Genomic DNA, 144,179 nt, shown 5'->3' with positions numbered 1-144,179 from the left:
CAGCAGTGAGGGCACTGCCACAGGCAGTGCGGTCCTTCTGCCACCATGACTCTGATGAATGTGCAGCAATAGTCTCACTGCATTATGTAGTGAGGAGTGGACAATATCTTGATCAGTCTTCGATGGCTCACCTGAAGATGATGGCAGGTGTCCAGTTGAAATACTATGCAATGAAGTTTACAGTGACCAGCTGCAATCCTGAAATCTCTTCAAACATTGTTTTTCATTCCAGGTTCTCTTACCTTCCTAGATGATTAAGTTACCTAACATTCCATGGGTTAATGCAGTTTTGTTCTTTTTATGTGACTGGAAATAAAAAATTTCATTATATATAAAAATGATAAACTACTACTGAATTTTATGGTCAGAAACCATATAAATTTTTGTAGTTGCACAAACAGTCACATAGTGTCTTGTTTTGGAATGTGAAATTAATAGCTCTCATATGGATATTGACATTTGGTTTCCAACTATCAAAGTGTTGTGGCCAATCTTACCTCTGCGTAACATGCATTGTGCATTATCACATTTTGTGAAATACCAATACCTTGCAATAACATCTGATGTGAACTAAAAGAACACCATGGCAACATTTGGACTATGTACAGAATTTGCATTCATTCCATACATTAAGATCATAGTGAGCTCAAAGCCACATAACACTGTTACTGGAGGGGATTAAGTGGGAGAGAATTTCCACTCCTGGCCATTCCTAACAACCATGAGGGACAGCTACAATTGATTGAAGTGAGGGAGGGGGGGGGGGGGGGAGGGAAAGGGGAGAAGGCTAATTTGTACAATATTCTCACAGTCAAGATATATAAAATCCTAGCACACGTATCCACTTTTTTTTTCCATCAAAATATAAGGTTAGTGGCATTTAAAGTTCATAGCTTCTTCAACATGAACTGAAGAGGGTAGAAGTGTCAGGGAGAATTTACACTAACATTTCAGTTATGTCTACAGTATAGTACACATTTACACGTACTTCAGTTCATGACATTTATTTACATCTTGAAGCTTCTATCATCATTATGCTCAGAGAATTAAATATCCTTATAAGTCAACCGACAAATGTATATCAGTTTCTTAGAATTTTTTATTTTGAATTTATTTTCAGTACTACATATGGTTCAATAAAATTTTTCTTAGTGTGTGACCACATATTATGATACTGACTAAAAATTCAGCTGTTGCTGTAAGTGTTCCAAACACTGGGCATTATCATGTGATGATGTATGGTAGTCACATATCCACAAAAATTCTTATCAAAGCTGGGAATGGTCACGGAAACTTTTCTGTTTTCTTGCTGCTCTTGTAGGAATAGCCTTAAAGTGTTATTTAAAATAATTAGAACCAACTGGAATGGGAACACACATTTATTCTCAATCGAACTAGACATCATAAAACAAACAGTTGGGAGCCTATATAGGGAAGAGGGGGCACATTTAAACTAGGCACACCTTTCAACAGTTAGAATTTCTCACAACTGGATCCGCTGTCTGATTAGCCAAATGAAAAATAATTGAGCTACACAACAAGATGTACCTACCAATGGTTGCCTCACCACTGTTAAGCATAATTGCTATTCAATAAATGCTTTTTCTTGGTTAGAAAAGTAAAAGATCAGTTCTGTTTGCAATAATACATTTTTGTTGCTTGATATCAACTGAGGCAAAAGTGATTTATTCATCCAGTCAGCTCAGAGACGCTGCATATAAATATTCTATAAACTGCTTGAAACACTTTTTCTGAAAGATGTGGTAGTACTTTCACTTTAATGCATGTACATGAGGCAGATTTCAATTAACCTTGGGGGTGGATTTCACATTGGTTAGTATAGCAATAATATATCATTTCATGTAATTATGAACCCTAGACCTTGCCAAGGTGAGGTGCCTTGAATGCCTTAATGATACAGATAGCAGGACCTTAAGTACCACCACAACAGTGGTATATCTATGAAGGGCTCACATAAATGCTGTGCTGGTGCTGTGAACTGCTGAAATGAAATGGAAACTACACCTGTTGTTCCTAATGGCATGAAGCTCTACTGAATGGTTAAATGGCATTTTCTTAGGTAAATTATTCTGGATGTATAGTAATCTCCAATTCAGATCTCTGGGGAGGGACTACTCAGGAGTATGTCATCATCAGGAGAAGCAAAACTGGCACTCTACAGGCCACAGCATGGGGTATTAGATCCCTTAATTGGGCAGGTAGGTCAGAAAACTTGAAGAGGAAAATGGATAGATTGAAGTTAAATATAGTAGGACTTCCTTCAGTCAGTACAGAAGAGTCCAGATGCTGCGGTGAGACAATCTACTAAGTTTTCCTTGAACACATGCTATAGGCTAGTATAGATTCCCTGAGAACTACTTATAACAGATAGTACATAACCACACTCATGATGGAAATATATTAGAGCTCATGGCAACGTGACCTCTTTGAAGATGTCTACATAAAAACTGGTATCAGTGATAATGAGGCTGTTGTCTCAACAATGATTACCAAAGTACAAAGAATATTGTCAAATGATCTTTCACAAAACCTAAAGAAATTATGTTCATGTGTAAAGATTGTTAGTGACACCAGAATTAGTGTCTGATCACTTGTGGATGTGATAGGACTGAAATTTAGAATAGCAAACCAAAAGCAGAAATGCATAATTCTCTTTTTAAATGTTCATTTACAAACGAAAACCTAGCAGTATTGCCAACATTTAATTCTCATACCACTGAAAGGATGAGTGAAATAAGTATTAGTGTCAGTGGTATTGAGAAATAGCTAAAATAATTAAAACTCAAGAAAGCTCCATGGCCCAATGGAATACCTATCAGATTCTGTACTGAATTTGGGGCTGAGTTAGCCCCTCTTTTAGTATGATTTGTCATAGGTCCCTTGAACAAAGAACTGCCCAGTGGTGGGAAGAGAGCACAGGTCACACCTGTTTACAAGAAGAGTAGAAGAAGTGATCCACGAAACAACTGTCCAGCATCCTTGACATTAATTTGTTGTAAACTCTTAGAACATATTCTGAGGTCAGACATACACTCCTGGAAATTGAAATAAGAACACCGTGAATTCATTGTCCCAGGAAGGGGAAACTTTATTGACACATTCCTGGGGTCAGATACATCACATGATCACACTGACAGAACCACAGGCACATAGACACAGGCAACAGAGCATGCACAATGTCGGCACTAGTACAGTGTATATCCACCTTTCGCAGCAATGCAGGCTGCTATTCTCCCATGGAGACGATCGTAGAGATGCTGGATGTAGTCCTGTGGAATGGCTTGCCATGCCATTTCCACCTGGCGCCTCAGTTGGACCAGCGTTCGTGCTGGACGTGCAGACCGCGTGAGACGACGCTTCATCCAGTCCCAAACATGCTCAATGGGGGACAGATCTGGAGATCTTGCTGGCCAGGGTAGTTGACTTAAACCTTCTAGAGCACGTTGGGTGGCACGGGATACATGCGGACGTGCATTGTCCTGTTGGAACAGCAAGTTCCCTTGCCAGTCTAGGAATGGTAGAACGATGGGTTCGATGACGGTTTGGATGTACCGTGCACTATTCAGTGTCCCCTCGACGATCACGAGAGGTGTACGGCCAGTGTAGGAGATCGCTCCCCACACCATGATGCCGGGTGTTGGCCCTGTGTGCCTCGGTCGTATGCAGACCTGATTGTGGCGCTCACCTGCACGGCGCCAAACACGCATACGACCATCATTGGCACCAAGGCAGAAGCGACTCTCATCGCTGAAGACGACACGTCTCAATTCGTTCCTCCATTCACGCCTGTCGCGACACCACTGGAGGCGGGCTGCACGATGTTGGGGCGTGAGCGGAAGACGGCCTAACAGTGTGCGGGACCGTAGCCCAGCTTCATGGAGACGGTTGCGAATGGTCCTCGCCGATACCCCAGGAGCAACAGTGTCCCTAATTTGCTGGGAAGTGGCGGTGCGGTTCCCTACCGCACTGCGTAGGATCCTACAGATGCAAGGAAAGGTGGTGGATAACTCCTTGGACTAAATCACCTTGTGCTAGGAAGAAAGGGCTCTACGTAATGCAAATAACAAGCAATAGTCAACATCTGAACCTCTATTGCCATCAGTAATGTGAAATACTTTACTTTATCGCTAAAAATACAAAACTCATCTGCTGTGCTCAAAAAATAAAACACTCCAAGAATAAAAAAACTATTTGGATCATTATCAAACTAGAAACAATTGGCCCAAATGAAATGGAGCCTCCAGAAAATTGCTCTGATGGAATGGTAACACTTCCAATTCACAAGCCTCGAAGTTCAATGACTGCTTCCTGACAGTGGCAGCAAACAATACACCCAGTAATACAGAAGCAAATACAGTTGTATTAAATTTACTTGTGCAGATACCACATGAACCACCAACAGATATTACTTTCATAAATACAACCCGTAAGTACAAAACTTCCTGGAAGATTAAAACTGTGTTCCAGACCAAGACTTGATCTCAGGATGTCTGAAAGAAAGGATATTGCGGAGATATGGCTTAGCCACAGCCTGGGGGGTGTTACCATAATGAGATTTTCAATCTGCAGTGCAGTGTGTGCTGATATGAAACTTCCTGGGATATTAAAGCTGTGTGCCAGACCGAGACTTGAACTCAGCACGTGCTAGTCGTGCAAGGTTCGCTGAATAGCTCCTGAAAATTTTTCAAGGTAGGAGACGAGGTATTGGCGGAAGTAAAGCTGTGAGGACGGAGAATGAGTCATGCTTGGGTGGCTCAGCTGGTAGAGCACTTTCCCACGAAAGGCAAATGTGTCGAGTTCGACTCTCGGTCCAGCACACAGTTTTAATCTGCTAGAAAGTTTCATATCAGCACATACTGTGCTGCAGAGTGAAAATCTCATTCTGAAAACATCCCCCAGGCTGTTGCTAAGTCATGTCTCCACATTATCCTTTCTTTCAGGAGTGCTAATCCTGAAAGGTCACAGGAAAGCTTCTGTAAAGTTTGGAAGGTAGGAGATGAGGTACTGACGGAAGTAAAGCTGTGAGGACAGGGTGTGAGTCATGCTTGGGTAGCTCAGTTGGTAGAGCAGCAGAGTGTTGTTAGTAAAAGCACTGTTAATTCAATTAATGAGCAGCTTGAAGCAACTCGTCTAGAAGAAAACATATTAAATATTAAACGTATCGAAAGATATTTCCAAATGTCCTGGTCGAGTGCACAGTTTTGCTGCAGAATAGCACTGACAGGGCGAAAATGACCTATTGTTAGTATCAGATGGCCTCTTAAGAAGCTGTCTTTTGTGAGACTATGGAGGGCTTAAGACAAAAATAATGCGATACACTGTACATTACTGCAAATGTGCTGCAGAAGAGGCAGTGTGATGCCTGGAAATAAGTTTGACATAAAGTCATCGCTTCAGACGAAAAACACATTGTTCGTTCGTGAACGGCTACAAAATGGTTGTATTCCTGTTTTTTCTACCTGTACCATTCGAAAATACACTGTATGTGACGCGTTAAACGGAAACAGGCCACAGAACAATGTCCCTGTTATCAAAACGTGCTGTTTGTATATTCTTTTATCCATGGTAAGTGCAGTGTATGGACTAATAGTGAGTTGTGAGGCTTTCATTTATTTCTGCAACTTTTTCGAAGACTGCTGTAAATTCAGTTTAACAGTTAATCATCGTTTAAAGCAGTAGTCGCAAATTTAAGAAGCTTCTGAGCTACTGTACCGATTTTAGTTCCTGCTGTACATAAAAAAAAAAACACCTAGGGCAGGATTAAAAAAATCTTTTTAAAACTCTTACATTTGTTTATTGCCTATAAACTCATGCGTCTAGTAAATATGGGATGAATTTTAATTATAATGTGTGTAAGAAGAAGAATCTGAAATGTGCATAAGAAGGAAAGCGAAGTGTAACGGTAATTATTAATAAATTACAAATGCAAGAACATTTTTTTATCGGACTTAACTTTAATGAGATGGATTTTTAATGCTGAAAAAGTGTATTGTGGTTGCCACTCGAATACAGTTGTCCGGATGTTCATCAGTCAGTCTGGCTTTTTTCTTTTTTAATTTCGTAATGCTAAAAGAAACCACACACATATACGTAGTGCTGAATATTACCTCCACTTTGAGACCAACAAGGGCGAAAATAGGATTATTTTGTTTTTGAACAAAAGGGCAAATACTTTTTTAGCTTGAAGAAATCGATTTTAAAGAGAAATCATTTTGAAAATCAGTCAGTATGTGCTATCCCTGTTTCGGTCTTACATGTGCCAGGGTGATACAATAGAAAACTGTAGTGTTGAGAAAATACGGCGAAGTGTGAAATGGTACTCAATACAGTGCGTCCACAACATATAAAGTGTATAAACAACAGCAGATGAAAATGTTTGGTCTGGATAAACTTATCAGCCTCTCTGGCGTAATACGCATATGAAACGCAGCCAGAGAGAAAATTGACAAACTCTTTTGTCTCGCTGTACAAGAAGAGATTTGTTTTGTTACAGCACCTCTAACGCTTACTGCTTGTTAAACGATAACGTATGTATTGTAAATGTATTACTCTGTGCTTAATTTCGTAGTATAACTCAATAGTTAAAATATTAACCTACTTTGTTCCTTTCTGAGAAACTCATCTCCTTGAATTGTTAAGCAAATATGTTGCAGTTTTCTAACGGCCACAAGCCACTACAGTTTATTGCTGGATCGTGGCCGTATTTTAATAGTTTTAACTTTATGCAATAACTTGCGGGCGTCTTCTTCCATAATATTACAGGAGTAAAAGTCTGGCGAACATTTAGTCTTTTAATGATACCATAAAACTTGAATGCTCGGGCATAATTTTTTTACTTACGTAATAAAATACTCTGACTTGATCGAGTTCTCTTCACGAAATCTGAAAACAGTGAATGGTTTATTAAAGAATTAACTTGAGGACAAATATTGAACAGATAACCGAAATTGAGTTTTTTTTTTTCATTCTGGATTCTCAATTATTAAGAATTACTTTTTTACAATACTTTTTCGTTACGTGAGTGTTTGTATTGGCAGTCCCTCTCGATAATGTACTTTGTATGTCGGGCAAACCTAAACAATTTCACGCTATTGACGTCATATACGCGAAGCTTTTCGGACATATTGGTTCGGAAAATTTTAACAACATTTCAAAACCTTTTGCTCACGTAATATCAAATCATTAATAGCGGCAAACGTAAGGCATTTTTGTGTGTTTGGTCGCTGTATTCATTTGTTTTCACACTCCGAGCAGCTGCGGCGCTCGTGTATGTAAAATTGTAAACCATTACAGGCAATTCCGGCTGCGTAATCGCTGACCAAGTAAGATCAATACGATCAGTCATTCTTAAACATTATATATAAAATAAAATCAAATAAAAATCTACACTAAGAGAGGCAAGGTTACTACAAGTTCCAGCTCCACTACTGCTTTACCTTCTTGAAAGTCAAAATGCTCAGAAGTAGAGAACTCCTTAGGTACCGGTATCAATTTACAAAGTCAACGAACTTCAGTATGAAGCAGTACATCACCAGACTGTCGTTCTAGTTTATCATCAGTGTTCTGAATAGCATGTGGTCTAAGTTGGTTCACTACCTTTATGACTGTTTTAATTACTTAAAAACTTTCCACTCAGTGACTGCTGATGTATTGCAGAATGGTACGACAGGAATTTAGGAAAGCTGTTGTCTTTACGAAACACGACTTTGAATCTCTTTCCCGCGCCGGTCATCGTAGGAGCTCCAGCAATTGCTAAGACAATCAACTTCTTTACGGGAATGTTTCCGGAGTTCGTAAGATCTTTAACCGTTAAAACTATGTATTGTACTACAGTGCGTCCAGTTAGTAGTGTAATCTGTACCACCCCCCTCTTATTTCGAAATTATCAAAAGCCTTACTACAAGAACGGCCAACTGAGAAGCATCAATACATCTACATCTACATCTACATCCATACTCCGCAAGCCACCTGACGGTGTGTGGCGGAGGGTACCCTGAGTACCTCTATCGGTTCTCCCTTCTATTCCAGTCTCGTATTGTACGTGGAAAGAAGGATTGTCGGTATGCTTCTGTGTGGGCTCTAATCTCTCTGATTTTATCCTCATGGTCTCTTCGCGAGATATACGTAGGAGGGAGCAATATACTGCTTGACTCTTCGGTGAAGGTATGTTCTCGAAACTTTAACAAAAGCCCGTACCGAGCTACTGAGCGTCTCTCCTGCAGAGTCTTCCACTGGAGTTTATCTATCATCTCCGTAACGCTTTCGCAATTACTAAATGATCCTGTAACGAAGCGCGCTGCTCTCCGTTGTATCTTCTCTATCTCTTCTATCAACCCTACCTGGTGCGGATCTCACACTGCTGAGCAGTATTCAAGCATTGGGCGAACAAGCGTACTGTAACCTACTTCCTTTGTTGTCGGATTGCATTTCCTTAGGATTCTTCCAATGAATCTCAGTAGGGTGTGTAGCGGTGGGTACCTTGTACCACAACCAGTCATTTTCTTCCGTTTTCCACTCGCAAGGAGAACGAGGAAAACGCCATTTCTGCACGCCCCAGCTAATACCAGTCGATCAGCCAGTTGTAGGAAAAACACCTGCAGCGATCAGTCAGTTTTAAGTTGTGAAACAACGTCAGAACTCATAACCGAAGCCCTCCTCGATACTGTATTTGCAGAAAACTGTATAGATTTAATAGCAGAAGTTATCTTGTTTTTTTTTTTTTTTTAAAAATTATCAAATAATGAATCTGCAGCTCCTAAAGATATAGTTTTGTTTAGTTCACTATGGTCGTGCAGTTTCTTATTCTGTACAATAATTTTCGAAACTCAGAATAACGCATTGTTGCTGCTTCGTCCTTGTCCAATGGTTTAAAGAAAGTTGACTGTTGAGCATTAATCTTGGTTTTTAGTTGCCTTACATTCTCTTTCCAAAGAGCAGAGTCAAGTGGGGAAAAACTATTCAGTTCTTGAGTGACCGGTTTTGAAGTGAAATTCGACGTTCCCTTGTTTTCCAGCAGATGAACTTCCATAGCTCAATGAACACAAGCATTTGTACTTTACCTGATTATAGAAGTAATCGGTTTCATAATGGCAGTGACATTTTTTTTCGCTTGAATACGCCCTCATTAGAACAAGCCTAGCTCAATATCAGTACGTAAATCTATCTCTCCACATTAACAAATGTCTTATATGCACACTTGAGTGCCTGACAGAAGGTTCATCGAACCACCTTCGCAATAATTCTCTATTATTCCACTCTCGAACAGGGCGCGCGGCATCACCTATATTTTTCCGTTGGAGCTGTGATTTCCCTTATTTTATTATGATGATCGTTTCTCCCTATGTAGGTCGACGTCAACGAAATATTTTCGCATTCGGAGAAAGGTGGTGATTGAAATTTCGTGAGAAGAGTCCGCCGCAACGAAAAATGCCTTTGTTTAAATGATGTCCACGCTAAATCCTGTATCATGTCAGTGACACTATCTCTTCTATTTCGCGATAATACAAAACATGCTGTTTTTTGAATTTTCTCGATGTACACCGTTAATTTTACTTAGTAAGGATCCACACCGCGCAGTAGTACTCTGAAAGAAGACGGACAAGTGTAGTGTGGGCAGTCTCTTTAGTAGATCGGTTACATTTCCTAAGTGTATTGTCAATAACTCGCAATCTTTGGTTTGCCTTCCCCACAACATTGTCTATGCGTTCTTTCCAATTTAAGTTGTTCATAATTATAATTCCTAGGTATTTAGTTGAATTTATTGCCTTTAGATTTGACTGATTTATCGTGTAATCGAAATTTAATGGAATCCTTTCAGCACTCACATGGACGACCTCACACTTTAAGCATTTTACGGCCAATTTCCAATTTTTGCAGCATACAGACGTATTTTCTAAACGGTTTTACAATTTGTTTTGATCTGATTACTTTACTAGACGACAAACGACAGAGTAATATGCAAACAACCGAAGACGGCTGCTCAGAGTGTCTCCTAAGTTGCCTATAGAGATAAGAACAGCAGAGGGCCTATGACACTACCTTGGGGAGGCCAGAAATCACTCTGTTTTATTTGATGACTTTCCGTCAGTTACTACGAACTGTGACCTCTCTGACAGGAAATCGCTAATTCAGTCACATAACTGATACGATATTCCATAAGCACGCAATTTGACTACAAGCCGCTTGTGTGGTACAGTGTCAAAAACCTTCTGGAAATCTAGAAATAAGGAATCAATTTGAAATCATTGTCAATAGCACTCATCAGTAAAGAGTAAATTGTGTTTCACAAGAACGATGTTTCCTAAACCCGTCTTGGCTGTGTATCAATAGACCATAACAGACAGAGTGTGCACAATCCCATGTACATACAATCAACAATGAGGCGGCCAGGAAGTTTCATATCAGCGCACACTCCGCTGCAGAGCGAAAATCTCATTCTGGAAACATCCCCCAGGCTGTGGCTAAGCCGTGTCTCCGCTATATCCTTTCTTTCAGGAGTGCTAGTTCTGCAAGGTTCGCAGGAGAGCTTCTGTAAAGTTTGGAAGGTAGGAGACGAGATACTGGCAGAAGTAAAGCTGTGAGGACCGGGCGTGAGTCGTGCTTCGGTAGTTCAGATGGTAGAGCACTTGCCCGCGAAAGGCAACGGTCCCAAGTTCGAGTCTCGGTCGGGCACACAATTTTAATCTGCCAGGAAGTTTCAACAATGAGGCCAACAATGCAGTATTCTTGAATCTTGACTAACAATGGCAGCAGCGCGAGAGAAACAAGCAAATGTATGAGTGCAGTCTGAGCCAGAGCTGAGAAAGGGAGTGCACCTAGTCGCCGTTACCGTTCGTCCATATTTGTGGTATAAACAGAGCCTGGCCAGAAATTAAAACGACGGAAATGGAAGTTCCAGATCGCCGAGCTTTAAAAAAAATATAGCATTTTTGGCTTGGGTCGTGCGAGACATGAGCCACTTATGTTAGCGTAGTTTCCAGGCAGCAACTGGCGCAACAGAGAGAGTTCAGAACGCAAATCCGAGGATTGTGGGGCCGAGTCCTTATGTGGAAACAATTTTCAATTTTTTTGTAACTTATACCACAAATAAACCGAACTAATGCCAGTATATTGTATTTATTAATATTTTCAAAAATGGCATTTAAAGGAAAGACAAATGAAAATTTGGGACTGCAAACAAATTTCAGTGAAAGGGTTGTAAGACAGATCCGAGAACTTGGAATATAAAGTTACGTTTTTTCATACATTTTTTCCGGTTGATGACTTACACGTGCTGGAGTGATATTCATCGTAAAAATCGGTGAATCAATGGTTCGGATGCATGTGTCGAAGATCAGAATGAAACTAACGGAAGTCCTGTACGATTTAATGACAATCCCCTGTTAGAAAGTTATTTACGGAGTCCTCGTGGACGTTGTAAATACAATCCTCTCGTTAGAGTTATGTACAATCCCAAATTTTCTTTTGCATTTCTTTTTCTGACTTTTATGAGAATATTAATAATTACAATATAATGAGTATTATTTCGGTTTATTTGCATTGTAATAACGTAAACTTTAAAACAAGAAAAACGCTTTCGCATAGGGACTGGAACCCACGGCAGTCGCATTTCCATTCTGTAGTCTTTCCGGTGCGTCAGCCTATTCCGCCGTCAGTTTTCTATTTGTCGCTTGGCGACTCTTGTTGATTTCTTTTGTGAATTGACTGTAGGTGTAAAGGGTTAAGAAGGTTGAAGTTTTCCCCATGAAACGCAATGACTGTTGAGATGGACTGTGCACAGCTGGTAAAATTGTTTCAACAGAACGAAAGTAACAGCATCGCTGCTTTATGTGAATACCACCAGCAGCAGCACCTGCGAAGAAGCCCCGCGTAAATAAATAGGCCAAAGAATGTGATCAAGGAATCTGAAGAAACAAGTGAATCAGGTTGCACAACATGGAGGGTGAGGTGGCCCAATCCCATGGTAATTGTTGATGGAGTTGCTGTACCTATAGCCGACCGTACAGCTCATGCCTCAAATTCCAGAGTCAACACTCGAGCTGTGTCATAGGAATTGTCTCTCCACTGGTCAACAGCTCAAAAGATTTTGCGGCGCATTTTACATTGGAATCCCTACAAGATTCAGGATGAGCAACAAATGAAACCCGAAGATAAGCTACAATGCCATGAATTTGTCCCTTAATTTTCGGCGCACATGGAAATGGGTGACATGTGACCAGGGAACATTCTTTGTATGGAAGAGGAACATTTCACTCTGCACGATGCTGTGATTTCTCAGAACTGCCTCATATTGTGTGGGAACATCCACTGCAATCAGCTTATGTGACTCCGTGGTGTGGTTTCCCAAGGTGGTTCAAATGGCTCTGAGCACTATGGGACTTAACTTCTTTGGTCATGAGTCCCCTAGAACTTAGAACTATTTAAACCTAACTAACCTAAGGATGTCACACACATCCATGCCCGAGGCAGGATTCGAACCTGCGACCGTAGCAGTCGCGCGGTTCCGGACTGCGCGCCTAGGACCGCTAGACCACCGCGGCCGGCTTCACAAGGTGCTTCATTCACTGTCTTCTTCGAGAAGATGACGCCGTGTGAGCCTGTTAGGTGTACAGTGGCATTTACGCGTTATAAGGACCTTGTTGTGCAACAGGTGAGTCCAGATTCACAAGAATGCAGCAGTGTCCACACCACTCTTTTCATACAAGATTGCGCGACATCACATGACACTTGCCATGTGAATGGTTTACCTCGAGAAACCTTCAGTAACGACAAAATCATTTCTAGGCAATTTCAGGAATGTGTGACCTTTCAGGACCCTCGAACTAAATCCATGTAACTTTTAGTTTTGGGTTTCTGAAATATCGTTTCATGCAGGGATGTATCCGGACTTTTCCTGATCTGAAGGACAGCGTATAGCGACATATCACTCTGATTACACTGGTCTAGATATACTGTGAGCAACTGTCGAAAATTCTGTTTTGAGATGCTGCGTGTTGCTGAATTGGGAGACCATATGGAACAGATGATGTAACTTGTGATGATAGCCTAATAAACGCGCCAGACCCGCTGGTAACAATGTGTTTGATCATTCCTTGCCTTTCCGTGCATCCACACCACATTATGACTACTTTCAGCGCCATGTTTTCAACTGGTGACAGAAAGTGGAACTATTTATTTTCTCCAGCATACTCCGCGAGCGCAGCGACTAATGAACAGATGTACGATGTTTCAGCGTCCTGCGATGTACACAGTGCACATTGCAACATTCGGAACACCGTCAGTGTAATTATAATCACCAGGTACACTGCAGAGAATCTCTCCTCGGGTTTCGTCGTTCGCCTCGTGACTTGCATCCTGCTCCTTACAATCGTATGTTGTTTTTCCAGGAGAATGTATATCAATTTATAGACATTTGATGTTGAATTTTAATTTAAACCATAATGTGGAATACGGTTTTGTCATGTTTTCTTCCGAGAAATCATCGAGGGGTTAAGAATAAACCATGTCAGTCCTTGTCGACTCATAATGCGCTTGTTTCGGGACACGGCTTTCTTCTAATGCTTTCAGTTACAGGACAATGATGAGGCAAAATTTTATAACTACTGCCCACCGCGAGACTGAATGCCGCTTGGTGCCGTGTAGCTAGCTGACTCGGTACAGGGAGTACACATTAGGAGCAGAAACGATTTGTGAATCATTATAATAGCGATACAGGACGCAGATGTGGAAATCCACTGGCATTAGTGAGTTGTGACAAAGGGCAGATTGGTGTGGTCCGTCGTCTGGGAAGGAGCTTCTAGCAAACGGCGAAACTGGTCGACTGTTCGCGCCTACTGCCGTGTCTTCAGGAAGTGCCTGAATGATGTTGGACTCTGAGTATGCGAAAAGGTGCTAGACGTCGACTATTAATCACAGAACGTGGAGGCAGGAGGTTTGCTCATTCTGTAAAGCAAAATAGGCAGCGTCTAGCGGCAGATCTAATGACAGAGTACAGTTCTAGTTCAGCCAGAAGTGTTTTCAAACACACATTGTAGTACACATTGTTGAACTTTAGGTTCCATAGCAGGCACCTCCTATGTCTTCCCCTGCTGACGAAGCGAAATCGAAAATTACTATTTCTGTGGGCGTTGCTACTCGAAACACGTACCGCGCCACCACGTTGTGGTGGAAATGCACCGCAGCATCCATGGAAGCTATGGTAGTAAAAGAGGCACGGTAGTGGCTGTGGACTACGTGAACAAAATTGCAGTCCATCTGAATCCATGCTTGAGTTCTACCCAGACGACGATCGTATTTTCCAGCAGGACAACTTACCTATGCATAGATATCTGGTGCGACATACCTCCAGATACCTAGGAAGGACGTGTCGAATATATGGCGTCCAGAAGCGCTCGTGTATCGCATTCCATAGCTTTCACTTATATAAGGGACAGACAAGGAAAGCGATGCGGATGGAAGAAAAGTAAGTAACTTCGTCTGGAGCAAATCGACAGCTACGAATGTCTTTCTTCAGGGCGCAAAAAATATGGAAATTGCAAGCGGAGGGGCGGGGGAATCTATACTACAGAGGATGTCTAAGGGCTTCAAAACGAAATTTCTGCAGCGTAGTCGAAACAACCTAGGCAGCATGTGGCTGGGCCAATGCGATTTCCATATTTTTTGTGGCGTGAAGAAACATCTTCGTGGCCGTCGATTTGCTTCGGACGATAAGGTGCACGCCTAGGAACAATCATAGTTTCATAGGCAACCACAAACATTCTTCCATGAGGACAATGAACATCTTGTCTCACAGTGTTAACGATTATGGCGACTTCTTTTAAAATTATGAACAGTTTACTTAATATTTTTTCTATCTGTCCCGTTTTAATTTGACTGCACCTTATATAATTTTTTTATCTATAATTTCATTTCATAATCATTAAATAATGTGTTTAACTACTGAATATTATCTGTTCAGCTATGAAATGTTAGTTTCTTTACTAGCATCTGTACAAGTTTATTCTCTTCACTCTTTAACGGTATTATAACACCATTGCTGTGTTTGTTATCACATGAAAAATATCTGTAATGAAGACATGGTGGATCTTAATGATAAGGACTTGCATGGGTCTGATTAATCGCATTTAAAGAGTTATATGTGGTATACAATACTATGAGGAAACATGGTCCCAGCAATCCTATCTAAATTCACATGATTAATTGCTGTTCATTAGCTAGCTCTTTTTGTATGAGGTTTAGTGTTTGGTTGAAATTTCAATAATTTTGTAGCATATAATAGCAGAGAACAAATAGTGACGTTTGAAGGTGGTCTGCGCATTGTTCACTGTATTTCAGGTCAATGTCTTTTACTTACAAGTGAGCAAAATGTTTGGTGACAATTTATTGCGTTAAGGACGGGCGGCGGTTTTATGTTATGTAATGTAAAACGATACAGAGAAATAGCTCGACGATATTTCATTTTAATCTACTGCTCTGTCCTCATCCGTATAACAGTGACAAGATAGCCTTATTTATTTCATTAGTGGTAACACAATCATGGTCATTTCCGAATAAAACGCCGCAATGCTACGTTAGCTGTTGTCAGAAGAAGGTAAGGACATAGCAAGTGGTTGCAGCATCCGGATTTGATTTTTCAGTCAATTCCCTTAATCGCTTCACGCAAATACCAGAATAATTCCTAAAGAAATGGCCACGGCCAGTTTCCTTACACATTCATATCTATTACGGGTTTATGCTGTATCCCTAATTACCTTCGTGTGGATGAGAAATTAACCCTCAATCTCCATCGAGAACATATTACACTTTTCGTTTTGTAGATCCATTGTTAGGACATAGTCAAGTGTGTGAAACTTGTTGCTGGTGTTGTCATTGTGGTCTTTAGTCCTGAGACTGGTTTGATGCAGTTCTCCATGCTACCCTATCCTGTGCAAGCTTCTCCATCTCTCTGTACTTACTGCAACCTACATCTTTCTGAATCTGCTTAGTGTATTCGTCTCTTGGTCACCCTCTACGATTTTTACCATCCACGCTGCCCTCCAATGCTAAATTTGTGATCACTTGATGCCTCAGAACATGTCCTACTAACCGGTACCTTCTTTTTGTCAAGTTGTGCCACAAACTCCTCTTCTCCCCAATTCTATTCAATACTTCATCATTAGTTATGTGATCTACCCATCTAATCTTCAGCATTCTTCTGTAGCACCACATTTCGGAAGCCTCTATTCTCTTCTTGTCCAAACTATTTATCGTCCATGTTTCACTTCCATACATGACTACACTCCATACAAATACTTTCAGAAACGACTTCCTGACACTTAAATCTATACTCGATGATAACAAATTTCTCTTCTTCAGAAACGCTTTCCTTGCCATTGCCAGTCTACATTTTATATCCTTTCTACTTCGACCATCATGTTATTTTACTTCCTAAATAGCAAAACTCCTTTACTTCTTTAAGTGTCTCATTTCCTAATCTAATTCCCTCAGCATCACCCGACTTAATTCGACTACATTCCATTATCCTCGTTTTGCTTTTGTTGATGTTCATCTTATATCCTCCTTTCAAGACACTGTCCATTCCATTCAACTGCTCTTCTAAGTCCTTGGCTGTCTCTGATAGAATTATAATGTCATCGGCGAACCTCAAAGTTTTTGTTTCTTCTCCGTGGATTTTAATACCTACTCCGAATTTTTCTTTGTTCCTTTACTGCTTGCTCAATATACAGATTGAATAACATCAGGGAGAGGCTACAACCCTGTCTCACTCCCTTTCCAACCACTGCTTCCCTTTCATGCCCCTCGACTCCTATAACTGCCATCTGGTTTCTGTACAAATTGTAAATAGCCTTTCGCTCCCTGTATTTTACCCCTGCCACCTTTAGAATTTGAAAGAGAGTATTCCAGTCAACATCGTCGAAACCTTTCTCTAAGTCTACAAATGATAGGAACGTAGGTTTGCCTTTCCTTAATCTTTCTTATAAGATAAGTCGTAAGGTCCGTATTGCCTCACGTGTTCCAATATTTCTAAGGAATCCAAACGGATCATCCCCGAGGTCGGCTTCTACCAGTTTTTCCATTCATCTGTAAAGAATTCGTGTTAGTATTTTGCAGCTGTGACTTATTAAACAAATAGTTCGGTAATTTTCACATCTGTCAACACCTGCTTTCTTTGGGATGGGAATTATTATGTTCCTCTTGAAGTCTGCGGGTATTTCGCCTGCCTCATACATCTTGCTCACCAGATGGTAGAGTTTTGCCAGTACTGGCTCTCCCAAGGCTGCCAGTAGTTCTAATGAAATGTTGTCTAATCTCAGGGCCTTGTTTCGGATTAGGTCTTTCAGTGGTCTATCAAATTCTTCACGCAGTATCATATCTCCCATTTCATCTTTATCTACATCCTCTTCCATTTCCATAACATTGTTCTCAAGTGCATCGCCCTTGTATAGACCCTCTATATACTCCTTCCACCTTCCTGCTTTCCCTTCTTTGCTTAGAACTGGGTTTCCATCTGAGCTCTTGATATTCAGACAAGTGGTTCTCTTTTCTCCAAAGGTCTCTTTAATTTTCCTGTAGGCAGTATCTATCTTACCCCTAGTGAGATAAGCCTTTACATCCTTACATTAATCCTCTAGCCATCTCTACTTAGCCATTTTGCACTTCCTGTCGATAGCATTTTCGAGACGTTGTATTCCTTTTTGCCTGCTTCATTTACTGCATTTTTATATTTTCTCCTTTCATCAATTAAATTCAATATTTCTTCTGTTACCCAAGGATTTCTACAACCCTTGTCTTTTTACCTACTTGATCCTCTGCTGTCTTCACTACTTCATCCCTCAAAGCTACCCATTATTCTTCTACTACTTCTTTCCCCCATTCCTGTCAGTTGTTCCCTTATGCTCTCCCTGAAACTCCGTACAACCTCTGCTTTAGTCAGTTTATCCAGATCCCATCTCCTTAAATTGCCACCTTTTTGCAGTTTCTTCAGTTTTTAGCTACAGTTCATAACCAATAGATTGCGGTCAGAGTCCACATCTGCTCATGGAAATGTCTTACAATTTAAAACCTGGTTCCTAAATCTCTGTCTTACCATTATATAATATATCTGATGTTTTCCAGTATCTCCAGGCTTCTTCCATATGTACAACCGTCTTTCATGATTCTTGAACCAAGGGTTAGCTATGATTAAGTTATGCTCGGTGCAAAACTCTACCAGGTGGCTTCCTCTTTCATTTCTTACCCCCAATCCATATTCACCTACTATGTTTCGTTCTCTCCCTTTTCCTACTCTCGAATTCCAGTCACCCAATACTATTAAATTTTCGTCTCCCTTCACTACCTGAATAATTTCTTTTATCTCATCATACATTTCATCAATTTCTTCATCATCTGCAGAGCTAGTTGGCATATAAACTTGTACTACTGTAGTAGGCCACAATAATGCGTTCACTATGCTGTTTGTAGCAGCTTACCCACACTCTTATTTTTTTTTTATTCATTACCCCTATTTGATTTTGTATTCACCTGACCAAAAGTCTTGTTCCTCCTGCCACCGAACTTCACTAAGTCCCACCATATCTAACTTTAACCTACCCATTTCTCTTTTTAAATTTTCTAACCTACCTGCCCGATTAATGGATCTGACATTCCACGCTCCGATCTGTAGAACGCCAGTTTTCTTTTCCTGATAATAACGTCCTCTTGAGTAGTCCCCACCCGGAGATCCCATTGGGGCTATTTTACCTCCGGAATATTTTACTCAAGAGGACGCCATCATCATTTTACCATACGGTAAAGCTGCATGCCCTCGGGAAAAATTACGGCTGTAGTTTCCCCGTGCTTTCAGTCGTTTGCAGTACCAGCACAGCAAGGCCGTTTTGGTTAGCGTTACAAGGCCAGATCAGTCAATCATCCAAACTGTTGCCCCTGCAACTACTGAAAAGGCTGCTGCCCCTCTTCAGGAAACACACGTTTGTCTGGCCTCTCATCAGATACCCCTCCGTTGTGGTTGCACCTACGGTACGGCCATCTGTATCGCTGAGGCACGCAAGCCTCCCCACCAACGGCAAGGTCCATGGTTCATGTGGAGGGGGGGGGGGGGGAGGGGTGAAACATATCATAACATAAAACAAGTAATATAATGTACCACTTCGCAGGCCGACAGCTGCAGCTTAACAAGAAGCCCGTTGGTACATAACAGGGAAGCTTTTAAGCCCCCGCTCAAGTGCCTTAGGTTATCTAACTCAGCGGCGTCTCTCAGCTGTCAGTTCGCCTTTAAATGGAACATCCACAAGGCCGCTTTAAGGGATTTTGGGGCCCTGCTAAGTCTGATCATGTGCGCTCACTCGCGCTCGCATGTGTGTGTCTTTGTGTATGTATGTGAAAGTGTGTGTTTGTGTGTGTGTGTGTGTGTGTGTGTGTGTGTGTGTGTGTGTGTGTATACAGCTCAAACAGCTTGATGAAAATAATGGACTGAGGTTTCCTTGAACCTATGTACAAACAAGCAGTTTGTTAAGCACTAGTTTACACACGATTTCGCATGGGCTTAGGACTTGTCGGTAAAAACACATTTTAATTCAGCGATTACTTACATGGGTTGTTTTGTGCTAGGCTCGAGTTTTTGGAATACCGGACAGTGTAAATTTGATAATATTTCCACATTTTCTTTCCTTTTTTATTTTTTTAATGTAAACGCGATGGTGCTGCCGCCTAGCTGGAGCGCCAATTGGTTTCGCCCTGTGGTACACAATGTGATCAAAAGTGCCCGGACACCTGCCTGAACCGAACACCTGGCTGAAAATCACTTACAAGTTCGTGGCACCCTCTATCGGTAATGTTGGAATTCAATAGGGTGTTGGCCTGGCACAAAGTTGGCGTTCCAAAACATCCCAAAGGTGTTCTATAAGATTGAGGTTATGACTCTGTGCAGGCCAGTCCATTACAGGGATGTTATTGTTGTGTAACCACTCTTCCACAGGCCGTGCATTATGTAGAGGTGCTCGATCGTGTTGAAAGATGCAATTGCCATCCCCGAACTGCTCATCAACAGTGGGAAGCAAGAAGGTGCTTATAACATCAATGTGGGCCTGTGCTGTGATATTGACACGCAAAACAACAAGGGGCACAAGCTCCCTCTATGAAAAATACGACTATACCATAACACCTCTGCCTCCGAATTTTACTGTTGGCACTACACACGCTGGCAGATGACGTTCACCGGGCATTCGCCATACCCACAGCCTGCCTTCTGATCGCCACATTGTGTATCGTGATTCGTCACTCCACACAACGTTTTTCCACTGTTCAGTCGTCCAATGTTTACGCTCCTTACACCAACCGAGGCGTCTTTTGGTATTTATCGCCGTGATGTGTGGATTATGAGAAGCCACTCGGCCATGAAATCCAAGTTTTCTCACCTCTCGCCTAAGTGTCATAGTACTTGCAGTGGATCCTGATGCAGTTTGGGAATTCTGTGTGATGGTCTGGATAGATGTCTGCCTATTACACATTACGACCCTCTTCAACTGTCGACGGTCTCTGTCAGTCAACAGACGAGGTCGGCCTGTACGCTTTTGTGCTGTACATGTCCCTCCTCATTTCCACTTCACTATCACATCGGAAACAGTGGACCTAGGGATGTTTAGGAGTGTGGAAATGTCGCGTGGAGATGTATGTCACACAGTGACACCTAATCACCTGACCATGTTCTAAGTCCGTGAGTACCGCGGAGCGTCCCATTCTGCTCTCTCACGATGTCTAATGACTACTGAGGTCGCTGATATGTAGTACCTGGGAGTAGATGGCAGCAAAATGCAGCTAATATGAAAAACGTATATCTTTGGGGGCGTCCGGATACTTTTGATCACATAATGTATGTTTGCATTAAAATGTGCACAAGATATCGAAAATATTCATTAAAAGAAGGAAAATATGCACCAAAAATATAAAATTATGCATTCAAAATGAACGAACCTGTATTTAAAACCAATACAAAATAGAAGTGCAAAAATAGGAATCTAACTCTTTTATGAGGCGTTTCTACCTCTACTAAACGAAATCTGAATTGATTTTATTCGTATCTGTATATTAATTACCTAAATATTTTCCTAAATTTTTCAGAAAGCCCTTTCTACGTCCGTCAAAATAGTTTTCGCATATGGAAAAGTCCCCTCTGCATCACATTACGACACGAAGAAGAATTTCACTGTTGAATGTCGCTTGCAAAATAGTCCTCGAATAGTACTTCCGGAATCATAATGTCTGATATAATGTTTTTTAACTCCCAAATTTAACAACAAGCACACATATGTCTATTTTGTAATGTATTAAACAAATTTACCCAATGCACTATATACATACTGAGGGAACCACAGATTACTAATGGTTTGGCAACAGCCGTAATGCTTGAGCCTTTCATTGTAAATTTTATTTTTTAAGAAGCAGAAAGTGGTTGGTTCAGCCCTGGGTTTTCTGATTATATCTTTCGTTGACCAATTCTTACAACCAAGACAAGCAGTGGACGAGAGCTGTGGTAGAAATAAATTCCATTTATATGTATTGTTAAATTTTGTTTCAGTGAGCCATTTACCACAGTCGACTACACGTTAGTAAAAGTTCATAAACAAGTGAAGGTCGACTGACCAGGTAGCAATAGCTTTTACATGCACCGCTACAACAATGCAAGATTGGTCAAATAGCCAAAGAAAGTGTTCTTCAGTAGCTAATGGTTTGTAAAACACATTTAACACCCTTAAAACCACCTTAAGTGCTCCTTGTGTCTTAATACGTTACTGAGTAAGGCCATTTTCGTGATAGATACAATCTCATCATTAATTATGGTACTGATTTAATTTTGTGTGCCCTTACTTAAGTAAGTAACTAACTTTCCAGGCTTAGCCACACGATTAACGTGATGATTTAACACGGGGTCGAACTTGGCCGTTAACTCTACTTGCCTTAAGAAATTTCCATTACCAAGATTTCACATTTTTTGGTCGCCTCTTAATGAACGATTCCTTTCGACAAGGAAACATACTATGGAAAATAACCTTAACAAAATCATACTTCACCTCTTTTCCTTGACCTATTGTTTATGAGTTTTTAATTATCTGCGAAAGCTCTTTCCATTTGCACATTTCAGTAATATGGTTACGAGATAGTTCGTGGCTAGAGAGAATTTTTGATAAGATTTGCTAGTCCCTTAAACCACTTCCTGTAACAGAGCCAGCACACAACAAAATCAGTACACGGCAGTTTTTGTTAGAGAATAGAAAAGTGGCGTTCGCCTAACTTTTTCGTCATTTGAAAAATGAACGAGACAATGAAAAACAGATAAACATATTCTTGTCTCGCCGTTCACAAGAAATGTTACATCTTTTTCGCTAATGTCTTACGGACCTTCCTTAATTTCTACTATCCTAAAATTGTCATTTATAATATCCGCCCAGGTTTTCGGATCGCAAAGAATATCGACAAGCTGAACGCTGTTTCCTTCCTTAGATGATTTTATTTCTTTCTTGGTGATGTTGGCCTGCTCCAGTTTCTTCCGCAGTAACACTATCTCGCATTCCCACCACTGGAATACTTTCGTCGGACACTAGTTCTTGCTTGCACGAAACATGCGATTCTTCAGCATCATCAAATGCTGAAACTTTAGTAATACTACATTTCAGCTACACTGTACATTCACAGAAGCGCTATCATTCCGGTTTAAAAACGTATTTAATGAACCCTCTTGCCGCAACTCCGATAGCACCAGGCAAAGACATAGACTGCGTTCATATTTCACATCGGTCTGGGTAGCTGAACCGAGATACTGAAACCGTGAAGTACCTTTATTCCAACGCCCCAAGCCCTCAGATTTGCACAGGAAATTCCAACCTGCCGATTTCGGCCTGCATGCATCACTTTGTTTAGAATATTGTAGGCAATATGGCATACCGCACTGGTAGACGATATCAAACAGTTCTGCTATTTCCGCACAAACCACCGACCAACTGCAAGAGAAACGGAAATCTGTGTTGTATCGCAGCGCTATTCATTGTAGTTTTTTATACCAGGAAACCAGACTGTTCATTAAGTAAGGACAAATTAGAACAAGGAACATGGGGTCCCAACCCCAAAATAACGGGGACCTCGCGCGACTGCAGTTCTTGCGGCAGCCCTGAACATTCTTTTAAGAGCAAAGTACAACACAACACAACACTGCAGTTAAACCGTGCTTATTCTTTTTTTGTGGCTTTCGGGAAAAGCTCAGGATAATCGGGAGCAGCTGAGCTGGAACTCCTCTGTCCTGACCGATGTTCTGCGAAGTATTACAATATTTGCCAAGGAACTAATCATGAAAGAAGGTTGTATACGTGGAAGTGGCCTGGAGACACTGAAAGGTTTCAGATACATTATGTAATGGTACGACAGTGATTTAGGAACCAGTTTTTAAATTGTAAGACATTTACAGGGGCATATGTGGACACTGACTACAAATTATTGGTTATAAACTGTAGACTAAAACTGAAGAAATTGCAAAAAGGTAGTTATTTAAGGAGATGGGACCTGGATAAACTGAAAGAACCAGAGGTTGTAGATAGTTTCAGAGAGAGCATTAGGGAACGATTGATAACGACTGGGGAAAGAAATAAAGTAAAAGAAGAATGGGTAGCTTTGAGAGATGAAATAGTGAAGGCAGCAGAGGATCAAGTAAGTAAAAAGACGAGGGTTAGTAGAAATCCTTGGGTAAAAATAGGGATGGCTAGAGGACAAAGGTAAGGATGTAGAGGCATATATCACAAGGAGTACGATATATACTGAATATAGGAAAATTAAAGAGGCCTTTGGAGAAAAGAGAACCACTTGTATGAATATCAAGAGCCCAGATGGAAAATCAGTTATAAGCAAAGAAGGGAAAGCAGAAAGGTGAAAGCATGTACTGGAGGGAAATGTTATGGAAATGGGAGTGGACTTAGATGAAGATAAAATGGGAGATATGATAGTGCGAGACGAGTTTGAAAGACCTGAGTCGAAACAGTGCCCCGGGAGTAGACAACATTCCATTAGAAATACTGACATCCTCGGGAAAGCCAGCCCTGACAAAACTCTACCATCTGGTGAGCAAGATGTATGAGACAGGCGATATACCCTCAGACTTCAAGATGAATATAATAATTCCCATCCCAAAGAAAGAAAGCAGGTGTTGTCAGATATGAAAATTACCGAACTATCAGTTGAATAAGTCACAGCTGCAAATTACTAACACGAATTCCTTACAGACGAATGGAAAAACTGGTAGAAGCCGACCTTGGGGAAAATAGGTTTGGATTCCGTAGAAATGATGGAACACTTAAGGCATTTGAGACTTAGAGAAAGCTTTTGACAATGTTGACTGGAATATTCTTTTTCAAATTCTGAAGAAGGCATGGGTCAAATACAGGGAATGAAAGGCCATTTACAATTTGCACAGAAACCAGATGGCAATTACAAGAGTCGAGGGGCATGAAAGGGAGGCAGTGGTTGGGAAGTAAGTGAGACAAAGTTGTAGCCTGTCCCCGATGTTATTCAATCTATGTATTGAGCAAGCAGTAAAGGAAACAAAAGAAAAATTCAGAGTACATATTACAATCCATGGAGGAGAAATTAAAACTTTGAAGTTTGCCGATGACAAAGGACCTGGAAGAGCAGTTGAACGGAATGGACAGTGTCTTGAAAGGAGAATAAAAGATGAACATCAACAAAAGCCAAACGTGGATAATGGAATGTTGTCAAATTAAATCAGGTGATTCTGAGGAAATTATATTCGGAAATGAGACACTTAAAGTAGTGGATGAGTTTTGCTATTTGGGGAGCAAAATAACTGATGATGGTCGAAGTAGAGAGGATATAAAATGTAGACTGGCAATGGCAAGGCAATCGTTTCTGAAGAAGAGAATTTGTTAACATCGAGTATAGATTTGGGTGAAAGTATTTGTATGGAGTGTAGTCAGGCATCGAAGTGAAACATGGACGATAAATAGTTTAGACAAGAAGAGAATAGAGGCTTCCGAAATGTGGTGCTACAGAAGACTACTGATGATTAAATGGATAGATCACATAACTAATGAGGAGGTATTGACTAGAATTGGGGAGTAGAGGAATTTGTGGCCCAACTTGACTAGAAGAAGGGGTCGGTTGGTGGGGCATGTTCTGAGGCATCAAGGAATCATCAATTTAGTATTGGAGGGCAGCGTGGAGGGTAAAAATAACAGAGGGAGACCAAGAGATGAATACACTAAGCAGATTCAGAAGAATGTAGATTGCAGAAGGTACTTTGAGATGCGGAAGCTTGCACAGGATTGGGTAGCATGGAGCGCTGCATCAGACCACAACAACAACAATAACAACAACAACCAAGGAACTAACACATTAATATGTCTTTCGAGACCACAAAGTGAAAGATGCTTGAAAATGAGGATCACGGAAAAACTTGGATATTTTTCACTGAAAAGTTAGCAGAAACATCAGTCTATCGTAAGTATGCGATTTTATAAATGTTGAAGAGCATCAGAAATATCCTGAGCTACTGTAGCAAACGCCATAAAAGGCCTACTTACTCTGATTGCCTTAATGCTTTGAAGAGGTGCACAAGTCAGTTATTACACGTAACTCACTTTATGAGATACCTGTAACAGTAAATATATCAGCTAGTTCTACTAAGTAATTGGCCAGTGAAGACGAAGTCGTATTCCTGTACTTAGTCCCTTAGGCTCCCTCTTAAAATATATTTTATTAGAAACAAAATTTTGTTATGGCTGCCAGAAAATTATTAAAATGTATATTGTTCAAAAAATGATAACGCTTGTTGTGAATTCAGCCATAGCAGTTCTAAACGCGTTTGAGGTACAGGGGTTGGACAAAAATACGAAAACACCGCGACAAATGCATGCATGAACATGAAAACAGATGCTAGCCAAGTCTGCCCGTTGCGCAGCTGTATTTGAGCACGAACGACACCTGCGCAACGTCTTCAAGAAAAAGTGACGGTCGTGGTCAAAACTGTGTTCTGTGTAGTTCTGAGGGCATGATGTCGCAGCTCAATGGATTCGAACGCGAGAAAATTGTTTGTAGACGTTTTGTGGATTAGTGGGTGCCTCGGTAAACAAGGTAGCCGACGTGTTTGGTGTTTCAAGATGCAATCGAACTGAAGATTTGTACCGCAGCCAGGAAAGAGGTAAAACACCATCCGCCAAGTCACAAGGCGGACGAAATTTTGTTGAGTGAACTAGACGGACGGTCATTAAAGAGGGTTGTCACGAAAAATGAGACGGCAGCAGCAAAAGTCACTACAGGACTGAACGTCACACTCGCGAACCTTTTCAGTACCAAAAGAATACGGAGGAGGCTCCAGAAGCAGGGAATCACAGGGCGAACTGGAAATCCAAAAACACACATCAGTGAGGTAAATGCCCTTCACAGGAAAACGTGGTACCGACGCCATAAAACGGGAACTGTGGAACAATAGAAGGAAGTTATTCGATCAGTCTCGTTCTCACTTTTTCCAATTTCTAGTCTAGTTTACGTCCCAAGAATGAAACAAGGCTGGGCTTCGGTGATGACTGGGCAAGCTATGTCGTGGTGTTTCGTGGGCCCCACGGATCTTCTGCAACGACGCATTACTGCCAAGGATTAGGAATGATAATGTGTGGTGCTTTTGGTGTTTACATATTTTTGTCCACCCCTGTGTATTTTATGTATCACAATAAAGTTACTAACAAAGTATATTTTTGTGTAATGTGTTAATAGCGTCATATTAAAGTGCCTCTGAAGCAAGGAAGTTTGTATTTTCTTCTGTGAATGACAGGTGTTTTAATTTACAATCACATATTCTATTCAAAGTGATTCATGAAAGCACAAACGTACTTTTAAAAGCAGTTGACAGCGTCGCATACGAGTATGTGTGATAGACACTGTATCATCACGTGGGAAGGTAGGATCCTGTATAGATGTGCATTATTTTGAAAACAAAGAGCCGGCTTATACTTCACTCTCTTAGTAAAATAATGTATTTTATCAGAATGTAATTTAATTTTAACATATTGCAACAATGTAGAGCTAAAAGAGCAACTTGATAAGCTCTGAAGCCATCTACAGCGTTACTTTGATATGATATCTTGGATCTATTCAGTGTGAACGTCGTTAGAATCTCTTTTCAAGTCGTAGCTGGATGCCACTTTTAGGCATCAGTATAATGGACATAGCGCTGTACTCGAGGTTCGTCACCGTTTTGTCCGTGGTCCGAACGTTGTACCTCGACAACAGGTAAGCGAGTCCCACCTTGACTTGCAACAGGCCGAGCCTCATACCTGAAACAGAAAGACAAGTAACGTAAGGAGCCTGTGTATTAGGCAAGGCAACAGAGTAGTTGTTGATAAATCTCTATGATATTGAAAATTAAACAAGATGACGAGAGAGTTTTATTTTTGTTCCAATGTGCCTCTGTGTTCATAATACGTGTCACTGCGTATCTATAAATGCTTAGAAAGACAGTTGGACAAATATCAAACATCTGAAAGTAAAACTGTTAAAATGGAAACGACAAAGTCGATGACATTAATAGTAATAAAAAATTCACCATATACAGTTACTTCATTTCTCAAAGAATGGGGAAGGTGGGGCTTGAGCTTTTGTATATCATATAGGAATGCAGCAGGTTAACGTTCTCGACAAACGGTGGTCTTACTAAGGGTGAACACCTCGTCGTTTTCAAGGTACGAATCCCTCGAGAGATCGCCGTTTACTGCATATGTGCTGTGAAAACGATGCAGTGCTCAGCTATCGAAATATTTGGCAATATAGAAGACGTTATTAGGCTGTAGTCCCCTAAGTTACTTGAATATAGGCCTTGGTCATCAGCGGAAACTGCAGCCTATGGAATAGTTTGAGAAATACAGGCTGTTTTAGAGAGAACAAGAAATATTTTACAAGGTGGTTCTGCAGACTAATTCGAATGAAACACGTGTCCAGGTTTTATTGGTAGCAGAGATACAGCTGTTGGAATATAACCCACACAAATACGCACAGAAGGTACCGGACCAAGTAAAGGCAAGTGATATAGTTCACATCTCATTTTTATGAGCCCATCTGCAATTTCAATGACCTTTCTAATCCTCATGACAGCACCACGCGTTGTTTTTCTGAGGTCGTCTTGGCATTTATTTATAAAGGGAGCAGTATTCATTATCAGCACGATAGTTAGTCTAATGTGTTAACTTTGTATCTACAGACTTTGCATTCCAACTATTGCCGTAGGCATTAAGTGCTGGAACATTGTTGGTCAAGGAACTTGATCATTACTGCCGAACTATCCTCCAGTGAATGTTAGGTTTAATTACCTGTCACTTGACGACTTGAATGTGTAAGAGCCCCTTCATGCTGGAAGAGCATACACATGGTTGCATCCAAAAAGGATCTCTTCCAATAATGACGAAAGCTCTCTTTCAGGGAATTTTAGCTAATGGGACCTGTAAGGGGATGCCATTATGCTTGAGGCCCAGTTAGCTGATTGTCTCTCAAACCACAACACACATTTACACAGAAGCGTTATTGAATTTATATCTTCACGATATCTTCACGATGGCATGTCGGCTTTCGTCGGACCACCGATGTTACTGAGGAGTGTTTGAGAGTATCACGAAAAAAATGGCATCAGCAGCAAACAATATTGATGGCAGTACTCGGAGATCTGCAATTAGCCAACCATAAAATTCCAATCGCCTACCTTCGTCTCTTTCTCCGAGGGATCGAATCTGCTACAAATGATACGGACAAAGGTCGTGCATACGCAGTGTCCGCCATATGTTTGAATGTGGAACACCGATGTGTATAGAAATGCTGCGTAGGCTTGTTGAAGGATTACGTTCTACCAGCTGAATAATTCATGAAATGTATTCGCGGACAACCATAAGCCGTATAATGGAACGAAGACGTCGTCAACTGAATAATGTTCTCTGCTTCATTCACTCTCTGTTCATTTAAAAATTTAGATGTGCCGCGTGCTGCACCAGCCTCATACAGTTTATAGTGAAAACACGAGTAAACACTCGTGAATCTTCTACAGTGCAGTTAGGAAATCGTCTACCGTATATTTTACAAGCAACAGCAGCGTTTCCGTTATAAAACAATACATACACACTACATCGACATACATCACATTGGTAAATACGTGCAGCGTCAACCGGACAACAAATCACAGTTACAAAAAAATTCAAAAAATTAATTGTCTAAGCTCAAGCACAACGTCTACTTCAAAGTTAAAATGAAAATCGAAAAAGAAAGCCACAGCTACTTGAATACTGACCCGCGAAATGAAAACTTATCTCCGTAGCCGTTTGTATCTCAGTAACCACTAACATTACACATGTTACATGGAAAGTTGTATTCGAATTAGCCTATGCTACCAGCGCCTAAAATGTTTACTGTTCCTCGTGAAACTCCCTGTATAGCAAACCGCTCTGGCTAGAGCAAGTAAACCAAACAGGTTCATCCTTTTCTCACATTAAATACATTTTAATTAGTTACAGTTAACGTAAGACGTCAAACTTTTCATTTTATTCCAGTGTTCCGTAAATCTCATAATACCGATACGCGTACCTTAAGCAGTAAGTTTCATACATAATTAACATTATATTCTTACTTTTCGCATTCCTGACTTACAATTCAATAACATCATCATCATCATCATCAGCAGCAGCAGCAGCAGCAGCAGCAGCAGCACCAAACTGTCACACAGTGCTGCATACAGGCCCGCTCTGCACTTCTTCGTGCCTTGCAGTCTTCACTCACAGGCCTCTACACATTTGTATCAATGCAGTCTGCCCACCTTACATCAGGTCGCAACCCTTTCCTTCTGGCATATCCTGCAATCCAACTAAACCGTCCGTGATCCATCTGTCAGCCGGCAGCCGTATTACTGGCATCATCTCCTACCTATCGCTATTTTGTTTCCATTACAGCCTGTTCCCTGATCATTTTCTTCACTTTACTGTCTCTCCAAGCCATCTGGACAGGAATCGCTCCGTTCCGAGCTGAGCCATTCGAGAACGAGACCGACCGTTTCCCGTTACCGGGAACTCTAAGTTCCGAAGTGAACTATGAAAGACTTATCCTTAGAATTCGTTCCCCGCTCGTTCCGTTCATCTTGGTGAACCGTTCCTTTGGACCCGTTAGTTCGCGAAAGCCCCATCTCTTGTCTTCACAGTCTTTTCGCGACATACACGCCGCAGGAAGTAATGTATTGGTTAACTCTTCTAGGAACGCACTCTTTCGGAACGTTAACAGCAAACTGCACCGTGATGCAGAACGTTCCAGCCTCGGTCCCGTTCCCGTCTGTCTCGGTCTCGGTCGGCCGCACTCGTCCATCGCGTGGCCACTCGTCGCAGTTCCACTGCCGACTGCTCATAGTTCTACCACCTTTAAAGGACCTGGAAGCGAACCCTGTTACGGTTTGGGCGGACCAGGGCGAGGTGACACTTTTAATGTCATATCTTCGTTCCAACGCTCAGCTTATCGAACAGGACTTACGAACGATTCTCACTTCTCCTGGCAAGACCTTTATAGGTGGCGACAGGAATGCTAAGCATCCCACTTGGCGCTCTAGTAACTCCAGTTCAAAGGGACTCTAATTTCATGGACTGGAATAGGACCTAGACCTGAAAGTCTGGTGGCGTACAGAACTTACCCATATTCCGTACCCCAGCCCCCAGCCGCCAGCCGCCAGAGCAAATTATGATCACAGTCGTCTTAAAAATGAGCAAAAATACCAAAAAATGTATAAGAAGGAATTCTTTGCTTTGGTAACAGTAATGAAATCTGGAGTGTGCACAATCAGTTTTTGTATTTAGCTGCTGATGTGAAACGAAATACCTGAAGAAATCTTGGTTTAAAGGGTAGCTCTTGCTTAGAGAAACTGAGTGATGGTAAACAGCATTTAGGTAGACATTGTCGAAGAAGTTCTCGTCAGTGGCTTTAGGGATGATGTATCTGAGCGATAAACTTAGCACCCAGATGAGATACCAGTCGCTGTGAGTTATGTTTCCTTGATGGCCGGATTGGAACATATTTTACTCAGTTCATGAACTCAGGTGGGTAGATAATTGAAGGATAAGTAGCGGCTTTGATTCCTGAAGTTTAGAGAGACTTTCGAGTCGGAGTGTGAGGTCACCATCACATGTTAGTAATATGGGTCTCGACCAAGCCTTAGCCAGTCCGAACTCGTGTGGTTTACGAATTTTTCAACGATAGTAATTGGCCAGAAAGGGAAGAAATTTGGTGGTGTACAGTTTTTGAGTACCATGTCGTGCGCGAGTACTTTGTGTTAGATCCAAAATCCCTCCACAGTCTCTCAAGGTGTGAGGTCATGTGATCTATTTGACTGTAATCAGGCCTTTGGATGGGGACATTACGTTTGGAGGCTCATTCGTTCTTGTCGAGAGTAATAGATCAATTTTTTCATAGAAACAGAAGGTTGCATAACAAAAGAACTCAACTGTGTCCTACAAATGATATAGAAACATACTTCATCCAGTCATTAATACAAAGAAAGGTAGCGGTAAGACACTTTTACTAGTATCTTGACAAGGAGATCGGAGTAGTATTTCGACTTTAGAAGGAGATGTGGATTTGGAGAGAGAAAGATAGAGAGAGAGAGAGAGAGAGAGAGAGAGAGAGAGAGAGAGAGAGAGAGAGAGAGAGGGGAGAGAGTGAGAGAGAGAGAAAGAGAGAGAGAGAGAGAGAGCTCTTCTAGCCACGCAGAATGGAATAGTTCGCAAGGTCATGTCACTGGGCCACTACATCAGCAAGGTCTTGCCGGCATTGCGTTGTTCTTATCATATCTCGGCAAGAGCGTACTGCAAGTACCTCGTTTCAAGGTAAACCACAATCGTAAGAGTCTACTGCTGTGGGACTAAGCGTATTGAGGACTGGTGTTACCGACGAGTTTAATGTTAGATAGACAGAAATTAATGCAAGAAGTCTCTCGCTAAATCAGTAACGGATGGCTCAAAATGGTTCAAATGGCTCTGAGCACTATGGGACTCAACTGCTGTGGTCATCAGTCCCCTAGAACTTAGAACTACTTAAACCTAACTAACCTAAGGACATCACACACATCCATGCCCGAGGCAGGATTCGAACCTGCGACCGTAGCAGTCGCGCTCAGTAACGGATAACAGGCATATAATTCAGTGCTATTACCTTGATACATGGCAAAGAAGCCGGCACTAAACGTGTACTACTGCTCAAGGTAGACCACGGGACACAGAAGCTAACAGGAAAATCCACGATTGTGCACCTGAAGCGTTGAGGCAGGTCATCTGTAATGCTGAGCCGCGGTACACAGCACACTGAAGATGATCCACACATTCAATAAGACAATGTAACATCTCCTTAATCCCTAAATGTGTTATGAAGGTTTGCTGTACACACCGTGGGCTTGAGAGCACTCGTGACTCCCCCACCCCATCCGTTTCTCACCGGGTGATCTAATTTCAGTATTGAACAAATATCGGACGACATTAAGCGAGATGGCCGTGCCTTTGACTGTCTTCTGACCACTTTTCCTTCTTAGCATTATTGTTGATTCAGCGATGATATAACTGGAAGGCCCTCCAATGCCGTCGGTGTCTCTTGGAATAGAGGAGAGCGTTGTACCTGTAAGATAGAGTACTTAGGAACGCATGATGTTTGCCGGTCGGTGTTTCACAGAATCACATGATGGAGCTTGCACTAGAGACAACAATAAGCAGTTTCCGGCATTTACTACTGTATTTGTTGTTGAAGGGCATTAGTTGGTGTTTTGAGCACTTTTATAACTATAACGTATTCTACATATACAAGTTCCGTGTAACATACACTGACGGAAGAAAAGTCACAACATAAAAATGTAATTAATGTAGAGTAATGATTTTCGCGACTTCATTTATCGAGATTAACATTTTTAAGTGGCCAACATTGAAAGATCACAGGTTCACAATGTAAATGCAAGATAAGGCATTGCAAATGTGAAATTTTGGTACATTAATGACCTGTGTAACCGCCAGAATATTGAATTCTAGCATACAAATTTACGTGCATTGTGCTGCTCGGGCGTCGTATGTCAGTTTGTTGTATGGAGGTCCATGCCTATTGCACTTAGTCGCTCAGTACAGGGTAGGTTAACGATAGTTGTGGTTGACGCTGGATCTGTCATCCGATGATGTTCCATATGTGCTCAATTGAGGTAGATCTGATGAAGGAGCACTCTGTATAACTTGCTGTGTTGCAACAGCGGTATTTGGGAGAGCGTTGTCCTGTTGGAAAACATCCCCTAGAATGCTGTTCGTGGTTGACAGCACAACAGGTCGAATCACCAGATTGTCGTACAAATTTGCAGACATAGTGCATGGTATATACACGAGAGTGTTCCTGCCGTAATTCGAAATCGCACCTTGACCATAACTCCAGGTGTAGGTCCAGTGTGTTTAGCAAGCAAACAGGCTGGCTGCGGGCCCTCAACTAGCCTCCTTCTAACCAACACTCGGCCGTCACTGGCACCAAGGAAAGCCCAGCTTTCATCAGAAAACACAACATACTTCCACCCTGCCTTTCAATGAGCTCTCGCTTGACACCAGTGAAATCGCATATGGCTGTGGTTTCGGGTCAGTGGAATGCATTGGTACAAGGCGTCTGGCTCGTAGCTGTCCTTAAAGTAACTGATTTGAAACAGTTCATTGTGTCGCTGTGGTGCCAGCTGCTGCTCAAATTGCTGCTGCAGATGCAGTACGGTTCGTCAGAGCCATTGGTCGAACACGATAGTCTTCCCTCTCGGTAGTGCCAAGTGGCAATCCAAAGCCTGGTCTTCTTGCGACCTTACATTCCCGTGACCATCGCTGCCAGCAGGAATGTACAGTGGTTACATTCCAGCCAAGTCTTTCTGCAGTACCACAGAAAAGGCATCCAGCTTCTCGTAGCCCTATTACACAACCTCGTTAAAACCCAGTTAGTTGCTGATAAAAGCGTCTTGTTGCCTTAAAGGCAGTCTTGACTAACATCAACTCGCACTTCCAATCTCAAAGGTGACTAACGTTCACGACTGTTACTGCGTGTATTTAAAGCAAACCTCATAGTGGTACTGCATCATCTTTCAGATGTAGAAACATGCCTACCAACTTTCGTTTATGTCGCACAACTCCTTCTAGGAGTTACGATTTTTTCCCGTCACTTTGCTAAAACTACTTAGAAGAATTCTTCAGTTACAGAAGCTTACGGTGAGCAAACTGCTGCATATTTTTAAAACTCGTTACAAAATATATATGAACATAGTAACTTTCTCGAAAGAACAGATACCGTTGATGACCGCGCACCTTCTCTAGAATAAATAATAATTAATTGAAACCCTCAGCTACCGACAGGTGTTGTTGATATACCTCGATGTGGACAGCTGAAATTGTGTGCCCCGACCGGGACTCGAACCCAGGATCTCGTGCTTACTTGGCAGACGTTCTGTCCATCTGAGGAAATGAGGACACAGATGAATAGCGCAACTGCAGGGACTTATCCCTTGCACGCTCCCCGTGAGACCCACATTCCCAACTGTCCACAATCTACATACGTAATGTTCCTAATAGATATTTGTCCATCCATTCATTACTAGCACCAACTAAGGTGACGATTCGCGTAAGAGTTCGGGCGCCCTGTGCGCATTCACACAGACGAAGGTCAGTGGTCGGGTAGCCTTTTAACTATATATGAAGATAGTAACTGTTCTCGAAAGAACAGATATTACTGAATCGGGAATCGTCACCTTTGTCGGCGCTAGTAATGAGTGGATGGGAAAATATCTATTAGGAATATTACGTATGTAGATTGTGGACATTTGGGAATGTGGGTCTCACGGGAAGCGTGCAAGGGACACGTCCCTGCAGTCGCGCTATTCATCTATGTCCTCGGTGGCTCAGGTGGATAGAGCGTCTGTCATGTAAGCAGGAGATCCCGGGTTCGAGTCTCGGTCGGGGCACGCATTTAAGCTGTCCACATCGAGTTATATCAACAACATCTGTCGGCAGCTGAGGGTTTCAATTAATTATCATTTATTCGTTACATAATGTTCGGCCATATTTCGTCCATCATGCACCATTTTGTAGATTGAAATGGAAGACCTTCTACCATGGAAGAAACGATATTTACAAATGAAGTGACAACGGAATGGTCCATGTCGAAACTTTCCCTGAAATATTTTACGCAGGAAGATCCTCTCAAAGTTTGTGATTCTGAGACGAATTACGAGTACTTAAAAAAAAAAAAGTTGAAAATTGTCAAATTCAGTAGCTCGGCAGATGGCTGGAGAAATGTACAGCTCTACTGTAGCTGTAGTAGACTACGCATGCGCAACATGACAGCGGCATATCCTTGGTTGACAGTACATCGGTAAGTAGGTAACACGACTCGGCGCGATCGTAATTCGTGAAGTTAATTTTAGTTTTTGTGGAGAGTTTCTCTGAAATATTTGTCCGTAGTTACTGTTCACTCAAATTTGTAGTTGCTTTTGTGGTAGCGTAAGTGTTAAAAATGGAGTTAAAACTGAATTAACGTTCATTGTGTTTAACACTTAATGTTAAGCACCGTGAAAAACCGGATTTACTTCGTGAAATCTGACTGTGAAATGTATAAATGGAAGAAAGATTTACACAAAGTAATAAATAAGCATCAGAAAGAAACTCGTAAAACTGTGAAATCAAAACTATCCGAAAAATTTATTGCACAGATTGGACCTACAAAGCCGTCGAGGCTTTGTAGGACCAATCTGTGCAATAAATTTTTCGGATAGCGTTAAGAACTATACTGAACCTCGAAATTTGAATAAGTAACATGAACAACAGTTCTTTAGATGAGTTTTCTTGAGATATGAGCCATGAAGGGCTGCTCCTGCTACCGATGGAAGTCTTTGAGACTGGGCCTTCGAATCGGAACTGAGACGAACACTACTGATCTCACGTATTCTTCGATTTGGTTGAGCAGATTCAAGAAACCGTACAGTATAGGAAGTCACAAAACAACGAAGGTTACTTCAAGTAAACGTCTAGAGAAGGTGCCATTAATTCATAGATGTCGTGAAGACAAATCTGGCTGTTATCTCTATATCTGATGCATCTAACGCCAATCGGGAAGGCTTCGTGGAAGAACTGCGAGCAAACCACACTTTATCATTTCGAGGCGAAAAAAGACAGTTTGTTGTGTAACTGATTAATGCTATGACACATTGAAATAGAACAATGGCAGTGGTAAGTGTGGGTGGATTATTGTTTCCACAGCTTCAGGGACCTCAAGGCATATTACGACCAAATCTAAGAGGAAAGGATCGTTCAGTAGCAAAAATCTTGCAACCAACCTATCAAGCTTTGGAAAAATAGGAAAAAATAATTTTTAACCTCTCATTCACAATGGTTTCTGATCAGTGCAGAAATTAATTCGTAGCTTTTGTTGCGCTCTTGGCAGGGACATAACGATAACCCTGTCTTTCAGGAGGACGACGAAAAACTGTTGATACAATTCAGATTCCACCAGGAACGACAAGTGTGAGACTCGAAAAAACTATTTTTTTCGACAGTGGAAAGTATTTTTAAGGAAATTGTCGGACAGTATAATTGCCGATATCTCCATGTCATTTGAGAATTACTAGCAGAACAGTATTCTTAAATTTTAGTCATTTCTTCTGTCAGTTTGTATCTGCACATTTTGACGAACTGTAGACTGTTAGTTTGTCCGCCCCCGGTAGCTGAGTGCTCAGCGCGACAGAATGTCAATCTTAAGGGCTCGGCTTCGATTCTCCGGTGGACCGGAGATTTTCTCCGCTCAGGGACTGGGTGCTGTGCTGTCCTAATCGTCATCATGTCATCTCCATCGACGCGCAAGTCGCCGAAGTGGCGTCAAATCGGAAGACTTGCACCCGGCGAACGGTCTACCCGACGGAAGGTCCTAGTCACACGACAATTACATTTTATTTACTGTTAGTTTGTATCGGCACATTTTTACGAACTGCTTGAAGTATGCTCGGCTTAAAGCACAATAAAAAGAGCAAAGGCGAGGACCATTTCTGTGTCTTACTCCATCGCATTTCTGTTTAAATAAAACTAGTAATTATTGTGACGTTCCAGAAAGAATTAATTTTTCTTTCGCCAGGTGGACTCATGTATGAAAATGTTAGTTTTCTTCATTCAAATGATTCTTCGCTTTATTGTGACGACTATGTGAAATCAACAAGGAACTGTTTCATTGTTACTAAAATATACACTATTCAAAAATTACAAGAACTGTGCTACAGGAATTGTAACAAAATGATGTATGTGGAAGAAATATTTCATTTCAATAAGTTGAAATCACGATTGATGGAAGTTGTCTATAAGGTAACAGGAAACAGTGCCTTGATTTACTATCCTCTGCTAGTCACCTTGTAAGAACTACATACGCAACAGTTTAGCTGTCAATTGAACCGCCTCTTTATCAAAACATTAATGATACGTGACATTTTTTTTAATGTTTCACGTGTTACAAATTCGTTTGTGTCACTCCGCAGAGCTATGCTCTGTTCTCACAGCCGAGGCAAGCGGTTCTTCGTGCGACAAAAACGAATAACTTCAACAGTTTTGGAAAAAATACTTGGGGGCGTCTCAGCAGCTAAATGTTGACAGAGCATTTCTTTCATTGCGTTCTTCCTGCATAAAAAATTTCAGGGTGCGTTTCAACATGTCGGATTGGACCATTTCCTTGAGTGTTTCTTTAATGTCGTAACAGTCTTCCCTGACTTGAAAAATGAACTATATATTAGCTGGCAATAGCTTCTGTTTCAAAAGTTGTTTAACTTTTATCTGTTTTATGGTAATACTTCTTCTTACTTTGATAACTCTTGCTGATTATTGATGTGCTGTGGAATAATAATGTAGGTCTGGCACATAGACTATCAAATACAATATAGCCACTATTTTCTCGACCGCAACGCTTTTAAATTTGACCAGAAAAGTTGTTAATAATTACAAGACTGTGCTGTTTCTTGAAACTTTTTTTTCACATTTGGTTAGATCTTTATTTTCTGCAGCAATTTTTGTGGTTTCAGAAAGAGACTGCGCCGCACATAAAATGAACGCAATCATTACAAAATTGAATAAGAGAATATATTAAATTTCTATTACATGGCTGGACAGAAGCAAAAGTTTTCCAGTGTACAACAGATTCCCCTATATATCAGAGACACGTTGCCATTGTCATCACGGCGAAAGAGGTCTGGTACTCGTGACCAACTGCAGTCTCTGATTCAGTTCTGCGTCTGGTTACACTGTCTGATCAAAACCATTCGGATGCTCCTGTGTAACGCGTAATAGACCACTAGATGTCACGTAAAGCGGGCCCACAAGCATAAAAGAAGGTCGGGAGGACTGTGTTGTCGGTAGAGAAGCAGTAACAGCAGAATGGTTGGGTCAGAAGTGTTCAGTGAGTTCCAGTGTGAACGAATCATTGCATGTTACCTGAGTAGCAAACCCATCAGCGATATTTCTGCCTTTCTAAAGCTGCTCAAGTAAATATTTGGTGGTATGAGTGTGAAGTGAAAATGAGAAGGAATAAACTCAGCTAAACCAATGCCAGGCAGACCTCATATACGAGGGATGTATGAAAAGTCCGTGCAAAAATAAAAAAACTGCTTACGTGTTTGGGGTAAACCATTTTTATTTTTCGACATAGTCTCCTTTTTGACTTACACACTTCGTCCAACGCTGTTCTAATTTGTTGATCCTTTCCGAATAATGGGAATTGTCCAAGTCTGTAAAATAGCAATTACTTGCTGCAATCACCTCCTCGTTTGAATAAAATATTTGTCCCGCCAGCCATTTCTTCAACTTTGGGAACGAATAGTAATCCGAGAGAGCCAAGTCTGGAGAGTAGGGGGGAATGTGAAACGAGTAGGAATTCTATTTCCATTAATTTTGCGACCACAACTGCTGAGGTGTGTGCTGGTGCATTGTCGTGATGGAATACGACTTTTTTGCTGTCCAGTAGCCGGCGTTTTTGTTGCGGTTTTCAGACGGTCCAATAACGATGAATAATATGCACCTGTAATAGTTTTACCCTTTTCCAGATAGTCTATGAGGATTATCCCTTGCGAATCCCAAAAGACAGTCGCCATAACCTTTCCGGCAGAAGGAATGGTCTTCGCCTTTTTTGGTGCAGATTCTCCCTTGGTAACCCATTGATTAGATTGTTGTTTGGTCTCAGGAGTATAGTAAGGTATGCATGTTTCACCTACAGTGACGAAACGATGCTTGAAGTCCTGCGGATTCTTCCTGAAAAGCTGCAAACCATCCTTTCAACACTTCACACGATTCCGTTTTTGGTCAAGCCTGAGCAATAGCGGAACCCATCTTGCGGATAGCTTTCTCATGTCCAAATGTTTATGCAAAATATTATGTACCAGTTCATTCGAGACGCCCACAGCACTAGCAATCTAACTTTATGCAGGGTGTTACAAAAAGGTACGGCCAAACTTTCAGGAAACATTCCTCACACACAAAGAAAGAAAATATGTTATGTGGACATGTATCTGGAAATGCTTACTTTCCATGTTAGAGCTCATTTTATTACTTCTCTTCAAATCACTTTAATCATGGTATGGGAACACACAGCAACAGAACGTACCAGCGTGATTTCAAACACTTTTTTACAGGAAATGTTCAAAATGTCCTCCGTTAGCGAGGACACATGCATCCACCCTCTGTCGCATGGAATCCCTGATGGACTGATGCAGCCCTGGAGAAAGGCGTATTGTATCACAGCCGTCCACAATACGAGCACGGAGAGTCTCTACGTTTGGTACCGGGGTCGCTTAGACAAGAGCTTTCAAAAGCCCCCATAAATGAAAGTCAAGAGGGTTGAGGTCAGGAGAGCGTGGAGGCCATGGAATTGGTCCGCCTCTTCCAATCCATCGGTCACCGAATCTGTTGTTGAGAAGCGTACGAACACTTCGACTGAAATGTGCAGGAGCTCCATCATGCATGAAGCACATGTTGTGTCGTACTTGTAAAGGTTCATGTTCTAGCAGCACAGGTAGAGTATCCCGTATGAAATCATGATAACGTGCTCCATTGAGCGTAGGTGGAAGAACAAGGGGCCCAATCAAGACATCACCAACAATGCCTGTCCAAACGTACACAGAAAGTCTGTGTTGATGACGTGATTGGATAATTACGTGCGGATTCTCGTCAGCCCACACATGTTGATTGTGAAAATTTACAATTTGATGACGTTGGACTGAAGCCTCATCCGTAAAGAGAACATTTGCACTAAAATGAGGATTGACACATTGTTGGATGAACCATTCGCAGAAGTGTACCCGTGGAGGCTAATCAGCTGCTGATAGTGCCTGCACACGCCGTACATGGTATGGAAACAACTGGTTCTCCCGTAGCATTCTCCATGCAGTGACGTGGTCAACGTTAACTTGTACAGTAGCAACGTCTCTGACGCTGACATTAGGGTTATCGTCAACTGCACGAAGAATTGCCTCGTCCATTGCAGGTGTCCTCGTCGTTCTAGGTCTTCCCCTGTCGTGAGTCATAGGCTGGAATGTTCCGTGCTCCCTAAGACGCCGGTCAATTGCTTCGAACGTCTTCCGGTCGGGACACCTTCGTTCTGAAAATCTGTCTCGATACAAACGTACCGCGCCACGGCTATTGCCCCGTGCTAATCCATACATCAAATCGGCATCTGCCAACTCCGCATTTGTAAACACTGCACTGACTGCAAAACCACGTTCGTGATGAACTCTAACCTGTTGATGCTAAGTACTGATGTGCTTGATGCTAGTACTGTAGAGCAATGAGTCGCATGTCAACACAAGCACCGAAGTCAACATTACCTTCCTTCAATTGGACCAACTGGCGGTGAATCGAGGAAGTACAGTACACACTGACGAAATTAAAATGAGCTCTAACACGGAATTTAAGCATTTCAGGACACATGTCCACATAACATCTTTTCTTTATTTGTGTGTGAGGAATGTTTCCCGAAAGTTTGGCCGTACCTTTTTGTAACACCCTGTATGTGTCACAGTACGTGCTCTAAGCTCTGTTATCTTGTTCTAAAGATCCATAAGCGATACATACTATGGAAGCTGCATAATGCTTGAACAAGCTTCTTTGAATACAACTTCTTTAAATTTGTCCAATTGGCTTCCGAGTCATCTGCCTCCGAAGGATTCTTATATAAGTCGCTCGCACATTCCTGGTTACTTGTAAGGACTCCAGACACTGCAAAATATTCTAGAACTGGTCGCAGTAGCGTCTTGTGCGTGATTTCCTTCACAGGTGTGCGACATTTTCCTATAACATTCCTACAAATCTGCACCTGCAGCTACATGACTACTCTACAAACCAAACTTAAGTGCCTGGAAGATTGTTCTTCGAACGGTCTTCAGACTGTTTCTCCTCTCTTCCTCTCTCTAACAGCGCAGTAGGAAAAATGAACACTTTAATCTCTGCGTGCAAGCTCTGACTTATTTTATTACGATGATCATTCCTCTCTATATCAGTTTGCGAGAACAAAATATTTTTGCATTCAGACAATAGAGATGATGATTGAAATTTCATGAAAAGATTACATCGCCACGAAAAACTCCTTTTTTTTTAATGATTTCCACCCCAACTCGCTTATCACATCCGTGACACTCTCTCGCCAATTTTGTTACAATAGGAAATGTGCTCCCCTTATTTGGACTTTTCGATATCCTCTGTCAATCCTATCTGGTAAGGATTCCACACCACACAGCAATGCTTTAGCAGAGGACGGAAAAATGTAGTGCAAGCAGACTCTTTAGCAGGTCTGTTGCATCTTCTAAGCATCCTGCCAATAAAACCTAGTCTTCAGTTTGCCTTTCTCTCAACATTCTCTATGTGATCGTTCAAATTTAAGTTGTTCGTAATCTTAATACCTAGGTATTTAACTGAACTGACAGCCTTTAGACTTATATGATTTATCGTGCAACCGAAATTTAACGAATTTCAGTTAGTGCTTAGATGGATGTCCTCATACTTTTCGTTATCCAGAGGCAATTGCCACTTTTCGTATCTTACAGACATCGAGTCGGAGTAATTTTGCAACGGGTTTTGATTTTCTGATCATTTTACTAGGCAGCCGGCCCAAGTGGCCGTGCGGTTTTAGGCGCTGCAGTTTGGAACCGCAAGACCGCTACGGTCGCAGGTTCGAATCCTGCCTCGGGCATGGATGTGTGTGATGTCCTTAGGTTAGTTAGGTTTAAGTAGTTCTAAGTTCTAGGGGACTAATGACCTCAGAAGTTGAGTCCCATAGTGCTCAGAGTCATTTGAACCATTTTTGAACCATTTTACTAGGCGGTAAATGACAGCATCATCTGTAGACAATCGAAGGGGGATATTCAGATTATCTCCTAATCACTTGTATAGATTAGAAACTGTAGAGGGACTATGAAACTTTCTTGGGGGTTGCCAAATATCGCTTCTGCTTTACTCGATGACCTTCCGTCTAATACTACGTACTGCAACCATTCTGACAGGAAACCACAAATGTAGTGGCACAACTGAGACTATAGTCCACAGGCACGCAATTTGATTAGAATTCTCTTATGAGGAACGGTGTTAAAAGCCTATTGGCGGTCTAGAAATATGGAATCAATTTCAGATCCCTAAATCTTCCATACACCTTCAGCAACACTGTTTTTGCGTGATCGTGCCATTTCATGTAGCTTCTTAGTGCTCCGCAGTAACCATAGCGCGTCATTAAAAAAATACTGTCATCCAAATGTTTTTCAAGAGGTTCTAAAATAAAGATATATGAAACTATAATCTGATTGATATTAATATATTGGGCACAAATATGGAGAACAGATGAGTATACAGAGAGAAAGATAAAGTTTTTAGAAGCGAAAATTCTGAGGAAATTATTTGGACCACTATGTGAGGGAGGAGGATGGCGAAGAAAAAATTACAGGGGATATATAATGAACCAGATGTTGTTGCAGAAGGCAAAACAAGGATAATGAGAATGGCCAGCCATATCTATAGAGGAGAGGAATAGTCAAGATTGAGGGAAGTGTCAGAGAAGAAAGCCAAATGACGAAAACATTCAGGAAGGCCGAAAATAAAATGGAAAGACATGGTGGCTAATGATCGTCAGATATTTGCTGCAGGGAAAAAAGACGCCAAGAACACGAGAAGCCTACTTGATGAGGCCAAACATCGACAACTGTTTATGGAGCCACGAGAGTAAGAGAAAGTGTTAGAATTACTCAAAGAATTTGAGGTGTTGAAGAAGCTCACCACTACTCTCTGAATCATACACTATAGGATTGTTTCTATATATTACATGCATTAGCTCACATCTGTCCACATTTTAAGAGGCAAGAATCCACTATTGCGAATCTGAATATTTATCCAGGTCATTCTGCCATTACTTGCTCATTGAGTCAATATCCTCATGTTTTTTCTGTAAAGCATATCTAAATCGATTAATGGTAATAAGCAGAGTTGTACTTCAGCTCGACACCAAGACTTATTCCGTAGGTTCTCTGCCTGTACGAGACAAAAGCTCACGAATAAAATTATTGGATACTGTAATCGAAAAATGCAACTAAATTTTAGAACTCACAATTTCAGGATTTCATTGTTCTTCACATCGACACACAAATTAGAACTGAAAGGCGTGACGTGAGACTACTCACCTATACAGATGCGGGGTCCCTCCCCGAACGGGAGGTAAACATAGGGGTGCCTCTTGGCTTTCTCCTCCTCCGAGAACCTCTCAGGGTCGAAGCGCTCGGGATCCGGGAAGTACTTCGGGTCGTGCTGCAGGCCCAGCACGGAAATGGCGACCGCCGTTCCTTTCTCCAGAACGAGTTCGCTGTCAGGAATCCTGTACTCCTTGTTACACTCCCTGTTCAGGATGGGCAGGGGCGGGTACTTCCGCAGTGTCTCTAAAAGAATTACAAAAACGCTGGTTTATGTATACATTAATCTATCAGACTAGCTTACAATACAATTCTTTAGAATGGAGAAGAACCCGAGCATTAATTCACGGGAATGATAATGTAACTCCTTTTAATAACTTCATCATTCTTAATTCCAATATAACACGAGTGTAGAAATGTTATTATACTTAAAAAGCATAGTGTTGAATGTAGTTTTATTATTTTGTGTATAATTGCTTTGAAGAACAATCTGGATATAACATGATATTAACATGAAACTAACTTAAAAGATGTACGAAATATTTACCAAGTAGCTCACTGAAATAAATTTTTCAGCATTTGTACGAGAACGTGCTAGAAATTTAGCATCAAAATTGAAAAAAAGAATGAAAACGTATTTATCTTCGGAGACTAATTATGTGCACAAACAAATGTTATTAATTTTCACTTTGAGAATGTACGAGGGGCGTTCAATAATAATTCAACACTTTTTTTCTCGGCCAGTCTCTGCTGAAAAATGCGGAATTTGTTTTGGGACTTTGTGGTATATTCCGCCTTAAGCCCTTACAGGTTCATGAAGTTCAGGCATGTGATGGCTCTATACGTAGTTTTCAAAATGGCGTCTGTAACGGACGTGCGTTCCAAGCAGAGGTTCTCATTGAGTTTCTGTTTGGTGGAAAACCAGAGCATCGCAGTTATTCATAGTCGCTTGCAGAATGTCTACGGAAACCTGGTAGTTAGTCGTTGGGGGAGGCGTCTGTCACCATAGCAACGAGGTCGGTAGACCTGTCCGATCTTCTGCGTGCTGGCCGGCCGCGCACTACTGCGACACTTGCAATGGTGGAACGTGCGGACACTCTTATTCGAGTGATTGGCGGATCACAATCAAACACCTCGCTCCTCAGCTGGACAGCTCTGTTGGTAGTGCTGAAACACGCCCACCAGTTGGGTACTCAAAAGTTTGCGCGCGCTGGGCTCCTCGCCACCTAACGGAGGACCAAAAGAGCAACGACGGACCATCTGTGCGGAACTGAATGCGCGTAACGAAGCTGATCGTGACAATTTTTTGTTGAACATTGTCAGAGGCAAGGAAATATGGGCCTGTCAATTCGAAATGGAATCAAAACGGCAATCCATGTAGTGGTGTCGCACCACCCCTCCTCTGAAGAAAAAGTTCAAAGCCGTATCCTCAGCTGATAAAGACATGGCGACGGGCTTCTGGGACTCTGAAAGGTTATTCTGTTTGATGTTTCCCCTCTTGATGCAACAATAAACTTGCAAGTGTATTGTACTTCCTTCAGGAAATCGAAGAAACGACTTACGTACGGGCAAAAAAAAAAAAAAAAAAAATGCCAGCGTACTTGTCCTCCTTCATGACAACGTATAGACTCACATAAGTCAGCGCACCAGATAGGAGTTCACAGAACTTCACTGGACGTTTCTACCTCATGCACCCTACAGCCCAGATCTCACACCTTCTGACTTCCTATTATTTGGTCCAAAGAAGGTTACACTCCACGGGAAGCAGTTCGTGGACGATGGGGCTGTTATTGATAGAACAAGACATTGGATCGTACGTCAACCAGGAAAGTGGTACCATGCGGATATACAGGTCCTCCCAGTAAGGTGGCGTAAGCCCGTCGCGTTGAACAGAGATTTTATTGAAAAATAGGTTTTTGTAGTCAAAAGAGTGGAAAATAATATAGGATATTGGAATCGTGAATAAAACCGAACCGCTTACAGAAAAAAGTGTTGCATTACTTACTGAATGCCTCTCGTATTTGTTCCAAAACTCTGTTAAACTAAGGTAAACATATTACTTCACTCTGTAGAAACTTATATCTGTACTTGGACTTTTGTAGACATTTTAATTATGAACACATGCCAGTAATGCTTTGAAATATTGTTATTGTTTTAACTCATTCACAGGCCAGCGGCGGAGCCCGCCAAGTGATTTATTTGAGAGTTCTAGAGAGCTATAAACTGTGTATGCACTCATCTCATTTCAAAATCCATTTTGAGCTTAGTAAATGTGAAGCGATGTTATAAACACTACTCTTCGAAGTAATAAACAGAAGAGATGGCGCAAAGAACTCTCTGATAATTATTTTACATATAAAATCTCGGGAAATATTTAAGTTACACTTCCACAGACAAGACTATTTTCAAAATTTTTTTTATTGTACGTTACCACTCGCTGTTACTTCAACTGAATCACTTACTGTTTTTAAAGCCGATTTATGTGAATGATAACGATAATGGAGAAATATCGGATGATTACATCACAACTGCAAAATATAAAAAGAAAGGAAGGTAGCTGTTTAATGAAGAGACCTTTAGAAACGTAACAAGATTTCGTAAACGATGAAGGTGAGGGAAAAATGTCGGCCGTTGTAGTATGACATCCAATATAATTTATATGAACGAAAGTGAGTCATATTTAGTCAATGTACTGCAACAAGTTAACGCAGTGGCTTCGAATTCGAGAGGACGGCTGTAGAAATCCCTGTCCGACCATCCAGATTTAAATTTTATTGGTTTCCCAAAATCGCTTAAGGCAAAGGACGGAATGACTCGTTAAGAAGAACGCAGCCGATATCCTACCCATCATACCCCAACCCGAACCTGTATTCCGTCTCTAATGATCTCTTCATCAAACTGACGCTAACTCCAATCTTCTTTTTTAGTTTTCGAAGGAAATACCTGTTGTTGTTGTTGTTGTTGTCTTCAGTCCTGAGACTGGTTTGATGCAGCTCTCCATGCTACTCTATCCTGTGCAAGCTGCTTCATCTCCCAGTACCTACTGCAACCTACATCCTTCTGAATCTGCTTAGTGTATTCATCTCTTGGTCTCCCTCTACGATTTTTACCCTCCACGCTGCCCTCCAATGCTAAATTTGTGATCCCTTGATGCCTCAAAACATGTCCTACCAACCGATCCCTTCTTCTAGTCAAGTTGTGCCACAAACTTCTCTTCTCCCCAATCCTATTCAATACCTCCTCATTAGTTACGTGATCTACCCATCTAATCTTCAGCATTCTACTGTAGCACCACATTTCGAAAGCTTCTATTCTCTTCTTGTCCAAACTAGTTATCGTCCATGTTTCACTTCCATACATGGCTACACTCCAAACAAATACTTTCAGAAACGACTTCCTGATACATAAATCTATATTCGATGTTAACAAATTTCTCTCCTTCAGAAACGCTTTCCTTGCCATTGCCAGTCTACATTTTACATCCTCTCTACTTCGACTATCATCATTTATTTTACTACCTAAATAGCAAAACTCCTTTACTACTTTAAGTGTCTCATTTCCTAATCTAATTCCCTCAGCATCACCCGATTAAATTTGACTACATTCCATTATCCTCGTTTTGCTTTTGTTGATGTTCATCTTATATCCTCTTTTCAAGACACTGTCCATTCCGTTCAATTGCTCTTGCAAGTCCTTTGCCGTCTCTGACAGAATTACAATGCCATCGGCGAACCTCAAAGTTTTCTCCATGAATTTTAATACCTACTCCAAATTTTTCTTTTGTTTCGTTAACTGCTTGCTCAATATACAGATTGAATAACATCGGGGAGAGGCTACAACCCTGTCTCAATCCTTTCCCAACCACTGCTTCCCTTTCATGCCCCTCGACTCTTATAACTGCCATCTGGTTTCTGTACAAATTGAAAATAGCCTTTCGCTCCCTGTATTTTACCCCTGCCACCTTCAGAATTTGAAAGAGAGTATTCCAGTCAACATTGTCAAAAGCTTTCTCCAAATCTACAAATGCTAGAAACGTAGGTTTGCCTTTTCTTAATCTTTCTTCTACGACAAGTCGTAAGGTCAGTATTGCCTCACGTGTTCCAACATTTCTACGGAATCCAAACTGATCCTCCCCGAGGTCCGCATCTACCAGTTTTTCCATTCGTCTGTAAAGAATTCGTGTTAGTATTTTGCAGCTGTGACTTATTAAACTGATAGTTCGGTAATTTTCACATCTGTCTGCACCTGCTTTCTTTGGGATTGTAATTATTATATTCTTCTTGAAGTCTGAAGGTATTTCACCTGTCTCATACATCTTGCTCACCAGATGGTAGAGTTTTGTCATGACTGGTTCTCCCAAGGCCGTCAGTAGTTCTAATGGAATGTTATCTACTCCGGGGGCCTTGTTTCGACTCAGGTCTTTCAGTGCTCTGTCAGACTCTTCACGCAGTATCTTACCTCCCATTTCGTCTTCATCTACATCCTCTTCCATTTCCATAATATTGTCCTCAAGTACATCGCCCTTGTATAAACCTTCTATATACTCCTTCTACCTTTCTGCCTTCCCTTATTTGCTTAGAACTGGGTTGCCATCTGAGCTCTTGATATTCATACACGTGGTTCTCTTCTCTCCAAAGGTCTCTTTAATTTTCCTGTAGGCAGTATCTATCTTACCCCTAGTGAGATAAGCTTCTAAATCCTTACATTTGTCCTCTAGCCATCCCTGCTTAGCCATTTTGCATTTCCTGTCGATCTTATTTTTGAGACGTTTGTATACCTTTTTGACTGCTTCATTTACTGCATTTTTATACTTTCTCCTTTCATCAATTAAATTCAATATTTCTTCTGTTACCCAAGGATTTCTACTAGCCCTCGTCTTTTTACCTACTTTATCCTTCACTACTTCATCCCTCAGAGCTACCCATTCTTCTTCTACTGTGTTTCTTTCCCCCATTGCTGTCAATTGTTCCCTTATGCTCTCCTTGAAACTCTGTACAACCCTCGGGTCTTTCAGCTTATCCAGATCCCATGTCCTTAAATTCCCACCTTTTTGCAGTTTCTTCAGTTTTAACCTACAGGTCATAGCCAATAGATTGTGGTCAGAGTCCTCATCTGCCCCTGGAAATGTCCTACAATTTAAAACCTGATTCCTAAATCTCTGTCTTACCATTATATAATCTATCTGATACCTTTTAGTATCTCCAGGATTCTTCCATGTATACAACCTTCTGTAATGATTCTTGAACCAAGTGTTAGCTATGATTAAGTTATGCTATGTGCAAAATTCTACCAGACGGCTTCCTCTTTCATTTCTTAGCCCCAATTCATAATCACCTACTATGTTTACTTCTCTCCCTTTTCCTACTGACGAATTCCAGTCACCCATGACTATTAAATTTTCGTCTCCCTTCACTACCTGAATAATTTCTTTTATCTCATCATACATTTCATCAATTTCTTCATCATCTGCAGAGCTAGTTGGCATATAAACTTGTACTACTGTAGTAGACATGGGCTTTGTGTCTATCTTGGCCACAATAATGCGTTCACTATGCTGTTTGTAGTAGCTTACCCGCTCTCCTATTTTTTTATTCATTATTAAACCTACTCCTGCATTATCCCTGTTTGATTTTGTATTTATAACCCTGTATTCACTTGACCAAAAGTCTTGTTCCTCCTGCCACCGAACTTCACTAATTCCCACTATATCTAACTTTAACCTATCCATTTCCCTTTTTAAATTTTCTAACCTACCTGCCCGATTAAGGGATCTAACATTCCACGCTCCGATTCGTAGAACGCTAGTTTTCTTTCTCCTGATAACGACGTCCTCCTGAATAGTCCCCGCCCGGAGATCCGAATGGGGGACTATTTTACCTCCGGAATATTTTACCCAAGAGGACGTCATCATCATTTAATCATACAGTAAAGCTGCATGTCCTCGGGAAAAATTACGGCTGTAGTTTCCCCTTGCTTTCAGCCGTTTGCAGTACCAGCACATCAAGGCCGTTTTGGTTAGTGTTGCAAGGTCAGATCAGTCAATCATCCAGACTGTTGCCCCTGCAACTACTGAAAAGGCTGCTGCCCCTCTTCAGGAACCACATGTTTGTCTGGCCTCTCAACAGATACCCCTCCGTTGTGGTTGCACCTACGGTACGGCCATCTGTATCGCTGAGGCAAGCAAGCCTCCCCACCAACGGCAAGGTCCATGGTTCAAGGGGGGGGGGGGAGGAAATACCTAGTAAGGTCAAAAACCGGTGAACACCAGCTGACATGACGAATACACCGAGCATCTCCAACACGTCGATAACAAGACGCCTCTGTAAACGACGCTGGCTTCGTAATCGTGCTTTGAAAACATTCTTATCATACTGAGTAAAGCATTTAATGAGTGTCTTGGCTGTAGGCAGAAATAAATGATGTACAAGTCTGGATTCATAGTGAAGGTTAAATTGACTTACCGCATACAACTTTGTCGAGGTAGGACATTTTTGAAATGGAGTCGTAGTTGATGTCCGTTCCATATTCTTTGAACACCGAGTCAATCTCATCTTGCAGCTTGGTCTGCAATGAGGGATTGAGAGCCAGTTCGTGCAAGGCGAAGCTCATTGTCGTCGAAGAGGTTTCAAAGCCAGCTGCGAAGAAGACGAATGCCTGGGCAGCCAGCTCGTTCAGTGTCAGCTCTGCAGAAAAGTAAATGCGGCTAAGAAAATAACGTAAATCTACTTCTGCATCTTTATTTCGCAATCCACCTTACGGTATGTGACGGAGGGTGAATGTCGCACCACTATCGTCTGTCCCCTTCTCTACTCCACTTGTAAACGACCGGTGAGAGTAATGAGTGTGTACAAACTAGGTTGTCTGGATTTTTTTTTTGTCCTGATATGTAGAGGGACATACATAAGTGGAAGTATCATATTGCCCGCCACTTTTTCGAAATGCTCTCTGCAAGTTTCCTCTCCGTGATACAAAACGCCTCTCTTGTAGTTACTGCCAATGACGTTTACTGAGCATCTTCTTAGCGCTATCGGGCTTATTAAACCACTCTGTGACGAAATGCGTCGCTCTTCTTTGGAGCTTCTCTACCTCTTCTGTTAATCTTATTTACAGTGGAACTTAACTAAATGTCAACAGACGGTCTTGATGAAACTTGGTGGGCATATAGAAGAAGCAAAATAATCCAATACTTTTTTGTGTCAAATTTCACTTTTAATGGGTAAAACACACCCAAACGGTAATTTGACGTGTTAGGTTTGGAGAGAGTATCTTCGAAACGATTATATATAAAAAGTGTTTCCCATACAAAAGCTGATACGTAATTAACGTTCTTGAAAACTGTATAATCGAATTTCATAATAATTCGAAATTTTGTAAAATACCCCGCCACCAGTAACTAATTTTGAAAAATGAAAACTTTTGTAACATAAATTAATGAAGCTTTCAAGCTACTTACATCCATGTGCAATCAAGATAGTTTCTGAAACACCATTTTTGGAAAATACGCTAAACACAATGTGCTGTCAGAGTACTTTCGACATACCAATTAAAATATCTAAACGCTCACTGTTAGTCTATTTTTTAATTTACTTATGTTATTTTATGTTTCACACTATTGTTTTACATTTAAATTCATTTTCTTCTTCTTGTTTCTTTGGTTTTTAGTTTATCGTTTCACTTAAGGATACAGGTACTTTTTCGGCTCAATATTATGTGAAAAATCAACAACAATTTTCTTCAGGCACTATATATGATTATGTTTTGCAGATATTTTGTTGATATCAGGTAATGCAGTACACTTTCTTAACAAATTAGAAGTATTCTGAATATTTTTGAACCTGCTTAGGGTTATTAACATAATTACAGAGAAACTGATGCATTTTTTTCCAAAATGCTTCCTAAAATTGAGGTACAATTTAATCCAATGTTATACATTTGAACGAGACCAAATTTTTGCCAGATATGCATGACATGATGGCTGAGGTACTAGACCTATTTAATTCCACCTATTATATATATTACAAGGATACAAATATCACAACTTATATTTTAATTTTTATAACTTTTCCTAATAAAAATTTTATTTTTTCTATAATTTAGTTGATTCTGCAATAAAGCTTATGTCTACTAAAAAGTATATACTATTGCAAGTTACAGCAAAATTAGAGCAATGCTTTATAAACTTTAGGAAATATTAGTACCTGAATTCCAAAAATATACAACTTGCTGGAAAAGTACATTCCTGAAGCATAGTGTTCATCCTGCAGCATTTCTTCATCTTCAAGCTTCTTCTTGGAATTCCTTTTAGCACTTCTTGCTTCTTTGGTAACTTGAATGCACCTGTTGTCTGTCACATGCAAGTAATTGAACTTCCATATTAGAGCCACATTTTATGCTTAAATTTCTCAGGACTTCCAACCTTCCTATCACTCCATCATTGAAACATATCACTGCATCTAGTACACCAGTGTTTGATGGTTTTAGTCCTACAAAAACGTTCTTGGGTAATCTTTCCCATATGCAATGGTTGAAACTTTTATTTGTATTCTGAGTGCCTCCATGAAGACATTTGCTAAACAAAACAGGGTCAGTCAGCTCTCTAAAAATTGGCTTTATTTCGTTGATAACAGGCTCAGTAAGAGAATGCTTATAATGCTATATTTGGTCACTTTATTTTGCTGTTTGGTAACCACACCAAGAATGTGCTCCCTTAGAGCAAAGTCCGTGAACAGGGTGGTCATCTGTGGACAACTTACGAAAGTAGGTGGCCCATACAGGTTTCCTCATCGCTGTACCATCATTCAGAGGTGCAGGTCGTTTAATGGCCAGTCCATAATAACTCTGGGGAAGGTTTATTTCAGTTTCTGTCAATCTGCTTTGGCCAGACAGATTTTCCATCAGATAGAAACTTTCCTTTCATATCTCTTCGTAGTTACGTCAATCTAGCAGCCATCCTCTTTTGCACATCTCCACAACACCCCAGTTTTGTTAGTAAGGTATCAGCATAAACATTGAACTCATTAATTTTATTGAAAGCTTTAGAGTCCCCATCGCCTAGGTTCTTCGTATATCTAACGTTATAAAAGGGCACCAAGCTCTTTAGAGCTCCATCACACTCCATACCTGCACTGTAACCATCTTAATTCTTACAAGACTGATGTTCACTGTATCCTTTAGTGTTACCATGGCAGTTGTGGCAGTGCTTAGATAAGCACTCAACATGAACAACTTTTCCATTCTGCAGGGAAGTAGCAGTCACAACACCATTCAAGGGACGATGTCTTCGACGTTGCCATGCCCCATCAAGTGCAACAGCAATGTCCATGGTTCTACTAATATTTACAGTTTCTTCTACTACACGTTTCATAGGGGCTTTAGACACAACCTTCAAGGCACCTAAAAGTATTTTTACGTACTTGCTGAACCTAATGGGAGGAGGAGGAAGGTTCATCAAACCACAAAACGTTTAAGCAACCTTTTTTCTTTTCCTATTGTACACATTGCATACGCTAATTTCAAATTAACATCATATGAATTATGCACAATGTTCGAAGTCATTTCCGAGGTAGATTTATTGTAGGATGTACACAGAACAACTAATTTTCTAGCTAAACCCTTCCTGCTACTTTGTTGTTCAGTTATTTCCAGACAGCATTCACCAACACATTGTTTACATTTCGCCACTTCCTTTATCAAAGAAGTTAAGATGCCCACATCAACACAATAAGTCCGCTACAAACAGCATCATTGTTAACACAAAAATTTGAATCACAAGGAGGCGTGACATTTGGGAGTTTCTTCCCTGAAGAACTGATACATAGGTTACTTCCAACAGTGTGGCTTGCTTTGTTTGTGAACTGGTTACCAAGGAATTTCCTTTTATTGAATTTCCTGGTGTGTGGTATAGTTCGTATTTATTGCACACTGAAGGATTTGTCCTTAGACAAATATATGTAGCACTTGAGCAACAAACATTCAGTAACACGTGAACAAACTTCTTTAGCGAAACAAAAGTAAATACAAGCAAAGATAATCATTTACAGACATTAGAAACCTCCACTGTTACCAACATATTCAATGTTTCATACGTATAATCGTTGGAAACAGGAAGTTCAGAGTTCTTTTCAAAATAATGCTGGTTTCTGTAACAGAAATAAAGGGGCCGTGGCAGCATACATGACTGTAACTTTAAAATTTGCTATGTATATGACATTTTTCATTTGAAACCCTAGAACGTAAATATCAATGTAATCAAGAAAGACCATAGAATTTAATAAAGTCATTAAAAATTCAATTTTTCCATCATTTCTAAGATATCCTTTATCCTTATTTATGTATTTGTTAATTGAAAATAATAAGTAACTCACTATTATGATATAAAATCATTACAGTAATGTTAATTTGTAAATGAATCTTTGAAACATAATGTTTTCTTACACCAAGCGGATAAAACTAACAAAATTCTCTTACGCAATATATGCGACACAGAACAATACAAAACAAAATTCGACAGGACTTGAAATTGTCTCAAGTAATTTTTTAAATATCTTGATTTGTATCAGGCATATTTCAGTATACTGGTAAGCTGTGGAGAAAAGAACTGATCATTTGTTAGTGAGTACAACTTTATTATATTGATATCGAAATCATTTAACTGAAATAGATCTGAAAATATTCTTACAAGGTTCTTCCAACATCGAATGCCTTATACATACTGCGAATCCACCTGTGAAGTCGTGTCCTTTGGTATCACAAGGTGAGTAAGTTCCTTGTTCTCGGATACGATAGTGAGAATGGTTTCTTCACGCTGACCACCTACCTTTTCATAGTTTTAAAAGAAACCAAGAATTCGAGAATCTCTTTTTGAAGTCCCAAATATCCTCGTGACAGCATAGAAACGTGGTAAAGAAATGTCTGACCAGGTCAAAAGATATTTGAAGGGGATTTTCTTTCCCAGTGAGGGAGAAAAATCTGTATCATTGTTTCATTCTCAAGGTTGTCAATGTGAAAGAACAGTATAGACCATCGTACCTCAGGACAAGGAGCTTGTTCGTCTCAAAGGGCTTGACGAGACAGGTACAGTTGTGAGATATATACCGCTTTTGATGTTGGAAGAACTACGTTAGAGGACTTTAAGATCTAATTTTGCTGAATGATTTAGATGTCAATCTCCACTTCGGAAACAATATAAATAATCTGCAGTCACGTCCTTCCAATATACTGAAAGATGCCTGACACAAAACAGGACATTTAGAGGATCACCTGCAAAAATTTGAAATCCTGCTGAATTTTGTTTTGTATTGTGTGCTCTGTTGTGTATATTATGTGAAGAAGTATTATTAATTTTATGTGTATGCTGCAAGGAAAGTTATGTTTTAGGCATTACCATTATTGTTATGTTCTGTATCATAACAATAGTTACTTATTATTTTAAAGTAACAAAATACACTTATGTGAAAGGATAAATTAAAAAACAAAAAAGAAAAGAAGTGAAATGAACATAAGACATAAAATAACAATTTCAAACATAAAAAAATATAATTCAAATAAATAACTATACTAATATTGAATGTTTAGGTATTTCAATTAGGTATGTTGAAAATACTGTGACAGTACATTGTGCACAGTGTATTTTCCATAAATTATATTTCAAAAACCAGCTTTATTCCACATGAAGCTTTATTACACATGATTGTATGTAGCTTGAAAGTTTGTTTAATTTGTGTTGTAACGGAAGTTTTCATTTTTCAAATTTTCAGGTTACTGCAAAACTGTAGTATACAATTTTCAAGAATGGTAACTCCACATTGAGAAACATCTTTTATATATCATCGTTTCCAAGATATTCCTTCCAAATCTAATATGCTAAATTTCCCCTTAAAAGTGAAATTGGTCACAAACAAAAAACATACATACTGGATTATTTCTCTTCTGCATACCCATAAAGTTTCATCAAGAACGTTTGATGGCAGCTGGGAACGTTCCCTTGTTAGTAAGGGTCCCAGAATGACGGAAAACATAGATATCTATTTAATGTTTTGTAATCCACTTCTTTCGTGGATGAGGTATATATCTGCCTCGTATATCTCAGCCTGGGACATACTCTTCCTATAGTTGGTTTCATTTGGCCATTCGACTTTAGGTCGTTCTTGGCGGTTATTCCTAGGTATTCTACGGTTGTTGCTATTTTCAGTGTGTTTTCACCAGCTGTAAAATCGACCAGTAATGAATGACTTCGCCTAAAACACAACAATGAATACTTCTGTACACCAAAGGCGCGTGAAGCCCTGTGTGCGTGGCAAAATTAAGGATAATAATTTTCTTCAGAGTGAGAGAGATGTGGTTATTTGGTTACTCGGAGCAAGCAGACCAAAGCATTCAACCAGAACGTTGGTTTTACACCGCAGTGCTTTTATGGGCACGGTACTACTTAAGATTGTATGCCGTTGCCCTTCTCTAACCTTTGAGCTGACGTTATTTAGACGTAGATGGTATTCTATTTCCGAGTTACTGAAAAATTTCTGAACGTTCGATCAGAGAAATTGGATGCAAACATAAATGCTGCAGGACACGCGCTGTCACAGGTCCTGCGGCTGCACTGACCATTCTTCAGGGATAATCACCCCTTACCAGATTTGAACTCAAAATAAGAAATTGTTCAAATTTATATCCTTATGACACCGCAATATTTTTAAAGTTTTTGAAAATAATATATCATTGACTTAAAACTGTGTACATTTTGGAATTGTTATTGTTTATTGAACCGCAGTTTACGAATTGCAAATAAATTCAAGAGTTTCATTGTTGGTTTTTTAAAATATGTCATAAACGAGGACTCCCTAGATCTCTGTCGTCTGAAGCCGAGAGAACTCTGCCGTCTTCGAGCCATTAAAGCTTTGTTACCGATCGCTGCTAGTATTGCAGAGGAATACACACGTCCCGCTTTGAACCTGCCCATGCAGGCTAGCTGCCTCAATTTTTCTGCAGCACGGACACGGTGCTTTACCCACGCCCAAGCCAAGCTACGCCCAACACATGCGGGCTAAAGGAAACATGCCTATCCATCTTCCCGCTGTGCTACGCTACGCAACATTTTATTCTCTACGCTTGCACTGCAGTGTCACGAGTAGAGTTCGGAAGTTGATGAAAAGTCTTTTTAACTCGTTTACCACAAGATGAGGCTCAATGAATTGTATATTCATTTTGGATCATTGTAGGCCAAATGGTGTTTCTGATTGGTCCTTTATTTGGTTTTCAGCGTATTTCGGGCTTATTTATTTATTTAGATATGAACATTTTTCTCTGCAACTTCATCTTTTTTCTGCCAGTTCTTACTACTCTAACTTCGGGCAGTCATCCGATCACCTCTAATACATGTTACTTGTAATAAGCAGAACCGTCTCTGAGAGTCGACATCCTTTTGCACCTAAGAACCTGAAGATATCTGTTACACTGCAAATCTACTTTCAGTCAAAACATGAGCTCAGTTATACCAATTTTAATTGATTTTTCCAGGATGTCTATTGCGGGTTTACTGAAGAACATTCATTCTAAATCCTCCAAATGTATTTTAGCAAACGTGAAGTTTGTTTTTCATGTTATGTTAATCTTAAAACTGCATATCTGAACGAAGAAGTGTCTCTTTCATACTAAGCTTTCTTTGCGCTACGTTGCATACCACGGGAATGTGGTTTTTAATATCCATTGAGCCATTTTTTTTCCTATTTCAATCAGTGATGGCCCTAAATTTAGGAAGCCTATATACTGCTAAATGGCCTCAAGTCCTTAGGATTCATTTCCAGAAACTTGTCAGCCACTAAGTCTTTGTCGTCTTTCAAAATATTTATGGAGTGTGAAAACTGCTGGTCAAATTTACAAATATGTCTTAGTATACTGGAGGTCCTCCTCGAATGAGTATTTAGTAACTTTTTGCACAACTTGTTTTTCTAGACGCCTACCGATTTACTTGAAGATGCGACATAAACACAAGAAAACTTTTCCGCTGCTGGACTTGGGCTCTGTTTCGAGTCTGGTATATATTCCCTGATGCTTAATTTCTAAACAGTCTTCTTTAAGTTAGGCTTATGCATTTTGCTGCTCGTACTGTCATTATAGATAAGCTGCAGTGAAACTACCTACGGAAACGTATACACTAACGTTAGTATTCGAAGATTATGGAATTTTTCCTTTATAACATCGTAACATTGCCCCTAAAAAAAAAAAAAAAAAATAATCAAGTGTTGTATTAAAATCAGTGTCCAGTACATAATAGTACGAAATTTTTTAAACAACTTTTAACAGTTGTTAAATAATCCGGTTTAAGTAAGAACACGTTAGGTTTTCACGTTACTTTAATATTTGGACAGTTGGCAGTAAAGCACTTGTTTTGGTCGTTCACTCCAAGTTATACACTCTGCGCTAGAAGGCAGCGTTTGCTTAAAGGCACGGTCGACTGTCAATGCCACAACTTGTGATTTTTTATAATGCCAAAGGTAAACCAAATAGACAAATAGACAAATTGTGGCAGTCTCAACGTGCATAAGAGCACTGTGGCAGATATCATCAAACGGTTAAAAAACTAGGACTGTATAATTTCTACACCTCAGGAGGCCCAACCAAACAAATTGGATTCACGTGACAAGAGGAAACTAATACGCAAAATAAAAAAGGATTCTACACTCGATAGACCTAAATTAGCATGTCGGCATCGAAACGAGAATGGAAGTACATATATCCACAAGCCATTCGCAGAACATTGAAATGTAGAACTTACAGTGGAAGAGCGGCTAGGAAGAAGCGGTATGTGAATGAACAGAATCGAAAGAAGAGATTGTACTTTGCTAAAGAGTTTATTACGAAAGAATAAACATGGCGGAACGACGTCACTTTTACCGACAAAAGTAAATTTAGGATTTTTAGTTTGAAAGGACGAAGGATGGTGGGGCGAAAGAAAACTAGATACTACCCCGATGTAAGGCATGTAGATGGTAGTGTTCTTGAGTGGGGCTGTATATCCAAATTTGGACCTGGTTAATTGGTGTTCATCGACAGTATAATGAACAAATACGTCTATCTGAAAATGTTAAAGAACAATATACGCGAAAGTGCTGAAAAAGTGGGAATATCAAACAAGTCCAAGTTCTACCTGGACAATGACCCGAAGCAAAAGGGATCACATTGTGCAGGAATATTTGTTGCACAGTTGCCCGATAATCTTACATCCATCACCTCTATCACTAGACCTCAACCCTATTGAGGATGTTTGAGGAAAACCTAGAGCAACTTGTTTGAAAACACCAATATCTTCCAATAAAACTTTGAAGTGCCGAGTAAAAGAAGAATGGGATGGTATGTAAACTGACGGTATAAAAAAGATCATTATGTCACTGCATTTGAAAGAAGTGATACAACAGTGTGGCTACACGACACGATATTGAAACATATATTTCAGGACAATTTCTCGTGAAGTAATTAGTTCTGAGGAGTGCCCGAATATTAAAGTGACGTTAAAATAGGACTGAGCTTTATTTAAATTGTATTATTAAACAACTTTTGTAAGTTTTGAAAGTGCAACCTGCTGTCAGATGGAGCAGATTGTAAGGGTCCCGTGAAGAACTGCTACTGTATACTACAGAATCTAGCTGAAGAACATGCGTAATGAGACGAACAACAGAAATGACACTATGGTTCACTGATAATTATCACGCGAATGTCACCGCGATTTTTGATGGTGCCCTGGATATTACAAAAGGCGGGACGTGGTCCTTAATGTTGTGTGTGATCGTCACTGACAGCAAAGCATTCTCTGCAACACGAAAAGGGACTCAGTTAACTTTATCAGACACTGAGGACATGCTGGTCGAAATCGTCCCCCGAACCCCAACGCCCAGCACCATCATCTTCGGTTCCGTTGCGCAAGTGCGACCCCAAATTCTTAAACCCCAAGATACTCCTCAGTCACAGTCACAGGTAAATCTTCAGAAAAGTTGTTTCCATGAACTGAGTAGTTGATTAAAAAAAAAGGTATACATGGTGTCTGTTTTAATCTGATTCAACGAAATGTCTGTAAAACGACGCATGGTACGAAAACAGTGACCTAAGTGAGAAGTTAATATTAGTAAGAGGGACATCTGACAGTGTTACAACTGGCCACCTACTAACCACACGTGTGAGGATGGGGTCAACTTCGTGTTTTCAAGTGGGAACCTCCCACAATCGGATTCGACGCAAAAAAAACCGTACTGTTTACTCAAAACATTGTTTCCAGTTTTTGATAGATGGCGCTCTGTTCAAGGAATATCAAGTATGTCTGTTTTTGCAATTAAGAATCGACTCATTTGATTCCACATTTCACTTACGGTGAAAATATAAACCTTTGTGTTCTAGTAGTTGGTACTGATGTTCAAACGTTACCTGAGTGTTGCAAATGTGTTTGTACAGTACAAGTTAAATGGCTAGATATTCAAGGTTCAGGCAAATAAGCTACTTGTATGGCAACGTCATTTTCTGTTCTCTGCGGCGTTGTGTGTGGTGAGTCTCCAAACCATCGGAATGCTTGATTTCGGTGCCTATACTCGAATTCCGCATCAGCGTGACTGGTTTCGTCCTGGCTGCTACGCGTCTACCGGCGGTATACAAACGACAACCGTTGTAATAAGGTAAAATGTTCATGAAGTAATAGTGACAGGCGCACCTGCCATGGATGCTCTCCGAAATCAAGCACCCCAATGATGAGAGGTAAGAGGACTCGCCGATATCAAGTATCCCGATGGGAGTGGAAGACGTCGTTGTTCCTGGTTCACGTTATAAGTACTTTTTAACGAGACATTGAACATCTGAATACATTACATTGTACAATCAAATAGGCTACACTGAAGTAAATTTTAAACGTAAATATTAACCGTTAGAACACTAACGTTTACCTTTACATCGTAAATGGAATGTAGAATCTAACGCGTCGGTTCTTAATTACAAAAACACGCGAACTTAATATTTGTGAATTATGGCGCCATCTACTACAACGAAAGACAGTGGTTTGAGAAAACGCTACGTATTTTTTGGCGTAGAATCCGAACGCCCAGTGAAAATGGAAAATTATTATTTTGAAATACGAAGTTGGCTCCGCCCACACAGCCGGGTCGAAGGTGGCCAGTTGTGGCAGTGACAGGTGTCGCCTTTGCTGATATTAACTTTCACCTAGAACATTTTTTTTCGTAATCTGCGTCGTTTTCGATATATCTAGTTGTATAAAGTTAAAACAAACACCCTGTATATTTAATGACACATTCCATTAAGAAATAAATATTTTGGGAAGCAGTAGTTTGTATCAGTTCCTGAAACAGGCCTCTGCAGGATGCTCTTGAGTTGTCACCACTTTTGAAAACTTTAGCTTGTGTTGACGAGTTACCCCAAAATTCCAGCTTGATATTATGGAACAAAAGGAGTGTTTTTTATTTTTGTATCACATATCTCTGAGAACATCCGCACTACAAACCCAGTCCTGTTTAGGCACACCAGCAGTACTGGGCATGCCACTCTTAGTCGAATCTGTTATCAAGCTGAAAAGTTCAAGAGCCAGTCTTTTTGAGACTATGCTTGATTTGCTGTAACTGCAATGTTTGTATCTCCTGCAAACAAAACGAAGTTGGCATCTGGTAATGTTATTAATGAAAAGTCATTGATGTACTGAAGAAACAGGAAGGGCACTAAGAACGAACCGTAGGGGACACCACATGTATAATTCCCAACTGAATGAAGCCTGGTACCTTAACAGACCTTTCTTTCCTAATGACACCTTTTGTTTACTGTCAGAGAGACACGATGTGATCCCTTTTGCTGCAGTTTCTGTTACAACTTACTATTCTAATTTACTTAAGAGGGCTCTGTAATGCCAGCCGCTGTGGCAGAGCGGTTCTAGGCGCTTCAATCCGGAACCGCGCTGCTGCTACGGTCGCAGGTTCGAATCATGCCTCGGGCATGGATGTGTGTGATGTCTTTAGTTTAGTTAGATTTAAGTAGTTCTAAGCCTAGGGGACTGATGACCTCAGATGTTAAGTCCCATAGTGCTTAGAGCCATTTGAACCATTTGATTATGTAAACTACACAGTGAAATAACTTCGACAGATCACAAAATATTCGAGTAACCTGTAAGTTCTCATCTATTAATTAAGTGCATTCTCGCTGTATATGTAAATAGCCTCCTCAATAGCGGAACCCTTTATAAATCCGAATAGTAACTTCGACAACGTATAAGGGGAGGCCAACAAGTTCCCGTCCGAAGGCTGTACAGTCAGGCAAACTCACCGCGAGTATTGAGGAAATCATCCTAAGTTGAAGAAATCTGTTTAGTAAAAGACCGTGTCTTGCTGCATTAAGAAGTCCGTAACTGCCTGCTGCACATTCTCGTCCGGCAGGAATCGTCGACCCTTCTAGGCCGTATTACTACTAAAGGCGGGATAACTGCATGGGGTAAGATCAGGATTTTAGGAAGGGTGCTCGAGTCTCTCCCACTTGAGTTACCGTAACTTCTGCGTTACTAATTTTTCTAATTTATCACGGACTTGTCCCACCATTCCACAACGTGAGTTTTCGACAGACATGCTGCCCCATGCACATTCTTTATTTTCCATTGGATGTCTGTTACCGCTTATCCATCGGGAACCAGGAAAAGAATGTCAGCACGTTTCTCCTTTTGGGACACATTTGGTAATAATGTCGGCATAACTCACGTTTCCGCATTTACCCCACGCGATTCGGAAAGACACAAAAGTCACATTAATCTCTTGCCTACATGTCGGTGTTTATATAGCGGGGTCGGAGTCGAGCTACGTTGTATATACGTTGCATTTGCCAGTCCTTGTATAATTACTTGTCAGATGGCTAAGAAGCCATTGTGTATCATCTTTTCTAAAAATTTTCGGGAATGCTGCCAAAAGTGAAAGTGAACGGAGGGCACATTTCAGCCATCAGGAAATGTTCCACTGACAAATGACTGGCTACACTAATAGCTTAATTGGTTACTAGACTCAGTACAACACTCTTTAATTAACTTCGTCGATATTTTATCAGAACCTATAGAATTTTTTGATTTTAAAGATGTTATGGTGGACATCACTTCTATTGGCGTAGTAAGGGTCACATTCATATTATTGGAGTTATTTGCAACGACTGGTGGCACCTGATGAACCTGACAACTCCAGGCAGTAACGCTAGGTACTTCACGTCTCATGAAATGTTCGTTCCTCAAAAAAGAATTCATACGAAATGCAGATGTATCGCACAAGACAAATTACTTATTTCCCTTCCGCAAGAGCTCAGCTGCAGCCAAGTTAGTTGCACGGCTCCTTCTAGCAACGACTCTCGACGACTCGCACGTGGCAGTCGGAACACAGTTTTGATTACGTCTTTGCTCGGAAATTATAGCCATAATGTTGTTACCACACAAATTGTATTAGTTCATATGCTAAAGATCATGCTAAATTCAGAAGACAGCACGTTTAGTTATAGAAAAATCATTGTAAATTAATGTACTTTTGTTTGTAAAACCAGCTGAGAATAATTTTTACAGAAAATATTTTCTCAAATCGTACTTACTTTTGGTATCGACGGCTTCATTCGCGTACCCGTTCTCCTGAGCGTCACTCTTGTCTGGGTCGACAACTCCCTTGTTTTTGAGCTGAATAAGCAGATCCATGAAATCTTTCCTCGTGATATTGTTCTTCTCCCTGTAGGCTACAGTGTCTGCGACCATGCGACGAAAGTATTCGCTGACCTCTGTAGCTCCACCCTTGATCCTGTAAGGGAAATGTCCCATTTCTGAATTGATAAGCTTGAGATGATCAACGTTCTCATCAACTGCTTCACAAACTGGGGTCCTGAGTGACTTGACTGCTTGCTGCAATCACAAAAATGAGTAGAGACTGGAAGAAACAAAACTACACTATTGGCCATTAAAATTGCTACACCACGAAGGCGACGTGCTACAGACGCGAAATTTAACCGACAGGAAGCAGATGCAGAGATATGCAAATGAAAAGCTTTTCAGAGCATTCACACAAGGTTGGCGCTGGTGGCGACAACTACAACGTGCTGACATGAGGAAAGTTGACAACCTATTTCTCACACGCAACAGCAGTTGACCGGCGTTGCCTGGTGAAACGTTGTTGTGATGCCTCGTGTAAGGAGAAGAAATGCGTACCATCACGTTCCCGACTTTGATAAAGGACGGATTGTAGCCTATCGCGATTGCGGTTTATCGTATCGCGACACTGCTGCTCGCGTTTGTCGAGATCCAATGACTGTTAGCAGAATATGGAATGGGTGGGTGCTGGATCCCAACGGCCTCGTATCACTAGCAGTGGAGATGACAGGCATCTTATTCGCATAGCTGTAACGGATCGTGCAGCCACGTCTCAATCACTGAGTCAATAGATGTGGACGTTTGCCAGACAACAACCATCTGCACGAAGAGTTCGACGACGTTTGCAGCAGCATGGACTATCAGCTCGGACACCATGGCTGCGGTTACCCTTGACGCTGCATCACAGACAGGAGCGCCTGCTATGGTGTACTCAACGACGAACCTGGGTGCATGAATGGCAAAACGTCATTTATTCGGATGAATCCAGGTTCTGTTTACAGCATCATGATGGTCGCATCCGTGTTTGGCGACATCGCGGTGAATGCACATTGGAAGCGTGTATTCGTCATCGCCATACAGGCGTATCACCCGGCGTGATGGTATGGGGTGCCATTAGTTACACGTCTCGGGCACCTCTTGTTCTCACTGACGGCACTTTGAACAGCTGTGTTACGACCCGTGGCTCTACCCTTCATTCGATCCCTGCGAAACCCTACATTTTAGTAGGATAATGCACGACCGCATGTTGCAGATCCGGTACGGGCATTTCTGGATACAGAAAATGTTCAACTGCTGCCCTGGCCATCACATTCTCCAGATCTCTCACCAATTGAAAACGTCTGGTCAATGGTGGCCGAGCAACTGACTCGTTACAATACGCCAGTCACTACTTTGGATGAACTGTGGTATCGTGTTGAAGCTGAATGGACAGCTGTACCTGTACAGTCCATCCAAGCTGTGTTTGACTCAATGCCCAGGAGTATCAAGGCCGTTATTACGGCCAGAGGTGGTTGTTGTGGGTACAGATTTCTCAGGATTTATGCACCCAAACTGCGTGAAAATGTAATCACATGTCAGTTCTAGTATAATATATTTGTCCAATGAATACCCGTTTATCATCTGCATTTCTTCTTGGTGTAGCAATTTTAATGGCCAGTAGTGTATATGAGAATAAACGTAAAATACAGAAATAGAAGTACCTAATCTGATGAAAATGTGAAGTACAGGTTTTCTCTACGAAAGGTGATCGGGATGGGTCCGCAGGTTGCGCGGAACGGCCATCGGCCGTCGCCGCCGCATCCGCCAGCCGCCGCCTCGCCCGACTCTCGGACACTAATCTGCCGTTAGGCGGCTACGCGCGCGCCTCCCCTTAGTCAAGCATAAACAACGTTGCCATCTGATTAACTTAATCATACCTTTATTTACAGTAGCTGTTAAAAGTGATGTCTCTCTGTGGTAAGAGCAGCCTGACATCTCTTGAAGACATTAGTAAACACTCGACGAATTTCGGCTGCCAAAATCTGGGGAACGACTAACCGACCCTGTCTTCCAACACTTCGAGCCTGTGGGGATTGGTTGCATACACCTTGTCTTTTAACATTCCCAAATGATAAAAATCACACGGATTTAGATCTGGAGAACGAGGAGGAGAGTCAACTACCCTATCATCAAAAACATTTCATATTGCTGTCATAGTAGCATTGGCGACGTGTGGAGTTGCTGTATCCTGCATGAAATAACAGTACATCTTTACGTTAGGTGTTAGTTTAAAAGAAAGGATCCAATATATTGTTCACACACCTGTCAGAAGTTACTGTTTTGTGGGGAAAGGTTGGTCCAATAATTCGTCTTGCATCAGTTGCGCAGCATAATCCGGTTTTCACATCACGTGATTCTTGAGGATTTTCGGAGCTCCAACGTCGATTGTTCTCATAATTTACGTACCTTCACAAATGCAGCCACTTTTCATCAGAAAAAAAGCATCTCAGGATCAACTTCCCCGTCGTGCGTACACTGTAACAACATACTGCAATAACGAAGACGAGCAATAGTATCTGAGTTCCTCAGTTGATGAACTACCGTCATTTTGTAGGGTTTCAATTTCAGTTTGTCCACAGCTCTGTGAGTTGATGCTCTTGACGCACCAGTGTAAAGTGCTAAACGGTGCAAAAAGTTTCTCTGACTTCTTTCCAAGGCCTCCCCTGTCTCGTCAAATAGCACTATGGGACTTAACTTCTGAGGTCATCAGTCCCCTAGAACTTAGAACTACTTAAACCTAAGGACATCACACACATCCATGCCCAATGCAGGATTCTAATCTGCGGCCATAGCGGTCGCGCGGTTCCAGACTGAAGCGCCTAGAACCGCTCGGCCACACCGGCCGGCAGAAGAAAAGTATACACAGTTGTGTACATCTGTTGTAGTGAAATGATTGGTTGGTGAATGCACACAAAGTCAAAAGTACGCTTCATGTAGCAACTGTAACTAGGAACAATTATGTTAATTTTATAAAATTGGTACAATAGATTTGACTGATGTCAAATAACTAAAAGTGATCAACAGCTGTAAATGCCATTTGTAACTATAATGCAAAACAACTGTCAGAATAAAGATACACTGCTGACCATCCAACACCAACACCAAGAAGGACCTGAGATATCACAGTCAAACTGATTTGGGGGATCACATGACTGAACACATAGTGAAGCATGGGGGATAATGAAGTTAGTATTTCGTATTGCCTACGTTGCTGGCTATACCCGTTGCTACGCGCCTCGGCAACGCACAGCCTTCGGCTGTGTTGATGGGATACTGCAGTCGATGCTGCTTCCCCATAGTGCCAAAGTTGATCTGGTTTAGCAGTGGGTGGTGTATTCCGTGACGCTTTCTGTAGGCGAAGAGGGAGACTATGGCAGCTATTGAACACGAAGGGCGACGAAGAAATCTTGAACATTGCATACCACGTGTGATAGTGCATTGCAATCTGGCCGTCGGCAAGTTTCGAAAGTATGGGAGGAGATCAGGCTCGAACAATTCAGAGATGTAACGCTGGCTTTTTAGTGTACCAGCAATGGGTACAAGGGGTGGAATCCAATACTATCCCAAACCATAGTGCATGAATCAGGCAGGCAGGAGCGGGATTCGTCGGTAAAAACAATGCCGTTCCATTTGGTTGTTCATGTCCATGATTCATCGCACCACTGCCAGCGCAAGCGCCTGTGATGTTGACTCAGGTGGTAAACACAGCAATGGACGTCTTCCGGACAGTCCACTCAGCTGCTGCAAACGACGTCAAATGGTACGCACGGACACGGCTTGTTGCGCAAGAGATCGAATTTGCTGTGATATGGTTCGTAATGTGGCAGAGCGATCCATGACTGCCATTTGCGTAATATTCCTGTTATCAAATGCAGTGGTGCACCGATGTAGGTTGAATCGGTCCCGTCGGTCCGTCGTTCCCTCCTGCATCCAGTGATTACAGAACCGCATCTTCGTTGCTTGGTTCCGTCCGATACGATCACCGATTTCGCTGAAGGATAATCCGCAACACCTAGAGGTAACTGTTCTCCTTCGGTCGAAATCCGAAGCGTGCTCGAAAGACGCTCGTTGGCGTCTGTGTGGGATACTGAAGGTGCTTATGTAAAACAACCGCACGAAATAACAGTTACATTACGTCCACATGGCCGTCTGTCCTCCCTTTATACAAAGCTACTACTAGCGCCCGTCATGTGCAAATTTCACCTGAATTCGATACTTCCTTCAGAATGGTGTATGTTGGGTGGCCAGCAGTGTAGATTGTCTGTAGCTCACTGCTTATCTTTGGCTAACCAAATGAATCACCACCTATATGTTATAAACGACGTAGTATCTGTAACAATAAATGGCTAAGTACCCGGTAATGTAAGTGGCTAAACACACATTACTTGAGGAACGCACAAACCCTGGACCAGCTTGCTCTATAAACTGGTCTATCACCCATGCATACAGAAAAGTGTGGTATGTGATGGGAAGACGTATACTTGCGTACCAACGCACAGCCTGCCATCTTCAAGAGCTCAGTCAGCATGTGGTTCAGACGTTGTTAAAAAATTCGTCAGAGTCTGAGATATTTGCTTTCCTGCCTCAATATTCATTGTGTATTCGTGCTCGTTTGGAACACACTTCGTACTGATGTTGATACCTAGCGAGGTGGCGCAATGTCTAGAACACTGGACTTGCATTTAGGAAGACGACGGTTCAAACCCGCGTCCGGCCATACTGATATAGGTTTTCCGTGATTTCCCTACACCGCTTCAGTCAAGTGTCGAGATGGTTCCTTCGAAAGGGCATGGCCGAGTACCTTCCCTAACTCGATGGGACCGATGACCTCGGTTTTTGATCCCTCCCCCAAATCAACCATCCAACCAACTGGCATTGATCATCAGTTCCGAATGGAATTAATGTTGAACTGTTTAATACTTGTTACGTGATTAACATCACAAAATTTGATAAATATAGGATAGTGCTTCATTGTGTAACACTTTCTATTTCCGTAGTGTAGAACAGGAGACAAGGATAATTGTAAAACTCTCTGCCTCCCTCCTCAGTAAAACATGCTACAAAAATATTAACTTTACTGCCCTCACTACACAACAAGAACCAGATCAAGTAAACTCGTGGCACAGGGAGAAATTGTAGTTACGAATCAACTGTGTTGTGTGTTCTTAGTTTTTCCCCACCACAAACAGTCTCTCGCTACTTATCTGTCAGCAACAAACAAACAGGTTCATTGCTTTTACTAGGAATGTGGGTATATCAATGGGCGCATGATGTATACTGGTTTCAGAATATCAGATTTATTTGGAGCCCCATCCTTTGTATGCCATGAAAAGTTCAGACCCTAGCGTCAACATTCTCGGTATAAAAACATAACTACTCTAATCACAATAAATTTAAAAAGTACAGCCAAACCTGAAACTTACGTATTTAGCTTTGCTCGTTGTTTTGCATATTCAGTTCGACTAAATTTGACCCGACACAGATATATTGACAAAATCACATCTCAGTAACGACTGCCTTGGCTTTGCCTATCCCCAGACACTCTCCAAAATTCGAATAACAGTTTGTACCCCGGAAAGCACAAAAAGTGGCGGCGGAAAATCGCAGATGTAATCAAAGTGCGGTACAGCACTGTCGCGAATGAAATACAGCACGTCATTTTTCCGGATACTTCGAGGAGCCGGGAATGAGAATTATACTCGAAACATTACGCAAAAATGGTTTTGCTCCATTAAGTTTCTGGCGTGCAGCCGCATAAATTCCACTTCTCCTAGCATTTCGATCGTGTGCCGTTCGGCCATCTTCAAAGTGAGTCTTCCGGCCGAACGGTACATGACCCAAATATTATAAGAAGAAGTGGGATTTATGTGGGTGCACGTAATTTGGCACTCGCTGCACCATGAAAACATGCACAAGAATTGCATGTTTTTTGTTTCTACATTCATTCCAATAAGACACAAAACCTTTTCTGCACATAAAATACGATGTTAATAGCTATAGATATAGGAGACAAACCCCTATACAGCAACGTGCATGCTGAACGTTACTATAGTTCAATTAACTGCTCGCTACGCTTTTTAGAGAACAGGAGTAGAGGTTGTATTCAATTTAAAATTTCGACAGGGATAATAATAATAATAATAAATTAATAAATTAATTGGATCATAGTGTAGCAGAAGGGCGAAGATGATCGAAAGCTGATTATTGAATCTAGACAATAGTAGCAGTACGAACACTGAAGGTTTTCTTTTGATTGTATTACTGGAATCTGCAAATTGTTCATACTACGGCAGTACGTAAAGAAATTAATTTTTGTAAGTAACCTGCCGTGTAATTAACACTCAAGGCGATAAATTAAATGCTTACTATCTTCTTGTCACACTGAAGTAACGGCCAATACGTAGCATAATGCTTTTTTTTTTGGGTTAAGGTCAGTCTTGTGACTGGTTTGATACGGCTCACTGCAAATTCCTCTCATGTGCCAACCTTCTCATATCAGATTAGCGTTTGGACCCAGCTGTTCAACTATTTGTTGGATTGTTGTTGTTGTTGTGGTCTTCAGTCCTGAGACTGGTTTGATGCAGCTCTCCAAGCTACTCTATCTTGTGCAAGCTTCTTCATCTCCCAGTACCTACTGCAACCTACATCCTTCCGAATCTGCTTAGTGTATTCATCTCTTGGTCTCCCTCTACGATTTTTACCCTCCACGCTGCCCTCCAAAGCTAAATGTGTGATCCCTTGATGCCTCAAAACATGTCCTACCAACTGGTCCCTTCTTTTTGTCAAGTTGTGCCACAAACTCCTCTTCTCCCCAATTATATTCGATACCTCCTCATTAGTTATGTGATCTACCCATCTAATCTTCAGCATTCTTCTGTAGCACCACATTTCAAAAGCTTCTATTCTCTTCTTGTCCAAACTATTTATCATCCATATTTCACTTCCATACATGGCTACACTCCATACAAATACTTTCAGAAACGTCTTCCTGACACTTAAATCTATACTAGATGGTAACAAATTTCTCTTCTTCAGAAATGCTTTCCTTGCCATTGCCAGTCTACATTTTATATCCTCTCTACTTCGACCATCATCAGTTATTTTGCTCCCCAAATAGCAAAACTCCTTTACTACTTTAAGTGTCTCATTTCCTAATCTAACTCCCTCAGCATCACCCGATTTAATTTGACTACATTCCATTATTCTCGTTTTGCTTTTGTTGATGTTCATCTTATACCATCCTTTCAAGACACTATCCATTCCGTTCAACTGCTCTTCCAGGTCCTTTGCTGTCTCTGACAGAATTACAATGTCATCGGCGAACCTCAAAGTTTTTACTGTTTTATGAAACTTCCTGGCAGATTAAAACTGTGTGCTCGACCGAGACTAGAACTCAGGACCTTTGCCTTTCGCGGGCAAGTGCTCTACCATCTTTTTTTATAAAAACATTTGAAAAAACGATGTTACACATTCCAAATACATACAAAGTTATACATACATGAAGTTATTTAAACAAAACGGTTTGATCATTTCAATTACGCTGACGTTAAGGAATGACAACAGAAGATTGTGTTATTGACTAAATTACCAGAATGAATTAAGCATCAAGAAAAACTTTTTAAAGATATTCAAACTTCAACCTGAAGAAGTAAAATCTGCACTTTGAATTACATGAGCTCCAATCTTTACAGAAGCATAATTAGTTCTTTATGATGGATATCAGCAAGTTGGTGGGATAATTTGAAATAAAAAACAATTTAATAATCCTATGAGACAATTTCTGAAATACTTGAGAATGGCGGAAAGGAGATATATAATAAAGTTGCCTAGACTTCCAACTACACTTTCTGGACATTAACTGAATCTTAAGTATCTGAAGTGATCAGATCTATATAATCAGTCTTTCACTGTGAAACTGACTTACACATCACAGTGCAAAAATGAACAGGGCAATATTCCAGCCATTGAATATTACATTTATCAGATAGAATCTTATGTTTTTAACCAATCGATAAGGACATTTCTATAAAAACTGTCTATTTCCAAATTTCTACTATAAGGCAATAATGCACCTTTAATGTTTTGTGTTTTGACACTATTAGACACACAATATCAATGTCACATAATTTCTGTACATTAGCTTATAAGTCTCAAAAATTACTCTCTGAAGTAGAAAAAGCACACATCATAAATACACTGTAAAATCTTAAATAGTATCCTTAAGGTAACTACAGTACATCACTGTCAACACAGTCTTCTTTTTTATATTAACCAATGCCCATTCTTTCAAATACAATTTTTAATGTATTACCGAACGTTGTCTTGTGATTCGAATACCTTCTAATTTTGTGGAACTCACACAGCATGTGTACCTTGCTCCTATGATGCTATCGGATCCTAATTTGTTAAGGACGTAGTTAACAAAATTTCCCAGCAACCAGTACAGAGTGTTATTTTTTGCTACTGGGAAATAGCGTGCTTCAGGCTTGTGTTTCAATGACAGCGATATATACTCAGGAGATGTTCTTGTAATCAGAGCTATTTGCTCCCGGATCCACTTCCAACTATTCATGTGACCACTGCAAGTATATCTATGAATTACTGTGTCAACTAGATGGCATTGTTGACATAAATTTGTTTCACAGAGTCCGACTGCGTGCAGTCTTTCATTGGTGCTAACTATGTTGTTAACTGTCTTGTACCATGACGTTTTTATATTTGACGTGAGCACATTAGAACTAATGTTTTTCCAAATCTCAGTCCACTCAATGTTTGGAAACTGTCGTTCTATTTTGTTCCTTCTTTCGCTTTTCTGTCGTTCCCGCATTATGGCTCTCGATGTTAAGTGTCGGGACTGCCTGAGTTGGACACTGACACAACTAAACTCAACATAGAAAATCCTCACGTACTGTAAGCGACTGTTGATATTCTGTACGTCAATCGGGGGAAACAGGCTTGGAGGTTTAATGATCTCGAAAAGCTGGTTGGTTATGCTTTCTCGCGAGTCTCTTATTAAATTAACTTGCCTTTTGATAAGAAGAGCAAAGGCTTTATCCGTTATATCAGTTAATCCTAGTCCACCATTTTTAGGATCTAAAGTGGCTACTTCAGCAGGTACTCTGAGCACTTCAACTCTCCACAAAAAGTTGGTGATTTTGGACATTATCCTCCTTGCTATCATTCTCGGTATTGGAAACAGTTGGGCAGTGTAATAAGGCTTAGCAAAGATACATGAGTTGATATACTGTGTTCTTTGAACTTGGTTCATATAACGAGCGAAATTCTCTACAATGGATCCTTGCACTTCATCTGCTGCAACTTTCCAATTTAAAGCCGCCATTTTCATAGGGAATGCTGTCAGGGTGATCCCAAGTGTTTTATGTTGTCGGACTAATTTTACCCACTCGACGTTGATATTATTAAAACCTCTGAGATCTAACATCTTACTTTTTTTTCGTTTGCGTTGGCTCCAGATGCTCTACAGTACGAGTCAATCACTATTGCTAGCGTGGTTACCTCGTCATTATTCCTTATAATGGCCCCTATATCGTCAGCATAGGCCCTTATAACTGTTTTACTTCCTGATAATGTTAAGCCTTTTGATCTAGCATGGACATATCGGAGGAAAGGTTCCAGCGAAATGGCGAAGAGCGAAATGGACAGAGGACTTCCTTGAGGAACACCTCGTTGTATTTGCATCGGCCTGGATTGTTGACAATTCACCGCTATTTTAGCATTTATTCCAGTTGCTATGTTCTGTGACCCTATCGTGTTCTCTTGTTTATTATTCTAGCTATTAATTTATAATCAGAATTCAGCAGTGAAATTGGACGAAAATTATTTAAATCTTTGTTCCCATTATTTTTTGGCGCCAGAACAATTTTACTCTCCTTAAACTCAGCCAGAATAATTTTACCCTGAATAACCTCATTTACAATATCCGTGATTTTCGCACCTACTATTGGCCAGTAACGAATGTAAAACTGCTGGCAGACCATCCGGTCCTGGGGATGTTTTTGGTGGTGAGGCGCACAGAGTCTGATACACGTCTTCTTCACTGACAACCTCGAGAAAATGTTCGTTGTTATCTTCTGTCAGCTGTGGGGCTAGGATGTCAAGGAATTCTTCCAAGGAATCATCACTACTTAGATGTACAGAATATAGCTCGCAATAAGAGCGACAAATTTCGTCCATGATATCCTGCTGGGTTCTAAGAATTGTACCGTGTTTTGTTCGAATTTAATCAATAAAAGTCCTTCTCCCGTTTTTTGTATGCTTCACTAAATGATATAGGGAAGTAGCTTCATCTTATGACCCCGAATTTGCCTTCGATTTTATTTTCAACCCTTCCATTTGACTTCTCTTGATATTAAGTAACTTGGCTTAGACTTTTTTGATGTCTGCTATCCGAAGTGAGGAAGCTGCTGAGACTTGATCATATAGATCTCTCAAAATGGAATAGTAATACTTTATTTCCAGGGATGTCGGCTGAACAGAACGGGATTCCTTGTCAAAAGCAAATACCAGAGTATTCTTCCTGAGGTTTGTAGCCATGGTTAATCCAGCGAAGCAATTTCGGTTGAACAACCGAAATTCCAAGTAGCAGCAGCAAGACCAGAAAGAGCGATCAGATCACAAGGAATAGGAACGAACACTGAGATTAACGGACGGATGGCACCCGGCGAAGCACTAGTACAGCGATGTAAACACTTAAGTGCAGCGCAACAGTTAACAGCGGCCACTCGCGAGTGCGGCTGGAACGACTTTCCAGAAGCTCTCCTGCGAACCTGCGCAGGAGAGCTTCTGTAAATTTTGGAAGGTAGGAGACGAGATAAGGGCAGAAGTAAAGCTGTGAGGGTCGGGCGTGAGTCGTACTTCGGTAGCTAAGATGGTAGAGCACTTGCCCGTGGAAGGCAAAGGTCCCGAGTTCGAGTTTCGGTCCGGCACACAGTTTTAATCTGCCAGGAAGTTTCATATCAGCGCACACTCCGCTGCAGAGTGAAAATCTCATTCTGGTTTCTGTTTTAACTTACAGTGTATTTGATTAACACACAGTCACAGGCTCCTAGAGCACCCGTAATTACCTTAAAAGTCTGGTGAGTGTGGGACTGATGAAAGAGAGGATGATGCTGATGCCCGACCTTATGGTGGGCTGGAAGATCTTGCGCCCCCACTGGCGGAACTCGTTATCGGGGTTTCGCTGGCAGTTGCACTCGATGCCGAAGGCGACAGACGCGATGACGTCAGTGGCGTACCTCGCTGCCAGTTCCCGCACTTCCACAGTGTCGCCGCGCTCGGCCACCGCCTCCAGAACGTCTGCCATCTCGCGGCCGCACTCCGACAGCGTCTGCCGGCAACCACAGTTTGCGATGCTGTTAACACCACTGCTTAAGAGTTTCGCGGAGCGCCGTCGCCAAATCAGAACATCAATCCTGGAGCTTCAAAACGAACTATTTCCTTTTCTATGTACAGAAACCAATATATCAATATACTGTATCAAACAATACAGTTTGAAAACACAGAGAACAATGGAAGTAAGGTGTGTTCCTAAAACGCCGTAATCGGACGTCCTGAGTACGGATACCAACGAAGAAAACCTTCATGCTGGCACGTATACAGTAATACGGAGGCGTTTAAGAAGTAATACAACACATTTTTTTCGCGTCCAGTTTCGCTTGAATAAATGCGGCATTTATTGAGGGAATCTGTGGAATATTCCCGGTTCAGGCCCTGCAGTTTCATGACAATCTGACAATTAGCGGCGCTACACGTAGCCTTCAAAGTGGCGTCTGCAATGGAGGTCCTTTCCAAGCAGAGAGCAATCATCCAGTTTCTTTCAAGAGAAACCAGAGCATCGAAAATATTTGTACCGCTTGCAAAATGTCTACGGAGGCCTGTCAGTGAACAAAAACACAGTGACTCGTTGGGTGAAGCGTCCGTCATCATCGCACAAAGTGGAGAAAACCTGTCCGGTCTCCCACGTGTGGGCCGGCTGTACACAATTGTAACGCCTCCAATGTTGGAACGTGCGGTCATCGGCGGATTACGATGAAACACCAGGCTACTCAGCTCAGCGTCCCTGTTGGCAGCACTGACACGCTCGACCACCAGCTGAGGTATTCAAAGGAGTGTGACCTCTGGGTTCCTACCAGAAGACTATAAAGAACAACGATGGATCATCAGTGCGAAACTGCTTGCGCATTACGAGGTGACTGAAAATTTTTTGTCCAGCATCATCACAAGTGATAAAATATGGGTTCATCACTTTGCACCAGAAACAGAATAGCAATCTATCTAGTTGTGCCACACCACCTCTGCTTTGATGAAAAGGTTCAAAATCTCACCCTCAGCTGGTAAAGTCATGCTGACGGTCTCCTGGGACTCTGAAGGTGTTATTCGGTTAGATGTCCTCCATCATAGTGCAACGATCATCTCGGAGATGTATTATGCTATCCTCAGGAAACTGAAGAAACGTCTTCAGCGTGTTAGGCACCACAAAAAAAGAGAAGAGTTAAAAAAACTTCACCCTGGAGCTCGGATCTCACACATTTCGACTTCCATCTGTTTGGCCCAAAGATGGCAGCGTTCTGCGGGAAAATTAATTCCAATTATGTACCCTATAAAATTCACGTCAGTGAAAAGTGACTGTCTATTATTAACATACTTAGCATAAGAATAAGAAAGTTTATACAGGGCGTTTCAACGTCTTTGAATCAAACGTCTACGGGTGATAACGCTCTCTGACGCTTCTTGGCACTACTAATCATGTTTTATTTTGGTTATGTCTTGAGAGGCATCAGTTGCAGACGCTTTGCGGCGTGAGTATTCTATCTATATTGCCCACAGTCCTGTGATATTCTCCGTGTGAAAGGGGGTATGTCGAGCTACTAAAATATCTTTCTCCTCTTAGAGGCACTCATTCATAAGGGTACCTTGTTGAAAATCAGTCTATCAATTTACTGGGGTGGGGCGTAGGCAGTAGCACCACACCTGGCTTGTAGACTGTGGCACGACATATTATAAAGAGAATAGGGTTCAAAATGGTTCAAATGGCTCTGAGCACTATGAGACTTAACATCTATGGTCATCTGTCCCCTAGAACTTAGAACTACTTAAACCTAACTAACCTAAGGACATCACACAACACCCAGCCATCACGAGGTAGAGAAAGTCCCTGACCCCGCCGGGAATCGAACCCGGGAACCCGGGTGTGGGAAGCGAGAACGCTACCGCACGACCACGAGATGTGGGCAGAGAATAGGGGTGACTGGTTCTGATCGTGTGCTGTACTTGGTTCATACGCGCTGTAGCGCAGGGGCTGGCTAGCACGTCACTGACGGCTCACAGGGAGACGTGGAAGGCCCTGCAAGATGAGGCACTGAGAGCATCAGAATCTGCTAAACTTCACAAGGGCCCTGACGTAACATCATGTCTGCCCGCCAGCTTACAAAAAGGACTATACACCGGGTGGTTGTAGTTAAAGTGCAGCAACCCACAGAGGTCGAGTGTGGGCTGCAGTTATCGTATGGCAGATAACCTTGGTAGATATGCCTAAACATTAATGAGGAACTATTTTACGTAGAAAAAAAATTAGTTCCAATTTTGGCCAGCAAGGAAAATCTGGCGCTGTGAGTGCAAGAAAGATTTATAGAAATGTTTCTGTATGTAATGGATAGGGACAAGATGTGGGTAAAAGAGGCATAATGCTGAATTTATTATTGCTGCCACGTCCACAGTTTGTTTAATATCAGCACAGGAGACACTGAGGATATGCTGTACAACACCAGATTTGCACCTGGTAGTCAAAATTGGAAATAATTTTTTTCCAATCTGTTTTTCTTCAATACATTACCATGTCTATCACGTTTCTCTCCCACACAATAATTACACCCCACTTTGGTCCTCTATGAGTAACTGCACATTAAGTATAACCACCTCTTGGCTTTATCTACGCTTGTGCACGTGCAGCAGACGCCATGGTACTTAGGGTAGGAGGATGATGAATCATCTTAAAGAAGAAGGAGAGACGTTTCAGCTTATACGTAGATGGTGTATGAAAGTGATATGTGTAATTAGTTAGAGAGCTCAGAAGGTTTCTGTAACTGAATTTCACTAAATATATAATAAAAACTGAAATTAAATGTCTGCAAATTAAATCGAGCCTTCACATTAAAGTGCTCATTTATATACTTCGACTGAGCTATAAATGTATTTGATTACCTATGGAATTATCAGTGATAGGCAATTTAATCAGACGCTTAGTTAAGGTCGATTTAATTAATGAAACAAAACTTGTGGGTGATCAACTTCAGACATTAACAAGTATAATATACCATTTAAACAATATTATGAAAAGGATACTTCCTACTCACCGTATAGCATAGATGCTGAATGGCAGGTAGGCACAACAAGAAGACTGTCACAAAATAAGCTTTTGGCCAGCAAGGTCTTTGTCAAAAATAGGCCACAGACAAACCAACACACACACACACACACACAAATGCAACTCACACACATATGAACACAGTCTCTGACAGCTAAGCCGACTACAAGCATCAGCACTATTGCCTGATGAGTGGGAGCTGGCCGCTATGGCCGGGCGGTTCTAGGCGCTTCAGTCCTGAAGTCCAGACGCAGGTTCGAATCCTGCTTCAGGCATGAATGTGTGTGATGTACTTAGGTTAGTTCGGTTTAAGTAGTTCTAAGTCTAGGGGACTGATGACCTCAGATATTAAGTCTCATAGTGCTTACAGCACTAAATAACCTAAATATTGGCACCCTTAATATATTAACCCTCAATGGAAAAATGGAAGAAATGACAGATGTACTAACAGAGAGGAAGTTAGATATATGGGGTTTAAGTGAAACAAAGTGGAAGGGAAGAGGTGAGAAGAATTTGAGAGGAGGAGGAAAACTGTACTGGAGTGGGAATAACAGGTCTGGAAGAAATGGTGTGGCAGTGTTGGTGAATAAGAATGTACAAACCTGTATTGTAAATGTGAGATATATATAAGGCAGGATCATACTCTTAAACCTGAAATTCCAAAAGAAACACTAAAAGTAATCCAGATTTATGCACCTAAAGTGGGATGTAGCGAAGAAGAGAAGATGGACTTTGAAAATGTGTTAGAAAACCATATAGAGAATGCTAATATTGTGATGGGAGATTTTAATGCACAGGTAGGCAAAGATAGAAAGGGATTTGAGCAAGTATTGGGATGTTTTGGATATGGAGGCAGAAATGAAGAAGGGGAAAGACTCCTGGATTTGTGCCAAAGGAATGGAATTAAAATAGCAAACAGCCGGTTTATAAAGAGAGAAAGTCATGTTATCACCAGATACAGTTGGAATGGAAGAACGAAGAGTGTAATAGATTATATTCTAGTAGATAGGGAATGGGGAGAGAAAGTAACAAATGTGAAGGTAATTCCAAGTGTGAGTGCAGATGGAGACCATAGATTACTGGAGAGACAATGGAAAATGAATCAGTGTGTGAAAAATAGAAAATAGAAGAAAGTGATGAGGTTACGGGATTGGAAATTGAAGGAGAGTGAATGTGCTGAGAAGTACAGAGAATTAATAACACAAAAATTTCCAAAAGAAGTTTTCTGTGATGTAGAAAAAGAATGAAGTGGAGAAACATGGACAATGACAGAAAGGGACTGGAGCAGACTGCAAGCAGGTGAAATGAAATTTCTCAGAGCAGTTAAGGGAAAAACAAGAATGTACAGAATAAGGAATGTAGAGATTAAAAAGGACCTCCAACAAGAAAGTATGAGAGAAGAAATTGAAAGAAAGAGATTAAGATGGTATGGGCATGTTAAGAGGATGCATGGGCAGAGACTCCCCAAAATTATGGAAAAACTAAAGATGGATGGGAAAAGACCTAGAGGGCGCCCAAGAACACGGTAGAAAATGGGAGTGAGAATATCTGTTGAAAGGAGAGGTGTGACCTGGCAGCAAGTGGAGGAAGAAAAGTGGTGGGAGGACCGAGCCAAATGGAGAGGACTTGGAACATCTACCCCAGGAATTGGAACATCTGAGAACTGTATTTCGAAAAAATGGGTACTCAGAGTGGCAGATTCGACGTGCTCTCCGCCCAACCACTGCAGCACAACCTGTTGAGATGGATGAAGTCACGAGGGAGCAGGTAGGCACTGCATTTATTCCATACACAGGCGCACTCTCGGGGAAAAATCGCCCGCATTCTGAAGAAACACCGGGTCGGAACTGTGTTTTGTCCTCCGAATAAAACTCGTGCACTGGTGGTGAGCGCCAAAGATGACCTCGGTTTGAGGAAGGTCGGCGTGTACCAGATTCCGTGTCAATGTGGCAAGTCGTATATTGGTCAGACGATGCGTACCGTCGAGGATCGATGCCGTGAACAGCAGAGGCACACTCGACTGATGTATCCGAGCAAGTCGGCGGTCGCTGAACATTGTTTGTCGGAAAATCACGCTATGGAGTATGACCGCGCGAGGATTCTGGTACAGACGTCGAGATACTGGGACAGCGTTGTTAGAGAGGCCATCGAAATTCGCACCAATGAAGACCTCATAAACCGTGAGTGTGGCTATAATCTTAGCAAGGCTTGGGAACCAGCGATTGGGTTAATCCAGAGTAAATCGAGCAAACCTATAGTTGTGACGACCACGGCGGACAGAGCCATCACACCGAATTCATCTCAGACGCCGTCGCAATCTGTTCCACCGCGCCACCGTGGCGCGGGGCGCGGACGGCGGAGGGAGCGCGCCGCGGGCGGAGGGTATTTAAATCGGCCGCCGCCGCGACAGAACCCAGTTCCCTCTGAGCAGCCGTAGCGTACGGATCTCCGTGCCGGCACGTTCACAGGAGCTCAGTCCGTCAGTTCACCTGATGATGGCGACATGTTTGATCGCCGAAATATTGTGCCCGTTGGACACTATAGACCGGCAGTACACTCGTGGATATTTTGATTATCAAATAAGCCGGGAGAAACTCAAGAATCACAACAAGAATATTATTCCAAATTTCGTTACTATTCCGCCTTTATGGAGGCACGTAAAGAAATTTATAGCGACTATCGATCTGTAGAATATTTAAATAAATATAGGTTTCAGAAGTATTTTGCGGTAGTAAACTCCGAAGCTTTACGTCATGAAAACTTTGCCTCAGCTGTCAACGACGCATGTCTTCTAAAACTTATATATTTTAAAATATGATCGTAATATTCTAGGCACAAACATATAAAATACTTGATCATTGCACGTAACTGAGTCGAAACCGACTGTGTAACCAGACTACAACATAATTGGCAACTGGAGTGTTGATTTCAACGAAAGCAGTCCAAATTTGCCAGATTTTTTGTTAAGTTTGTCAGACTTATTATGAGAAAGCTTTATAAAAATTGTAATTGAAGAAAAGAGCAAAATCATAGCGTTACACGATATGTACGCCTATACTATGTTTCAAACTAATATATATCAACCACCGACTTAAGAAATTTTAGCGTTTCTAAAGGTGATATGCAGAAAGTATACACAATGCTACAGCCACTCTATCAAATGTTTAATTCCTCATTATGTTCTAAATGATATTAGCCTTCCAACAAATACGTATATCGATTGCCAAAAGGTACTTAAAGAACTTCAGGTTTGAAGAAATGCAGTTTTACAATGTATCTGGAGGAAGAGATATGACACATCTTCATGAGAGATTTTAGATTGAAGTATTTCGAATTCAGATAAATGTAAGACATGTACATACTCACCTTAAACATACCCTTCAGTTTGCCAGACGTGAATGTAGGACTCAATTTAACCCTCAGTTGTCGCCACTGTTGTCCAGTGAGGGCAAACAAATGATTGTTTAGTGGCTCTTCATCGTCAAATACGACTCCTCGGTCGTGAAACGTCGAGAAATCCTTCACAAGGATGTGGCGTATGATCTCTGGATCACGAATTAGAAGAATCGGTCGACTGAATCCGAAATGTCCAACATAACGCTCTCCTGCAAAGAGAAATTAATCTACAAAGTGCATGATAGTAGCAGGAGCTGAATTATTAAAATATCCAAATAACCTAGTAATGGTAGCCATTGCTGCAGATGGAGTTGGGCCTTTTCGTCCGTGTCATATAGTAGACGTGCGCTATAATTCAGTGAGCAATGGCATGTGCTTCTCACTTTTCGACGTACCAATTGTATGGCGCTTAACGATGTATGGCTCTATTAATAAATATAGCTCATTTAGTTCATGCCCAGCAACAAATTCCACTGGAGTATTGTCCTTTTCCGGCCGCGGTGGCCGAGCGGTTCTAGGCATTTCAGTCCGGAACCGCGCGACTGCTACGGTCGCAGGTTTGAATCCTGCTTCGGGCAAGGATGTGTGTGATGTCCTTAGGTTAGTTAGGTTTTAGTATTTCTAAGTATAGGGGACTGATGACTTCATTGTTACGTCTCATAGTGCTTGGGGCCATTGTTTTGAACCTCCGCTGTTCGATGCGGCAGCGCATTGCCATCTATCAAAATGACATCATGGTCGAATGCGTCCCTGAAAAGACGCACATACGGAAGGAGCACAGTGTTATAACAACGTTGCCTTGTGAGTGTACTGTGTACAAAGATCTAGAGCTCAGTACCCCATGCAATGTTTGTCTCCCCACATCATAACACGTGGACCACCAATACAACATTTAGATAATGTTCTTGGATGCATTACGTTATCCCATCTCTCGCTACATAAGGGTCAGCTTTTGCCAATCATGACCGTCTGGTGGTACAGATGTTACAGTGTATTGAGGCATATGTTGCATGGACGTATTGAGTTCGTAATGTTTGAACACGGATACTCGCCGTTTACCGTTAATGTGGCACTTTACTTTTCCTCATGCGCGTCTTTTCGGGGTTGCATTCAAAACTGACTGCATTTTTATGGATGAGAATGCGCTACCGCATCGAACAGCGCAGGTGGACGGGCTCTTGGAACCAGGGGATATTCGGCGAATGGACTGTCCTGGCCGTTTCCACGACTTAAACCCCGTCGGGCACGTGGAGAGACAAATCGCAGCACATCCACATGCAACATCATTCAAGAGATTGAAAAGGTCCAAAGAAGAGCAGCAAGATTCGTGACTGGTACATTTAGCCATCGTGAGAGCGTTACAAATCTCATAGAAAGTTTGAAATGGGATACACTTGCAGATAGACGACGCGCTAAACGGAAGGGGCTGCTCACTAAACTCCGAAATCCGATCATCGCCGAGGATGTAGAGCATATATTATTACCACCAACTTTCAAATCGCGCAATGATCACCATTCAAAGTTAAGGGAAATTAGAGCTCTTACTGAGGCGTTCAGGCTGTCGTTTTTCACTCGTGCAATCCGCGAGTGGAACATAGGGGGGGGGGGGGGGCAGGGGAAATATGACTTTGGCCCGAATTGTGCCCTCCGCCACATACCGCTTGGTGCCTAGCGGAGTATATATGCGGATGAAGTTACCTTATGTACATGTGATGAATGGATGGATGGATGGAGAGGGTTTTAAGGGCTTCAGCACCCGCTCAGTAACAGATTGAGACGGGTGTCAAGAAAATACTCAGAACAATAAGAGTAAACAGAACGTAAGACACAGGAAACAAGCTTGGAAAATTATGTGCCTACCCACACCGAAGCGTAGGACGAAGCATGCCGCCAGCAGTAAAACATAGACAACTCAGGAAGAAAGTGGTGTAGGGGGCTAAAGCAATATACCAGATGGTAGTGGCTGTCTGATCGCAAGGAGAAGGGGAGGAGCCAGCCACTGTGCAATACACTGAAACCTCCAGCCTAAAAGTTTAGACCAGAGTCCAGACACATCACAAAACTTTAAAACCCTAGACACACACGTCTCATCATTAGCTAAAACACTGAGCAGATCCCCTTCAACTTGTGCTTCTGCCCTTGCATCACGGGATAAAATGCAGCCTGCTAAAATGTGCCGGACAGAGATGTGCACACCACAAGCAACACAAATCGGGGGATCCTACCGCCGTAATAGAAAGCTATGTGTGAGAGGACAGTGCCCAATCCGAAGACGCGTGAGGGTCACTTCTTCCCCCCTGAGCAACTGGCAGGAGGAACGCCACGGCCGAGTTTTTGACTTCACCAACCGCAGTTTTTGGCCGCCACCGCCAGCCATTCTTTCTCCCAAAGCTCCATGCACTTCCTGTGGAGTGCAGAGATGACAGACTGCAAGGGAATAGGACACTGGACCACATCCTGCTCTCTGCAGGCCTCCTTGGCAGCCCGATCGGCCTGTTCATTGCCCCATATTCCTACATGACCAGGCACCCAGCAGAAGGACACCTTCTTACCCCGCCGTTGGAGCAAGTACAGTCGGTCATATATCAGCTGGACCATCTCCTCAGTTGGGTGCAGATTCTACTATGATTGTAAGGCACTAAGAGAATCGGAGCAGAGGAGAAATCGATTGCCCCAAACACGATTCATCCGCTCCAGTGCCTTCAGGACTGCGTGGAGCTCCGCTGCGAAAACGGTATATTCATCAGGGAGGCGAATCCGGGTAACATGATCAGGGAACACTACAGAACAGCCAATGAAATTCTCCTGTTTGGAGCCATCAGTGTAAACGACGGTAAAACCGCGGTGCGCATCTAAAATGTTAAAAAACTGAGATTGGAATGTAAAATGTGGTGTACTATCTTTCTTAAAATTAATCAAATCTAAAATAAGTCTGGGTCTCCGGAGGAGCCAAGGTGGAAATCTGCTCCAACCGCGACGGAAAACATGAAGACCAGCCATATTCATGTCAGAGAGGCAATCCTGCGTACGAATCCCATACGGCCGCGTCGCTCGTTGCCGGTTATGAAATAGCCGTGCCAGAGGAAGCTGAGCAACGATATGGTATACAGATGTGTATGGCGTGGACAAAGTTTTTTACGCCTGGCGCACCGTAAGTAGCCGCCGCCGCATATGAAGTGGCGGTTCACCAGCCTCTGCGCTGAGGCTTGGTATGGAGCTAGTTCTGAATGCCCCAGTGGCCAACCGAAGCCCTTCAACGTCCAACATCTTTAACTAAGAAGGCGTCGCAGACCCATACACTGTGCACCCATAATCGAGCCGAGATCGCACAAACGCCCTGTAAAACTGGATCAGACACGTCCTGTCCCCTCCCCATGTACTGTGACTAAGACACTTTAAAATACTTAAAGCCTTAAGTGACCGTCGTTTGAGGTCTTTAAGATGATCTAACCACGTAAGCATCGAATAGAAAATGAGCCCCAGAAATCTCACCGTGTCTTTAAAAGCGAGGACAGTGTCCCTTATCCTTAACTCAGGAAAGGTTAAAATCGAACGAGAACGGTGAAAAAGAACATAAACGGACTTCTCGGTAGAAAACTTAAAACCACTCTTCAGCGTCCAGTCATCGAAACGTCTAAGAGTAAGTTTCAATTGACGCGTTGTCGTTGCAAGGCTTGAAGAAGAGCAAAACAAAGAGAAATCATCCACAACAAGGAACACTGGACAGGACTTTTCACTATGGAGGTGATGCTATTAATAGCGATGGCAAAGACAGTCACACTTAAAACGCTATCCTGAGGAACACCGTTCTCCTGTTCTAAGCGGTCAGTGAGGACGTCACTAATTCGGTATCTAAAATGTCGTGGCGAGAAGGAAGACTGAATAAAAAGAGGAACCCCATTCGTGAAGCTGCTTCAGGATGAGACGCCTCCAAGTGGTTTCGTAGGCCTTCTCGATGTCAAAAAATACACCTAGAAGCGTAGGAAAACTTGTTGTATAGCCGCCTCCAGGAGGGCAACGTTATCGAAGGTGGAGCGAAACCTCCTGAACCCACACTGAAAGCTACTAAGGAGTTGCCGGGATTCTAACATCGAAACAAGGCGGCGATTGACTATCCTCTCCAAGGTCTTTTCCATAATTAGTGAGGGCAGCACTACGGTAGCTACTCGGGCTCGTGCGGTCTTTCCCAGGATTTAAAAAAAGGAATTAAAACTGCCTCACGCCACGAGTGACCTGACGCTCAAATGGCATTAAAAAGAGCGAGGAGAATTTCTTTGGTGGGCCTTGTGAGGTACCGTAGCTTACTGTAATGGATCCTGTCGTGACCAGTGGCTGTGTCAGACAATGCAGAATCCAGCTCCCAAATAGAATACTGTAACAGTTCTTTCTATGTATGGATCAAGTTTCATCGAGCTATGATACTTGGCAGTGGCACATCAAGCAACCCCTGTCGGAGGTTCGAGTCCTTCCTCGGGCGTGGGTGTGTGTGTAGTCCTTAGCGTAAGTTACGAGGGTAATCCGAAAAGTAAGATATCCTATTTTTTTAATAAGTACAGAACCCTGTTTGTGTGGCAATTGGTCACACTGTTATGAAGAGTACTTCATGTGCTGTGTCTGAGGCGTTGTCTTGGCTTGGCAGCCGTTTAGAGTGGAGTTCCCGTTGGATGTTACCGCCAAGTGCGAATTGCGCGCAGTTATTCGGTTTTTGAACGCAAAGGGCATTGCGCCGATTGAAATCCATCGCCTATTGACGGAAGTGTATGGTGAGTCGTGCATGGATGTCAAAAATGTGCGTAAGTAGTGTAGAGAGTTTGAAGCTGGTCGGACCGAAATTCACGACGAACAAAGGGGAGGGAGACCGTCAATTTCTGAGGAGACAGTGCTGAAGGTTGAGCAAAGCATGCGTGAAGATCGGCGGATTACCCTGGACGATCTATGCACGTTGGTTCCTGAGGTTTCCCGAAGCACCGCTAACAGAATTTTAATGGAAACATTGAACTATCGGAAGGTGTGAGCAAGATGGGTGCCACGCATGCTGACTGAAGACCACATGCGGCAACGAGTTGATGCTTCCCTCGCATTTCTTCACCGCCTTGCAGCCGAACAGGACAACTTTCTGGACTCAGTTCCATTGGGTGACGAAACCTGGGCATACCACGTTACACCTGAGACCAAGCAACAAACACGCCAGTTCATAACTTTCTGAACAGCATGGCGGCGAACTGGTATGACATAGGCATACAAAAACTGCCACAGCGTCTACAAAATTGCATCGACAGAAATGGTGATTATGTCGGAAAATAGTTAAATATTCAAGCTGTAAACTGATGTAAACCATTGTAGAAAGAAGCAGGTCTATGTACTTTTAAATAAATGGACCGTACGTTTGGGATTACCCTCGTAGTTTAAGTTAGATTAAGTAGTGCGTAAGCCCAGGGACCGATGACCTCAGCAGTTTGGTCCCATAGTCCTTACTACAAATTTCCAGTTGCATCAAGCAAAAGTTACTTTCGTTCTATTGTTTTGCACACTGGTGTATTTACAGTAACTGAAAATCAAAAAAGCCGATTCAGTACGAAATAGGCTACACAAAACACCCTAACTTATGGAAATCTTGCAAGCATCTGAAAATTTTCGGTAACGTATCTTTTTTCACGCTAATACACAATGAAACAGTTGGTTTTGAGCGAGAAAGTTTCTGAAAAGTACAGGTTAACTTTACTACTGAAGATATAAAAATGGTTCAAATGGCTCTGAGCACTATGGGACTCAACTGCTGTGGTCATTAGTCCCCTAGAACTTAGAACTACTTAAACCTAACTAACCTAAGGACATCACACACATCCATGCCCGAGGCAGGATTCGAACCTGCGACCGTAGTTGAAGATATAATACTACATAGTATATCACGATTACGAAAAGTACAGGTTATGTTTACAAATGATGTTATAGAACTGCACAAAATATAACAACAGCTGCACTAGTTTTCATAAAATCAACACTAAAAAAGTATAAATTTTACGTCAAGTTTTTGGATCCTAGTTTTCTAAACGATTTTGTCTGACGCACGTGATCATACTCTTAGAGAAAAGTAATAGGTGAAGTCGGCTTATATGAGCAAATATAAGTAAATAAAGGCACTAATTCCACGAATTTTGTAACATAGTGATTTTGTGTCTCCTTTTGCACCAATGTACCAAAGATGAACTTAGCAGCGTTAGTATATCTCACAGAAACGACGTGAAATATCGAGCACAACAGAATGATCGTCTGCTTTGTGTGGCTAACCCACTTGCTCATAGAACGTCCTCGTGGGCTATAGTTATGAGAGATGAAACTGTGCACGTGTTACGTTTGCTTTCGACGTTCAAAGGCAACGATACTGCACACCGTCTAGCAGATTTGGTCCTCCGCTTCGTTTGTCATTAGCAAGCCTTTGAAGACCAGCGTATTAAGGAAGGCAATGCTCCGACATATAGCTACGGGACTGTTGGACCATGATTCGGTAAACCCTTGAAGGGAGTGAGATTAGCTGTTTCATAACGAAGTCTCTTGGTGTGAACCCAATGAGCCCATGTAGAATACTTTGGAAAAGCTGTGCACACCCTGGTAGACTGCCTAACTAAAAGTATTGAAGGAAGAGAGACCCACAAAGCAATGAGACACGTACTCCGTAATCGAATGCCTTCTCTTGCAGAAACGATGGAATGCTTTGAAGCGCAAATCGAGACTTCTACTAACTAGTCTCGCCTTTCTTACACTGAAACTTGAAAAACAATTTAACCCTCTAACGGTAAGGTGAAGTTTCCTGAAATAAACGGTAAGGTGGGGTTGGATCAGACCCCATTCTCCAAATATAGATTTTTCGGGGTAAAATAAAAAATGAATAATGGCAAAAAGTTTTATTATGAATTGAACACATATAATATTTGTTATAACAACAAGTTTTTTTTATTTTTATAGTCAATAAGTAAGAATATAATGTACTTAGGAAAAAAATAGGAACTTGATTACAAAAAAATACCTTAATAGAAATATTCTCTATAAAATTATTGAAAACATATTAAAAATCAATAGAGTCACTCATCAACTAGGAACTTTAGAAATTCTACAGATAGGAACTAAATGAGAAACATCTCTTACTAATTGTAGAAAATAATTATAGTGTCAGCAGTTTCGAAATATAGAGTTCTCAATAATAAATGTCTTTGTACACATAATCTAATAGGAACAAATAATAAATGTATACTATTATCCTGGAAACGATCACGTACATACCTGAAAATACACATTTGGCACAATTTATCACATCTCAGTTTCTTTACAGCCAGGGCAAATAATAACTTTATGCTCCCCACATATCGAACGATTACACTTACTACAAAAAGCATTCCCCTTCCTATCTTTTGATCTGTCACAAAAATCATATCTTCTTTTCTTTAGTGACTGTGCTTGGGAAGGCTTGTCTAATTCGATTGGTTCTTTTTCTAAAAGTTTTGCAATAGACGAACGGAGCTCATGGGGAAGATGTGTGTTATTCAACCTCTTTTCCATAAGAGGTTTTGTCAAAGAGAGCGCAAGATTTTTGAGAAATGATATTCTCGCGTCATTTGAAAAGCTGACCGTTTTGCTATTGCTTTTGTAAATGATAAAACTATTTATTGTAGCGATGTCTAAAGTAGCATAAAAGTACCGCATGAGCCAGCTTCTCTGTGTCTGCTATGGCAAAGCATATCTAATACATCAACCCCTCCTTTAGTTAGATTGTAGAACTCCACAATTTCAGGCTTATTTGATTTTTCATTTATATCTCCAGAGAAGTGCATAGACGATATCAGTAAAACTTTTTTTCTGTTTCTTTGGGGTAAATCACACCAAAGTTTTGTCGTTCTGATGAATAAATATTGAAGAACCTACTGGAGCGGAAAGCAGCATTGATGGTGGTATTTGCGTCTTGTTCCTCCTCAATGTACCTACAAATATGAGTTTCTTTTGGAGGAGGGCGTCAGTCACCTCCAGTGAGGAGAAACAATTGTCCGCTGTAATGTTTCTATTAGAACCCCTGATAGATTTCATCAGGCGCAAAACATACTGGGCAGGTAAAGGCAAATCTCCAGGTCTCCTCTTTATTCTGTTGTCCTTGCCAGTGTATGGAATGTCATGCAAAAAACATAATGTCCTTGCGTCGCATAGTGACATTATTTTCAAACCATATTTGTTGGGTTTCGATGGGATATACGTTTTGAATGGACAGGAACCCAAAAACTCAGTAGAGTCTCATCTACAGTGACATATTCAGATTGATTGTAATTTTTTTTACTGTTAGATTCAAACATGTCCCACACTTCTCTGAAAGCCGTAAATTTGTCGTTGATTTTTCTGGCCTCTCTTGTGGCTTTATCATTGAAGCGGAGGTTTTCTAGAAGAAATGCAAACCTTTTCTAGCACATAGTGCAACGGAATACCGGAGGTCCATAGGTTGCTGAGAACATCTCATCTACACTGAGCACAGAATTTTTTAGGACACCACTCACGAAGAGAAGGCCCATCAACCCTTTTATTTCAACGCTCTCTGTTGGTGAATGAAACCACTGGATAGTACTGTACGTTTGCCTAGATTTCTCGATTTCAAGATTTGTGTACAAAACAATTTTCTCTATTATTTTCGAATCTATAAATAATAAAAATATTTCCAATTCACTAGTGACCCCCATTGCTTCCTCACGTGGACCAGGGAGATGATTAATAATATTTGACGCTGGTGTCCTAGAAAATTTTGAATTTGTGGGTTTGTTGGACCATATTGTCTCTAAGTCTTTACCTAGCTCAAAATTTCTCTCATCATCTACATCTGACTGAGAATTATCAAACTCGACTGCTCCTGCTACACAATGAAATACATCATCTTCGTCATCAGTATTAGATAATACATCATCCTCGGTTTCTGAACAGTTTTCTGCATTGATTTTGTCGCCATCTTCCGACTCAGTCTCCTGTCGGAGAAACTCGTTGTATATCTCCTCAGGAGTTCTAAGGAGTTGATGCGCCATTTTAGTAAGATACTAGAAGAGAAAACAAAACTTAGATGTAATGTAAACATCAATATGGGGTTGAATCCTCCCCACAAAATAAACTAATAAGTGTGACATAAACAGTAAGGTGGGGTCGGATCCAACCCGAGCGCGGGTAATGTAGGTTTCGGATAGAGAGGGTAGCTGCAGGCCACTCACCAGACTGGCGTGGCCTCCTCGGCGTTCTCGGCTGGTAGGGTATCTGGAACCACAGCGCTCTCAGAAAAGGGAGTGGGGATTTATAAGCAAAACAGACTCGCCGGGGTCGGATCAAACCCCAACCTTACCGTTAGAGGCTTAATAAAAGCATGATGTCCAGTCCTCTTGGATCTACCCGAGCTCCGGGGTAAGCCATCAGTTGCCTGAGATATAAAAGCTTTCTGTCTGCTATAAAATTTAATAGTTATAGTACGATACGTAATAAAACTCACCGACCAAGTTATAAATGAAATGCCAGTTTTAGGGCCTTTCCCTCCCGCGCCTTCGGTGAAATGCTGCGCACTGCCGTAATTATCACACTATAATGTACCTGAGGCTTCCCTCCTTGTATACTTATCGAATACTACATTCATGTGAGACACAAATCACAGCCATCACTGCCCATGTAAAATAACTACTGGTGTTCTACCCACATCCCACTCCATAAATTGCATATTACAGATGCCAGTCTTACTTCACATTTAAATATCCATGAGACAAGGACTTCCAGTTTGTTAGAGTTTCTTAGGTTCTCTAGCTACTTCTGCCTCGAAGACTTTTAGTTGGTTGGTTGGTTTGTGGGATTAAAGGGACCAGACTACTATGGTCATCGGTCCCAGACTTTTAGTTTGGTAGTTGTCCGCAATAAGACAAATAAAGGCCATTTTGGTAATCAAAAGTATGGACTAACCAGCAGAGTGGATAAACAGAAACAATAACAGAACAATAAAATAGCATTTATTTATCTTAAATTAACAGGACTCCGCGTCCAGTTAGCTAAATATAATCAACTTTCCGTCACCCGTAGAAAGATACTGCAACACTGGAAATGCAATTTAATGAACATGCGCCCCTTTCCCGTCTACTGCTGAAAAAATTTATTCAGTTCTTTATTACTAGACTGCCTGACAATAAAAGTGAAGTACCCCAGAAAGAGAGGAGGTAGCGAAACGAATATACTACGGCTTGAGGCAATAGGCGATGTTATTCCAGTGATTAAAGATTCCAGGCAAATTTAGAAAGAACTTGGCATGACGAGCCAACTAATCGTTATGACGTTGCGGCCCTTCTGGCCTAGATGTATTCACTGATTCGCTTAGATATGGTGTCATGAAGCCGTTGCATCCTTTCCTGATGCAAGGTGAACCACAACTGTTGTAAGTGGTACTTGGGATCCGAGATATTGACACTGGGACGAAGTCCACGTCCAAGCTAGATCTTGCCGGTTTCGGGATCACCTCATCATGAGGCAAGCGCTTCATAGATACAAGTGCCACGTATGGACGAGCATTATCCTGTTGAAAAACGGAACCACACTAATGTCGCATAAGACATAATACATGAGGACGCAGGGTGTATTTAACGTACTGTTGTGGCGTCAGAGTTCCTTGAGTAACTGCCAGTCGTGTCCTGAATGTAAGCCCACACACAGCTATGTTACGCCAGGTATAACAAAGCTGCGCCTCTCCAAAACATTAGAAGAACGTAATCTCTCCCCAGATCGCAGCATTCGGAGTGATGCAGAACTGCGATTCATCACTGAACATGCACTACTGGCCATTAAAATTGCTACAACACGAAGATGACGTGCTACAGACGCGAAATTTAACCGACAGGAAGAAGATGCTGTGATACGCAAATGAGCTTTTCAGAGCATTCACACAAGGTTGGCGCCGGTGGCGACACTTACAACGGTGCTGACATGAGGAAAGTTTCCAATCGATTTCTCATACACAAACAGCAGTTGACCGGCGTTGCCTGGTGAAAAGTTGTTGTGATGCCTCGTGTAAGGAGGAGAAATGCATACCATCACGTTTCCGACTTTGATAAAGATCGGATTGTAGCCTATCGCGATTGCGGTTTATCGTATCGCGACATTGCTGCTCGCGTTGGTTGAGATCGAACGACTGTTAGCAGAATATCGAATCATTGGGTTCAGGGAGGTAATATGGAACGCCGTGCTGGATCCCAACGATCTCGTATCACTAGCAGTCGAGATGACAGGCATCTTATCCGCATAGCTGTAACGGATCGTGCAGCCACGTCTCGATCCTTGAGTCAACAGATGGGGACGTTTGCAAGACAACAACCATCTGCACGAACAGTTCGATGACGTTTGCAGCAGCATGGACAATCAGCTCGGAGACCATGGTTGCGGCTATCCTTGACGCTACATCACAGACAGGAGCGCCTGTGATGGTGTACTCAACGACGAACCTTGGTGCACGAATGGCAAAAAGTCATTTTTTCGGATGAATCCAGGTTGTGTTTACAGCATCATGATGGTAGCATCCGTGTTTGGCGACGTGTGGGTGAACGCTCATTGGAAGCGTATATTCGTCATCGTAATATTGGTGTATCACCCGGCGTGGTGGCATGGGGTGTCATTGGTTACACGTCTCGGTCACCTCTTGTTCGCATTGACGGCACTTTGAACAATGGACGTTACATTTCAGATGTGTTTCGACCCGTGGCTCTATCCTTCATTCGATCCCTGCGAAACCCTACATTTCAGCAGGATAATGCACGACCATATGTTGCAGGTCCGGTACGGGCCTTTCTGGATACAGAAAATGTTCGACTGCTGCCCTGGCCAGTACATTCTCCAGATCTCTCACAACTGAAAACGTCTGGTCAGTGGTGGCCGAGCAACTGGCTCGTCACAATACGCCAGTCACTTCTCTTGATGAACTGTGGTATCGTATTGAATCTGCATGGGCAGCTGTACCTATACACGCGATCCAAGCTCTGTTTGACTCAGTGCCCAGGCGTATCAAGGCCGTTATTACGGCCAGAGGTGGTTGTTGTGGGTACAGATTTCTCAGGATTTATGCACCCAAATTGCGTGAAAATGTAATCACGTGTCAGTTCTGGTATAATATATTTGTCCTGTGAATACCCGTTTATCATCTGCATTTATTCTTGGTGTAGCAATTTTAATGGCCTTTACTGTAATATGACGTCATTCATCAGAAGTCCATACTTCTCCGACCTGACAACACTCCAGCCGCACGCGTCTCTGTTGTCGAGTTAACGGCAGCCCACGCAGGGAAATTAATTCCCTTACTCGGCTGCTACTAGTCTCCTACCAACCGTGCGGGATGACAGAGAATGTTGCATGGAATCCATTGCGTGATCTCTGATGCCAGGCTAGCTGTGAAGGAGTTACGAAGTGCTTGGTGCACGATACAATTCTCCATTGCGGTGGTCAGGTGTTCCCATGAAATCCAACATTACCACTGTCACATCCAAATGTCCCACAAATCTCGATATTACATGATTAGACCGATGTCAAATGTAGACCCACAATAGTGCCCCTCTAAAATTGTGTCAGCTGCTGATAACTCTCTCTCAACGAATATACGACATCTCCATGTTCTTCAGAGGGAGCTAACACCAGTTATATACCCCACCAAGCCTGCTTCCTTTTATCGATCCTCCGACTCAGACGATCCAGTTGCTGCACAAACATGAGTCTCATTTCAAATAGATACCGATTCATTATTTTTTTTATTTTAATTTTGTTTTGAGTCATCGGTCTTCTGACTCTCTTTTGTCAACATTTTCATTTCAGAGTAGCACTTGCAACCTACATCATCAGTTATTTGGTGGACATATTCCAACCCGTGTCTTCCTATACTGTTTTTACAGTCTATACTCCCTCTACTACCATGGAAGTTATCACCTGACGTCTTAGCAGATTTCCTATCATCCTGTGCCCTCTTCTCGTCGGTGTTTTCCATATATTCCCTTCCTCATCCATTCTGCAGAAAACCTCCTCATTCCTTATCTTATCAGACCCCACTCATACAGTAGATAGTGATTACTTCAGTTTAGCGAAAATACTTGTTTAAGTAGGTGGTAGGCATAAAACATTGTGCTAAATGCTTTTTTCGAATATGATTTTGAACGGATAGTTTAAGAGCCCTCTAGAAGTGTGAATAGTTGCAAAAACATATTTGACCTCTTAGCTACAAATAATCTTGAGCAGATAGGGAGCATCTTGACGGATCCAGGGATTAATGACGACAAGGTCGTTGTTGTTGTTGTTGTGGTCTTCAGTCCTGAGACTGGTTTGATGCAGCTCTCCATGCTACTGTATCCTGTGCAAGCTTCATCTCCCAGTACTTACTGCAGCCTACATCTTTCTGAATCTGCTTAGTGTAATCATCTCTTGGTCTCCCTCTACGACTTTTACCCTCCACACTGCCCTCCAGTACTAAATTGGTGATGCCTTGATGCCTCAGAACATGTCCTACCAACCGATCCCTTCTTTTTGTCAAGTTGTGCCACAAATTCTTCTTCTTCCCAATTCTATTCAATACCTCCTCATTAGTTATGTGATCTACCCATCTAATCTTCAGCATTCTTCTGTAGCACCACATTTCAAAGGCTTCTATTCTCTTCTCGTCTAAACTATTTATCGTCCATGTTTCACTTCCATACATGACTACACTCCATACAAATACTTTCAGAAACGACTTCCTGACACTTAGATCTATACTCGATGTTAACAAATTTCTCTTCTTCAGAAACGCTTTCCTTGCCATTGCCAGTCTACATTTTATATCCTCCCTACTTCGACCATTATCAGTTACTTTGCTCCCCAAATAGCAAAACTTCTTTACTGCTTTAAGTGTCTCATTTCCTAATCTAATTCCCTCAGCATCACCCCACTTAATTCGACTACATTCCATTATCCTCGTTTTGCTTTTGTTGATGTTCATCTTATATCCTCCCTTCAAGACACTGTCCATTCCGTTCAACTGCTCTTCCAAGTCCTTTGCTGTCTCTGACAGAATTACAATGTCATCGTTTAACCTTAACGTTTTTATTTCTTCTCCATGGATTTTAATACCTATCCCGAATTTTTCTTTTGTTTCCTTTACTGCGTGCTCAATATACAGATTGAATAACATCGGGCTACAACCCTATCCCACTCCCTTCCCAACCACTGCTTCCCTTTCATGTCCCTCGACTCTTATAATTGCCATCTGGTTTCCGTACAAATTGTAAATAGCCTTTCGCTCCCTGTATTTTACCCCTGCCGCCTTTAGAATTTGAAAGAGATTATTCAAGTCAACATTGTGAAAAGCTTTCTCCAAGTCTACAAATGCTAGAAACGTAGGTTTGCCTTTTCTTAATCTAGCCTCTAACATAAGTCGCAGGGTCAGTATTGCCTCACGTGTTCCCATATTTCGACGGAATCCAAACTGATCTTCCCCGAGGTCGGCTTCTACTAGTTTTTCCATTCGTCTGTACAGAATTCGCGTTAGTATTTTGCAGCTGTGACTTATTAAACTGACAGTTCGGTAATTTTCACATCTGTCAACACCTGCTTTCTTTGGGATTGGAATTATTATATTCTTCTTGGAGTCTGAGGGTATTTCGCCTGTCTCATACATTTTGCTCACCAGATGGTAGAGTTTTGTCAGGTCTGGCTCTCCGAAGGCTGTCAGTAGTTCTAATAGAATGTTGTCTACTCCGGGGGCCTTGTTTCGACTTAGGTCTTTCAGTGCTCTATCAAATTCTTCACGCAGTATGATATCTCCCATTGCCTCTTCATCTACATCCTCTTCCATTTCCATAATATTGTCCTCAAGAACATCGCCCTTGTATAGTCATTCTATATACTCCTTCCACCTTTCTGCTTTCCCTTTTTGCTTAGAACTGGGTTCCCATCTGAGATCTTGATATTCATACAAGTGGTTCTCTTTTCTCCTAAGGTCTCTTTTAATTTTCCTGTAGGCAGTATCTATCTTATCCCTAGTGATATATTCCTCTACATCCTTACATTTGTCCTGTAGCCATCCCTGCTTAGCCATTTTGCACACCTTGTCGATCTCATTTTTGAGATGTTTGTATTCCTTTTTGCCTGATTCATTTACTGCATTTTTATATTTTCTCCTTTCATCAATTAAATTCGGTATTTCTTCTGTCACCCAAGGATTTCTACTAGCCCTCGTCTTTTTACCTACTTTATCCTCTGCTGCCTTCACTACTTCATCCCTCAAAGCTATCCATTCTTCTTCTGCTGTATTTCTTTCCCTCATTCTTGTCAATTGTTCCGTTATGCTCTTCCTGAAACTCTGTACAACCTCTGGTTTAGTCAGTTTACCCAAGTCCCATTTCCTCAAATTCCCATCTTTTGGCAGTTTCTTCAAGTCGTTGTAGCGACACTAAATACGCAAACATCCAGTTCCACCAAAAATGAACGCAAAATATGTCTATTTAAAACAGCCGAGAAAAATTGGCATAACGTCTTGCTAAGAGACATTCTCCATTATGTAATTGTACATCAGATGTGGCTTAAATTCAAAGATGTAGTATCGCCGGGAATTGAGAGAGTTATAAAAAATAAATTAATAAAAGATGGTACTGAACCTCCACCGCCCTCAAAACCGATCTGAACTTTGTTGGAGAAGCAATGAAATAAATCATGTCAGATCTTAATAAAACGCAGGATCTACAAGATTGGCGATGTTTTACAGAAGCTCGAAACTTTGCACAGACTTCAAAGCGAGAAGCTTTATGCAGCATCCTCAGCGAAACTCTGTCTCGAAATGTGGCAGAAATTCTAAGGCGATTCTGGTCATATGTGAAGTAGACCATTGGTAAGACATAATCTATACCTTTACTTCGCGGTACCGGTGATAATAGCCGGCCTGAGTGGCCGAGCGGTTCTAGGAGCAACAGTCTGGAACCGCGCGACCGCTACGGTCGCAGGTTCGAATCCTGCCTCGGGCATGGATGTGTGTGCTGTGCTAGATTAGTTAGGTTTAAGTAGTTGTAAGTTCTAGGGAATTGATGAGCTCATCAGTTAAGTTCCATAGTGCTCAGAGCTATTTGAACCATTTTTTGATAATATTACTGATGACAGTACCACTGGAGACTAGTTACTAAACACGGTTTTCCGAAATTCCTTCACCAAAGACAGTGAATTAAATAACACAGAATTGGAATCCAGAACAACAGCCGAGATGAGTGGCTTAGAAGTACACATAATCGATATAGTGAAGCACTGAATTAATGCAGTGTTCCAATCCAGATTGTGCACCAGTTAGATTTCTTTTAGGGAATGCTGACACAACTGCTTAGCAGTCACATATAACTTCTCGTTCGTCCAAAGATACGTATCTAAAGGCTGGAAAGTTGCGTAGGTCACCCTAATACTCAGGCAAGGAAATAGGAGTAATCCAATGATTTACAGATCCATATTATTGACATCGACTGACAATAGAATGTTTGAACATATACTGCGTTCGAAAATTAGGACTTACTTTGAAGAAAAAGTTATGTTGATCCATAGTCAGCACGGTTTTAAAAATATAAATCTTGTTAAGCAGAACTAGCACTTTATTCGCACGAAGTAGTGGGTACTACCGAAAGGGGACTTCAAATTGATTCCATACTTCTAGATTTCAAGAAGGCTTTTTTACATCGTTTCTCACAAGATAGTTCTAATCAAATTGTGTGCCCATGAAGAAGTGTCTCAGTCGTGCGACTGGATTCGTGATTTCCGGCCATAAAGATCACAGTTCGCAGTAATCGACGGAAAGTCATCGAGTAAAAGAGAAATGATACTGGCGTTCCCCAAGGAAATGTTGTAGGCTGTTCATAATCTACATGCTGTTCCTAATCTACATAAACTATTTAGGAGACAATCCGAGCAGCCCACTGAGATTGTTTTCAGATTATGCTGTTATTTGTCGTCTAGTAAAGTAAAAAAAAAAAAAAAAAAGGTTCAAATGCCTCTGAGCACTTTGGGACTTAACATCTATGGTCATCAGTCCCCTAGAACTTACAACTACTTAAACCTAACTAACCTAAGGACATAGCGCAACACCCAGCCGTCACGAGACAGGGAAAATCCCTGACCCCGCCGGGAATCGAACCCGGGAACCCGGGCGTGGGAAGCGAGAACGCTACCGCACGACCACAAGATGCGTGCTAGTAAAGCCATTAGAAGATCATAACCACTTACAAACTGCCTTAGACATGATATTTATATGGTGCGAAAGTGCTATGTCGCTCCAACGAAAGAAAAGCGTGAGTACTAAAAAGAATGCGATAAATTTCGGTTGCACGATAAATCCCACAAATCTAAAGGCTGTCAGATCTACTAAATACCTAGAAAATACAATTACGAACAACTTAAATTAGAACGTTCACATAGACACTGTTATGGGAAAGGAAATCCAAAGACTGCGTGTTACTGGAAAATACTTAGAAGATGTAACAGGTCCACTAAAGAAAATACCAACATGACGATTGTCCGTCCTCTGCTAGGGCACTGCTGTGGCGTGCGGTATCCTTACAAGATAGGACTGACATCGAAAAAGTCCAGAGAAGAGCAGCTCGATGCACATCTTCGTATTTTCGCGGTGCAGTGACTGATACATGAAATGTCGGGCGTGCAGCCGCGTAAATACGACATCTTCTTCCAATATTTCGGCTGAATACCTTCCAGCTCTAGTCAGTCGCCTTGCCTCACTCTGATAATGGCTGGACGCTATTCAGGCGAAATATTAGACGAAGAAGTCGAATTTACGCGGCTGTACGCCCGAAATTTTATGGTTCTGAAGAGCAGCTCGTTTTGTATTATCGCGAAATAAGGGGTGAGGGTGACACGTTTATGATAAGCGACTTGGGGTGGCAGTCATTGAAACAAAGACGTTTTTCGAGTTCTTCTCTGAACGCTAAAATAATTAATGAAACCACCCTACATAGAAATAAACAATCATCAGAATAAAGTAAGAGAAATCAGAACACGTGCTGAAAGAGTGAAGTATTCATTTTGACCAAGCTATGTTCGAGAGTGAAACTGTAAGGAAGTAAAGGAAATAGTCTCAAGGTGGTTCGATGAATCCTCTGCCAGGCACTTAAGTATGAATTGCAGAGTAGTGATGCAGATGTAGATGTAACAACACTAGACACTAACTGCGCGCCGGGTGGGATTAGCTGAGTGGTCTAGGGCGCTGCAGTCATGGACTGTGCGGCTAGTCCCGGCGGAGGTTCGAGTCCTCCCTCGGGCATCGGTGTGTGTGTTTGTCCTTAGGATAATTTAGGTTTAGTAGTGTGTAAGCTTAGGGACTGATGACCTTAGCAGTTAAGTCCCATAAGATTTCACACAATTTGAACATTTGAACTAACGACGCCAGTGTTCACTAGACGCCGTTGTACCTCTCACATAAAATTGCAGCTCTAATCATTTATATACCTGCCGTGTACATGTACGAAAATACACTGACATCCGAAAATGACTACCGATGTTTCTTTTTGTTTTGTTTTGTTTTTGCCAGGCAGTGTGCTTCCAAACCCCTGTCTGAAGCCTAAGTAGTATACCACATAACCACTCTCGTCTAGTACAGAAGAATCGGTTCAGTGTCTAGCCTGTAAGTCGAACGAATGTCTGCCATGCGAGCAAATTTTTTCCCTTCCTTGAACGATCACCAGACTTTCACTACCTACTGTGAAACTACCTGACCATTTCAGAATTTAAAATTATTTTAACACACCCTTTCAGTCCCAGTTGTACATTGTTTTTTACAGTATTACAAATTTCGAACACCCTGGATTATCTTCAGATCTAAAAACTAATTAGGACTAAGTATAACTATTATTTTATAAAAAAATGGAAAAGATTTGGAAATAATTGTTGAATTTACCCATATAGCTGCATCAGGAATCCTTGTCAGTATCATATCTTCACGCCAGAATACCGTAGTATGGAACGGCTGTCCATATTTTAAATCGCTAGATAGAGGAGGGCAGGGAGAGGGTTAAAAGGGGAAAGAGGTGAAATGCAGAAGAGTGGTGCGACGTGCAGGGAAGGTGAGGGGGGGGGGGGGAGGCGTAAGATCATGAATTTAACAGATTTACGTTTGGTAAATATGTAAGGTACTTGTGCAAAAAGAGTGTCTTACGCTAGAATTATAAAAAGTAAAATGATGTAGAATATTATCATTAACATAGTAAGATTGTAGAACAGTGAAGGAGGGATGTCCTAAGCATATCGGATTTACATTTGACCAAACGTTATTGTATCATGTGTATCAAGAGAGAGTTGTCTTCAAAAATTATAAAAAAATAAATTATGTAATATTAAGAGGGCAGAACAAAAGATGTGTAAACTGTGAAAGGTATAAAATTATGGAATTATTAAACGAGAATTATGGAAAGAAATCAAAGATGAATTTGCCGCGCGGGATTAGCTGAGCGATCTAGGGCGCTGCAGTCATGGACTGTGCGACTCGTCCCGGCGGAGGTTCGAATCCTCCCTCGGGCATGGGAGTGTGTGTTTGTCCTTAGGATAATTTAGGTTAAGTAGTGTGTAGACTTAGGGACTGATGACCTTAGCAGTTAAAAAAATGAATTAAGTATCTGAAAACATTAAAAGTATAAGTTTTCAGAAGTACACAATTAGAAAATGTATATATTTGGTTCTGTACAACTCAGTTATCCGCTTCTAATATTTCGAAACACTTAATTAAATTGTAGTTACTTTACTTGATTACACTTTTATGTGGTCAAATCATATTAATGTGACCATCTGCTAAAAATATGAATAACCATCTTTTGCAGTGCGAACGTGCAGCACGAGAGCCAATGAAGTTCTGGGAGGTACCGGCTGAAATGTGGAGCCATGCCGACTCCAGCGCCGTGGCCAGCTGCGCCATGTTCCTCGGTTAAGGATGCATGGCGCGAACAGTCCGATCGATGAAGCTACACAGATTTTCGATTGGGTTTAAATCAGAGGCATCTGGTGGCGTGGGGAATACGGCAAATTCACGCTGGTGTTCTTCGAACCACGCACATGCACTTCGAGCTGCCATCTGTGGCGGCCCATACGCAGCTATGTTCGCTAAACGGTGGTTGAGGAGACACTGTCTGTAGCCCCTTGGTGTATTTGGATCGGTCAGTTCGTCAGCAGTTGGACGTCTACTCGCTCGTACACATCTCCGCAACCGTCACTCACGCCTGTCATCCATGGCCTGTTGAGCGCCACAGTCGCTGCGGTGCTGGTTTTGGATAGCACCAATTTGCCATGAGAGGTTGAAAGGTGGATACACTGAGTCACAGCGCCAGAGATGCGCCAAAGAGTATTATTCAGCCGCCTCCACTGGCAGTTGCCGCTGAGAAGTTACTGAGGGCAGTAGTAGTTCTGAGGTAGGCGTGATCTGTGCTTGTTGAGACATCGATAGAGCACTAGTTGTTCTGTTGGGCAAGGCACCAGAAATTGTTGGATTGGGGATGTTGTAATGATCAGAGTGTATTTTTCGTCAATATATATAAAGGTAACGAATTTTTTATTATTATTTATTTCAAACTTCCTAACTAACAATGCCTCTTGCTCACAGGTTCAGTCAACAAACATCTGGCTTGTTTTCGTGTATTTCGTGTATTAGAGTGTAATTCTGGTTTCTATGTGCAATCATAGTATTTCTGGTTATTTCTGTAGTAGGAATTTCTATTATTGTATGAATAATTTCTGTCTTCAGAATGAGATTTTCACTCTGCAGCGGAGTGTGCGCTGATATGAAACTTCCTGGCAGATTAAAACTGTGTGCCCGACCGAGACTCGAACTCGGGACCTTTGCCTTTCGCGGTTCTACCAACTGCTTCGGTAGCTCAGTTGGTAGAGCACTTGCCCGCGAAAGGCAAAGGTCCCGAGTTCGAGTCTCGGTCGGGCACACAGTTTTAATCTGCCAGGAAGTTTCATATCAGCGCACACTCCGCTGCAGAGTGAAAATCTCATTCTGGAAACATCCCCCAGGCTGTGGCGAAGCCATGTCTCCGCAATATCCTTTCTTTCAGGAGTGCTAGTTCTGCATGGTTCGCAGGAGAGCTTCTGTAAAGTTTGGAAGGTAGGAGAAAAATAGGAATTTCTGTCTTGATGATACCGATTACTGTTTCCGTATGCTTGATCATTACGGTAAGAATTTCCGTTATTATAATTGTCTGTGTAATTTCTGTTAGAACGTCTGTTATTGTCATAAGGCTGGTATCTATTGTCCTGTCTGTTTCGTCTGTCAATCTTAAAAATACCGCTGTAACGTCCGTTCCGATCAATATCTTTTCTGTCTGGAAATATATTGTGATTACTGTTACTGAAAAAAATGACAAGAAGTCGCGTCGTTGTTGTCATGCTCAAGTTCTTGTAGCAAATCTTAAAAGTCTCAATGTCGTCTTTACATCTTCCAGCTAAAGCAATTGTCTTATCGATTGTGGCAGCTTAGTTAAGCAAATGTGAATTAATTCAGTCGGGCTATAAGGGTTGGAAAGGAATTGATTCTTTCGAATCATGTCTTCAAAATATTCTGCCAGCGTGCGGAACTCAGACTGTTTAAAATTACGCTGCATAATAGTACTATGTTTGACTCTGTCTTGGGTGTTTTCGGACAAGTATGCCGGTAGAAATGCATTATAAAAATAATTTAAATTACTGCAATCCCTAATAAGTGCGCGCATGCGCGTCGCCGGTTCGTTTTCTAAATATCCACATATAAATTCCAGTTTGTGACTTAGTGGCCAATTTGGTGGAAGTGCGTACATAGATTGATCTAACCATGAACATGGATGTATGTCATTCTTGAAATTGCGAAAGATCTTAAATTTTCGAACAGTTAAGAAGTGTTTATAGTCAAAGTTTTCGCCTCGTGGCGACAAAGACCTACCACGTCTGTCCCCGTCCCAATGTCTATTATTGTCAAGTTTGGGCGCCTGGCGCTCTCTTGTTGCTTCTCGTAAATGAAATAAATTATTTTTTCAAAGCCCTCTGCTATCTGTGATTCTAAATTTCTTCTGCTGTCTTTTCCTACGATTTCGCTTTCAATTTGTTTGACTTGCTTTCGTAACTCCTCAAATTCCCTTTTAACGCGTTCATTAAATTTTCCCTGATTTTCAACATGCTTATTTATGTTCTGGTACTCTTCGGTTTCTGCAAATGGCAATGGAGCTGTATCATCTGAATCTCTGTCCCCATTTAAACTAAGACTTGTCAATTTATCTGAAATCTCCTCAACTCTTTCCGATAAGTCACCGATTTGTTCTTTCTGTTTATTTACGACTTCCGTAAGTGTCGCGACTCGGGTTTCAGTATTGACACATTTAGTAGTTAATTGTTCACATTGTTGTGTTAGGTTATTTATTCTTTCATTTGGTACAGATTCCTCGATTCTTTCAAATATTTCTACCTTGTCGTGTGCGCGTTGTAAATTTAACTCTGAAAATTTTTGTACTATCACGCGATCTCTTTCTTCCTGTTCCTTTTGTCTGATTTTATTGAAATTAATCTATTATTGTGAGCATTCAAAATCGGTTGTACTTCTTCTCTAATTTCTTTCTTTAATTCATCTTCCATGTTTTTAAAACATGTCCCTATTCGTGAGTCGAACCGTGTTTCCATTGTTTCCATCTCAGTTTTAATTGTTCCTATTTGTGATCCCCCTGTTTTTAATTCAGATCTTAACTCTGTTTCCATTGTTCCCATATCAGTTTTAATTGTTCCTATTTGTGATCTCACTGTTTTTAATTCAGATCCTAACTGTGATCGAACTGTTTTTAATTCAAATCCCAAATTAAATATTGCACTCATCAATTGCTCCATATTAACTGGTTCGAAATTCTTTTCGCCCCTAAAATTTCCCGTATAACTAACTTCCTTCGGCATAGCCGTAAAGCTTTCTGTGTTCGATACTATTTCAGAATCTTCTATCGTTGATCTCGTATTCTGTGAATTTTTTGATTGAGAAAAATTTTGAACTGGTTCTGGACTATTTTCCCGACTTATTAAATTGTTTTCTACTTCATTATTCATTGTACTGTTCTCACGTGTTGGCGAGTTCGCCATGTTAACAATTTCGTCATTCTCACTATCCATCATTTTTGCCTTTTCATCGATCGCGTAATCATTTATAAAACATACAAAACTCGTGACAATACGAAAATTACACAGAATATAACACTTTATCACCAAACAATACCATTCACACGAAATGCTGCCCGACAAACACGCCTAACGAACAATTAAAATCTTCATAGTTGCACAATATTGTCAAACCCGTATACAAGACATCAAAAATTAAATTCTGCCAAAATACCATTAAAAGAATGACAAGACAACTACAAATGTTCAGTTACCAAATCTACACATGCAATATAGAGTACAATTACTAAACTACAAATTACCACAACAATACTACTGTTTGCTATTTTTACTATCAGAAGAATTCCAAGGGACGATCCGAAGCAGCGGTCGCCACGTGCATGGGGGCTTAATTAAATAGAATGTAAATATTTTTTAGTTTTAGTCGCTGTTTGTGCGGTTACGCAGTCTCGTAACCGGTTGGCCCTGAATAATATTAGTACGCAATTTGACTGCAGAGAATAACAACAAAAAACGAAAGGAAATTTCCGTTAACACAATTAATTAAGTCCCCAGCAACTATAAAAGCTACGAGACAAAAAAGCATAAGTGTAACTGTTCTGTGTGTGGAAGTGTGATTCAACGTACGCATCTGGCACGGTTCTTCCTCAATACGACAAGCTGCTTCAAACCCCATTTACAATGAAGCAATTTAAAAAAACCAGAAATACTATGATTGCACATAGAAACCAGAATTATACTGTAATACATGAACCCAAGCCAGATGTTTTGTTGACTGAACCTGTGAGCAAGAGGCATTGTTAGTTAGGAAGTTTGAAATAAATAAAAAAAAAAAAATTCGTTACCTTCATATATATTGACGAAAAATACACTCTGATCATTACAACATCTCCAGTCCAACAACTTATGGTGCCTTGCCCAACAGAACAACTAGTGCTCTATCGACGTCTCAACAATCACAGATCACGCCTACGTCAGAACTACCACTGCCCTCAGCAACTTCTCAGCGGCAACTGCCAGTGGAGGCGGCTGAATAATACTCTTTGGCGTAATCTCTGGCGCTGTGACTCAGTGTAGCCACGTTTCAAGGTGTATTGCATCCGAACTGTTTAAAATCTTTGTTGTTTCAGAAATTTTTCCACCCTTGGCCCGAAAGCCAATGTACACTACTGGCCATTAAAATTGGTACACCAAGAGAAATGCAGATGATACACGGCTATTCATTGGACAAATATGTTCTAGAACTGACATGTGATTACATTTTCACGTAATTTTGGTGCATAGATCCTGAGAAATCTGTATCCAGAAAAACCACCTCTGGCCGTAATAACGGCCTTGGTACGTATGAACATTGATGCAAACAGAGCTTGGATGGCGTAAACTGGTACAGCTGCCCATGCAGCTTCAACACGATAACACAGTTCAACAAGAGTAGTCACTGGCATATTGTGACGAGCCAGTTGCTCGGCTACCATTGACCAGGCCTTTCAACTGGTGAGAGATCTGGAGAATGTTGAAACGTCCCCTTAGAACAATTATTACAAGACTGTGCTTAAACTGACACACAATAGTTTTTAGCGCAACGCAATCTGACTTTCAAAAATCTTTACAAAAAATGGCCCTGACTAACATTAACCTATACGTTTCCCAAATCGCTTACCTCACAAAAATCTTGGTTACTCGAACTACTGCAATATAGCGAGCGCCACTACTGCCAGCTAAATAAAAGATTCAAACTACTAAAGGCACTAACTACTGACAGGCATAGTTAGCAAATGAAAGATTTTGATAGAGAACAAACAATGTATTTACCTTACTAGTCATAATATATATAGCAGTTCATGACATCAATTCTTACAAATTTCCAAACTCCGCCATCTCTCTCCCCACGTCCACCACTGCTGGCGGCTCACCTCCAACTGCGCAACGCTACACACTGTTAGCATCCAGCTGCCGCTGCCCGACACTACAATGGCAGACAACAATGCAAACCAGCCACAGACTGCGCACAGCACAGCCAGTGATTTTTCATACAGAGCGCTATGTGGCGTTACCAATAAAAAAACCTAAACAGCCTACTTAGATAGCCCCCATGCTCCCCACAAAAAATTTACAAATTGTTTTGGGCAGTGGCCAATGCAGATTTGAAATTTTTTTTTTGATAATTATGATTACAATAGCAAAGAAATCAAATGCACACACTTATCGATACAATGTTGGTCAAAAGCTAAAATTTTCTCACAGTCCATAAAGACAGTCCTGATCATTCATCAAAGTAAAATTGCAGTGTTTTTCTCAAAGTCTGAGTAATAAAAGAAATTGCACTTGGAAGTAGTGGATTTCTAAGGCATCTTGAAGAAGTAGTGTTGTGCTTCCAACGAAAGACAGTGCTGACTCTTGACATGCAGACAGGTAATGGGCCACAGCAGAGTCAGTCGACGTTGAAGACTATCGGTAGGTAGGTCATCACAGAGCAGACCCACTGTAGTCCTGGTAGAGATTACTATTGGTGGGCCACCAGAAGTGCAGACCCACTGCAGTCCTTGTAGAAATAATGGTATTGGTGGGTCATCAAAGGTGTAGATCCACTGTAGTCCTTGTAGAGATGGCCAGCAGCCATCTGTTTGACTGTGCAGGTGCACAATCACCATTGAAGAGTCTTGCGGATAATATAGCAAGTCCATAACCACCACTTGTGCACTCACAAAAATTGTTTTTGAAATGTTCTTACAACCAGCAATGCTCTTATCCAGTCCCTTACTGAATTATTAACACACGTGCAAACACTATCAGTCCCTACTTCTCACATATTATCCATATACTATGACCAACAGAAACGTGTGCAGTGGAATGTAATTTAGCCACAGACTGCGCACAGCACAGCCAGTGATTTTTCGTACAGAGCGCTATGTGGCGTTACCAATAAGACAACCTAAACAGCCTACTTACAATGTGCTTGCCAGGGCAGCATTTGAACATTTTCTGTATCCAGAAAGGCCCGTACAGGACCTGCAAAATGCGGTCGTGCATTATCCTGCTGAAATGTAGGGTTTCGAGGGGGTTCAAATGAAGGGTAGAGCCACGAGTCGTAAAACATCTGCAATGTAGCGGCCACTGTTCAAAGTGGCGTCAGTGCAAACATGAGTTGACCGAGACGTGTAACCATGGAACCGCATACCATCACGCCGGGTGATACGCTAGTATGGCGATGACGCGTACACGCTTCCAATGCCCGTTCACCACGATGTCTCCAAACACGGATGAAACCATCATGATGCTGTAAACAGAACCTGTAGTCATCCGAAAAAATAACGTTTTGCCATTCCTGCACCCTGGTTCGTCGTTGAGTACACCATCGCAAGCCCTCCTGTCTGTGATGCAGCGTCAAGGGTAACCGCAGCCATGGTCTCCGAGCTGATTGTCCTTGCTGCTACAAACGTCATTGAACAGATGGTTGTTGTCTCGCAGACGTCCCCATCTGTTGACTCAGGGATTGAGACATGGCTGCACGATCCGCCGATAAGATGCCGGTCATCTCGACTGCTAGTGATACGAGGCCGTTGGGATCCAGCACGGCGTTCGTTAATACCCTCCTGAACCCACCGATTCCATATTCTGCTAGCAGTCATTGGATCTCGACCAACGCGTGCAGCAATGTCGCGATACGACAAACCACAATCGTGATAGGATACAATCCTACCTTTATCAAAGTGGGAAATGTGATGGTACGCATTTCTCCTCCTTACACGAGGCATCAAAACAATGTTTCACCAGGCAACGCTGGTCAACTGCTGTTTGTGTATGAGAAATCGGTTGGAAACTTTCTTCATGTCAGCACGTTGTAGGTGTTACCCCCGGCGTCATCCTTTCGTGAATGCTCTGAAAAGCTAATAATTTGCATATCACAGCATCGTCTTCCTGTCAGTTAAATTAGTGTCTGTAGCACGTCATCTTCGTGATGTAGCAATATTAATAGCCAGTAGTGTACATGCTCAAAAGAGGAAAGGCCGCTGGTCCTGATGGAATACCAGTTCGATTTTACACAGAGTACGCGAAGGAACTTGCCCCCTTCTTGCAGCGGTGTACCGTAGGTCTCTAGAAGAGCGAAGCGTTCCAAAGGATTGGAAAAGGGCACAGGTCATCCCAGTTTTCAAGAAGGGACGTCAAACAGATGTGCAGAACTATAGACCTATATCTCTAACGTCGATCAGTTGTAGAATTTTGGAACACGTATTATGTTCGAGTATAATGTCTTTTCTGGAGACTAGAAATCTACTCTGTAGGAATCAGCATGGGTTTCGAAAAAGACGGTCGTGTGAAACCCAGCTCTCGCTATTCGTCCACGAGACTCAGAGGGCCTTAGACACGGGTTCACAGGTAGATGCTGTGTTTCTTGACTTCCGCAAGGCGTTTGACACAGTTCCCCACAGTCGTTTAATGAACAAAGTAAGAGCATACGGACTATCAGATCAATTGTGTGATTGGATTGAGGAGTTCCTAGATAACAGAACGCAGCACGTCATTCTCAATGGAGAGAAGTCTTCCGAAGTAAGAGTGATTTCAGGTGTGCCGCAGGGGAGTGTCATAGGACCGTTGCTATTCACAATATACATAAATGACCTGGTGGATGACATCGGAAGTTCACTGAGGCTTTTTGCAGATGATGCTGTGGTGTATCGAGAGGTTGCAACAATGGAAAATTGTACTGAAATGCAGGAGGATCTGCAGCGAATTGACGCATGGTGCACGGAATGGCAATTGAATCTCAATGTAGACAAGTGTAATGTGATGCGAATACATAGAAAGATAGGTCCCTTATCATATAGCTACAAAATAGCACGTCAGCAACTGGAAGTAGTTAATTCCATAAATTATCTGGGAGTACTCATTAGGAGTGATTTAAAATGGAATGATCATATAAAGTTGATCGTCGGTAAAGCAGATGCCAGACTGAGATTCATTGGAAGAATCTTAAGGAAATGCAATCCGACAACAAAGGAAGTAGGTTACAGTACGCTTGTTCGCCCAATGCTTGAATACTGCTCAGCAGTGTGGGATCCGCACCAGGTAGGGTTGATAGAAGAGATAGAGAAGATCCAACGGAGAGCAGCGCGCTTCGTTACAGGATCATTTAGTAATTGCGAAAGCGTTACGGAGATGATAGATAAACTCCAGTGGAAGACTCTGCAGGAGAGACGCTCAGTAGCTCGGTACGGGCTTTTGTTAAAGTTTCGAGAACATACCTTCACCGAAGAGTCAAGCAGTATATTGCTCCCTCCTACGTATATCTCGCGAAGAGACCATGAGGATAAAATCAGAGAGATTAGAGCCCACACAGAAGCATACCGACAATCCTTCTTTCCACGTACAATACGAGACTGGAATAGAAGGGAGAACCGATAGAGGTACTCAGGGTACCCTCCGCCACACACCGTCAGGTGGCTTGCGGAGTATGGATGTAGATGTAGATGTAGATGCCCTCTTGCGAGTCAGACAAATCGTATCGTTTCCTCATTACGGAAACGATTGCATTGTTTCGTACATCGCCCGGGAAGACTTTGATTACCCTCCTCTGCTAGTGCTGCCACCTGCCGCCCATGGATAGTTATAGCACGCTGACGTCGAACGTAGGCGGTGGTCACGTTCACGCGTGTGTAATTTCATTATTTTATACCTTTCACAGTTTACACAATTTTAGTATGAGGTACTCTCTTTTTTACACAGTACCCTACAATGTTTTACTATACGTAAATCCAGTATGATTTTGACATGCGTCCTCCACTGTTCTACACTCTCAATATTTTAACGACAATCTTCTAGATAATTTTAATTTTTATGATTTTAGCGTAAGGCTCTCTCTTTTTACGCAAGTTACTTTATTGATGTAGCAAATGTAAATCTGTTAAGCTCAAGACATCCCACCCACTCCCCCGCCTTCTTTCTCCTCTAGTGCTCCGCGAATAACTGTTAATAACAGAAGTTTTTTTCAACTTTTTGACGATAATTACTACTTTCTTAAAATTTTATTATGATTTCTGTGTTATTAGTCATGTTATAAGACTAAAATAATCGGCGAATAAAACAAATTGTTACCATTTAAAAAAATTAATTAACCTACGAAAGAAACAATGAGTTCCATTCTCTTTTCAACCTCTACTTGGAAAATATGATTGACCAATGCTCATTAGACGGCAAAGGGGTAGAAATTGTGGGACGGAAAAAATTGTAGAATGAAAATTAACACAAAGGAAACAAAAGTATTGGCATTAGGTGGAAATAAAGAAACACAAATTATGCTGAATGGAGAAATACTAGATTAGGTGCAAAATTTTAAGTATCTTGGAAGCAGGATAGACGCCAACTGGAAGTGTACCACAGAAATTAAAACAAGAACAGCAATGGAAAAAAGGCATTTTATAAGAAAAGGAGAATTTTCTGTAGCGGTCTGGACAGAGAACTCAGGAAGAGACTCATAAAATGTCTTGCATGGAGTGTTCTTATTTATGATGCTGAAACATGGACTTTGAGGAAGAAAGACAGAGAAAGGCTGGAGCATTTTGAGATGTGGACACGGCGGAGGATGGAAAGAATAACTTGGATGGACAGAGTAAAACATGAAGAGGTACTGAGAAGAGAGGGAGAGAAAAGACAGTTACTAGATGTAATACAAAGAAGAAAAAGAAATTGAATTGAGCATATATTAAGAAAGAATGACCGACAGATAATAACAGTTTTAGAAGGCTAAGTAGAAGGAAAAAGGAAGCGAGGAAGGAAGAGATTTCAGATGCTGGATGACGTGATGGACGGTACAACATACAGCAGCGTTAAGAAGGAAGCAATGTATCGCAGAAAATGGAGAGGCAAAGGACCTGCTGTTATAGCAGAAAAATGATGATGATCCATCAAAATACCAGGATTCTCAAAGTGTTCCGTCAGAGGAAAAGTTTGGGAAGTCGTGCTCTCTCCTAGCTTACCTGCAGGTTCGTGCTGACGCTATCTCAAAAGGAGCCACCTGCAAGAGATATACATACACTTCGTTTACGCTTTTCGCCGATTATTTTTTCAGGAGGCACCAGTTTCTTCATCTCCCATAATGTAAAAGTGAGTTGCACAACAGTCGTCTATAAAATCTGCTGCAATGTCTATCTGTGTTCTTTTTTTGGCGGTCAGTAAATTTTCATGACACGTATCCTGGTAATACTTCCTATGTGACGCTAGTCCCCAAATCTTTCCATGTATATTTACTATTAAAAACAGTCTTGATCACCGGTTTCGACCACTACTGTGGTCATCTTCAGACCACTGAGTAGGAACCTCTTTCTGTCGGAGAATCACTAGTAGTGATTCCTACTCAATAGTCTGAAGATGACCACAGTAGTGGTCGAAACCGGTCACCTTGATAAATAAATCGTGATCAAGACTGTTTTTAATAGTAAATATTTGTAAGACGTTGATCACTGCCTCTCCCACAATGTATTCAAAACTAACTTTCGGTGTATGTTTCAGAAGCAGTCGTGTACTTTGAGCCCGTATCTGTGGTAGTTACTGTGTCTATGATATGTAATGCGGCAGTCAACCCGAAAGCCAAGCATTATCTACAGTTCTGTTTACGGTCTGAAAGCATTTTAAACAAATGTAAACGCATTTACTGTTTACGGATTCTGCAAAGGATGTTTGCGTCTCCGACTATTTTTAGAAAAGATACAGAAGCGCCAATAAGCAACAAAATACAAAAAATTGCGCCATGAGACGGAAGTTCTACATTACGGCAACACGAAAACCTGGTGCATGTAGTAGTAGCTCTGTGTGTCTGCAGGTACACATATTCACACACGTTGCCGTTTTGAAAACGGTTCCTTCATCACACCTCATACGTTTACACGATCAAGTAGGACATGTTAGACTAAAAAAAAAAAAACTTTACCGAAGACATTATTTATGCTAGGTATCCTCATGACGATGTACAACGTACAAGAAGAATTTACAGTATATGTAAAACTTTTGTCTAGCTTACCCTTGCCGCAGGGCTAGAAACGTACCTGGTAGCTGTTTGTATAAGCGTTGTGTCGTCACACCAAGGGTCTCCTGGCCCAAAATGTTTCTCCTGAAGTTTCCGAACGGAAAGCTCGGTTCCACGAAAGGTACGCCCTTCTTCTTCCAATATTTGAAGCCATGATCGAACCATAGGTAGATAACGAGAGCTGCCGCGGAAACGACAAGCAAGAATTCACTAATCCACGAGTCTAAGATTAGCGCCATCGTTGCCCTGGAATAAAGAGATTGAGTTAATATCCCAAATGAACATCTGTGATCAGAATGTTCGAATTAAAGTAATTAGCTAACTAGGCGATATGTTATGCTGGTGGTGTTGGTATTACAATATATACGTGAAGTACATGAAGACTTGTTTTATTTGAGTCACTGGATCGTATGAATGAAATGGAGAATGTACTTTACTCTCGGAATTTCGGAGAACATTCACAGGTTGTCATGGATACAGTGAATGGAGAAAATACTTCACCTGAGAATGTTCTCGGTTAATGTAAACGTTTGGGAGAAGATGCTCAAAGTGAAGAACGTTCTCCGATTTCGCATGAGTAAAACTACCGAAGTTTCTCAGATACGAAGAAAATTCTCGGTTTTTGAAGTAAGCTTTGTATTGTAGTTCGTATTGAGTAAGTTCTGTTGAGAGGTTAAGTTTTACAGAGTTTGTTTTCCTGTAAAAATGCCAGATATTATGCTGGTCGGAAGGTGACAAAAATACACTACTGGCCATTAAAATTGCTGCACCACGAAGATGACGTGCTAATGACGTGAAATTTAAGCGGAAGGTGCTGTGATATGCAAATGATTAGCTTTTCAGTCCATTCACACAAGGTTGGCGCCGGTGGCGACACCTACAACATGGTAACATGAGGAAAGTTTCCAACCGATTTCTCATACACAAACAGTAGTTGACCGGCGTTGCCTGGTGAAACGTTGTTGTCATGCCTCGTGTAAGGAGGAGAAATGCGTACCATCACGATTACGACTTCTACATCTACATCTACATGACTACTCTGCAATTCTCATTTAAGTGCTTGGCAGAGGGTTCATCGAACCAAAATCATACTATCTCTCTACTATTCCACTCCCGAACAGCGAGCGGGAAAAACGAACACCTAAACCTTTCTGTTCGAGCTCTGATTTCTCTTATTTTATTTTGATGATCATTCCTACCTATGTAGGTTGGGCTCAACAAAATATTTTCGCATTCGGAAGAGAAAGTTGGTGACTGAAATTTCGTAAAAAGGTCTCGCCGCGACGAAAAACGTCTATGCTGTAATGACTTCCATCCCAACTCGTGTATCATATCTGCCACACTCTCTCCCCTATAACGCGATAATACAAAACGAGCTGCCCTTTTTTGCACCCTTTCGATGTCCTCCGTCAATCCCACCTGGTAAGGATCCCACACCGCGCAGCAATATTCTAACAGAGGACGAACGAGTGTAGTGTAAGCTGTCTCTTTAGTGGACTTGTTGCATCTTCTAAGTGTCCTGCCAATGAAACGCAACCTTTGGCTCGCCTTCCCGACAATATTATCTATGTGGTCCTTCCAACTGAAGTTGTTCGTAATTTTAACACCCAGGTACTTAGTTGAATTGACAGCCTTGAGAATTGTACTATTTATCGAGTAATCGAATTCCAACGGATTTCTTTTGGAACTCATGTGGATCATCTCACACTTTTCGTTATTTAGCGTCAACTGCCACCTGACACACCATACAGCAATCTTTTCTAAATCGATTTGCAACTGATACTGGTCTTCGGATGACCTTACTACACGGTAAATTACAGCATCATCTGCGAACAGTCTAAGAGAACTGCTCAGGTTGTCACCCAGGTCATTTATATAGATCAGGAACAGTAGAGGTCCCAGGACGCTTCCCTGGGGAACACCTGTTATCACTTCAGTTTTACTCGATGATTTGCCGTCTATTACTACGAACTGCGACCTTCCTGACAGGAAATCACGAATCCAGTCGTACAACTGAGACGATACTCCATAGTTCCGCATCTTGATTAGAAGTCGCTTATGAGGAACGGTGTCAAAAGCTTTCCGGAAATCTAGAAATACGGAATCAACTTGAAATCCCCTGTCGATAGCGGCCATTACTTCGTGCGAATAAAGAGCTAGCTGCGTTGCACAAGAGCGATGTTTTCTGAAGCCATGCTGATTACGTGTCAATAGATCGTTCCCTTCGAGGTGATTCATAATGTTTGAATACAGTATATGCTCCAAAACCCTACTTCAAACCGACGTCAATGATATAGGTCTGTAGTTAAATGGATTACTCCTACTACCATTCTTGAACACTGGTGCGACCTGCGCAATTTTCCAATCTGTAGGTACAGATCTATCGGTGAGCGAGCGGTTGTATATGAGTGCTAAGTAGGGAGCTATAGTATCAGCGTAATCTGAAAGGAACCTAATCGGTATACAATCTGGACCTGAAGACTTGCCCGTATCAAGCGATTTGAGTTGCTTCGCAACCCCTAAGTATCTACTTCTAAGAAACTCATGCTAGCAGCTGTTCGTGTTTCAAATTTTGGAATATTCCATTCGTCTTCCCTGGTGAGGGAATTTCGGAAAACTGCGTTCAATAACTCCGCTTTAGTGGCACAGTCGTCGATAACAGTACCATCGGCACTGCGCAGCGAAGGTATTGACTGCGTCTTGCCGCTTGTGTGCTTTACATACGACCAGAATTTCTTCGGATTTTCTACCAAATTTCGAGACAATGTTTCGTTGTGGAACCTATTAAAGGCATCTCGCATCGAAGAACGTGCCAAATTTCGCGCGTCTGTAAATTTTGCCCATCTTCGGGATTTCGCGTTCTTCTGAACTTCGCATGCTTTTTCCGTTGCCTCTGCAACAGCGTTCGGACCTTTTTTGTGTACCACGGGGGATCCGTTCCATCTCTTACCAATTTATGAGGTATGAATATCTCAATTGCTGTTGCTACTATATCTTTGAATTTGAGCCACATCTCGTCTACATTCGCATAGTCAGTTCGGAAGGAATGGAAATAGTCTTTTAGGAAGGCTTCTAGTGGCACTTTATCCGCTTTTTTAAATAAAATTATTTTGCGTTTGTTTCTGATGGATTTGGAAGAAATGGTATTGAGCCTAGCTACAATGACCTTGTGATCACTAATCCCTGTATCAGTTATGATGCTCTCTATCAGCTCTGGATTGTTTGTGGCTAAGAGGTCAAGTGTGTTTTCGCAACCATTTACAATTCGCGTGGGTTCGTGGACTAACTGCTCGAAATAATTTTCGGAGAAAGCATTTAGGACAATCTCGGAAGACGTTTTCTGCCTACCACTGGTTTTGAACAAGTATTTTTGCCAACATACCGAGGGTAGGTTGAAGTCCCCACCAACTATAACCGTATGAGTGGGGTATTTATTTGTTACGAGACTCAAACTTTCTCTGAACTGTTACGCAACTGTATCATCGGAGTCTGGGGGTCGGTAGAAGGAGCCAATTATTAACTTAATTCGGCTGTTAAGTATAACCTCCACCCATACCAATTCGCACGGAGTATCGACTTCGATTTCACTACAAAAATAAACCACAACTGACAGACACAAACACTCCACCACCAATTCTGTCTAATCTATCTTTCCTGAACACCGTCTGAGACTTCGTAAAAATTTCTGTAGAACTTATTTCAGGCTTTAGCCAGCTTTCTGTACCTTTAACGATATCAGCTTCTGTGCTTTCTGTTAGCGTTTGAAGCTCAGGGACTTTTCCAGCTCAACTACAACAATTTACAACTATAATTCCGACTGTTCCTTGCTCCAAGCACGTCCTGTAATTGCCAAGCACCCTTTGACATTGCAGCCCATCCCGCACTTTCCCGAGGCCTTCTAACTTAAAAAACCGCCCAGTCCACGCCACACAGCCTCCGCTACCCGTGTAGCCGCCAGCTGAGTGTAGTGAACTCCTAACCTATTCAGCGGAACCCGAAACCCCACCACCCTATGGCGCAAGTCAAGGAATCTGCAGCCAATACGGTCGCAAAACCGTCTGAGCCTCTGATTCAGACCCTCCACCCGGCTCTGCACCAAAGGTCCGCAGTCGGTTCTGTCAACGATGCTGCAGATGGTGAGCTCTGCCTTCATCTCGTAAGCAAGACCGGCAGCCTTCACCAAATCAGATAGCCGCTGGAATCCAGAGAGAATTTCCTCAGATCCAAAGCGACACACGTCATTAGTGCCGACATGTGCCACCACCTGCAGCTGGCTGCACCCTGTGCTCTTCATGGCATCCGGAAAGACCCTTTCCAAATCAGGAATGACTCCTCCCGGAATGCACACGGAGTGCACACTGGATTTCTTCCCCTCCTTAGCCGCCGTATCCCTAAGGGGCCCCATTACGCGCCTAACATTGGAGCTCCCAACTACCAGTAAGCCCACCCTCTGCGATTGCCCGGACCATGAAGGCTGAGAATGATCCTCTGAAACAGGGCAGGCAGCTGCATCTGGCTCAGCCAGGGACAATGCCTGAAACCGGTTTGTCAGACGCACCGGGGAGGCTTTCTGATCAGCCTCCGGGGACGCCTTTCGCTGCCTGCCACGCCTTGGAACGACCTCCCAATCAACCACAGGCGAGGGGTCAGCCCCACTGCGGGCAGCAACCGGGGCAACCACAGCGGCAGACCGATCTGGGGACAGACGGGACGAGGTTGACATCCCCGTGATACCCAAGTCCGGCTCCCCACAGTGGTGCCCATTGGCAACAGCCTCAAGCTGCGCGACCGAAGTCAGCGGCGATTGAAGCTGTGAGCGAAGGGATGCCAAGTCAGCCCTCATCCGAACACAGCAATCGCAGTCCCTGTCCATTCTAATCGATGTTGAACAACAGTTGCCGAAACACGGGTCCGTGCCTAGATAACGCAAGCGAAACACGCAAAGAATGTATCAACTAACCTGTACAAATGCCTAACGACTGCGCTACAATCTGCTGAATTTACGATGACAGTAACTAAGACTCGAAATTGCACCTCCTATACGAAACTCACACGCAATTTAATTAAGAATCTACGAAGTAAACACTAAAGCGCGATGATACAACTGTCAAATACTATAATACGCCCGAAATATATGAATTAAACAATGCAAGTACCCAAAAACACGCAAAGAAATTAATTAAACTATCTAACAAATAAGTAAGCTAGGGTTATACGACTTGCTGCTGCAGCTGCTTATCCAACGGCGGCAGGGAGCACACTTCGATAAAGGTCGGATAGTAGCCTATCGTGATTGCAGTTTATCGTATCGCGACACTGCTGCTCGCGCTGGTCGAGATCCAATGACTGTTAGCAGAATACGGAATCGGTGGATTCAGGAAGGTAATACGGAGCGCCGTGCTGGATCCCAACGGCCTCGTATCACTAGCAGTCGAGATGACAGGCATCTTATCCGCATGGCTGTAACGGATCGTGCTGCCGCGTCTCGATCCCTGAGTCAACAGATGGGGAAGTTTGCAAGACAAGAACCATCTGCACGAACGGTTCGACGACATTTGCAGCAGCATGGACTATCAGCTCGGAGAGCATAGCTGCAGTTACCCTTGACGCTGTATCGCAGACAGGAGCGCCTGCGATGGTGTACTCAACGACGAACCTGGGTGCACGAATCGCAAACGTAATTTTTTCGGATGCATCCAGGTTCTGTTTACAGCATCATGATAGTCGCATCCGTGTTTGGCGAGATCGTGGTGAACGCACATTGGAAGCATGTATTCGTCACGTCATACTGGCGTATCACCTAGCGTGATGGTATGCGCTGCCATTGGTTACACATCTCGGTCACCTCTTGTTCGCATTGACGGCATTTTGAACAGTGGACGTTACATTTCAGATGTGTTACGACCTGTGGCTCTATCCTTCATTCGATCCCTGCGAAACCCTACATTTCAGCAGGATAATGCACGACCGCATGTTGCAGGTCCTGTACATGCCTTTCTGGATACAGAAAATGTTCGACTGCTACCCTGGCCAGCACATTCTCCAGATCTCTCACCAACTGAAAACGTCTGGTCAATGGTGGCAGAGCAACTAGCTCGTCAGAATACGCCAGTCACTTCTCTTGATGAACTGTGGTATCGTGTTGAATCTGCATGGGCAGCTGTACCTATACACGCTATCCAAGCTCTGTTTGAATCAATGCCCAGGCGTATCAAGGCCGTTATTACGGCCAGAGGTGGTTGTTGTGGGTACACATGTCTGGGGATTTATGCACCCAAGTTGCGTGAAAATGTAATCAGATGTAAGTTCTAGTATACTATATTTGTCCAATGAATACCCGTTTATCATCTGCATTTCTTCTTGGTGTAGCAATTTTAATGGCCAGTAGTGTATTATTCAAACAAAACTGAGAACTTTTTCAGAGAATTCTCTTTGAATCGACAGTATTCTGCGGAGAATGTTCTCTGTTCTATTCGTATGACCCATAATTCTTAGTCCAGAGCTAAATAAACCGATGACCACTAAATGGGTACCTCCAGGTGGTATTTTGGGCATATGGAGTGTTAAGGAAACTACGTAAGTGGAGGAGAGACGAATGGGGAAATCATTCTAGGGATACGGGACATATTTGGGAAACTCACTGTCAAAATCGACTTAAATATAGGGCAGATTAGATTGTTCTAGCCCGGTGTCTGACTGTTTTACGTCTACGCCTCATCGCACAACATGGAGTTCGAAGGCTTGTGCGTTCTGTAGGACAGGATAGACGGCGATCTGCGGCAGGGATGACGGAGCGCATTATTGGTGCAGTGGAGGACACTTTCAGCGCTGACTGCTGAGGTAGTTACACCGCTGTTGACTCAACGACATTATCACAATTGTCATGAGCGCGGTATCACCGAGACTGGACCGTGGCTCAGTGATAACGTGTCGCGTGGGCTGACGAATCACGTTTCTTGTTATAATTGATAGTTCATTGTGTGCGCATACGCAGGTCGGACAGTTAACCCGGACTCAATAGGACCTGTTGTACACTCCTGGAAATGGAAAAAAGAACACATTGACACCGGTGTGTCAGACCCACCATACTTGCTCCGGACACTGCGAGAGGGCTGTACAAGCAATGATCACACGCACGGCACAGCGGACACACCAGGAACCGCGGTGTTGGCCGTCGAATGGCGCTAGCTGCGCAGCATTTGTGCACCGCCGCCGTCAGTGTCAGCCAGTTTGCCGTGGCATACGGAGTTCCATCGCAGTCTTTAACACTGGTAGCATGCCGCGACAACGTGGACGTGAACCGTATGTGCAGTTGACGGACTTTGAGCGAGGGCGTATAGTTGGCATGCGGGAGGCCGGGTGGACGTACCGCCGAATTGCTCAACACGTGGGGCGTGAGGTCTCCACAGTACATCGATGTTGTCGCCAGTGGTCGGCGGAAGGTGCACGTGCCCGTCGACCTGGGACCGGACCGCAGCGACGCACGGATGCACGCCAAGACCGTAGGATTCTACGCAGTACCGTAGGGGACCGCACCGCCACTTCCCAACAAATTAGGGACACTGTTGCTCCTGGGGTATCGGCGAGGACCATTCGCAACCGACTCCATGAAGCTGGGCTACGGTCCCGCACACCGTTAGGCCGTCTTCCGCTCACGCCCCAACATCGTGCAGCCCGCCTCCAGTGGTGTCGCGACAGGCGTGAATGGAGGGACGAATGGAGACGTGTCGTCTTCAGCGATGAGAGTCGCTTCTGCCTTGGTGCGAATGATGGTCGTATGCGTGTTTGGCGCCGTGCAGGTGAGCGCCACAATCAGGACTGCATACGACCGAGGCACACAGGGCCAACACCCGGCATCATGGTGTGGGGAGCGATCTCCTACACTGTCCGTACACCTCTGGTGATCGTCGAGGGGACACTGAATAGTGCACGGTACATCCAAACCGTCATCGTCCAACAGGACAATGCACGTCCGCATGTATCCCGTGCCAGCCTACGTCCTCTAGAAGGTGTAAGTCAACTACCCTGGCCAGCAAGATCTCCGGATCTGTAACCCATTGAGCATGTTTGGGACTGGATGAAGCGTTGTCTCACGCGGTCTGCACGTCCAGCACGAACGCTGGTCCAACTGAGGCGCCAGGTGGAAATGGCATGGCAAGCCGTTCCACAGGACTACATCCAGCATCTCTACGATCGTCTCCATGGGAGAATAGCAGCCTGCATTGCTGCGAAAGGTGGATATACACTGTACTAGTGCCGACATTGTGCATGCTCTGTTGCCTGTGTGTATGTGCCTGTGGTTCTGTCAGTGTGATCATGTGATGTATCTGATCCCAGGAATGTGTCAATAAAGTTTCCCCTTCCTGGAACAATGAATTCACGGTGTTCGTATTTCAATTTCCAGGAGTGTAGTATCCGAAGGCACTCTGGCAGCTGTGGACTAAGTGGACATTATTGCGGCCACATGTACCCCTTCATATACTCCTATATCTACATGACTACTCTGCAGATCACACTTAACAGCCTGGCTGAGGGTTCACTGAACCACCTCCACACTAATTCTCTATTATTTCATTCTCGAATAGCGGGCGGAGAAAACGAACACCTCTGATTTCACTTCTTTTATTATGAAGATCACTTCTCCCTATGTACCTCGGCATCAACAAAGTATTTTCGCATTCATAGGAGAAAGTTGATGACTGGAATTTCGTGAGAAGATTCACCACAACGAGAAACGCCTTTGTTTTAATGGCGTCCACCACAGTTCGTGTATCTTATGCGTGACACTCTCTCACCTATTTCGCGATAATACAAGACCTGCTGCACTTCTTTGAACTTTCTTCGTATACTCCTTTAATCCTATGTACTAAGGATCCTACACCGCGCATCAGCACTCAAAAAGAGGACAGACAAGTGTAGTGTAGGCAGTCTCTGTTCCATCTCCTAATTCTTCTGCTAATGGAAGTGTTCTTCCCAATTTGTTTGTTATTTTAATTCCTAGGTATTTAGTTGAATTTACGGCCTTTAGATTTAATTAATTTATGGTGTAATGGAAATTTAAACGATTCCTTTTAGCATTCGTTTGGGTGAACTCGCACTTTACATTATTTAGGGTCGACTACCAATTTTAGTACCATAGAGACATATTATCTACATCGTCCTACAATTGCTTGATCTTTTAATGGCTTCATTAGACGATAAAAGATAGTATCATCTGCAAAGAATCTAAGACGACTGCTCATATTGTCTCCTAAGTCGTTTATGTTTATGCGGAACAGGAGAGGGCCTATAACCCTTCCTTGGGGAACACAATAAAATCACTTCTATTTTACTAGATGACTTTCCTTCAGTTACTACAAACTGTGACCTCTGTGACAAGAAATCAAGAATCCAGTTATATAACTGAGACGATATTCTATAAGCACGCAATCTGATTACAAGCCGCTTGTGAGGTGCGGTGTCAAAACCCTTCTGGAAATCCAGAAATACCGAACTATTTGCAATCCCTTGTCGATAGCACTCAGCACCTCGTGTGAGTAAAGAGCGAGTTGTGTTTCACAAAAACGGTGTTTTCTAAATCCGTGTTGACTCTGTGTCAATAGACCATTCTCTTCGAGGTAATTCATAATGTTCGAACACAATATATGTTCCAAAATCCTGCGGTATATCGACGTTAATGATATGGACCTGTAATTTAGTGGATTACTCCTGTTGCCTTTCTTGGATATTGGTGTGGCCTGTGCAATTTTCCAACATTTAGGTATGGAATGGTTCAAACGGCTCTCAGCACTATGGGACTAAACATCGGAGGTCATCAGTTCCCTGGAACTTAGAACTACTTAAACCTAACCAAACTAAGGACATTACACACATCCATGTCCGAGGTAGGATTCGAACCTGCGACCGTAGCGGTCGCGCGGTTCCAGACTGAAGCGCCTAGAAACGCTCGGCCACGCCGGCCGGCCTTTAGGTATGGGTCTTTCGTCGAGCGAGCTGTTGTATATCATTGGATATACAATGGATCTATTGCATCAGTGTATTCTGATGTCTTCTTCGAAGACGGCGGCATCGTCTAACAGGACAACTGTTCGTGTCACGTGGCCAGAATCGTGTTGCAGTAGTTGATGAACTTGATAGTGAACCCACTTTCGTGTCCTGGCCACCAAATTCGTATGCTCTGAACGCGATGGAACAAGTGAAGGACGCCAACCACACACCCACGAACAACCAGCTTATAATTTACGGGAATTGTGTAACCTGTGCATAGAAATCCGGCATCACGAACCTCCGGATACATACGAAAGAGTTGTTCAATCCTTGGCACGCAGAATTTCTGATGTACTGTGTTCAAAAGATGGACAAGCGCTTCTATGCAGGTGGTCACAATTTTTGGGCTCATCAGTGCAGCTTATGTCTTAATGTACCAGTTCTCCCATATCTTTCCGGTCAAAAGTTTTCATCCGGTAGAGGACCATAACCTTAGAGTTCTGTGTAAGCAACCAGCGATCGGAAAGAAATACTTCAATCTCTGTTGATACATCGTGGATACGGGACAGCGGCAAGTCAGATAGTTACCAACGAAAAATCATCAAACGGCTTATGTTTTCAGAAGTTGCTATTTTATTTACACGACCAATTTTGGCATCTCATTAATGCCATCTTCAGGTCCCTATGCACTCCATGCATAGAGAATCAGATACAAAGATGCATACGGTTTTTGTCAAATCTTTGCAGTCATGCTCCATAAAATATTCACGGAATTCAGGTATTGATGGCTCCGGTTATGCACGCATCGCTGTATCTGATTCTCTGTACATGGCGTGCATCGAGGCCTGAAGGTGGTATTAATTAGAGGCCTTAACTTCTGAAAACATACGACTATTTGATGATTTTTCTTTGGCAAATAAATACTTGATGCAGGGCGAGTTCTTCACTCAGCAATGCTTGTTTGTAAAATGCTCAAGTTACATAACAAACAACTGCTTACAGTAGCGGCACTTGTGGCACTATGTTAAAGCGCTTGTCAGTCGTGTGTGGTGTTGTCCTCCATAGAAGAAATTTGTCACCTGGTAGAGTACCTGACGAGAAACTGGATACGTCTAGTTACTGAGAAAACTTTTAGGAGGACATATTGTATCGTGTGGGAAAATATTTGTAAATAACCACCCGTCAACTTGCCCGTGAAATTCACGTGTCGTAGAATGAGGAGAGTACTGCATTTCTGGAGCAGTAATTGTACCCCTATAACCAACAAAGTGTGCAGATAATGGCCTCAAGTTATTTGATCCTAAAGTTCATTTTCGTTAATGGATTATTCAAGCATTTGGACTTTGAATACACTGCCTGACAAAAAAAGGGAGACACTCACAAGAGATGGCCAGATATCCGTGTAACATTGTACACACGCTTACCATCGGCGGAAATGTAAATGATTGGATTTGCATTTCCCTATTGCAGGTAGAACGGCCACCAGGGTCTTGTTCCTGTTTAGTATGGTCGTCACTGTGGTGGTATATACAAGAGGTGTGAGCATCACAGATGTCGAGTGACCACTGTTAAGGGCACAGAGATGCCGTATACTGCTGTGAGACAGCTTTATCAGCACCTGACAGTTTTAACAGTCTCATGGTTGGTCTCCATTGCATCGGCTGGTCGAATCAGGTAATATTCAGATTTTTGGGGCATTCGGATGTGAATGTGGTCCAATGTTGAGTGGGAATATGAGGGCAAGCATATTCGTTGCAAAGCTTCCGGTTGATCACGTCTGATCACGGCTAGTGTGGATCTCCGGGTTGTGCACAAACCACATCCTAACCCCTTCACATCGGTACCTGTCGTGAAAGAGCAAATAAAGGACTCACTGTAACATTCTGTATCATTGCGCACCATTGGTCGGAGACTAGCAGCTTTAGGTCGAGGAAATTACTGTTCCAGGCGTAGGTTGCTGTTAACACCACAATACAGACTGTTGTATTTGCAGTGGTTCCTTACTTGGAAGCATGGACTGCTGGGGAATGGCTTTGTATTGTGTTCAGCTGGCGTCCAGCAATGAATTGTGGTTTCACATCAACATGAATGACCATCGCGGATGACTATGGTCGAGACCTGGCGAGAGATTACTGTCTTCCAATGTTGTTTTTTTTTTTGGGGGGGGGGGGGCTCAGCAAGGTTTTTTTTTCTTTTTTAAAAAAATTTGTGATAAGGTCTTATGGGAGGACTCGAACCTCCGACGGAGGGAGCCGTGCGGACCGTGACTAGACGCCCAAGACCCCGCGGCTACCCCGCGCGGCACAGCGGTGTTACTCCTGCCGTCATGGTGTTGTTAGTGAGTGTGCTTGTCTTCTGGTCCCGGCGGAGGTTCGAGTCCTCCCTCGGGCATGGGTGTGTGTGTTTGTCCTTAGGATAATTTAGGTTAAGTAGTGTGTAAGCTTAGGGAATGATGACCTTGACAGCTAAGTCCCATAAGATTTCACACTCATTTGAACATTTTTTTGTTTGTCTTCTGGTCACGTCTGGTTTGAGGGGACTCCGACGGCATAACAGTACGTTACGGACATCCTGCGCCCTCAAGTCTTATCTCTCATGCAGCTGTATCGTGGTGCCATTTTTCTACAGAACGTTGCTGGTGCATATATGACATGTGTCACTATGCACAGCCATCATGATGCTGAGGTATTCCCGTGAGCAGCAAGATCTCCAGATATGTCCTTGATAGAACACATGTGGGACCATCTGGTACATGAAAACCATCCCAGTGGCGGTACGGAGTATACAAGATGATTTTTCCACCTTGTACAAATTCCAGGGATTGAGCGATGACAGGATATGGAACAAAAAAGGTCTAATGAACTTATCTCCTGAAATGCATGGTTCCTTGCAAGAGAACATTTATCAAATCAAACCTTGTTACAGAGATTGCGGTCTAATTTGCGCTGTACCAAACAGCCACAGTTGCAGTATGCATGGTTTCCTCCTAGAGGGTGGTACTGTTCCTCATACGTTATGCTCTAACGCCCTCTCCTGCCATAGTAATTGGTTATGTTTTGTCTGATTCACTGCTGTTGCTGTTTCACCTTGTAGTGGGTGCGATGCAGCGTCGTACACAATGCTTCCGTATTCGAATCGAGAGCTTGCCGACATGGTGTTCACTTACGGAAAGGCAAATGGCAACGGTCGGTGGACAGCAAGGCTGTATCAGGAGACCTATTCCTGCCGACAACAACCACAGCATTCAGTGGTTTCAACAGCGTTTCGCCGTTTGCTCAGATAGGGTCCTTTTAGGAAGCAGGAAATGTTTGATCGTAAGAGTTAGAGATAAATGTGATTAGCACTGTAGAAGGCGACCGCAGTTGGCCCTTTAGTACAGGGTAAGCCAGACGACGGTGTGGAACATACTCTATGAGAATTGTTACTACCCTTATCATTTGACAGTCCAACTAGTAGGGCAGTCTAACGCGCTGCTTCCCGAGTGGGAATGCAATCCGGTCTGCGGCACGAGTCCGCTTGGCGAATTAGTGTTGAGGTCTGGTATGCCGGCCAGCCTGTGGATGGTTTTTAAGGCGGTTTTCCATCTGCCTCGGCGAATGCGGGCTGGTTCCCCTTATTCCACCTCAGTTACACTATGTCGGCGATTCCTGCACGAACAATGTCTCCATGTACGCGTACACCATAATTACTCTACCACGCAGACATTTGTGGTTTCACTCGTGTAGTATTGGACGTTCTCGGGAGGGTGCACTGGAGGCCGAACCGCTCAATAACCCTGGGCTCGGTGTCGGGCGGCGGTGGGGTGGGTGGACTGCTGTGGCCTGTTGTGGGGTTGTGACCCACTGAAGACTACTTTCAGGACGAAGCCTCTCTGTCGTTTCTAGGTCCCCGGTTGAATGCACAAAATACACACACACACACACACACACACACACACACACACACACACACACACTTAGAGGTTGTTCAAGGCTTACTAGTGACAGACTTTCCACATCAGGAGTAGTTTTGTCACTGGTTTCTTCACCAGGCATCCTCGATTCCGGGATTTGTGTCATCGATCCTATTCACAGATGAGGCTACTTTATGCGGAGTGGTATCTTCAACTTTCATATCAGTCATCTATGGAACAGTCTGCAGAAACCCTGTCGTAGGATGACAGCGATCATCAGCACTGGTGCATCCGGAATGGCCGGGATAGTTGCCGACCGTGTTTTGGGACAAGTCTTGCTTCCACGTCGCCTAACAGGCCGGAACTATCGGCGTTTTTTTGTGGGTGACTCTGCCTCCCGAGGCATACCATATACAACCGTTGTCAGCGACTGTGACTCAGGAGCGGATACAAGAGATTTATGACATCCTTCGAAATCGAGTCAGTGCATGCATCAAGGCCGAACGGACTGTAATGTTATGCTAAGAAAAGGGTGCATATTTCCATCTTCACTATAAATCTGATAATTGAAATATTATTAAATAACTTCACAATCTGTGAAATTTCATTTCCTTTTCTCGTCCCCTTCTGGTTGCTTAATTTTTTTGTCAGACAGTGTTGTTTCTGTGAGTTTACGTTGTTACCATAAGGTGTCGTGTATTTACGTTGGCTTAATATTAATTTCAACCGCGAGTTCCTAATCAGTTGTTTTGACCATAATGGCATGGGACACCTTGTATGTATACGATGATCATTGTTGCAATGTAAGCCTCGCAACAAAGCCGAATATCGAGAGATGTGTGGATACAGAGCGGGACAATACACATAATGATGAAAAGAACAGAAAATGAGTCTTATTTCAGTATTGGAACTCAAGATGTTATTCAGTTTAGTCCAGTAAATACGGTCGAAAGGTGTTAGTGGGCAGTTTTCAGTGGTAGTAATGCAGATCCAGAAAAAAAGGAATCACCGGAATTATTGAAACCTTATGAAATACAGAGACAGTTTTGATTGAACAACTGCTATTTATGTATTTTATTATTTTGCTTGACCAGATTAGGGTCTTAAGGCCCTCTCTTACATCTGACCAGGAACAACACATACAGATATATTACCAAAACATTCATGAAAATGATAACAGCCTTAGAGATGATAATAAGCATAATAATAGTAATAGTAAGAATAACAATAATAATAATAGTTGACACTAATGAATGTAAGTAAAAATGGCAATAATAACAATAATAATAAAACAAAGTGCATTAAAAATAGTATAGACTAGTTTAGAACAACTTAAATCATGTTTAGTATTGTTAGAAAAAGAAAGGATGGAGAACAAGAAAACTGGAATGACAGTAATAGTGGCTGTTAGGAGAGGACTTGATTTAAGTGGATAACTCTGTAACCGAGGAGAAGGGAAAAGTTATAGGGGGAGGGGGATTGAAGATGAGGGCTGCAGACTAGTATGTGGGAAGATAGCTATTGCGAGAGAAGGTGAGCCATTAGCTGCTTTTAGAAGGCTGGAAGTGATTAAATTTCTCTGATATTTTGAGGACGATTGTTCCGAAGTCGGGTTCCGGATACAGAAAATGATTTAGAAAACGTGACAGTGTTGTGTTGTGGTACTGAGAGGGCCGGCAGTCGTGGCCGTGCGGTTTTAGGCGCTTCAGTCTGGAACCGCGAGACCGCTACGGTCGCAGGTTCGAATCCTGCCTCGGGCATGGATGTGTGTGATGTCCTTAGGTCAGTTATGTTTAATTAGTTCTGAGTTCTAGGCGACTGATGACCTCAGAAGTTAAGTCGCATAGTGCTCAGAGCCATTTGAACCATTTTTTTGGTACTGAGAGGATCTTACTTTGTTGAGAAGGAGTATTTCTGCTGTGCTATGTAATGGCTGAAGATAAGTAAGGGGGAGTCTGATGATTGAGAAGACGATGGAGTAATGTATGGCAGTCCTACCTTTATCAGCACGTAGCCACGATAATTGTTCACAGCCTGGTGTGATATGATCGTAATAACGAACGTCACAAATATATTATACGCAAGCATTCATCGCCAGTTCAAGCCTGCGAGAGTTTTCGTACGAAAGTCCTTGAAGACTAGCATCAAGATAGTCGAAAATAAGGAGTGTTATAGATTCTATGAGCCTCTTCTTAAGCTCGAATGGAAATACTTTCTTATATTTCTGTAGACTATGAAGGGATGCAGAAACGTTCTCACAGACTGCAGTAGTTTGTTCAGTCCAGTCTAAGTGGTGGTCCAGGATTAACTCCAATTTCTTTGCAGAAGGAGAAAAGGTTATTTCGGTGCCATTTAAAATTAAACATAGAAGAGATTCTCTGTGCTGTGTTGTAATAAGTCCTTGTGGTCGGCAAACGTTGGAAGGTTTTAGTTTCAGACCCAAGTTCTGCGACCATTCTGATAAAGCAAGTAAGTCACCATTGCCATGATCGATGGCTGTGTGCAGGTTTGCTGGACTTGCGCTGCGATATGACTGAAGGTCATCAGCATATAGGTGGTATCTGCAGTGGGAGAGAATAGTTGACACATCATTAACATACAATGAGAAAAGGAATGGGCCCAATACTGCTCCTTGTGGGACCCCTGATACAACATCCTTCCACTGCGACCTTTTAGTACCTACTATTACGCACTGCTGGCGCGATGTAAGGTATGAGTGGAATCACATCTTATTCAATTTATGATTTTTTATACTCTCGCTTGTGCGAAACATGGTTTATTTCTTTTTCTTGTCCCTTTGGCAAACATGTATCTTCAGTGCGTCTGGTTCCATTTATTGAAAATATCACAAGAAGTACCTGGTTTGGTATTGCGGTTAAAAACTAAAACATGTTCTTCTTTTGTTTGTTCTGATTACTTACCTGAAACTACAATCATTGTGAAGTTGGAATTGTACAAGCTCGCTTGCTTTTATGGGTAGTTATGGACTGACATCAAGTCATCTGAAAAGTAGTTAGAGAAATTTGCTTACACAATTATTATTTTAAGCACTTTTTCCTTCACTCTCCTCTGGCATAATGTTTTATGCATAAAAACGAGGTTTAGGAATAATTTATGTTGCCACAGGCATGACGAGGTGCTATGTTATTGACGCTACTCACTTGTTCGTCGTTTTGTATTTTGTCCAGTATAGCACTAATTTTGACCGTTTGTGGGAGTTCCTGCGGTCATTCAGCCGATGCTTCACTCTACACACTTACACACGCACACACACACACACACACACACACACACACACACACACACACACACACACACACACACGCGCGCGCGCGCGCGCGCGCGCGCAAACACACATGAGATCATGAAATTACGAGACTGTGGCATGCGGGGTGGAAAGAGATGGTGAGTGTTTTTGGCGGCTGAGATTTACTGCGTAAACAGAAACGACTGGCGAGGCGAAGTGCATAAGAAATGCAGGTTGCGGCTGGCCAAAGTATTATATGAGGATAACTTTGTTTGAAATGAAACACGGAACAGCAAATACACCAGAAATTTCGCAGTGATGAGACGAGCTCATTGCAGTTTAAGCACAATTCTATACCCAATATTTTAAAGGTTATAATACGTTTTTAATTACAATAGTTTATAAAATTAATAACAAATGAACCACTGAAGCATTATCTTTATATGAGGCGTCATATGAAAGTTGACGATGACCGTATGCACCACAAGCAGCTGCACAGATAAGTGTGTAAACAACTGCAGACGATTTATTAAATGTTAGTGTGAAAATTCTCCACAGTCGCACGTAGTATGAAGGCAGCATGAGCTTCCCACTTTCATACAACATTCCTAGTGGATGAGTGATCACAATTTAAGTGGTACGAATCAGTAGTGTTTCTAAAGGTTTAACATATTGCAATACTGGATGCACGAATGTATTCGTGAAGTTTATTAATAACTTGTTTAATATTGTGACGATACTTCAGTGAGAGGTCGCAAAGCGACCGTAATAAATTTCTCTTTGTTCTAGCATGTATGTAATATGAATGTAATTGTCTTTGAAACTGAATAACGGTCAATATTTAAGTAATTAACTGGAATTCAGTAGTGTGAGACGCCACAGAGTATTCAATCGTTCGAGGAAAGGCGCGAAAGGAGTCTGTTAGCAAGCTTTTCTCGCTCCTGCTGAGTATGTTATTGTCGAGAGGCAGTGCGGCCAAGGAGCCGTGCTCAATAGAAATACTTCAGAATTTGTTTAGATTTAAAGTAATGCCATGACCATAAGTTACAGGCTCAAACATTTCACGGGACTTACAATATTTGACTGTGAGTTTTTTGCTTTAGTAACTGATTTTGCGAGCTGTAATTTGGTTCACGGGATTGATGGCAACTGTAGACTACCAATATTCCCTGCATTTATTATTTCTGTTCTGTCTGATGAACTAGCTGGAGGTTTTTTGCGCGGTGATTGTTGATAATATCGAACTTTATTTTACATAGCGACTGGCAGTGGGAAACTGACCTTTCGAACTTTGAACATTTGTTATTCTTTTTATGAATTAATGTGCAGTTAGATGAACTTTGCTCTCAAATCTTGATGTGCAGAATGCTCTTTTCGCACTGCATAACAAATTACTTTGCACTACATAAATTAATCGTCATTTAGCGGTTTTTGTTTGTATCTGCAAATCCATGTGAGGCCAACATTCTCTATGTGCGTATTCTTTAGTTTGAACTATAGTTACCTGGCTTAGCCCAGAATATTATCCTCGATGATTTTATCCAGTTAATTCACATGTTCTTCAGTCTGTTTTATTAAACCTTACTAGACAGGCACATTAACAAAAGCTAAAGATATCTTTAGTGATAGTTAAAGTCACTGTCTACTAAATAAGGGTTTGAGGAATACTTTTGTATTTAATATTTGGGATTTAAAGCATTGGTGCAACACCAAATAATCCGACAACAAATCGAGTCAAGACAACAGATAGTGTATTGTGTATTGAACTGGGGACCTAGAAACGACGGAGAGGCTTCGTCCCGCCGTAGCACTCACCGGTCCAGCCACCCTACCGTCGCTCCACACCGAACCCAGGGTTACTGTGAGGTTCGGCCCCCCAGTAGACCCCCAGAAACGTCTCATACCAGACGAGTGTAACCACAAGTGTTAGCGTGGTAGAGTAATTATGGTGTACGCGTACGTGGAGACAGTGTTTGCGCCGCAGTTGCCGACATAGTGTAACTGAGGCGGAATGAGGGCAACCAGCCTGCATTCACCGGGGCAGATGGGAAACCGCCTTAGAAACCATACACAGGCTGGCCGGCACACCGGATCTCGACACTAATCCGCCGGACGGATTCGTGCTGGGGACCGGCAAGCCTTCCCTCTCGGGAAGCAGGGCGTTAGACCGCGTGGCTAGCCGGGCGTCCTAAGACAACAGATACTACAATTTGGTCGTGCACTGCCGACACAGATGGCGGTTACACAGCCGACAGTGGAGACCGAAATGTTTTATACAGTTTTAGACGAGAAGAAAAAACAAAATATACTTATCAGACCTAAAACAACACTAGCACTAACTTTGTGTAATATTTTTACAAAAATAAGACGAAACACATTAAAGGTGAGGCATAGGTGCCGAAACTTGTTGAAACAGTCAGGCTGTTTCATTTCTTTTTTTACTTAACACACTTATCCATCCGTGTGACAGCTCTAATTAATCAATTAATTCCGCTGTATACGCAGAACAGTGGTATTATCCATAAGAATGGGTTATGACTGTCAAGTATTTCCTTCAACTTGTCTTAGTTGTAAAGTTGCACGCTGAATTCATTCTGGTAGTTAGCGGGAAGTAAAAACACGGCCCTTACAGTTTCTGCTCGCCTTGGCCTGCCTTCAGTGGACGAGGCAGCTGACAGGATGCGCCCGGGGGAGCAGCAGCGGCTACCCGACTCCTGTGAGCGACCGCCCACTGTCGCATTCATTGAGGCAGAAGGAGGTGTGCCTTTTTGACAGAATTATCAACGATCGGGTCGAATGCACTTGAGTGCTGAGTTCAGCGAACTCGCACTGGCCTCGCCACTTTGCGAATATGGATGCAGGGGTCTCGCTTCCCGCGCCCGGATTCCCGGGTTCGATTCCCGGCGGGGTCAGGGATTTTCTCTGTCTCGTGATGGCAGGGTGTTGTGTGTTGTCCTTAGGTTAGTTAGGTTTAAGTAGTTCTAAGTTCTAGGGGACTGGTGACCATAGATGTTAAATCTCATAGCGCTCAGAGCAATATATGATGCTGGGGTTTCTCCGAAGGACAGAACCACCCACGCAAATGGCGTGTCCCGTGCGGTAAAATCGCAGAATTGCGCAGTAACCACAGGGAACCTCCACAAGCGAGTCTTTTGAATAGTGCCAACGTGCCGCTGACGCCTTAAGCGTAAACACCGGGAAGACAAGCTTACAGAAAGTTTTTGGTGGGACGCCCCTCGATAGGTTGGAATTTTGATTCTTTGGGAACGCTGATGTGTCACAGGGCGGCACACGCAATTTTTTTAAAAGATAGTGTGATAAGTCGAGGTTCGGAATCTTCCCAAAAGTGACAACAAACCTTTCAGAACAAATTAGCAAGGAGATTTCTGATTGGTGGAAAAGAGTAGACTGGACAAAATGGCAGTTTTGGCTGGCACGCACAGGGAAAGGACCGGGAGCCATACCAAACGCAATTATCCGCCTGGAGCCATAGTAAATACACTTCGTCACTGATAGGAACAGAGCACAGAGTTCTTGGCCGTGAGAGGGGCAGTTTATTCACGAGCAGACGGGCTGCATAATTCACTACCGCCTGCGACTTCACCGCGCCTCGTCTCCCGTAAATGATGCAAGTGTCGCAGCAATGTGGTACGACGTTCGTACAGGACGATAAACGAGTTAGTTCAGATTAATACATCACTCAGGGTGTGGTGTCCTTTCGGCCATGGTTTTACTCTTTGGGATTCTATTACTTTTTATTCATTAACCTTGCAATACTGTCTTCACCAATACGTCAATCTCGCGATTAGCAATTATTTAACACAGTTTTATTTAACACCGCTTCTTGTTCGTTCGGCCTGTTTTATGAGAACTTTACCAGTTCGGTTCCCCTGAATATCCAGTTACGAAACGCTCCTCTGTGCCTATGCACTCATTCTCCTGTGATGATATTGGATCCTTCTTTATTAGGAACAATATTTGAATTCATAACCAATAAATGTACATAATTTGTAAACGTTACGTCATTGCAGTTGTTGGTAGTCCTCGTCACTACTTAGTAATTATTTTTTTAAATGTTTAAGCAGGCCACACAGCTACAGTCTGTGTTAGAGCGAGCCCTTTCCTTTAGTTTCCTTGTGCACAGTTTCTTTACATACATCTTGCAAGATAAAGAACAGAAAACAGCAAAAATCGTGTTTTGCAGAAGATGGAGTTTAAAAAAGCCACAGTTAATTCGCAAACAAGGGAAAAACTGTAAGAGGGAGGTTACAATCTCAGCAAAACATTTTATACAGCTTATGAAAGTCTTAGAAAACGTAAGCACTGACTAGACGTACGGTCTGACTCAAGACAGGGAGTACAGGGGAAGTACTAAACAGAAACAAATCTCTCTCTGGTGGAATGAGATAAGAGACAACACCAGGGAAGCGGAATACATTACTGTAGCTGTAGGTGCTATGAACAGAAGCAATTAGTTTAATATTTTGAGGAATCAGCCTTAGTTGCACAAATTTTCTGGTCTTTACCAGGTTTCTGCTAAATAAATGTAGCCTTCTTCAGAAGCATAAAATTACTATAACATGCCAGAGTAAGGCAAAGACAGCATTAAAATTAAAACCTATATTACCGTGGTACCATGTCGAATAAAACGACTTAGCTGAAGTCCAGACCATGCGGTCACTATGCGGTCGTTTGGCAGCGGCAACGAACGTTTTCACTGACCGTTGTACGCGAAATTGCACTGAGGACATAGCAACTCGTGCGCGAGCGCAAACGGAGAGTCAAGGCTGTATATCGTTGGCTGTCTGTATATCACGTGTTGGAAACTGATAACCGTAATTGTCAGCAAACTAGGCATTATGTAGATGAAGTCCCTCTGAGTATTAACTACATGCAAATTGTATTAAATGGTAGGAAATTTACTTAGTTGACTCTCCGTTTGCGCGCGTGCACGAGTTGCTATGTCCTCAGTGCAATTTCGCGTGCAACGGTCAGTGCCAAGGTCAGTTGCCGCTGCCAACCTGTAAGCTGTCAGGCAAATCCAACACTTCCATGAAAACCCTGACATGATAAGAAAATCCAGTAGTATGTCACATAGCTCCGAATAAATCGTGACATTAAATTAACCAAAGTAATACGAGTAACGAGTGAGCAATGGAATACCACAGACTAACACAAGAATGACTAAATGCATGTCGTACCTTCCCACCGTGAGACCGATGCAGTTCCGAGGGGAGAAACGAGAACAGAAGCTGAGAGCAGAACCGTGTTAAGCTAGAAGGCCCTACGATAAGGGACGGACTAGACACCCACGTCGCCAGCCTACCTCTAAGGCTACCACCCGCACTTTTTAGCGTTAGACTTTTTCGCGTCTCTGTTACGTCAAGGACCACCCCCCCCCCCCCCCCCCCCCCGCCGATGTTAAAAGCTAGAGCCATCCACAAAAACAGTAGAGATCTTACGATGACACAAAAAGAGCAAGTTTTAGCGTGAGACTTTTTCGCGTGTCTGTTACATTAGGACCAACCCCCAGCTCATGTTAAAAGATAGAGACCTCCAGAAGAACAGTAGACATCTCACGATAACACTAAAAGGACCACACCAGCTGCAGGTTTTTGCGTGAGACTTTTTCGCGTCCCTCTTACGTTGAAAACTTTAAAAACAATGCCCCACCACGAAAAGTATAACATTTCTCATTGGATAGACAGAATTTTTGTAGGCGGAGCTTAAGGTTAACATTGAGACCCTGATTGGTCAGATGAAAACACAGCTAGATAGTTTTTTTTTAAACCAACTTCGGTAAATTGTAGTAAGGAGAGAAGAGAGTTAGTTCCGAGACGGCGAGTTGGATGGCTGTTGCGCCGCCCGCCGCCCCCGTGACGAACACCGACAAGGTAATGAACGCACGCGATGCCGCATAACAGCGCATAAAGCTTCACTCAGAACTGCAGAAGTCTCGTCTGTTACACCTCATTTTTGCGTAATACTAGTGTCGATCGTTAATTAAAACTTATGGTTTTCACATTTGTCACTTGAAGTAAAGATCTGAAACGCGATGATTTTTCTGTTATATAGTTACTGAGAAACCACACCAGCCACTGTAATTTACGACAAGTTAGATAAGCAATTAAAGATAATTGAGGGTCACTGTAGACCATTTTGATAGTTTTCTCTTTTGTGAAACTTAATTTAAACCTAGATTATAGACGTGATATGGCATAGGTCATCCTTCGATCGATTGTAGAACTTGGAAACCCATTCAGGGAATATTCGTTCACATTTTTGTTGAACGCAGTTGGTTTTTACCATCCTGTATTAAAACATTTCCTTTTATCAATAGTGCAATTTATAAACGATGTTTTGTGAGTAGAATAAAATTTCCAATGGTAAACTTAACTGCTTTTTCGACGCTATTTTACCAGCTAACTAAAAATAAGGAAGCCTTGAACCCCTTCCACTACATTTAGTTAGTATTAACATTCTTTTACAGGGAGTGCAGTGGAGCTGACGCTGAAATCATTAAGTATTTGGTTACATCATCGCTAGTCTCACTGAACTCTTCTGAATTCTACATGTCATGTGTGGTCCGGCGTCTCCTTACCAGCAACAGGTCCCAGGTTCAAACTAGTCAATTCCCTAAAAAAAACACGCTCAGAGCGTCGTTGCGCGAAAGTGGTAGGGAGACACGATATAGAGCAAACAGACACAACCATGAATGTTTAGAAACCGACCGCATGGTGAAAAGGTGCTGGGGCTGGACTTCAGCTAAGTAGTTTTATTCGACTTGGTACCACGGTAGTATAGGTTTTAATTTTCATGTTGACTGTGCCTTACTCTGGCATGTTATAGTACCTTTATGCTTCTGAAGAAGGCTAGATTAATTTAGCCGAAACCTGGTAAATACCAGAAAATTTGTGCAACTGAGGCTGATTCCTCAAAATATGAGTCTATCACAGTTGCTGACGGGGCTGCAATATGCTAAAAATTCTTAGCAATTAGTTTGTTAGAATTTCAAGAATGACAGCAAGACAGCGAAGCAGTTTTTTTTTTGCACAAAATTAAGAGATTGAGTTAGGGGATTTTTGTGCTGTTGCTGCGGTGGTACTAATGTGTCCCCGCATGAAGGCACACATTACATACTGAGTTGGAAGTATACTACCCTTTACTTCCAGATAGGCGTAAACGTCAGGAGGAAACTTCCGGACGATATACTATTCAGTCAGTTAGTTAGTTTCATGTCACGTGCATTATTCTGCATGATAAATCGTAATAAAGTGGAACTTGTCATTTTACATTTATCGGCCGCCGCGGTAGCCGTGCGGTTCTAGCGCTGCAGTCCGGAACCGCGGGGCTGCTACGGTCGCTGGTTCGAATCCTGCCTCCGGCATGGATGTGTGTGATGTCCTCAGGTTAGTTAGGTTTAAGTAGTTCTAAATTCTAAGGGACTGATGACCTAAGATGATAAGTCCCATAGTGCTCAGAGCCATTTGAACCATTTATCGAAATTAATTGCCGTCTGTGGTTACATACTGAATATTTCTAAGGTTCTTTATCATTTTAAGAAACAAGATATACAGATGTGCTTTAATAATTGCTACCCGCCACCTTTTACACACTGAAATAGTAGAAATCCTTCTACAGAATAGAAGGAGTTGTGAAGAATCAAGTTTTTCAGTTTGTTTTAAAATTTTGCTTTGCTGTATGCCTGACAGCTGTGGCTGCGAGCTGTAGTACAACAATCCCCAATTCAAGCGTGGTTTTACTGCGTACTTTATTGCCAGACCTACAAAGGAGCTTTATTGCTGAACTTTTCTCATGTAGATAATGTATTCTGCCGCAGAAACAGAAGAGAAAACAGTTCCATTAACAAGTGCTTATGTCTGTATCTCAGGGCTTGATAAATTCGTGAAGACTGGTCTTTATTTGATGATCCTTGGTGGCTAGTCTTCACCACATAATCAACAACCACCTAACATTCACGACTGGATAAAGGTTTATATACAGTGAAATGAAATGAAGAGTAGAAATTGAAGCCGCTCTAAGTGCGAAATCTAACATTTGCTGGAAGAATGAAAAACAAGGTACCTCTGTTTTTGTCAAAAATATTAAGAAGTTATTCTGATCCTACAGAATTATACTGCCTGTCCCATCGCCACATAAAAATGATACAAATTAGGAAATAAAGTTTGTTAAGAACTTTCTAAGTACCATACTAGTCAACTGGCTGGTTCAAAGTGCCAGTAAGAAATTTTTTACATGTTGTGTCTTGCAATGCAGCAAACAGTATCCATCAAATGGTTCAAATGGCTCTGAGCACTATGGGACTCAACTGCTGTGGTCATTAGTCCCCTAGAACTTAGAACTACTTAAACCTAACTAACCTAAGGACATCACACACATACATGCCCGAGGCAGGATTCGAACCTGCGACCGTAGCAGCGCGCGCCTAGAACCGCGAGACCACCGCGGACGGCCAGTATCCATCCACAATGAATAATGCCATTTATTGACATAAATAGCGTCATTACCAGTTACGAACCGACAGGCTTATTTTAAGATAACTGTTCATGTTTATATTACATTTATTGCTGTTTACGGTAGTTGTTGGTCGTGTTTTCCAACAACTAATGTAAGCAGCAGTAGGTGTTATACTAAATCTTTCAGTTCGAGCTCTGATTTCTCTTATTTTATTATGAACATTTTTTCTCCCTACGTAGGTGGGCGTCAACAAAATACTTTCGCATTCGGAAGAGAAAGTTGGTAATTGAAATTTCGTAAACAGATCTCACCGCAAAGAAAACCGCCTTTGTTTCAGTGACTGCCACCCCAACTCGCGTATCATATCAGTGACACTCTCACCCCTATTGCGCGACAACACAAAACGGGGTGCCCTTCTTTGCACTTTTTCGATGTCCTCCGTCAATTCTATCAGGTCAGGATCCAGTACCGAGCAGCAATATTCCAGCAGAGGACGGACAAGTGTAATGTAGGCTGTCTCTTTAGTGGGTTTGTCGCATATTCTAAGTGTTCTGCCAACAAAGCGCTGTCTTTGTTTCGCCTTCCTCACAATATTATCTCTGAGCACTATGGAACTTAACAGCTGTGGTCATCAGTCCCCCAGAACTTAGAACTACTAAAACCTAACTAACCTAAGGACATGACTCACACCCATGCCCGAGGCAGGATTCGAACCTGACACCGTAGCGGTCGCGCGGTTCCAGACGGAAGCTCCTAGAACCGCTCGGGCACTCCAGCCGTCTGTGGTCGTTCCAATTTAAGATGCTCGTAATTGTAATTCCTAGGTATTTTTCGAATTGACAGCCTTTAGATTTGTGCGATTTTTCGTATACCCAAAATTTATGGGATTTGTTTTAGTACCCATGTGGATGACTTCGCACTTTTCATTGTTCAGTGCGATGCAATCGGGCGGGTGCTGTGGTAGCTGGTCCTACGCTTCCATGCATTTGTTTGACATGGGTGTGATCCCCAATCACAGACTGACTGACTCGACCATCACACATTCATGTCTTCATAATTGTGTGGTGGCACCTGAAGACGAAGCTTTAAGCTTAGAAACAGGTCGTGGAATAAATTAAGACAATTACCAGCAGCTGAAGCGGATTTCTATTCTAGAAATATGTTCCCTAATTGCGAACGTTCACCTGATCGAATATTTTGCACACTGGTTAAGTTGAAATCGTAGGTAGTTATCGCACTGAGGAGAAACCAGCAGCATTTCACCAGAGCGAAGCAAGTGTAACGCTTGAAAGCGTTCGGTGAGTCGCAGGATACACAAAGTGAAATACCTTCAGCCACTTACTTATCAGTAGACGGGTACCACCTGTGTTCCGGACGACATACCCTACTGCGGCGGCGACAAAGTAACTATTAAAGAAGCTGTGAATGGCGCTGCAATTTATATGACTCAGCTTTCTGGAGGCTGAGATACCGGGCTTTACCGCGTGGTCTTAGAGTGTGGTGACGGAAAATAACTGCGCCTGCACGTAAGGTCACCTTGTCTCACAGCCTCGTCTCCGATATCTGCCTATCGGGCAGCCTCTCTGCGCAAATATGCTGCCCGAATATGCTTGTGCAGAGTCGTTTCATGCCGATCCATCATTTTCTTGTGAATTTCTGGGATACTAAACTTCGGCCTGAAGCTGTTCATCATCTGAATTCCGTTATACGTATAAAATCAATGTCTTCCTTTCGACTTAGAAAAAATATCTCGGAGAAACGCTGTACCATTGACTGGAATGACAGTAAAGAACTGTAAATCTATCAAGCATGTAAAAGAATCTAGTCATACGCGAAACTGTTTTCAAGACGTAGTGGAATGCGTGAAGTTCTTTCATCGTTTCGAAGAGCGCTATTTACACAATTCCAGCGAGAATATACTCTTGTATCCACAACGCAGGAGACATCCTTAAGTAATGAAGAACGGAGAAATGATGTCAAATACACATTCTGGAAATGGTAATATTAATACTAATTCCGATTCAGACGGGGTTTAAATCACTTCGCCACGGCGTGTAGCCGTGAGTCTTATTAATGTGTAGCTAGATGAAGAATTAGTATCTTTGCAAAAACAGACATAATGTCTTATGGGACAACAGCAATCAGTGATTTTCTGATGTTACTTAAAAACCGTCTTGATTGCAAATATTTTTATTCATATGACCGGTTTCGGTTCATTCAGAACCATCTTCAGACCTGTAAAAATAATGATACTAATTTACTATTTCACGGAAGCAAAACTTTTTCATCCTATCTAATTAACATCAAATGTACCAGAGGGTACCTGATATTTCAGTTACAGGAGTAACCCGTCCAAATCCAGCAGTTTTCACATGCTACGTCACATAAAATTGGTTGGCAGAGTGCACGTCATTTATATTAATTATAACACTATTACCGACAGGTGGCGTCTGGCACATTTGTTACATTCCATTTGCACATAATATATTCAGTAGATCTTTTTTTATTAATTAAAAATACTTAATTAAAATATGTAGGTGTCAAGGTTAAAATCTGTACTTGTCAGCATTAATAAAAAACAGTAAAATTACCATTTTTATACTATATAAAAAACATAGGGCGATTTATATATCTATGGTGATGGTGTGAACTTGTTTTCCTCTACGGTCTGCTTCCGTATTTCCCGCCATTTCGGTGTTGTGCCGCGGTCCTCTCAGTCGTCTGATGTCCATCGCCGCGGGCAAGAGGGCCGCACAGGAGGGCCCCGTCAACGACGCCAGGCGCTGCACGCGTCTTCCGGCCTCTCCACCGCGCACCATCTCTCATCCCTCGGCCTGGATCTCCACACGCAACAGTTGTCATCTTAGTAGGTCGTCATAAATGCTAAAATAGGCGTTATGATTGAATTCGCTTTGCTCGTTGAGGATTAAATCCGGATCTTTATTTTTGTGGGTGTATATTTCAATTTCTTCCAAAATGTTAAGAAACCGTCCCTTATGGGCTCTATGCAGGATGTCTAAATTGTGTTCAATGTTCGTGACTGAGTGCTTTGTCGCAGCCATATGCGCCCCAAAAGCTGTTTTGTTTTGAGAGTAGGTGTGCTCCCTGAATCTGGTTATAAAGTTCCTACCAGTCTGCCCTATATATTGTTTACAGCAGTCATTACATTTGATCTTATATACACCTTAATCCTGAAATTTATTCCTACTATTACATATTCTCTGCCGGAGCTTCAATTTTAACGTGTTATTTGTTCGGAACCCTATTTTAACGTCGGATTTACGAAAGCATCTTTCAATTTTATCTGTAATTCTTCCATTGTAAGTAAGAGCTACATATTTTTTCTTGTTGTTCCTCTTAACTGCTACTTGACTTCCTTTTATTTGTTCCATTTGCCTCTTCTTTGTCTTCCTATAAATATTCATCACCTGCTTACACGTATATCCGTTCGCTACGGCCACTTGTTTTAAAACACTTAACTCCTTTTCTACTTCCTGTTGGCTTAGTGGCAATCTTAGTAGCCTGTATACCATCGAAGTAAAATATGCCCATTTGTACTGCGGTGGGTGACAAGAGCTCTCATTGATAACGAGATCTGCACACGTAGGTTTTCAGAATAAGCTAAATTCATGCTTGCCATCTTTCTTTATTAGTGTTAAATCTAAGTACCGAAATGGCGGGAAATACGGAAGCAGACCCTAGAGGAAAACAAGTTCACACCATCACCATAGATATATAAATCGCCCTATGTTTTTTATATAGTATAAAAATGGTAATTTTACTGTTTTTTATTAATGCTGACAAGTACAGATTTTAACCTTGACATCTACATATTTTAATTAAGTATTTTTAATTAATAAAAAAAGATCTATTGAATATAGTATGTGCAAATGGAATGTAACAAATGTACCAGACGCCACCTGTCGGTAGTAGTGTTATAATTAATATAAATGACGTGCACTCTGCCAACCAATTTTATGTGACGTAGCATGTGAAAACTGCTGGATTTGGACGGGTTACTCCTGTAACTGAAATATCAGGTACGCTCTGGTACATTTGATGTTGATTAGATAGGATGAGAAAGATTTGCTTCCCTGAAATAGTAAATTAGTATCATTATTTTTACAGATCTGAAGGTGGTTCTGAATGAACCGAAAGCGTTCATATGAATAAAAATATTTGCAATCAAGACGGTTTTTAAGTAACATTATAAATAGTATCTTGCTGGTATACTGCAACCTTGTAGCTGTTATCAAGCGGTAATTCAGCGTCTAAAAATTAGTTTGACGAAAATATGATGTTCGTAAATTTCCTTTTCGTTACTCTGCCACACGACTGTTGAAGTATTTATTAATGAGGCAGTTATCGCAGAATACTGCTATGGTTTCAAGAAACGTTTTAAATTTTAAATGTTTTTTCATTATGTATAAATGGCTTGTACCCACGACTCTGAACTGTCTGTAAATCTTTAATGTACGCTTATGAGCAAGTATTGACTGGAATACTGTGTTTCAAATTCTAAAGGTGGCAGGGGTAAAATACAGGGAGCGAAAGCCTATTTACAATTTGTACGGAAACCAGATGGCAGTTATAAGAGTCAAGGGACATGAAAGGGAAGCAGTGGTGGGAAGGGAGTGAAACAGGGTAGTAGCCTATCTCCGATGTTGTTCAATCTGTCTATTGAGTAGGCAGTAAAGGAAACAAGAGAAAAAATTGGAATAGGAACTAAAATCCATGGCGAAGAAATAAAAACTTTGAGGTTTGCCCATGACATTGTAATTCTGTCAGAGACAGCAAAGGATCTGGAAAAACAGCTGAACGAAATGTACAGTGTCTTGAAACGAGGGTATAAGATGAACATCAGTAAAAACAAAACGAGGATAATGGAATGTAGTCGAATTAAATCGGGTTATGCTGAGGGAATTAGATTAGGAAATGAGACACTTAAGGTAGTAGATAACGTTTGCTATTTGGGGACCAAAATAACTGATGATGGTCAAAGTAGACAGGATATCAAATGTAGACTGGCAGTGGCAGGGAGGACGTTTCTGAATAAGAGAAATTTGTTAACATCGAGTATAGATTTAAGCGTCAGGGAGTCGTTTCTGAAAGTATTTGTATGGAGTGTAGCAATGTATGGAAGTGAAACATGGACGATAAATAGTTTGGACAAGAAGAGAATAGAAGCTTTCGATATGTGGTACTACAGAAGAATGCTGAAGATTGTATGGGTAGATCACATAACTAATGAGAAGGTATTGAATAGAATTGGGGAGAAGAGAAATTTGTGGCACAACTTGACTAGAAGAAGGGATCAGTTAGTAGGACATGTTATGAGGCATCAAGGGATCTCCAATTTAGTACTGGAGGGCAGTGTGGAGGTTAAGAATCGTAGAGGGAGATAAAGAGATGAATGCACTAAGCAGATTTAGAAGGATGTAGGTTGCAATAGGTACTGGGAGTTGAAGCAGCTTGCACAGGATAGAGAATCATGAAGAGTTGCATCAAACCAGTCTCTGCACTGAAACCACAACAACGTGAGTAATTGTAGGTAAATATGGTGAAGGTGTGTAGCCCAAACATTTTTGGCCCTGACGCCCTCAATATGTAATAATTTTTCCATGATGCCAAAATATATCTATCTTAAGCAGATGAAATGAGCAGTTGATGCGATAAGATTTGTTTAAAATGTAATAGTAAATGAAACACGCAATTTACATTAAAAAGTACGTGATACGACAGATTTATCATTAGCACAATAGATGGAAAGTACAGGGTGTTTCAAAAATGACCGGTATATTTGAAACGGCAATAAAAACTAAACGAGCAGCGACAGAAATACACCGTTTGATGCAATATGCTTGGGACAACAGTACATTTTCAGGCGGACAAACTTTCGAAATTACAGTAGTTACAATTTTCAACAACAGATGGCGCTGCAAGTGATGTGAAAGATATAGAAGACAACGCAGTCTGTGGGTGCGCCATTATGTACGTCGTCTTTCTGCTGTAAGCGTGTACTGTTCACAACATGCAAGTGTGCTGTGGACAACATGGTTTATTCCTTAGAACAGAGGATTTTTCTGGTGTTGGAATTCCAGCGCCTAGAACACAGTGTTGTTGCAAAAAGACGAAGCTTTCAACGGAGGTTCAATGTAACCAAAGTACCGAAAAGCGATACA

The 144,179-nt window shown here is 41.9% G+C and overlaps 1 protein-coding gene across 1 annotated transcript; it reads right to left on the bottom strand.

The window, feature by feature from the left end:
* Nucleotides 1-27,018: 27,018 nt before the first annotated feature.
* LOC126272683 (cytochrome P450 6k1-like) lies at nt 27,019-139,388 on the bottom strand. The gene is made up of 8 exons (XM_049975700.1): nt 139,340-139,388; nt 112,413-112,639; nt 81,187-81,425; nt 74,522-74,784; nt 63,353-63,552; nt 50,224-50,445; nt 43,757-44,008; nt 27,019-27,347 (listed from the first exon to the last, which is right to left on the bottom strand). The coding sequence occupies exons 2-8, from the start codon at nt 112,630-112,632 to the stop codon at nt 27,181-27,183; spliced, it is 1,563 nt and encodes a 520-aa protein (XP_049831657.1). The 5' UTR covers nt 112,633-112,639; nt 139,340-139,388; the 3' UTR covers nt 27,019-27,180.
* Between the last annotated feature and the right edge of the window lie 4,791 nt (nt 139,389-144,179).

Source organism: Schistocerca gregaria, chromosome 5 (genome assembly GCF_023897955.1).
Source record: "Schistocerca gregaria isolate iqSchGreg1 chromosome 5, iqSchGreg1.2, whole genome shotgun sequence".
In the NCBI taxonomy this organism is placed as follows: domain Eukaryota; kingdom Metazoa; phylum Arthropoda; class Insecta; order Orthoptera; family Acrididae; genus Schistocerca; species Schistocerca gregaria.
The sequence above is the reverse complement of the archived record's forward strand: the minus strand, read 5'-3'. Positions and strand labels throughout refer to the sequence as shown.

What these genes read in the sequence shown, in the direction of transcription:
- LOC126272683 (XM_049975700.1), bottom strand. Translation starts at nt 112,632, where the DNA reads ATGGCGCTAATCTTAGACTCGTGGATTAGTGAATTCTTGCTTGTCGTT. An exon ending in AACTGAAGGGTATGTTTAAG is followed by an intron (nt 74,785 to 81,186) that starts GTGAGTATGTAC and finishes GGTTGCCGGCAG; the next exon opens with ACGCTGTCGGAGTGCGGCCG. An exon ending in ACACTCACCAGACTTTTAAG is followed by an intron (nt 63,553 to 74,521) that starts GTAATTACGGGT and finishes TTTCCCTTACAG; the next exon opens with GATCAAGGGTGGAGCTACAG.